A 144,179-nucleotide genomic window follows, 5' to 3' on the forward strand; every position below is an offset into this window, starting at 1 on the left:
CCAAGCAGGGCTTTGCTGTACAGTTGTTTGTATACAACTGTACAGAAAATCAGTGAGCAGCTCCAGCAGAAAAATAACTTAGGTGCTATTACAACAGCAGAATACTGCCTATTTCATCACTTTTGCAGAATACTGCCTATTTCATCACAAATTTGCATCACTTGTGGCTTTCGCTGAGGACAACAGCAGATAAAGGTACACCGAGCCTCGCAAGGTCAACCCTTTAAAGAAATTAAAGACTAAGGAAAATCTTTATATATCTGGGACCATAAGTCAAATACCAACATTAAAAATTAAGCCTCTGACCTCAGGGTCTGAAAATCTATTTCTCTCTCACTCTCCCAGATGTCTGAGGTTTTCTGCCATGCTGTTTTATTTACAGTAAATAAGGTAGAAGGGAGGCCTCAATATATGTTAATGATCTCTATTATTCATGCTAATAATACATATTGTCATGGTATTCTCTATATGTTGTTATTACTATTACCATTACCATTACTATTACTATTATTATTGCTATTGCTATTACTATTACTCACTATCAATATTAATATTAATATATTATTTCAACATTATCATAGTTTAATTAATAGAAGTATAGTCATCATCACTACTATCATCATTGTTATCTTCCTATGTGTTTGTCTGAAATTCTTACATGACACCAAAGCAAGGTTCTCCTGCAATGATTTTATCTAGTCCCAGCCATCCAACTATTCCCAGCATTCCCACAGGTAATGCCACAAATGTGTAATTGTTGATGATTTAAGAAAAACCTTTTTATGGTTATGGAGTACCTTTTTATGGTTAGGAGTACCTTTATTAGAAACAACTTCCTGAAAGCTCTGAGTATCATTTTGTTTGGAAAGCCAAGGAAAAATGTAATACAAGCCAACAGCTAACACCTAAGTGCACATTATTTAAGACATCAATAGATTCTTAGTTATTCTCCAAATGTTGTTACTGGTTTTACCTCACCTAAAATACTCTGCTCTTACTCCAGTACACACAGGGTCATAAAATTAAAATTATTTATTATTAATCTTTTTTTTAGTATAAGAACCCAACATGTTTTGTTTCAGAGCACTTTTAGATTGAAGTGGCTATACATTAAAAAGGTAACGGTATGAAAAGAAAGTATTACTCAATTTGCAGGTTTATGAAAGAATGAGAATTGATGTCTGAGCCTTAACTGAGCTCACAAGGCCTGAAGTGAAGTCACTTGTCCTGAAGGCCCATCCAGCTGAAAGACTATTTAAGGCATTATTTATTTTTTGTTATATGTTTTATGCTTACAGCATTGGCAGTAAATAAACACACTGAAGAAGAAAACACTACTTAACGAGGAGTAGATGAGATTGAATGTGACTGTTCCAGACCTGTACAAGAGGCACTGGCCCATTAAATGAATGTGTAGAGCTACTTCTTAATGTGTTAGCCAAGTAATCAATTTCTGAAAATACCAAATAATTTAAAAATAGCCCTGTCTGACCTGAACCAGTGCTGGCATCAGACCAAGCATTTCTCAGGTACCTACTTCTTCCCTTAATCAATCAGTTCTGACATTTTTCCTTTTTCCTTTTATTCTGTCTTCTCTCCCTGTTTTATAAACCTTTGTTTGTAAAATTATGTGGCCAGCCAACCTCAAGAGACAAAATTCTTAAGCTTGTTTTAATATTCCATTAGCTTTGTAGCCCATTAACACGTTGGAGTGGTTGTAAAGGGAGAATCAATACAGCAGACACAGCACGACTGGAAACCAGGACCCTGGGGGTCTGCCCATGGTGTTGGAATAGCTTTGCTCCACAACCTTCAGCCAGCCACTTAACCTCTTGATGCCTCAGTTTATACAGCTGTAAGCAAATGCAACAACATTTGCATATTGCACAAAGGTCTTGAGAAACATAATTTGTAAACCTTGGGCAATGCACATCCATTCATGCCTACTCTGACTTGTAATTCTCTTACAGGATTCAGGTAAAAATCTGAGGCAATTTCTGAAAATATTGCTTTTAATATATACTATCTGCTTTGAGATCTTTGAATTAAAAAAGTTTTTCAGGTCCAAGTGTTGAATCCAGTGAAAATACACTGGATTATTTTTCTTCTCTTATAAAGGAACCAAAACTGAATTAGGAAAAAAAAGAAAAAGATAATTAGAAAGAGTGGTGGACCAGATACAAAGATCTTTGTTTTGTGGCAGAGTTTATAGCCATTGGAAGTTACTTAGACTAGATTTTAAGCAATTACAGAGTACAATAAATATGTATACACATCATAAATATTCCTTCATATCCAAACTGACACTTCAATTGAGATTTGAAAGGGATCTAAAGATTCATTCATATATTCACGAAGTAAGCTAGTCTCCAAAATTAGTGATCATAATGTAGGAAAGTAACCATGTGGAAAAAAGTTCCATCAAACTAAAACAATTAGTTTTGAGTGATTCATGGCTCTTAGCCAGTATAATATTACTATGAAACCATGTTGTAATCAAAACAATTGAGGCCCCACTGTTTTGTCCCTGAACCATTTGTGTGTGTTGGAAGGGATTTCCCTGCACAGCTTTTTTAGACACCTATGTATCTCTACTAAAATATTTTCATAATTTTGTCTGGGACAGACCACATGGAATTAAGTTGTCTGTGTATACTTTCATAATCTGTGTTTTCTCATTGCTTGTTCAAATATATCACAGAATCTTAGCAAAGCTTGGGTTGGAAATGATCTTAAAGATTTTCTGTTTCCAGCTCACTGAGCTGAACAGGGGTGCCACTGACTAAGTTAAGATTGCTCCAAGCCTCATCCAACCAGGCTTTGAGGACTTCCAGGGATGGGACAACCACAGTTCCTCTGGGAAACCTGACCCAGGGTTTCACCACCCTCACACTCATGACCTGCAGGTTCAGAAAGAATCTCTTCCTAGTGTCTAATCTAAATCTCTCTTCTTTAGTTTAAAGCCATTCTCACTTGTTCTATCTCCATATGCCTGTGGAAAAATCATTCTCGCACATTTATAATTCTCTTTAACACTAATTCCTATATAATCCTGGTTCAGCTGACTTCTAAGGAAATAAGCAAGGAAAAAAAACCAGTTTTTTTGTTTTTCAATTCACCTTTCTGATTGAAAGAATAATCCAATTCCAATCAAAAGTGCTAAAAAGGTTAGAGTTGAAGGATGGTAAATTTTTACTCTAAGAAATATTTGAAAGAGTTTATTTCGTGGAAGATGACATTTAAGAAACTGAGACTTAGGAGAAATTTTCTAGAAGGATAGTAAATCTATAAACTTGTGTTATTTCAAGTAATTAAATGCAAACTCTTAGGCTGAAAAATTTTGTGTCTCTTGCTTTCTGCCACATCAGGACAACTGGCCTAAACATGGCTTCCATCAGGCAGAGAAATGTTAGGATATGAGAATAAACTGTTAGGAAATGGATTTTCTCTGGCTTTAGTCTGAATGGTCTGAAACCACACAAAGATGGAATACTGACCCCAAAAGTGGACACAGCAGACAAAAAAGGCCAGCGCTTGCGCAAGTGAGGAGGGTGAACATAAGCACTAGGGGATCACTTGACCAAGGAACTGTGACTCTTAGGCCCTTGTTCAGTGGTTGATAGTTGTCAACTGTTTCTCTTTTAGACCATATTAGTTTTCTTTGATATAAGTGAAATTTATTGAGAAAATAAAAACTTTTCCTTTTTTTTCCCCTACTTTTTCTAGATATCTATTTCAGTTTCTGTCTATGGCTGCCCAATACTTCCATTTTGAAGGGGGCTGAGAGTTTGTGCACTGCCATATCCATTATTTTTCACTTTGTTGGTTGCTAAGCAGTCCCTTGTTGCTAAGTAGGGTATGAGCACTTAATTTACTACATTCTTTTTTCTCGTACCAGATTTTAGAAATTGCAGATCCTGTTTAATCAATGTGTAAATGCATGCTTTTGATGTATTTTTCCTAAGAGCAATATTTTGATCATTCTTAATGATACTTAATGAAGTCACCGCATGATTTCTGATTGTACCTAATTGAAGCTTGTGACTTGCATTTCAATGCTATCATCTTACAGTTTTATGTCTATCAGATGAAACTTTACAAGGACCCAAATAAATTAAAAAATATACTGACTTGATGCATTTCTTGGAATTAAGTTGCTTGGAAAAATATGTATAAATTTTCAAATTAGTTGTAGGGCAAAAAATGTCTCTTATATTACAAGTCTGAGGTGAAAGAGGTGTAAGAAATTGAGATATTTTATTATTTTGTATTGTTAGCTTACATAAAATGAGCTAAAACTGTAGGACTGGTTCTTAAGAATAGTGTCTTAAAAAGCTATCAGAACACTTAATTACATAGAATTTTAATGAAAATGTACGTTTTTGATAATGCTGAAAACACAAAGTACAAACATGGTATTGTACAAACATATGACAAACACTCTCCTAAATTGCTTGTAAAGTAAAATACAGATCCCGCAAGTATTTGTTATCAAGTAGTCCCACAAATTTGTTAAAATCACCAGATCTATTTGTTTGATAAAATTTTGGGGGTCTTCAATATCTGGTGAGTTGAGTGCCCAGTTTAACAGAGATAAGGAGAGCAAATGAGTATTTTCAGACTAATAGAGAAAATAAGCATCATACAGACATCTCCCCCCCAAACTTAGATAAAGGCAAGAGCAAGGTCCTGGAAATATCTTCGCACAAGAGAAATGTTCCAGTGTTCTTTGACACCTTTCACTTACCTAACTGATTGTCACTTTTAAGAAAATTAAAATTATACATGGTATTGCTTTTAATTATCCTGATTTGTGTCTGTAGTTTTGAGACCCCTTGTGAGATATTTTTCTGTAATTTGCCATCTACAGATAAACCACAACAGCTGGTTTCAAGTGGGAAGAAGCAGTTTGATGTCTATTCCTCTTTATTACATCAGCAAAGTCAGTGGAAGAGATCTTTCTCCTTACATCCATACTATTACTATACCTACTTGTATTTGCTCATGTTCCTTGTTGATTATTTATTTGGTTTGTTTTTTCTGCTCTTCCACAATCAAGAGTTACCAGGTCAAAAATGCTTCCTTTAACAATATGTATATAAATTTAAAAAAAGAGCAAGTGTTTGAACAGGAAGATTGGAATAGATGAGCCTCTGTGGTCCCTTCCAATCTGACTGAATCTGTGATTCTGTAAATGTTCAACAGAAAAAAAAAAAATTTGCAAATGTAAGACAGGATCATTGCATATCTTTAAGAGATTTAGTTTTTGACAATAGAATTTAGAGTCTGAGACAGCCAGAAGAATAAATAAAGTGTCCTAAGTAAAGAAGTATTTTCAGGCTTTTTAATAAAGGTGCTGTCTAAGAGAAAGTGGTAAAAAGAGAGCAGTTAAATATATGGGTGCTCTTAAATCCTGTAAGTGACTTCTGACTCACAGTACAAGTCAATGGACTTTGCAAGTTACTTATGTTCGAGCCATGTGGCAAATCTCAGCATTGAATAACACCACATTTTAAGTGCTCAGTTGGCAGAATGAGTCACAGCTCTTACCTGGGCTGTGACAGGGTTGCTGCAGAGCACAGAGAGAGTTGACTTCAGAATGCAGCATTCAAAAGCCACCAGGAGTCAAGAGGTTCTGCTGCCTGCTAACTCATAGTCACAGCATGCTTGTGGGTCAGCTTAGTGGAGCAGAAACTGGAACCATGTTACAAGAAATGTCTAGTTCTTTCTGCTTCTTCAATTTCTTTTTTTTTTTTTTTTTTTTTTTAATTAGGACATGAAAGATCATTAAGGGAAGAGACAGAAGATATCTATGTCAGGCTTTATGCTAACTTAAAGATGCAAAGTGGAATAGGTGACCTTGTCCATCCAGACTCACCTCTGCTGCCACTGGCATAATGGCATGTGGTCATTGCATTGCAATCATTCTTAAAATCAGTTATTGTTTTTCCCCCATTGTTTTTGTAGGAGTGGTTCTCCAGAGTGGTTTCTAGGTCCCAGTGGATAAAAGACGATTGATGGACTAAATATAATTTATTCATGGTCATTTATACTGATTTATTCTGTGTTAAAGTTACCTTTAGCTCAAGTAGCTGCTTTTCCTCTTTTCCTCTGTATTCCATATCAGCTTTAATTTTGATGGTTCAACAAAAGAAATTCCTTCAATGTTTTCTCAGAAGATGAATGTTCCTTTTTTTCTGACCATGCTAGTAATTCTGTGACTTAAGGTATCAGATCAAATTACCTTTAAATTAACAGGCTCTCTGAATGGTAAAATTTGGGTATAAAAGAAGATCACTTTAAGCATCGAGCAGAACATAAACAACTCTTTGGTCTATTTCTGTATATACAAAGTAATAATACAGGACTCATCTGAGTTTCTTTGAATTCACAGTGCACTTGATAATTTTTTTGGCATTGCCCCAGTCGTGGCCAAAGAGCATTGTTCAATTCTAACACCACTGATTCTACATCAATGTCTCCACCTACCTTGTTCCATATTGCATCCAAAAAGGAAGGAAAGAAAAAAAAAAAATCAAAGATTGGGTTCCTGCTGGTACTATCATTTCAAACATTTTCGAATTGCTGCCTAATCAGCTCCCTTCTTGTTTCAGATTGTCAAAATCCTAAGCAAGCTATTACTCTTCCTTACAATACTAATGTTTCTTTCCAGATATACAGCATCAGCAAATCCTTGGATGATGTGAATCATTTGTTCTAAGACATGCGTGTGGAGAATGTGAATAGAAGACTAAATTGTTTTTATTCTGTCCATCACAAAATAATATTATTTTCTTAAAAAAGAAAACCTCAAAAACAAATAAACAAACAAAACCAGAATGAGAAATAGAAGGAAATTCAATCTATGTTACAGATCAATGTACTTACTACTCTGCATACATCCAGCAAAGTTTGGAAATCTTTCTGATGGTAATGAAAGGCAGAGCAGGAAGACCTTCTACTGCCTGACCTTAAAATGCTTACACACTTTTTTTTTAGCAGTTATCACAGCTAATAGATGGAACACTGAGTTATGGAAGAACAATGAAAATCTAAGATTTTAAGTCTTTCTGGGAAGTTTGTGGGGAGTTCTTGAGTAACACAAGGCAAGTACAGGAACAGAGGGGAAAGGACAGGATGGGAGGAAAGAGAGGAAAATTATTGGTTAGGGTTTTTGTTTGTTTGCTTGCTTGTTTGTTTATCTTGTTTTCCTAACATCTGAAAGATCCTCAAGGAGCAAGTCCATTTTGTGTGTGAGGAAGGGAGAGAAAAGGATGTTGAAGTTGTTTGCTCTCTCCCCTGTCCTAGTCCTGCATATGTGGTAGTAGGCACCAGGCAAATGTTTCAATCTTCCTGTTCATTAACTTATGAAGATCTTTTAAAGACATGAGTTCAGACTGTGCCAAATATGTGCTGGGCTTGTAATGAAGACAAATGCCCACTTGAAGCTGAGTTCAGACTGTGGAATTCATTTCATTCTGGAACTTTTATCGCTGTTTAATTGGAGTGACATTTGGTCAGTCTCGTTAGATCTGGATTCAGACCAGGGACTTAGAGGTGGAGCTCCAACAAATTCACTGTTCTAAAGCTGATAGCTAAGGTTTTAATTGTTGTGCTACTTTTACTGTCAGTTAGCCTTGAATTATTGTTAATGCTTCTTTGGCTTATCATCTCCTATTATGAATTCCCCATCTTGATTGTACTTTCTGTGTTCTCCCAGAATGGCTGAACTGTCCGAAACTTATCAGGATTTGTGCTTTGTTTAAATAACAGCATTACTGGAGTAGAAAATTCCAGAAGGAAATCCTGAGGGCTTTTAGGAAGTTATTATGATACTTGAATAGGATACACAGTTCTCTTATGTCTGTAATACAACAAGGAACTGACTAGTTCACACACTACTGATTTGAAGCAAGATTGCTTAACACTGATAGCTCTTACTCTAATATCTCTGAATCTTGAATTAAATTATCGTACTTTTCTGGTCTCAGGCCATTGTGATACATGACATGGAAAAGATAAAAGGAGCTACTTCAAACAAGGATTTACCTAATCAGATATAAGTTATAAACAACTTTATCTGAACTACTCAATTACAAAGATCCTTGTGTAATCAATGGAAAGAAATAGCCACAGCTCAGATACAATTTCACTATTCTGAAGTAGATCTACAAAGCAGATGATATGTGAGAATTCAGAGTATTTTATTCCTCAGGTTTTTACACAAAGGAGATGAGATGCAGATATCTAGACTGTAGACTTTTAATGTAAAGAAAACTGAATATCTTTCTGAATAAGATTCCTAGGTAATTTCCAAATTAACTTTGTTCTCTTTCATGGTAGTACTCCAGCACAAAGGAGAGTAGACATGAACTAAGATTTTTTTTTAAAATTTTATTTACAGAAATAAACACATCTTGAAGCTCATTACACAGGTAATACATGGATGGAATCAAGAATCATTGAAAAACTTGGAGATGGAGATAAGTGAATAAACTGGGTAGAATAAGTTAATCTTTGGTTATATTATGGCAAATATAAATAATTACTTTGGTTACTCAGTCAAGTATTCCAATATCTGAATGAAATAAAAATCTTTACACCATGTTGTGTGGGGTTGTGTGTCAATTTTTAGTCACAGATTTGATCTGGACCTCAGGCTAAGATACATAAGCAAATAAAAGTTCTGTTATTGCATTAAAATCTACATTAAATTTTAAGTTTAAAAATTCTCATAAAAAGCACAAAGAAACAAAAACAAAACAAACGACCAAAAACAAACAAACAATAAACAAAAAAAACCCCATGGACAAACAAACTAACTAGACACCAAAGAGTATGTTTACACAATGACACTACATTGCTGAGCAAAATCTCAGGCAAAATCTATTTTTTATAGAACCTTTAAAGCTGTATTAGCTATAAAGTTCTTTGCTTTGTCAATGCTTGTTCAAGATTCTGTAAATAGGTAGTTCTGTAAATACAAGTATACTCATAGTAATTTTAATGCTCTTATTATAGCTTATCATTATAATTAGTAAAGCAGGACTTGATAAGGCCTGACTCAAGGAAAATGGGTAGAAGTTTGGAGAAAATTCCTCTTAACAATCTCCCCACTTTACAGAGCATATCTGAGAAATTTCTCTAAATAATGAAAAGTATTAAGCATTTTAGTGCTTTTTTATTGTGCTCCACCTCAGGCATTTCCTAGAACAGAAGATGATTTGAACTATTATCTAAATTTACCTACCTCTCTTCAGTAAGTATAAGGAAAATCTAGACAGCTCTCTATGGAATAAACAATATATGTAACTGGTCAGATGAATTTCGCTCCTTAACAAAAAAACCCCAAAACAAACAACAACCAAATTTAGTGAAACCCCTAAATGTGTTAAAATTTCACCATTCAAACAGTTGTAAATATGGATACAGACATGTTTTATATACACAGATATCATTCATATCAAGTGGAATTACTTCAGACAGTTTCCAGTATAACCAAATGTGTAGCAGGTGTAAACACACATTTTTATACCTCTTTTATTTCTTGTCTTTTGAAAAAATCAATTTATTTTTAATAAAATAATAAAGAAAATGGTTTCTATTACAAGAGCAGAGAAATGAGTTCAATAACTTAACCTTTCCCTTCTCCCCACACAAACTCATAAAAATGGCTAGGCAATACAGTTAAAGACCTTGCAGACTACTCAGAATATAAATAATCACATCTAGTACAAATAAACAATCAGTTACATTGTTTAACAATTAATGCCCAGCTCATGAATAAGAACACAGAACTGAGACAGAAATATTTAATTTTGTATTATGGAACATCATTAGGAACTATTTGATAAAACACAAATGTGGTAAACTCTCTTAAAATGCATAACTTTCACATATGATCAGTTATCTCATCAACACACTTCATTCTTATGCAAGGAGTTTGATAATGATGGAACTGATGACATGCAGCATTTAAAAATGGGGTTTATAATAGGTATAACTCAATGGTGAAATTTCTTTTGTCTTCTCTTTTACTATTTTCTTGTGGAAGAATTTTATTGTGGGCTCTGTCAATTTGTTGTATAAGCTATTTATTCTGCACACAGCCTCTGCTGAAGGAGAAAGTGGCTGATAAGAAAAGGAGGTGCATGATACACTTTGGACTAAATTACTCTACCTTTCCAAACAGGATAGGCTGGTATCTCTTTACACCCTCCTTTCCTTCTTCTGCTGTTTACAGTAAGAGAGAGATTCTCTGCTCCTAAAGAACATCTTTTACTTCTGTTAGTTAAAGATCCAGAGAATTCTCAATCCAGTTATTTGATGCATTGAAATCAGACCCTGGCAGGGAGTAAATGCCTAGGTACCACAAACCAATTACAGAAGTTAACTTTCTAGCAATGCACAAACCTGATGTTAGTATAATCCAGAGGCTTCTCTGTCTTTGACCACAGGAATTGTCTGGGGAATGTGCACAACCTAATTCATCTGATGGCTCAAGGCATTCCTCAAATGTTTTCCTCAACCCTCATCTCAATGGTTTTGCAAAAGATCTTCATAAATAAAGTAACTTGCTATGTATATTCACCAGAGGCACAGCATGGGAAGGATCTGCAAATGCAAATGGCAGCTGGAATGCTGTAAAGAATTGTGTGCTCTTGAAAACCTGATCAATTGAAACTGGGGAAAAATGTAACTATATCACAACAATGTGTAATATCAATGAAAAGATCTGGTATAAGGAGGAGTTAAAATTTGCCAGAATACAAAAACTTGGACTACCATGCCTATTACAGGCCCTATTTTAGAGGCCCTATTTTACAAGAGCAAATAAGAAAATAAAGTCTTACTTTCCATAAAATACTCATCGAGGAAGTGACCCTTGACTACATATTGATTATCTCACAATGGTGGCATAAAATAGCTTTGCATAGGAAATCATAAGGTTTTTTGTGAAACATTTAGAGAAACAGAATTTTAGGTAGAATGGTCCAAAGGCGATAGAATTAAGATGAAATTGAATTAATTGCAACAGAGTAAAATATATCCTTGCTGGAATAACATGCAACCAGCAGGCCATCACAAGGAAGATTTAACTACTGCAAGTGATCTCTCTGTGTTTCCATTCTCCTTCATCAAAATGGTGAGAATAAATTTTGATCCTGCACAAAGTTGTAGTTGCGTTCATTAGGTGTATTTGTAAAATTTGGATTTGGCATTAACTGAAATGCTAGAACTATTTTTTTGGCTCACTATGACCCAGCAAAGTGTGCCTGCAGCCCTGAACACCAGCTGTGCCTGGATCTGTTGGAGTGAGTCCAGAAGAAAGGCATTGATTTGGACATAGCACTGGAGCATCTCTCTTGTGAAGACTGGCATAGAGTTGAGCCTGGGGAAGACTCATGGGAGACTTTTGGGCCCCTTATAGTACCTAAACTACAAAAGAGATGGTGAGGAACTTTTTGTGTGAGTACGTAGTGATAGGATAAGGTGAATGGCTTCAAGTTGGAGGAGGGTTAGCTTAGAACACTTATTAAGAAGAAATCTTTTACTGTGAGGGTGGTGAATCACTGGAGCATATTGTCCAGTGGATTCCCCATCCCTGGAGCTGTTCAAAAGAAGGCTGGATGGGACACTGAGCTACCTTGGTCAATGGAAGGTGTCTCTGCCCATAGCAGGGGCTGGAACAAGATGACCTTAAGGTTCATTCCAAGCCAAATCATTCTATGAGTCTATGATTTGTCACAAAATGTTTAGCAACAAAACCTAAAAATCTTATTATTATACACCCTATGTGCCATTTCAATTAATAATTACACATCCTCTATTTAGGCACTCTCTGAAAAAAGTTTTTGAAAGTCTCAACTTGGAAAGGAAAAACTTGATCTCTTCTAGACCAATGCACAAGAATCCAGATTTGGAAAGAAATCATCCTCATCTATACCACAGATATATTTCTAGAAGCTGATTTTATCAGTTAAAATAAAACCAATATGCCAGCAAAAATTAAAACAAAAAACAAACCACTGGAAAGAAAAAAAAAAAAACCAAACAAAAACCCAGAAATATTTCCCCAAACTCTCAAACTCTTTGTTACTCTTCAGTATGCAGTTTCAGTCTCTTTTGTTTCCATTTTATTTACTTTGATTTATAAGAATTTTTATTACACAGATATTTAAAGAAATTAATGTTTAATGTTGTTTATACAATAACTCATGAGTCTGATGTAAATTCTATTGAAATAAAAAGTGAATCTTTTCATTATTTCAGATTGTATTGGATTAACCTTGAAATCCCCATGTGTGAAGAAAATGTATTATTTGTTATCCTTTTTTTTTTTTTTTCTGTGCGTGTGTTCAATATTTGTGGTTTGTGTATTATTGAATTCAAATCAGAAACTATAGCCATACTATGTGACTTCTCTAATCTCTGGCAGGCATCATGACTAATCAACAAAGAATGATTGCAATTTTCAGTCTTTAGATCCTTCCTAAATATAACTTTATTCTTAACTAAGAAGATAACTTTTTTCTAAGAAAGGTGATTTTCTTCCCTAATGTGTTCTAATGGCATTTTAGATTGTTTTAGAGTTTAATAATAGTAGTAGTAATTTTGTCAAAATTTACACTGAAACAGTTGCTGGAATTACCACTAGTGAATTTTGATGAACAAAGAATTCAAACCTGACTTCAGTTATTCATTCTTGCACATAAAAGCAATTTATGGAAAAATATTTTTTTTCTTTTATTCAATTATATTGATAAAAGTATGTGCAGCTGAATAACACAGAAGTAGAAATACCTTCTTACTTAGTAAAATATTGTCATTTTAAACAACTAGAAAATACAACACAGATATAGAGCTTCTCTAAACCCTTAGTAAAATCTTACCTGGTGTAAAGGTATCTATCTTGTGCTAGGAGCACAAAGGGATAGACAATATCTATTCCTAAAAACAAACATTCCTCTTTGAGAGAGGAGTGACAAGAGATAGAAGAAGGCACCAGCAGTCATAGGTAATGTCACAAGATAGTGATGTGAAAAAAAAAATTACATGACTGTTAATTCTATAGAAAACAACTCCAGTAATTATGAGGCTGATTAATATTTATGACTTAGCCATACAGCCATACTTTTATCACAATTACCATATGAAAAATAACCAACAGTTATATTCTGTGTGTCTGAGTTTGTTTAAAATAAAATGAAAATGAATACTTGAATGATTTCACAAATTTATTTTAAAGTACTTTTTATTTTGTTGTATTTGTATTTTTAAGCTTTATTTATGTAGAAATTCTACACACAATATTTTTAATATATTTTGTGGAAAAAAAAAAAAAAGAAAGCAATGTGTTTCAAGCCAAACTAATGTTTTCCATGCTTTCATTTTGTCCAGGAAAAATTACTGTTTTCTTGATAGGACAAAATGATTGTTTCCTACTGAGAGAGAAAATTAACTTTTCTTTATTTCATTGTTTTATGAAAGAAAAATGAGAGTGTTAAACATTGTCTGAGAACTTTAATTCCTAAATTAAAATTATTGTACTGCACTCCCTGTTGTAGTGGATACTTATTCCTCCTAAGCTGTCAGTAGTGGTGGTGGAATACATCTCTCCTTTAATGCCAATGCACACAAAATATCAGTTTTTACAGAGTCAGAAGGTGGATCTTTAACCTGTAGTTTTGTATCCTATGATTATTCCAGTGAAATATTACTATGGGAAGTTCACTGGCTGAAATACACACATTGCTGAATGCTTCATATCTTTTCAACATCTTTATAAATACTTTGATTGTGACCAACAATTCAATGAGATACCAAAGGTAGAATTATGTCTTCTGAACATCTGCTGACTTTGGAGCAGATTTGACAAAAAGAGGTCTGGAGTGAAAATGTCAAGATCCGGGACTATTCACATACATAACCAGTAGCAGTCATGCAGTGCTCCATAAAAAACTTGAGATTCTCCTTGATTTAGATGCAGCAGAATCAGGTTTATATTACTGCAGAAGACATAGTAAATACTTTGTATTCTTCAGAAAATATCAATGATTTTTCATCACCCTAAGTTTTTTGTTTGATTGAGCATCTACAGCGGGTAAATTTGCAATTTTTAGCCTACTTTATTTGTAATCTAAGAATTCACTTAGTGCTACAAACTAAAACAGTCAGAAACAAAGGAGAAAAAAAAAATAGCTATTGGGATCACTGCAAGGAATGTTTTATTCATGTTATAGAGGCATGGCTAATTATATCAAAAGAAAAATAATATTTCTACTTTATATTGGCAAGTAGACCTGCAGATGAATCTGCTCCCTTTGACAATGGATGGTCCATAATTTGGGGATACATGCTTGAGTGCTCTTCATCGAACTCCTGTGAGGAACGCAAATCAAAATTATCCTAAGAATTTATACCACAGCAGAAAAACTGAGTAAGATTAACAATGTGGTTTCTCCAGGAAGGTTGGGGAAAAAAACCAAACAAACAACAAAAACATAACAAACAAAAAAACCTGAGTGTTTTGGGTAGATATTACAGATATGTTTGGCATGTATCTTGTAAGTGTAAAAGCACAAAAGGGAGCAAATATATTGAATATGTCAAGCTCACGGAGAAAATTCTGGACTACTATGCAGAATAGCTAAATTTCCAAGGCAGATTTTCTGTTTTTTCTGAATGGATATGTCTGCTCTACAGCCTAGACTAACATCACAAAAAAACAGTATTTTTTTAAGCACCTGACTCCTTTTCTCTGTAGCTAAGGTTACCCAAGTGCCAGACCATGTTGCACAATATTCAGTGATTTTTTTTCTTTCTTTCTTTTTTCTGCAAATTGATCTTAATCCCAACTAATCTACATAAAGAGTGATTATAATTTGAGCCACAGGTTCAGGAGTGTTGTGAGCACACTATTAGATAGAGCTGTTCTTTCCAGAAATTCAAATCCTTAAGTGAATAACTTCAGTTATTTTTAACCATGTAATTACCATTTTGTCATTTACTGCCCACATGCACATGCATAAATATACATATCCATACATTCATGTATGGATATGCATGAATATGTTCAGACACAGAGTCTAAGGTTTTGGTGGTCATCAACAAATCTCAAGCTCTGGACGGAACTGGAGTTCACACTTGCTGTTCTAGCTGGAAGACAGAAATAACAAGATAATCATCTTGCAATTACACAGTGCTTACCTTGCACTGCTTATATAGCAGGAGGTTGACAGATAAAATGTAGATACTCAAAAAAGCTACTCAAAATTATATGTAGCAAACAATGTGTTTAAAACAAAACCAGACCCTTTGTTCTGGCCTTTGGGGGTTTTTTTTGTTTGTTTGGTTTTGTTTGTTTTGTTTTGTTTTGGGGTTTTTTTTATTATTATTTTATTTAGTAATTTAACATGCCATTCCCTTTATCAGCTCTTTGTTCTGCTGACTTATGAGCAAAGCAGAAATTGGTGCAACAAATTTGCGGTTTTAACAGGTTTATTATTACATTATTCCTTTATGGGGTCTTCTACGTAATTGCACAAAATGATGTTATAAATTCCCACCGGAAATACTGATTCTTCTGTAGCCTGATGTCCGATGTCTAGAGGACATGAGCATTGCGTCTCCCTCGCCTGCTATTAGCATGTCCACACGTTCCTTTTCAGTGTACTAGAGGGCAAAGCAAACAGGGGACAAGGACTAAGTGATCCAAATGGATAGAGGGAAAGGGAGAGAAAGGAGAGGGAGGATTTGAAAATAAGCCAACAAGCACTTACAGCAAAACTAACTACCAGCAAAACATTTCCTTCACAACAAAGGTTGAATCAAAACCCTATTCCCCCAGCATATGAATTAGAAGAACAATCGTGTGATTATGATTAAAAAAAAGAGCATTACATTTTATGTTCAGCTATAATTGGTATTTATGACAATTTATGTAAACAGTAATGAAGCCTATGTGATTTTTGCAGGGAAATTGCATTATGACACCAATGATCGTTACTGTTAATTTTCCTGAAGATGATGGCAATCAGCAGGCATAGTTTCATTGTAAATAGGTTAATTTAAAATTCAAACGCTGCTGGTATTTCAAAATGAGTTCACATTTGATTTCCGAAAGCTTTGGCCCTGGCTGTCAGGATGTCAGGGAAAGAATGTTCCACAACAGAAAGAAAGAAAGAAAGAGAAAATGAGAACGAGGAAGAGAGCTTAAATAAGCTTTCTTCCAGGAATGTGTTTTCCCCTGCTAATTCAACTATTTTCCTAGGTGTGATGTGATCTGCTGTTTTTTTACTGATTGTTTTTCACAAGTTCATAGTGAAAAGAGGGCTCACCAGGTCTAGAAATAATGGGATAATCTAATAGTTTATCTGGTTAAGTTATGATGGCTTTGCCAAAGGTCAGTATAACAGTATCCTCCACATTCAGTGGAGAACTCAGGTATCATGTTTCCTCACACAGAACAGCAAAACTCACCTAACAGCATGTCTTGCCTCTTGGCAACGTATTTCAACACCTAAAAATACCCCTCTTGCAAATACATTATCCTTCCCACCACTTGCAAGTAGTAGGGTTTCATATACATGAGTATAATCAAACTCCCAGCTCTGCCACGTGAGGAATTGCAATATCATCTCCTATTTCACAGAAGGGAGACTGAAGTACTAAAGCCTGAATTTTTAGTTGCCAGTACAATAAAGAAAAGGCAACAGCACACTTTATGAATCTGGGTCAGAGAGAAAATGGGGTTCCAGTTACACTTAGAACCCCTGAGGTAAATGATTCCACATCCTTCTCTCTTCACATGAAATATCACCAGATCCTTCTCTGTGGACATTTTTGTAAATTATTCCAAAAAGCATCTTCTGTGTTTTCAAGCCCTTCTACCAAAGCTGTTTGAAAGCATTGTATTATCCTGGATTGATTTGAATATGAATATCTAAATGACAGATTTCTCCATGAGAAGACATAGTGAGTAAGCATGGAGGCCAGCTCAGATAAAGACTGCAGTGCAACCTTCTACTTGTCTTCAGCAAAAGGTCACTTTCAAGGACAGCATGAACAACTTGTTCACAATCTACATGACACATTTAGATTAGAGTTTGCAATGTACATAGGCAGCTTTTTTTTTTTTTCCTCTCTTCACTGACAGATAAAATGCTTGATAGGAATCTCTACTGTAACCTTTCAGATTTCATTTATTTAGAAGAACTAAAATAATGAAATGCCAAATGAATTAAGATGGTGTTTCTTATAATATCAAGTGAAGACAATTTAAATAGTCCATATTCACAAGCTCACAAGGATGAATGATCTGTTCATTTGTAAGCGTAAATGGGATGCATTTGTTAGCTATTATTTGTTGTGCCTTGAGAATTTTTTAAGAGTAAAATTTAGTCAAATGCCCAAGATGGTTCAAAGAAATATAAAATTGTGCTTTGAGAATTACAATTTCTTATTTTGGCTGTCTTCACAAATGTGAAGCTCTTGGTTTGGTCGTCTTGGTCCACTTCAAGAGGAATTAGGCACTTTTTTTTTTTTTTTTTGTAAACTCTGCTAGTAATCCCATTTATATTTTTAGGATGAGAGTTTCATATATACATTTTTTTTTCTGGAAAAAGGCAGCATCTGGGATTAAACAGAATTATAGTATCAAAATATATATCCATCTGAAACAGATAAAAAATAAGTCTTAGTCACTTCTCTTCACAAATCTTGCATCATTCTCTAAAAATGATCCACTAATTTTTTTTAAATTAATTTTTGTTGGTTATATGATCAATAATCACAGTATTTATCTTGTAGAACTTTCAGAATATTAATTACAGATTCATTCCGGGATCTCAAAATCACAGTAAAAGTACCTGAAACACTAGGGTAAAATAGCAATGGATGATGTGAAGTTGTTTCAGCCAATATTTTTTGGTGACAAATTTTAAAAAGAGAGCAATTTCAGAAAGTATGATTATATAATAACAATTGTCTTGATTAGCATAATATTTAGGGCCCTAAACCAGAAACAGGGTCCAATAATATAATACCATGGAAACAAATAAATGATTTTTTCCTCAGAAGAACTTATTATTTATGCAAGTAAACAAAACAAAATATAAAAAAGCAAACTAGTAGAAAATGTAATGGAAACAAATCAACTTATTAAAAGCTTTCTGCTTCCATTAGATACTGACATTACTTCCATTATTTATTTGTCAGATATAGTACTTGTGACAAACACCATCAGAAGACATGTCTCAAGAAGGGAAGACTTATTCAGTACAGAATTAGTCTGTCAAATATAGAAACAAAAGGCGGCAATAAAGTAGGATGGCAATGTTTCTCAAAATTCTATCTCATCAACTTGCTTGCCTAAAATTTGGGTATGAGCTTCTTCATCTAATTGACATCCAGATGAGTTGCATCCAGTGCCTAATTATGCAAGATAGGAAATAATTTCCTGCTATGGTCAATGGAAACAAGCAGAAAACTCCACATTCTGATCCATCTCATCTTCTTACTAAGACATTACCTTAGAACTGGATGAACTTCATCCTGGAAATCCCTACCACTTTCCATTAGTGATGGAGTAGGTCTACACAACTGCTTGAAATTACAAGCCTGGCTTTCACGTGGCATTAAGCCCATTTTTGGTGCTCTAACAGCAGTAACCTTGTCATGTTGTACTGACATGGCTGACAGCAGGCCACACAGTTTGCCATGAGTTTGCAAGGACTTAAGCCTGGTGTTAGAGACACCTCTTGTGCTTGATCTTTTCTTGACCTGCCTGCAGATCTGTTTTACTTAGACCTATAAAGGTCTTTTTCTGTAATTGACCAGGTGTCTGTGGAAGATTTGCTTTGCTTTTGTTTACTCTCATGTGGCACAAGCACAGTTATATGCAGATAGCAGCAATAAGTAGTTTTCCTGCGTAGAATGAGGGATTTATAACCAACACAATGGCACAGTTTAGAGAAATAAAAACCTGGTATCACAGCAGAGAGCTTGAGAAGTGGGGACATGGGTTGTACAGCAGAGAAGTACAGACACAGATTGATAAAATATAGGGCACACACTGCCTCTTGAGTCCACATGGATATTAACAACTCATCCATGCCAGTTAATAACAAACTGACTTGAAGCTGTTTGTTAAAAAACCTAGCGTTAGGGGTAACAGAGAGAATAGAGAACAGAGAATAGAGAAAATGCACACAATTTTCATTGGAAAAGGAAAATATATAGTGCATTTTGTTGTAGCACGGCAGTACAAGAGCAAGGTGTAAAACTTGTTTAGAAATATGTAAAAATAACCCCACATAGATCCTAAAAGGGAGGAAGAAGAAAATGTAAAGATCAGAATGATACTTTTCCCAGCTAAGGACTCAGGATGCTGGAGACTCACCATATCCTCTTCCGCCATCACCACCACACCCAGCAGATAAAATATCTGACCTGGGGATGCCTGGAAAGAAGGTAAACGTAACATGAGGAAAAGGGCTGAAAACCCATAAGTGTTTCTTACAACCAAATATGTCATAAAATTGAAGACTTTTAGATCTGATAAAGGATAGAAGAGGGTATTTTGAGTTATAATTGGTAAAGGATTCTACCTAGCTCAATATTGAGTGTTGTAGCCTAAAATCCTATAAAGGATTGTCTATATTGCAGTGAAACCTATCCTAGGGTTGTGGCCAAAATTTTAACTCCGTTAATTTCATTGGCCCTTGATTTTCACATGCCCATTCTTGTTTTAAACAACTTAAGCACAAATCTTTATAAGTTGCTGGAAAAGAAAATGACATTTACTCCATAATGTAATTGGTATTGAATGTTGTGACTGAATAATGATCTCCAACAGATAGCAAATACAAGTATTCAAGCAAAGCAGACATGTTTATTTTCAAAGCTGGAGACCATTTTTCAATCACAACATTCAATTTCTTTTTCATTAATTTCATTACAACAGCATGGTTCATTGACAATGAAAGTGCAGATAAATAAAATAGATGAGAGTGACCCACAGACTCAGAAAATCAGAGGCTGGTGGTGCAAGTTGAAAGATCAAATAATCACTACACTAGCTTAGACGTGTGGAAAACTTTGGTGATTAAGTAAATTTTATATGGTCATGTGCGACACTTTTGTAAATCCAATGACCATTATCTGGACATCAGAATTTCATCAAGAGCAACATCACTCCTTATTTTGTTCAACAAGTTATTCTTTAGTTTAATACTGACAATTTAATCAAACTTGATTAGACTAAAACCCACCTGAGCTGCTCAAGGGATAATGGGCTTTTTGGGAATTGTTCTTCCATAGTGGTTATTATTACATATATATTAATATATAGACAATAAGCTTTTTCAAATCTCAACATCAGCTTCATGAAAGAGGCAATGAAATATCTGGAAAGGAGGGAAAGGGAGAATTGTTTATGTTTTACCAGTCTTAGTAACACCTCCCACTCTTTTATTTTTTTATCAAGTTTCAGTGGTGTCTGGATTTAGCACTGTAGAATCTGCAGTGAAATGATCTCATGCTCTGATCTGTCTTCGTCTTGTTTTTCTCTGTCACTGCAAAATGTGGCAAAGGGAGAAAGGAGACCAAGCCTCAGTATTTTGAAGATTTACCCTGAACTGACATAAAAATGAAGCTAACACTAATTCTCCTCATGTAAAGACATCCCCTATACCCTCATGCTGGCATTGTGGAGCTCACCCTCAGCACCTACGATCTACCCAGTGTGAGCACAGGCTAACTTAAAAAAAAAAAAAAAAAAAAAAAAAAGAACTGTTATTTATTATTCATCAATCTCCAGGGCTTCTTTGCCACTCACAGTTAGCTCACTTGCAACAGACACTATTTACCATTTGACAGTTCAATTCAGGTACATCTAACAGAAGCAGTGCTTGTTGCTAGCACTCATGTATACCAGAACAGTCAGTATCTCTCAAGCATGACATGCACATTATAGAGCAAATGCAAATGAACAGCCCCTGTTGCAAAGAGCTTACAATCTAATATGAAGGAGAGAGAGAAAGAACAGCAACGTTGGGCGTAAAGAGTGGTAAGAGAAGAGAAATATTGCTAAGCCAAAGCATTTTCAAATCACTTCTCACACACTACAAAACCCTGGACTGCCTCAAGATCATTACATGTATACATGGATATCATTGCACACTAATGGATACAACTATATCTTATAAAGATAATGTTAGGGCTGTAAAATTCTGTAAATTCAAAAGCACTAGTTTGGCCCAGACAGGGATATGTGCTATCATAAGTCAGATTACCCTCCTTCCCCATTCACATTGGAAAATATTTAGGGATATGACACAGATGAATTTAAGCAGTGTAGTAATTTGAACTTGATGCACAAAAGAAGATGAGACCAGATGTGCAGTTGAGATAATTGATACCTTTGAAAGAACCTCTGTATAATCTGGGAAGGATTGTAGTGTTCAAGTGAATTTCTCAGTGACTGAAGGGTAAATATTGAATCTATCTTTAAAAAAGGCCAAAAAATATGACCAAAAAATACAGGGTAAGTTGGCCTTACTTTGATCTCAAGAAAAAAGCATAGAGTCAGTCTATTTCAATTGGGTTTTTTTCACAGTTAAAAATATTATAATTTTCTTTGAGGACAGAAAATCGAAATCTCTAGAATTTAGAGATTTAGAAAGATCTTTCTAAATTCTCATGTGATATGAGGTCCTGTCACAGTAATGTTCAATAGACATTGTGTAATGTAAAATAAAAAAAATATACAATGCTTGTATGTTTAGCAAAAGAAGGGGAAAAGGGGAGTTTATAACTGTGGTTATATTCTGGCTCCTTCATAATTTTCCAAATATTTTAAGGAATATAAAGACAAGTGTCAACTGCAATTCTTCATAAATTAGTAGTTATCTCTCCCAAACATTTTTACTCAGACCATGTGTTTGTTCTTTGTCTTTGTACAGCTTTCCATCACAGCATCATGCACATTTAATGAAGAATTTCAATATTGGCTGTGGCTTCTGAATGCCAGACATCTCCATTCTGTGCCACTCACTATTACCCTGCTTTATGGGTGTTCAGTTCATGAAGCTGAGTTCATATCTGAGCCAATTTGAACTAATTTTTTGAGACACTGTATCAAATGATTTACTAAAATCCAAATATATTATGCCAAATGCATTCCCTTCAGCCACTAATTTTGTAATTCTGTCATAAACAAGCAATCAAGTTCATCTGACAAGATTCGTTCTCCTAAAGCCCTGTTGCTTATTTATAATAACCATCCACAAATAAATAAAAGATGCATGCACCAAATATGGAATGAGGCTGGATCCTACAAAATATGGGAAGTTGAAGCTCAACAAAAATAAAATGTATGGTAAAGCAATCGACTGGTTAGATGAAGAGTGCTCTGACACTACAGAGATTGGTAGTCTTCCTCGCTACTGAAAGAATTTAGATTTTAGTCAACATAATGTAGCTTGAGCTAACTATCTCTTCTTTGTTTTCTTATTTGCATTTACTTCTTTCTGCCTGTAAAGACTGCATGTATCTCTAAAAGCTGTGATAGAATATGATAGTCTTGTATAACTGAGGTTTTGTTGAGAGAGAGGGGAAACAAAATTAAAAAGAGAAGCATAAAAACAGAACCCAAAAAACCAAACCAAAAGAAGAGCAACATGAAAACATATGAAAACCTCATTTATTTTTCAGTGTGTTTCATTATCTAAAATGAAAAGGGTAACAATGAACAAGGTTATGTAAAATATTTTGCTTGGAATGGGAAACACTTTGTCTAGGACAACATCTGTAATGGTAATATAGAAATTGCACTTCAGCTCTTTTTCACAACTGGTACCATTTTCCATTACCACCCCTATATATTACAGCATTTGTGGTCTCTTGATATGATTCTGTATAAAAATATAGTGATCTGTATGTGCCACACATAAATATCATATTAGTTTTTGTGACTTTGGGAGAGGTGTCAAGTAACAATAGACTAAATCTGGATCATATTACTGTATTGGTTACAAAAGCATGAAGAGATGGGAAAAATTCCCCTTGTTAGTTGCTCATAGTCTAGAAAATTATATTAGAGTAGACACCTAACCCTTTTCCAAGGTGTAATGAATCCTGCTCCTGTGTGCAGAACAACTCCGTCTCTAATAAATAAATTTGCTATTATTCAGAGGTGAATAATTTTCTATTTTCTCATACAATAAGTACACTGCTTACCCTTCCCATGAAGTTACCAAATTATGAGTACGAACGGTGGAATAATTACACCCTGGTTTTGATGAGTAACTCTCTGTTACTGATAGTCTTAGTTTGTCATTTCAATATTTTCAACAAAAAAAAAAAGGGAGACTTTTGTTCACTTATTTCTTCAAATCATCAGAACTTCCAGAAAATTTACATATCTAGTTGTGATACACCATAGAAAGAGTTTACAGGTCAGGAAAGCAAGTCAAGTTCTGATTGACAGAAAATCAAAAGTATGGATTTGAAGCTAATAAAAATACAAAAGACCTAAATTAATCTGAGAGCCAATCACAATTTTTGAAAGGGAAATATTGACTTCCTTCAAGCTTTTGAAAAAGTGCTCTACAAGCTGTTCATAACATTTCAGCTATTTCTCCTCATCACATTTCTGACTGAAAATATTCACACCATTATAAATAGGGACCATTTGCCCAAATTTCCTCTCAGTAAAGCCATGACTGACAAGTCAATGTGGTAATGGGAAGCAATCTCTGTTTTCCCCTAAAATGTTCCTTATGACTCAATTTGTGCTTAGTTTACATATAAGTTTGATTAGTAACTTTGAGTTGTCATGTTTCTTTTGGGCATATTTTCTTTCCCTACAGTATAAACATCACTTTTACCTAACAGCTAGATTACTCATTTTATCCATATGTTAACCACTCCATCCATTAAAATTCATTAATTTGCCAGAAGGACCTATAGCAAATACCCTACACCTCTTTACAGATATGGTAATCACTGATTTTACAGTGTTTCGGGTAACTGAATCTTGGGTAATGTAATGAAAGCATGTACAGTTCTGGGATTAATTGCAACTGGCTTTTTTGTGGCCTTAAAACCACAAGCTACTTCTGAATTCACACAGTAAAATTGCTCCTTTCAATTGTCAGAACACTTTAAACACATTTCATGCTTCATGTCACCTGTTACCACATAGCAACCATCTCTGTACTGATAAATAGTAGTTTTAACAGTTCACAGAATCATTACACCACAAAAAAAAAAAAAAAAAAAGAAAAAAGAAAAAGAAAAAAAAAAAAAAAGGATGATATTCACCTCATCTAACTTTTGCCATCTAAAATTTAGGTGATTTATGTCAGGTAATCACACAAACCAGTTATGCTGCAAATATAAGATCATATTTAGAAAGACATTCGTCTCATCCTAAAATAGTGTTTAAAATGACAGAATGACTTTTCCAGGTAGAGGTTTTTACCTTGCCCTTAATTTAGAGGGTGGTATGATGACTACTAAAAAGAATTTTGCTTAAGTTGCCTAAATGCGGGCAAGGAAGTGTTACTCTACATGTCTCTAAACAGTAGGGAAACATTAAATATAAACAAACCACCTGAATTTGGTAACCATTCTTGTGTTTTCATTATTATTATTATTATTATTATTATTATTATTGTATTTCACAATTTCTCATTCATTTAATGTAGTGGATTTACACCAATTTTTTTTTTCTCTCTGTTTTGTTGAAGCTTTTATTTGCGACTGAAGAGTGAATATTTGCTGAGGAGAGTGCCACTCTAACAACATTCCCCTACAGGACTGCAAAGTGTGCATGAAAATATTTGCTGTCTTTCTGGAACAATGTCAAAAAATAAATGCAAGTTTAAAAAAAATAAATGAAAGACAGAACTAAAAAAAAGAGAACAGTATTGTGTTGAGAGAATGAGTGGCTCTTCTTTTAGGGGCTACAGTGGGCAAACAAGCTGATGCAAATCCTCCCAGCTGTGGCTATAATGTGACAAGAAATAATGCAATCCCTGGCTGTCTAGAGAGATCAGTAGGAATAGGGACTGGTTTAACATTTATATATGAGAAAGATAAAACAGATTTCTTCTACAAATTTCTTCTACTTTTTAATACTGTTAATGCTCATCTTTCAAAAGCAATGATGAAAAAAATCAGGGAAGATGCAGAAAAGAACCACAAAAATGATTTAGGAGCCATGGAAAATGCCTTATAGTGAGACACTGAAAGAGCTTTACCTATTTACCTTATCAAGAAAAAGATTGAGAGGTGATTTGATTAGAGTGTCTAAGTACCTTCACAGGCAGAAAACACTAACTACTAAAAAGCTCTTTAATCTAGCAGAGCAAGGCATAACAAGAGACGATGTCTGAAGCTGAAGCCAGACAAATTAGAAATAAAGCACAATATTTTTTAACAGCGTGGGTGATTAACCACTGGAACAAAGTGCTAAGGGAAAAGTGGATTCTTTTTTGTCTTGAACCAAGCCTTTGCCTTTAAATCAAGCTTGGATGCCTCTCTGGAAGATTAAGCATCTCTTGAAGAAGCTAAGTTTTGAGTGAGTCTTGAAAGAGAAGGGGAATGTTTGCGTAAGGGCTGTAAGATCTTTCAGTGAGCATGACATGGAGATGTTCCACTGGAGATGAGGACTTGTGGTATATAAAAAGACAGTTTTAATGATGTCATCATTCCCACTGCCTTTAAAATCTTGAATCATATGAATTGTAACCAAAACCATTGTTGGTCTCAGGCACCACTTCACTGAATATATAGATGTCCATCCTGGAAGATGTCCATTGAGGTAGAATTAACTGATCTATCAAATGGATTCATTTTTTAAGTAAAAACAAAAAAAATGGAAATATAATTTGCTATTCCTGAACATTTTCTAGATTTCAGATAATATCCTGTTCTGCACAGGGAGAACTGTATAACATCCTCAGTTCCCTTAGACTTGCCAGCATTTTGGGGAATGATGCGCTGATTTTTTTTCCTTGTGTGGTTCTCCTGCAGACTGACCTATAGCAAAATTACAATCACCACAATGCAGCAGTTCAATAACAGAAATCATTGCCTGAGAGTCATCAGGAATTTGGTTTTGAAATGACATTTTAAGTGTCCTGAAGTGTGTTTTTGCCTCATGTTGTGATATTATATATTTGCATTTACACTGAGTGCTTCAACATGAAGGACCAATATAATTTGTCTGTATGACATAAAAATGGGGTTTGGGAGGGAGAATAATAAATTCATGGCTGTTGCAGAGAGCTGGGAAAAGGAGTGACCCAAATGGAAGAAACAATGTCTCAGAAGGGCAAAGTTCTTGCAGAAAATATGTTATTTGCATTTGAATGTGCTCCAGTCCCGTGTCCAGCTGGGCAGAGCACATTCAGCTGCACATTGTGCTATTGTGCAGTGGAGTGGTGTTCATTTGGATTATGTCCCTGTACACTGCTGCAGCCGCTTCTGCCTGTCTGGGTATGTGATATGCTGTGGATGCATGAAGGCAGAGATTTCAAATACAAACACGTGTGCTTGTGACTGATTAGATGAATAATACTTTTATTGCTATCTGTTACAAAGAATTTTCTTTCTCGTCCCCTCAAGATATAACTATGAATTAAAGAAAGCTGGCAATTACAAGCTGCTGCTGCTGCACAAGAGAACAAGGACAGCAACTGTTTTCAGAGCATTCTTTCTTCCATCTTTCTTTTCTTCTTTCCTTTTCCCCTGCCTTTTTTTTGGCTGAAGAAAAGTTTAGAGGCCAGTTTTTTTCTCCTCTGCACTCTACTGGCTATTCCAGCCTGGAGCTAGCTTGTTATAACCTACTTAGTCAGTTGGGTGCTGTCAGTCACTACTTCAGAATCAATGGTTGCAGATGTGAGGTTGGATGCTATGCTATTTCCCCCTGCAGTAACAAGCAGTTATTAGATTTTATTTTAACTTTTCTAACTGCTTTGTCTTACAAACAATTGTAAGAAACTTAGGGGATTTTCAGTTGATTTGAAGATAAACACTCACCAAAATGAGGTGAAATCTTTTGAAGCAGCAATTCCATGTCCAAATGCAACAGTAATAATGATACAAGTCATATACTTATCCTATAGGGAATTTGTTTGCATGAACGTGAAATGTCAGTACATCAGGATCTTGCTAAAAGAAAGAAATATTCAGCAGGTCTGTCATCAGGGGAGTGTAGTTTTCTTATTAAAAAAATATATAGAAAAGGTCACAAACATGGTTACATGTGGAAAATCAGAACATTTTTAATTGTGTGTTGCTATTATTATTATTATTATTATTACTATTACTATTTCCTACAGAGAGAATAAAATCTTTTGATCCTTTCCTTTGCTTTGGAGGGATGGTCACAACTAAAATTTGTCCTCATATTTCCATGACTTTGCACACCTTTGTTATTCCATGGAATAGCTCCCATGCGGCATTCTCCCAGATGCTGCTGGCTTTCAGGGAGAAACAGGAGGCAGACTGTGGGTAGTTACTTGTTCCAAAGCCAGTGCTGACTTTTCCTGATGTTGTCAGATCAGGTTACCAATGCAGCTCTGAGGTCTTAATTGCATTCCAGACAGCCTCAACTCCAGTTTTAACCCTGCTCCTCAGGAAATAGCAACATTTCAGGGTGGCAGATTTTAAGTTCAACACAGCAAAGGATCCTTGTAAGCTATAATCTCAAAATTGCTTCCAATAATTAGGACAGTCCTGTGTGGAGAAAGACAAAAATTCATCTCAGCTGTCCCTGGCCCTCCATGGGCACACCCCAGGCACCAGTGTCTTGGACATCTGTGTTTGATTCCCAGAAGACCCAGCAAGGAAAATAGTGGCAGAAGACTTTAGTCCTTTCACTTCTCTTTGAGGAGATGGGATATAACCAGGCAGCACTGACAGTGATATCACAAGTTAGGGTCTTGTTCAGTGGCTTCACTCCTGGTGAATTTAACTCAGTTCCTGGGAAAAAATACATATATATATACATATCTTTGTTATCCACTAGGAAGCAATTATTTCCCCAGCTTTTCACAGAAGCTGATAAGCCAAATTGCAAATGCATATGCAAAGGAAAAAAAAGTCCTTTTTTTACTGTCAAATGAGGTTAATATATAATAATGAGATGGTATTGGAGTTCTTATTTCGTGTGGACAATGTTGCTGAATGGGGACCCAAATCTCATAATTTGTACTTGGGAGTGACAGTTCAGGTTAGGTCTTCTTATATTATTCTCAGAAGGAGCAGAAAATTTTCTGGAAAATTTTCATGGAACATTTTGGGTTTCAATGGAAATTAAAAATAAAGAACAAATATTTTAATGATTTTCAATCTGGATTCTCTTATTCCTTTCCTGAGACTGCTGTTTGACCACATCAGAAAGTACAAAGAGAAATCTTGACTGCGAGGAGAGAACAGTTTCCCATCACCCAGAAAAATTTCTACATTGTCCATCATGTGAATTGGGTCCTTTTCTCTGATCTCATATCTGAAATTATCCTCACTTTGCACAAATAAAGACCATAATCATGAGTTTAGAGGGCAGACTTCTCTTCCACCTAGACATCTGACCTTAAGACTATTATATTAACACAATAGGAAAAAAAAAACCTCCCCATCCTAGTTTTTTTAAACTGAAGACTAGAGATGATACCTTCAAACCCATAAAGAAACGGCTCCCAGTTTCCTTTTCCATCTCTGGAAATATTTTACAGAACAATTTTGAAAGTCCAAATATTGCTATGGACAACTCCCACAGGATTCATGAATCCAATTTTAGCGACTTCTATCGTATTTGGTTTTACTATGAATATGGATATCTTGAATATATTCCTTGGTGTGAATATGAAGCTTCAAAAAACTTCCACCATTGGGAATTCAGAACAAGTACTTCTTAAGGGAAGTGACCAATGTAAAAATAATATGGACAGGCTATAAAGATAAAAAAAAAATAAAAGCTACATGAAAGCTTTATGAAGTAATATCTATCTATAAATTTAACATAGAGCTTAGAAATATGTTTTATATACTGGAAGAAAAATTTTTATTACTCCTAGAATATTCCCTCATCCAACCCTTGGAACCTTCATACAGCTGAAATTTACTCAGAAAACTTGCCTAAAGCTGCTAAATACTGCGATGTTTGACTGCTCACCCAAAACAGTTACCCCTGTTTCAGTGTAGAAGTGATGCTCTGCAAAACAGTTTACTTATCATTCATTTATTTAAATTACTTTCTGCAAGGCCAAGTGAGTTCTGGGAAATGTACCAGACTGTGATCCTTAGAGAATCAAGTTCTACTTAACTTTAAAAAACCAAAAAAAAACCCCAAAAAACAAAATCAACCCTTCAAAAAAAAAAAAAAACCAAAAAAACTAACGAAAAGAAGACAAAGCAAGAAACAAGAAAGAAAACTATCCAATCCAAAATATCATAATACCACTTCCCCACCTCTGCCCACACAAAAACCCCTACAGGGAACTGTAGATACCATTTCCTGGAACATTACAGTTTCTAGACTGAAAACAAGAGTCACAGTGATTATGTTCTGCCTAAATTGGAACTTGGCTGAAATCTGGGAGTCTTTTCTAAGAAGGCAATTAGGAACACTTGCTTTCTGTTCCACCTGTTCCTGGCAGCACTTAGTCCCTTTTAGGATAAAATACCAATCGACCTCAGACTGAGCAATCCTCAGTTTTACACTCATATATAGAACTGGAAACATGTGTTTAATCACATCCTGCTTATATTAAGCACTCACTTTCTTTTTTTTTCCCCTTCAATTTTCTCGTAAAGTAAATGCCCTTTCAGAGAAATGAAAGACCTATCTGAACTCCCTGTTCATGTTCCTTATTTTCTAGAAAATGGTTCTAAATATTAAGATTCACAAAGAACCAGAGGCTCCTTTGTTCAGTTTATCAGTTTTGTATTCCACTGTCAGTTTATTGAAATAAAATTTCTTCTATACAGTGCAGTTTACTAATCACTGGACTAAAAGCAATCTAAATATAATCCTGGGTGCTTTGCCCTTACTTTAAAAAATGAAAAATATTATGTCATAATGGTTTTTGTTCTTGTCCAGCTATCCTTCACTTTTCAAATGTTTCATTTACTTAGGAACACCACTATTCATAATGATAAGTTCTTGAATTTAAATGTAGTTTGGTTGGGGTTTTTTTGCATTTACTGTACTCACCCAGGATGTCAATCTCCCCAAGCTACCTGGAAACCAAGTAAACAATTCTGACTAAAAAACAACTCCCAGTGTGATTTTTTTTTAAATTTTCCTGTTAATCAAAATCTTCTCCTTTATCTGTAACAAGAATCACAAAACTAAGCAGTTACATGCATTTTATCCACATACTTTAACATCATTGTAGTGGACAATAAGGATTAAAAACATAGATTTATTCTTCTGTGACTGTTTATCTGCCCATTAGGGTTTGAATAAACATAAAAAATTCCTGAAGGTTACAAAATCACCGTAATTTTTTGGAACCAAGTATATTTATGCTGTCTGTATTGAAGTTTCTCTCTTCAATGAGCAGTCCATACCTAGGAGAATGAGAGCTTCCAGACCACTATTGCTTAATGTAACCAAAATCAGAAAAGAAGAATGCACTTAAAAAGATCATTTTAAAGTTTTAACAGGTAGTTCATCAGCTATTCTCACTTTCCCTCCACTAAATATAAAAAAGAAAGTGTATCTTTGTAGAATAGGATCTCTTTCATGTGCTTATTAGATATCTAAACTAAGTATCTCAACTAAATTAAACATGTGGTCTCAGCCCTTTTTAGTTGGAGGGGTGATGTGCAGGGGACATTTGTCTCTACTTAAGTCCTGCCTTTGACAATTTACCTGAGCCTTTCACGGCTATTGCAGGAGCCTAGAGAAATAATGTAAGCCAGCTACATCACGCAAAAAGTTAGATAAAACTAGTTTACATCAATTCTTGGCCTAATTGTATTTCCTGAGTCTCACAGGCCATATGCTCACTTTGCCTCTTGAATTAAAGAGTAAAACTTGGGTATGACCTATGCTTCACATACCTCCTTGCTATAGGTCTCTTAGCAGCGATTTATTTGAATGGAGATCTTTGCTGCTAATTAAGTAATCTCTCAAAGTTAAAACACCTCACTGTAATTTTCTGCATTTTCTGAATATTTTTACCTGGATTCTCTCAGATTTTTTTTTCACATAACATTTAGGAAATCATATCCAGTTAAACATCCACCATCACCACCATGTCTTTTTTTGGACTTGGTCTTCATAAATATGAATCCTCAATGAATGGGTACAGACTGTGCTACTTCTTTCTAGATTTCTTATTTTCCAGTGGGTTTTGTTGAATGGAAGCTTTTTACTCACTGAAATTCTACACCAAGTTTAACGAGACACCAACCATACCCTAATCGATTGTGCTTTTATTTCTTCTCCTGTATGTTATGACTAGCAATATTATATTGATGTTTTAGACTGACTTCATAATAATAATTGGAGATAATAAGGCCTTAGTAATATTTTTTGAGGAATGACATGGCTGTTCTTTTTTGCCAATGCTCCATTGAGTGCCACACTTTCCTCTGTTCTGCTGAAAGGCAGAGGCAGAGTGGCAGACTGCTTGTTTGCATTGTCTAGCTGTTTTGGAAGTAAATAAAAAATAATAAAAATTAAAAAAAAATAATAAAAAAAAAGTAAAACTGCAGTTTCCCTGGGACATGCTAATTTAGAAGAGCTTTCTGGAGAGGGGGGTATACAAAGAATGGCTTACCTGCACCCAGTGCACCTCATGAATTTTATGTAAAAACTTGGTGCTTCTTCCTCCTTAGTCTTAGGCATTTAGTTTTACGTGTTATGAAACATGTTTTATCATTCCTCATCTTCCTACTTTCTCACAGCTTTGCTCACAAAGCTGTCGTTTTGTTTGTTAGCCTGTTGCCTTATGTGGTATGAATTCTTTAGGTGCTAAACTACACAATTGATGAGGTTATGCTAAAGCTAATAACTAGTTAGAAAAGCCATAGTGGCAAATTACTGCTACAATTAATGAGCAAGCTAAAATAAGCTCAAGGCCAGCCAAGACAAGTCCAGGCAGATCCTGACAGGTCCTGAGGATTTATGCTGTTCTGTTAATACAAGCCTTAACCTGTTATCAGCATGTAGTTACTATAAACCCCATGGTTTCTTATTAACATTGGCATTACTGTATTTACTGGGCTGCTGAATCAGAGCAGAGGCAGAGGAAGAAATTCAGCAGCCAGAAACACAATCACACTTCAGACAGGGTAGTAAAATGAGGGTTTTCTTTAGGACTTGCTGCTTTGGAGTTGGTCCCTGCACAGGCATGCCTGGAGGCACCAGGGACGCACACCACCCACGGGTTTGTGGACACTTGTGACAAACCTGTGTGGATGCACTGCCACTCCTTTGAGATATCTCACACAAAAGTACGAACATATAAATGAGTCATTTAACTGAGCTCCAGATTTCTATAGATTATGAAGGGGTTTTTTGGTTAATTTGGCTTTTTGAGCTGGGTTTTTTTTTGGCCATTTTCTTGGTTGGGGCTGTTTTGATATGTTATTAGGCCATCTTCAAACATTTATTGTTTATGCTGCTTTTATTTAAAGTTTACTTTGTAAATTTAATGACATGCTTACTTCCAGCTGAGGTAAGCACCAAGATGTGTGAATGCTCTTTTACAGTTCACTGAAATGAAGGAGGTTCAAACAGTCATTTAAAAACTGAAAACAGAGAACCTGAGAGTCCTTTATTAGTCAAACTGAAAAAATAAGCTCTTTTAGCATTTTGTTTTCCATTCCTTTGTAGAAATAAGATGAAAGCCAAAAAAGAATAAATGTTGGGTTAATTTAGATTCCTAAAAATGCTCAAAATAAAGGCTTTAATTTAGTGATGACTAAATATAATTTTAAAATGATGCATAAAACAGCATATTACTGAAATATTAGGATTGAAAAGAAAGATAAACAAAACCCAAAAGATTATTTTTTTGACAGTGAAAACACAAAACAGTTTCTATCTGTGGTTCTCCTTGCATCAAGAGGTAGCACTCTGAAAAGCAAGTTGCTGGAATTGTGTGTTACTGTGGTGAGTATACACAGCTAAAACACCTCATGTAGGGCACAATGATTTGACCTGTGCAATGCTGGGGTTGAGATACCAGCTGCTTTCCTTTGTCTTTAAATTCCAACAACCTTTTCATTTATCCAGCAGATCACAGGGAGATGTGATGGAATGAGCTCTTGCTGTGAGACCTTCAATGTGATATAAAAATATTAGCCATGCTCAGAAAAGAAAAACTCCCTCAGTGTCGGATTCTCTCCTTGAGCTCCCCATGGAAATCAGAATTGGGGGTTGCCAGCCTGTGTCAAACCCCTGGCAGTGAGATGAGAACAGGAACATGACACTGGGGTTTTTTTCCCAAAAAGTGTCAAACACCAGGATTTAGCTACTTTTGCCTCCTTGTTGTTTAAATTCCATACATGCTGATGATCTGGTGCTCAGAGACTGCCTAAGTTGTAACCAGTTCTGTGAATTAGCTTTTCCCTCTTTGCTGAAAGACTGTTTTGAATAAATTTAAAGGAAGACTATATTTTATAGAACAAAATTGGACAGGAAACCCTAGACCTGCAAAATTTAAAATAAGATCCAGAATCTCAGGCCACCTTACCCCATCAGGCATATTTTAGGAAAGGGAGAGGGAAAAAGAAAGATAAATAATATTTTCTAATACAAAAGATAATTTCTAAACAAAATGTTGAAGTCAATAACACATGGAGCCTTATAGCAACTGCAGGTACAGAGTAAATTGTTTGCTTAGGCATGATTTCTCCTGAGATTGAGATTTTGTATCCATGCTTATATTTTAAAAACTCACCGGAAAGGAAAAAAAAAAAAGTAATTAAAGGATACTAGGTGCTTGTATTTATTCTTTCTTATTCCTGTAAAAAACAGTCAAAGTCTTCTGCTTGACTTCTTTCCATCTACTGTCACTGCCTGAAGTTGGTGAACAGCTTCTCCATTTGTCTGCAAGTTTGGAAATAATTTGAGGTTCCTGTAGTATTCTATTCTGATTATTCATAAAATAATTGCAACCCAGGAGTCCATCTTTAAGTTTCTAAGAAAACTGAGTGATATCATTAGAAATATTTTTGGAAGCAAGAGAAAAATGACACAAAAATAATTAGGACACTATGAAATACGCTAAGATTCTGAATGATTAAAGTTTTTCCTCTCCCTCTTTTTTCCAAAGAAATGTATTTATTTTAATTTACATTCTGATTAGGTTCCCAGCAGCAGATGGAAGGAATTTAAGTCAATTTGCAATAGGAGACAGACATTCTAGCCAATGAAAAATCAAAGAAAAATACAACCTTCCCTTGCTCTCCTTTTGGACAATTGTCTTCAGAATAATCAGCATTATGAGAAAAAAAGAAAAACTTTCCAAGGCCAGATGATCTCCATGCTGACAGAAGTAGCAAGAAGTACAGATAAAGAAGCTTGTTCACAGATCTATTTAAAATCTTTTTGGAACAATAAGAAAACTGACAGGCATAGCTAAAGTCTGTGTGTATTACAACAGTCTAGAAGTTCTGTTAAACAAAACACTCATTTTTATTGAATCGGGACTGTGATGGGGATCAGTGCAAGTAACAACTGGCTTTTTATATGAGCTGGAGTACCGCACATCTATCCTTCCTAAATTCAGATAACTGCTCAAGAGCTTGAACAAGAAGAACCATCTCCATCTCAGGTTCTCTCTCTATTTAGTAAAAAGAGATGAGCCATTTGTCCAATGACTCAACGATCCAAAAATGTCAGTCAACTTCTGACGGTGACTATGATTTTCCCGTGACTATAGTATGAAATCCTTCTCCAAGAACCCACATGAATAAATAATGAATATGGGCTATAATACGCTTGCCTGTCTCCTCTTTCTGCGTGCAACCGCATAGAATGAAATACACCACTACAAAATATGGATTAGAAATAATAAAAGTATTCATCCTGGCTGCTTAAGAGCAGAATCTCCAACCCCTGCTGGGCCATAAAAAATAATGCTAAGCAAATGACTTGTCACAGGCAACACAGCATTCCCATTTAGCTATTCAAAGGGGCAATAGGACCGATGACTTCCTGTCATTGCCCATATCACGGAATCTCCTTGGAAGTTAAGACATTTTCCCATGGCAGAAGGAGGCCCCTCAGGCCTCCCAAGGATGGAATTCCACCTTCTGTTCCCATGCCTGGCTGGCTGTCACTGTTGCTGCCTTACAGATGTTTCTGTAATCTCATCTCCTGGGCTGTCAAGGGCAGACACGGCACAGCTTCCGCAGACAACCTTTCCTCGTGCTTCCCCAGCCTCACTGTCAGCAGCTTCTCCTAACATGGGAAGTAAATTTTCCCTGTTGGATTTTAGAACCTTTTTGTCATTTCCAGAGTATCAGGGTGATGAAAAATAAAGGTTATTCCTTTCTCTGAAGAAAGATTGTGTCCTCTCACACAGTGCTCCTAGGCCGAGCAGCTCACATTCCATGCTCTGTCCTAGGTGATGTTTCTGGGATTCTGATTTCTGCATCCATTTTTGTTAATACCATCCTAATTAACCAGAAAGGCAACAACTAAATTGGACAATGTTCTTGCTGAGACTAAAAAGTGAGTAGGTTTTGTAGGGAAGAATTTCAGATATGCATTTTTGGCATGCTGTTTAGCTCTATTAAGGAAATGCCATATGACTGGTTATATTAATCTAATGACTCATTAAAAAGTCATTACTTCTTCTTTTTTTTTTTTTTTTTTTTTTCCCATTGATCTGTTGGCGAAGCAATAGATTTCTATCCTGTATTTTCACAATCACAGGCTTTAAAAATATTACACTTTCTTCTATTTCAGAAAGTTCCTTTTTTGAGTTTTCTCAAATTCATTTTGAATTATAACCATGTGCCATAAAACATGTGTTGTCCCTCATGTTATGATTCCACCTAAAACTTTAAGACACAGTCATCCTGACCAAGAAAAAAATCACTAAATAGGACTAAACCCAATAAGTAGGAAGATATACACATTTTTCTACAATCTAAACATGAGAAAATTAGTACAATCTAACTCGGGACATTACTTTTTCTTTTGTACCTTTATCGGATTACTTTATAAACTCTGACCATATTAATATTAATATGTACTATACCATTTGATGGTATTCAGTGTTATGTGGCATAGTTTCCAGGTTCTGCTGGACTAAAAAACCCTGATATGCACTGTGAGTGACTTCCTCCACACAATTCTTTCAACAGTTCTTAACATTCAGTATGTAAATTACACTTGTTTATATTGCCAATTTACCTCCTATTTAATCCACATTGGAATTTGGCCTATTGAGTTTCTGTTAATCTGCCTGGCAGGATTTGGCCTACATTGGACAGAAGGAGGGAGGACGGATGAGAAGAGAAAGAAAAATAAAGTAATCCTCAAACATTTTTACACATTAAAAAAAATTAACTAAGCTAAGCTATGTAAAAACATTCCTTTAAATTTCTAGCTTACTCTTCAGTTTAAACAGGTTTTTCCACAGGGTTAATTACTGTTCAATTTTTCCAGCAAGAAGAAAATAATTTCCCACTGAGCTTGAATTTGGCAAAAACAACCTCCATCACATTGTCATTACAACTGAACACACTTTATTTTATTTAAGTATCAAGTATTTAAAGCGTGGGAGGGGGGAGGGTAGAAATGAGGTATTGAAGGCTTATGTTGATTTTTTATCCATTGTTTATGAATAAAGTACAAATATATTAAAAATGTCAGCTCATACAAATGCTTAAGGTGTTCCATCTTTCTAAAAAATATGTCCTAAGTTTCTAATTCAGGTAAGTTTCACTGAGTGATATTTACTATATGTATGGTGGACAAAACTGCTAGCAATGCATACAATCAAGGTTTTCATTTTTCTTCAGTTTTTCAACCTTCTTTTTCACTTCTGTTCATCTGCTTCAGGCTTTTAGGGTTTGGGTTTTTTTTCTTCTTTTCTTCTTTTTTTGTTTCTTTCGGGTTTTTTTTTTTGTTTTGTTTTGTTGTTTTGTTTTTTGGTGGGTTTGTTGTTTTGGTTTTTTTTTCCCTAGAACTTATACAGTTCTCATGCTAAAAGCATGCCTCATGCTAAAAGCAAGCCAACAGACAAATAAAACGAAGAGGAACTTGTCAGATTATTGCCTACATTGTCTGATAAATCTCTGTGAACTGGGCATTCTTCTTTCTCTGCATGGGATCTCAATGTAAACAGAGGTGCATGGATTAGCTTTACAAAATGTGTACAATCTTTGAGCTGTCTCCTGCTCCTGACCTTCCTTCTGATTGCCTGAAAATGTTTTCTGTGGGGTCAGATCAGCTGGAAAAGGACTAGAATCAGTACTTGTTTTGGGCTCAGACTAACTCAAAAGCAAAGAGATACAGTGGAACAGAGAGATGAGAAACTAGAGAGATCACAGAAAATTATTAAGGTGTTTGCGAGCAGAGAGAATACAAATAAGCTCACATCATCTGTTCCTAGAGGTATAAACAGAAATCTCACACATAGAGACCTCGTAGTGATTCTATTTGTCACCTTCCTACCTACTTTTGGACAGAAGAATAAGAGTAAGAATTCTGTCTCTGAAGGTGGTGATGAGATTAAAGACAAGAAAATGAGAACATAAGGCAGAGAGGAAAAATTATCAGAAGATAGGAGAATAATAGTGAAATTCTAAAGACAATGATGATGATTTTCTCAACAAAACAGCCACAAACAGCACAGGGGAAGATGAAAACAAGACTCGTGGACAAACATAAATGCAGGCAGATTGTAACCTTAGGGATGGTAACAGCAGGAAGGTGGTTTTAAGCAGTTGTCATTTCCTTCCAGAACTGAGCAATAGCTGTCCATTCATCTTTTGTAAGGAGGAAACATAAAAAACCCAGGAGTATGATTTTTAACAAGGATAAAAATAATCCTCTACTTCATGACTGGTTACTTTTTTTAGCCAAAATGGAAGCTGTCTGAAATTTTAATGAGTAAACTTGACAAAATAACACAAGGTGTCATTGTGCAATGTAATTTGGTTCTGCGAGAAAGTCTGGCTTTCTTTAGTTGTTTTGTAGCTTTGTTTTATTTTGTTTTGGGATTTTGTTTTGTTTTTGGGCTTTTTGTTTGTTCATTTCTTTATTTTCTTTGGGTTTTTTGTTTGTTTTTAGTAAATTTCATACAATAGCAAATTAGACAATCATCAATCTTGCATAGTTAAACACTGCAAAGTTATGAAATGCTGGCATTTACTGTCTTCTCTGTGACCTTAATTTAGCTGCTTTGTGTTGGAGATTCCCTCAATTGCTTACTTAGAAAGATTATAGGGATAAGCATCAAGAAAATTTGGTATATTATCTTCTCATACACATACAGTCATACGCACAAAACCCAGCTTGTCTTTCCCAAGAAAATCCAGTCACCAATCTACACCTTTACCATCTGTGTGTAAAGGTTTGCAAGTTCTGTATAACCCTGAGCTTAAATATTGATAGCCAACTTCTATAGGTACATATGACAACACTAACAGCGAAGTAAAAATTACCCAATAAAACCTTGTGTACTGGTTTAAGGGCTTGATATTGGAGTATCTACAATGCAACTCTGATGTATTCTCAGTTCGTGTCAGCATGCCAGGAGCTGCAGGAGTTCAACAAAGAGTAACCTTCAGTTCAGAAAAGGCTATCTACATCTTTTCCACATGATGAATTCCCCCACAGACTGGCTGGTGGGGCACACACAACACATAAATCAAGCTTAACTCCATTTCCACTTTAGTTTTTTCAGCTCACCTTTGAAAAGAAAACAGCATATTATCTTACTTAGTCTAAGGCCACCCTAGCAATACAAGTGAAAGAAGAAGGGGAAAAAAAGGCAATATATATTTTTTAATGAAAACTTAGTAACCTGCAAAAATAAGCTTTTTTTACTCTTTAGAAAGATGCTAAAACTGCAGTGTCCACAATTTTGGGGTAACTGAGGTTTTCAAGTGTCCCTTGTGATAACAGGATCAGTACAAGGACCAATTGTGTTCAGTTTATGTACCAGCAACTCAAAGGTAGGCATAAAATACACACAAAGGACATGAAATTTGCTGATGAAACATAACTGAGGAAAGAAAAACAGTTGATCAAAAAAAGAAGTCCAGCAGTATAATTCTAAACACTCAAAATTAACAAAACCACAGATGTGGGCATGAGGTTTGTGTGGTTTACTGTGGAGAGGGGATGGGGAGAAGATATTAAAAAATAGACAGGACAAAGGAAATATGAAAAGGGAGAATAACTCCAGTGCCCACTAGAGCACAAATATAATAGGTAAAGGAAAGCTCCAGTGGAGAGAGGGACTAACACTTGAAAGCATTCAGAGCAGTTGGTAAACCACAGTAGAAATTACAAGAAATAAAACCAGAAAAATATTAAAGAAATTTATATAAAAGCTCTTCTGAGTTCATTGTGTAAAAAGCACCAAGGTTCCCCAGAGTTTCCAAACCTAGTCTGGCTGAATGCTTCAACATACAAGGAATATGCTAGATAACAGTTTTGATCTATCTCTTATTCACACTCACTCAAAACCAAATTTAGAAAATAAAGAGCTTTAACCACAAGAAAATAGATTTCAATGTTTCTGCAAGCAAATTCTTCTGGGTTTTCTTATGTATACATAAATGTATATGTACTTTTATATATTTTTATATATATATATATATATACTTATATGTATACTTATATATATACACACTTACATATATATATTTATATATATGTATAATTTATATATATATATATATATATGTATATATGGGGGTTTTTTAATAAATCACACACATTTTAATAAATAATTTGTTGAGCCATATCTCTATTGTTTGTTTTGAGGGAAGGGTTTTCCATGTTTGCACATCTGAACATGAGTACAACAATAAAATGCAGAGACTGTAAAGGATTTTGAAATTGATTTGAAAAGAGTAGTATCCATTCTTCCATGTAAATACAACTGCATCAGCCTTCTCCACTGGAAAGGCTGGAGGAGGCTGTGTGTCCGCTTTGCGTACAGAAATGAAATGGATAAACGTACCCAGACTCACCCAGCCACTGATCAAGCAAAGCAAACTGCAACAGGGGGATGTCTTGACTTCAACAGTCACTCCTTAACTCTTTTTGCCAAAGCTGTGCTCTGATGTAGGAGGTGTAACCAAGACCTGTCTCGGTGTTCATTTAAGGTGAATTTTACCTGGAGTAAATTTCTGTCCATTTATTACAGACATCTGAGGTCCCAAAGGATGTCTGATCCAGTGTTTGTAACAGACTGAGAAGTGATATTGGGCAGAGACCTCATGTAGATCACTGAGGGTCCTGCAGTCTATCAGGTCATTCAGGGGAGAAGTCTAATAGCACACACAGTCTGGAGAATAAACCTAGTTTATATTAAAATAGGTAAATTAAATAAATATGTTTTGAAAAAGAGCAATTCTTTCTGGCAGTCAAAATTTCTAAAATATTTTTTAACATAAATATGCATTAATATGAAAGCAAGGTTTTATTTTACTGAACATCTAGGTCATCATACATATATATTTGTTACATATTTTCTACTTTTCTTGGTGTTCCAAACTACAATTATTTCAAATAATTTTACAGAAGATGAAACTGTGGTTATTGCATTTTGTAGGGTACAGAAGGGGTAAATATTAAATACAATTCTTATAAAAGTACTCAAGTCTTCTTAGTTCCACCTCTGTGCTTTTTTTTTTTAATGATAAGCAGTGCCAGGTTCAATTTTGTTGATATATTAGTTTAATTAATTAACTCCATAAAAATTTTTGTATTAAATAGAAGGTTTACACAATGGAACTGTTTTATTTTATTTCCATCTGAAGAAATCAGGAACAGCATCAAAAGGAAAAAAACAGAAAGGTAAATACAGTAATTCCTTTTCCTGGAAGCAGCGAATATTTCCCTTCCCTTTCTGGAACTTTCCAGAACTTCCCTTCCCAGAACGTCCCTTCCCAGAACTTCCCTTCCCTTCCTGGAACTTCCCTTGTTTCTCTGAGTTTTCTTTTCCTTGAATGACATTCAGGTCACCTCTTTATTTTTTCCTCCACCTCTTGCTCATCTGTAATGCAGAAAAAAAAAGTAAATATTTTGTTCAAAATCTGTTTGTTTAGCTCTGCAAGTAGCATAGAACATTTACCTTGACAGAGTTTGATCACCAGTAAATTCTACCAAAAAAAAACCAAACCAAAAACAACCAACCAACCAAACAAAAAAACCCAAAAAAAACAAACTGAACCAAATCAAAACAACAACAAGAAGAAAACAAAAAAACCAACAACAATTAAAAAAAAAACCAAACAAACACAAAAAAACCCCCAAACCACAACCCTAAAACCCCTCTGGCAATAATCAGTGTCCATACAGATTTTGACAAGCACAGCAGAATTGTAGCCATTGCTGAGAGTAAATTCTCAGTCTAGTCAATTCCTTTACTGTCTCGGAGAGGAAGGAAAACAAAGTAAAAATAGATCTAGAGGGAGGAATATTAAAGGAAAAGAAAAAGAGAACACAATGTAAAAACAGCTGGAGCATCTGGAATGCTGCCATTCTTTTCTTGAAAGATGTTTCCCTGTTCCCTTCAATATGAAACTCCACCCTGCTTTGGATGTAGAAGAAAAACCAACATAGCTTATGAAGCCAAGACCAACAGATTTCTATTCAGAGATGAACAAAACAAAGACCATTTGACATTGAATATATAGGATTGTTATGTGAGTAATTGTTAACTTCAAAATTGGAAGTTATTTGAGAACAAGCAGCGACTTCTGAATTTTAAGTGTATGAATAAAGGCTGTTATCCACTTTATTCTCTTGTAAATACCTTTTGGGATGCTACATTCTCTCCTCAGCCTTCCCAAGAGACAAATTACCCCCTTTTACTCTGTATCATAATGTAAATATAATTGGTATCATATTGTATCGTATTGATAAAAAATCCATTAGAAGCTTTGTGAAATTTTTAGATGAACTTCTTTTAAGAGAAATTGCATACTTAACCTGCTCAGACACTTCTAGACAGTTAGTCATGTATTTATAGCCTTAGGCATTTAAACTTCATCACAAATCTGCAGGAATGTGCACACCAATCCATACCTGACAGTGGATGCCTTACCTTAGGTAGTGAAAAAACACAGGTTTCATCTGCTTGTCTTGCATCAGAAACATCTTTAAAAAACTTCAGATCCAGAGTGGTGGAAGGAAACATTTTAATTTCTGTTATATAAGTGCCTATGCAGCCCAAAGAGAGTTTTACATTCCTGGAATTGCAGAAACAGGGCCTCATACTCAACGATTTTCTCTGCAGTGTCCATCTCTGCTGGCTAGGGTTTGAGAAGAGAGCTGTCATGGTCAGCAGTGTATCCAAAGGGATAAACTGTGTCTTTGAACTTAAAATTATTTATTTCCTTCCCTGTATAATTCTGGGAATCTGGGAGGGGTTTTTTTAATATTTTTGGAGGGGTTTGCATTTTTGTTTTTTTCTGATTTTTTAAAAATATATTAATAGGAAAACATATTTTTATTTAAATACTGTTATACAGGGAGGAAAAAAAAAACAAACAAAAAACAAGTGTGATTTTAAATATAACACTCTAGATATTAAAAAAACACATAAAATTTTTTCTCTTGCCCTGAAATCGAAACCAAAAGGTTGTTTTTAGTCAAAATATTTCCAAATGATATTTCTTATCAATTTTTAATGTTTCAGGATCTCAACAGAAGCAGTAAAAAAACTAATTGAAAATTTTAAGAAAGAAAAAAAATATAAATTTATTTCTTTATGTGTTATTTTAAACCACATTATTTGAATAAAAAAATAAACTAAAGCTATTTATTTACTTATCAAACAACAGAAAAAAACCTGACAGTAAATCTGCCTTTGTAGGATACAAGTATGAAAATCTTCAATTAAGTACAATATCTCCCTTTTTAAAAGCTTTTTGGCCCCAATGCAATTTACTTGAGACTGTGAGTCAGAGGACCTTTCTATTCCCTGAATACTGACTCTGACTATCACTTAATACTGATTTAACAACCACAAGAAGAACTTTGCTGTTTAAATATTTAACATTCCATTCAAATGTGAAACAGCACTGTGGAAATTGGTTCACAGTCTCTGACACGGGGTCCCTTACAGGAGAAGAGTAAGGACATGTAAGAGCAGAAGTCAGAAAGTCAAAGGCACAAAATGAGGTGTTATTAGCAAAGGAAGTAAAATGGATCAAGAAAAAGTTCTCCAAGAGTCTAAGAAGTGAAGCGTGGACAAAAGAAAATGTTAAGTCTGCTACTTAGCAGAAGGGGAAGAAGCAGATAATAGATGGTAACGAGAATTCTGAAATGCTTGATGGGTTTGATGCTTGAGCTGTCAGTGAAAAGGCAGTGATAGTTAACAAAGGGAGGAAGAGGCCATGAGGTAGAATTAGGATAGCCTGGGTTAAAGAATATGGGATAACCTGAACATTGTCAAATCAGCAAAGGCTGATGAAATTTAATCTACACTCTTAAAGAGTCTGCCAGGAGAAGTGTGAGGGAATATTTTGAATTAGTTTTTGAGAATTCATGAGAAAGTCCAAATGAACTCAGAAAGGACAGTTATATTGTGGGATTAGGAGGAAGCATATCAGTAGGACTCCAGGCCAGCAAAGTTGTCTTCTTTAGTACTGTGTTAATTAGCATACCACTTAAAATGCATTGGAATGCTCTTCTCTGCCCCATAAGCAAATACAAAACTATTTTTTTCTGTCTTTCAGGACAAGGAGCAGAATCAATCCCTGGCAGTCTGGGCAATTTATGTCCTGATCCAGTGATCACTGGTGTCAAAGGAAATCTTTTCTGTGGATTTCAATGGGCTTCACATCAGCATGTCTATGAGTGCTCTGAATGAGAATGAGAAGGGGATTACAAGTGTAAACAGAAGCTGAAATGTTTTAGTCTATTTTCCTAGGTCCAGCAGAGAGGATTACAGAAAGTAAAGAAAAAAGTATGAATACATTGATTTGGCGGGCTTAATAACTTAAAGCTCAGTGCATAGCATAAATATATATTTTAATTTTCTTCTGGCTTAAGCCAGACAATGCAGAAAGAAACAAATAGCTTAACAGGTGACGGTTTCAGTCACATTTTAAACAGGATTCTACTTGCTATTTCCATAGTGGATCTAAAATTCAGAGATTGAAACTAAAAACCGAGCACCTGATTTTACTCAAAAGACTTTTAGACAGCTTGTGAGAATTGTCATTGCATGAAAATGTGCAATCTAGACTCTCACAAGCAAGAGTAGAATCATAGTAATAGCATAATTATTACAGTTTGTATGCCTGACTTTTTAGCTAGATGAGTGTGAAAACACATTCAAGTAACTTGTAGACGAAGTTGCATGCCTAATTTGCAAGCATTAAGAGGGTTACATGTGCAGATTGGATAATTATGTACACACACAGTTATCGTTTGACATTTGCCCAGACAATTATCTAATCTGTGCCTGGAATTGTGGACCCAACTTGACTGTGTCTGACACTTGCTGTCAAACAGTGTGAAGTTCACAGGCAACTTCCCTGAGGTCCTGGGCTTTGGCTAGCAACTTGGGGAACAGAATGCATTAACTTCCTCTAGAGGTAATTAATATCTTCCAAGAATCTCATCTGGAAAGAAAATGCATTACAGTCTTGGATATGTGAAGGAACAGCATTAAATCAGCAAAAATAAAATTTTGAAGATAAATAACAGGTAAAAGCATTAGTTACACTTTTTAAAGAGAACTTCAGTGAGTGAAGTGAGTGTTACATATGGAGCACTATGGAAAAAAACATCAAGAGCATGCTAGGAAAATAATATTACTACTACAGGATTGGCTTGCATGTTATATTGGTCCAGGAACATTCGTAGACTTTCTCACATGGTGGATGAAAGGCCAGGAAGATCAGCATGGTTAGTTGGTCATTTATATTAGGCTTTGCAAGATCAAAACCTCACATGGATTATGGGAAGCATTATAGAGACTAGGTAGCGAAAAAAAGAAAAAGTTACATAGATGAAACAATCTGCATATTTTTAATAATTTGATTATCACCACACTGATTTCAATCACACCTATATTATTTTCATAAAAGTTAAGTCCTGAAACTTTTCAGGCATGTTGAGCCCATGCAGTTAAATTGCAATGAACTTCACTTTTGAACTTGCAAATGTTGACATGTTCCTCTTTCTGTCTTTCTTTCTCCCTCTTTATTTTCTAGGAAACCAATGCCACAATGGACCATTACACACTATATTTCAAAAAGAAAAGACTGATTGGAATGGATTATGAGAAGAGAAAGAGAATAATAAAAAGGACTAGAAAATAAGGCCTCCAGTTTGAGGAAAGGTTAACAGAGCTGACCACGTTCAGTCTGGCAAAAAGGAGATTGAGGAGAGACATAAAATATCTGCCCACAAATATGTAAAGGGACATTGTAAAAGGAGAAAGAATGAGTTATCCTCCCTAGTCGTTGAGGAGCAAGGGGTAACACATTTATGCTACAGAGAGAAATATATATTAAAAATCAGGCTTGTTGAATAATAGAAAAATGTGTTTGCCAGTATGTTTTCTAAATCTGAGAAAACATTATCTATTTACTTTTGTTTGGTTTAGTACAAAAACTCTGACAAGCATTTTCTCTTTATATATACGTTAGTAAAAGGGCAATTATTCTCAAGAACAGCAAATGTACTCAAAAAACATGATAAAGGATGTGCTACTGAGTACACAGTCAGACCAATAGAAAGCATGAATTTGTGCTCAAATTAAGAAATATTTATGCTGAAACTTTGCTGCAAGTTTGTGTTTAAAAGCACATAACTTCTTTTTTTGAGATGTTCAATACTATTAGAATGAGTTTGGCTCTCACACAGAAATTGAAATTAACTTCTCTGTTCCAGCAAGTTTCCCTTTTTACAAAAAAAAAAAAACAAGACTATATGCCTGAAATTAAATACAATAGTCTTCTTCCTGAAGGCAGTGAAGTAAAATATTTTGCTTTTGTTTATATTTGCCATGTGTTAAGCTGGTCTGCCTTGAAAGATTTGATCTCATTTTATGTTTCATGAGGGTCAGGATCAAGCCTGTGTTTTTTAATCTACTCAATTTAATCTTCCAAAGGGTGTAAATTAACAGAACTTTATTGACTCAGGGTGGAAGCATCTTGCTTTTCTCTCTATGTACATCTCACACTGACCATGATGCCATAACTTAATAGCTGTCAGCTGTCTGTGAAGTTGTCAGCTTCTCTCCTATTGTCTCCTGTAAGTGTGTAAATGCAGGGCTATTCTTATTTTAACAACCAACAAAATGTGATTAACTCCATGGTGGAACATGTCATCATCAGAGGGGAGGAAAGGAAGAAGAATGTTGCCTGCAAGTGAATGTGATGGGAGCATTTTAAGTAGATAGAATGTAATTATTCCATTTGGAATTTAGCCAGATCATCTGGCTATACATGCTGTATTTGCATGAGGTGTGTGGGGGAAACCACAGATTCCTAATGGTTGAAATTTGTCAAGCCCTTAGTTTTACACCCCATCCATCTGAAAGGAGTGTAGTTGCACTTTGCTATTTTCATTCAAAACCACTTAAAAAGGTGAGCTCCTATATAATTGGAATTTTAAAGGAGTTCATGTTGTGTTTATGGAGCAATCACTACTAAATGATTTCATTTAAATTTTTCATAAGCTACACTTTATGAAAAATTAAAAGAAATAGACTCTTCAGAAGCCTTGCTAAGAAATAAAGTCTCTTAAAGGCATACCATCTAATCACACATATTTTCAAATGTCGAGTTTTCTGCATACAGATAAACAGAAGACAGCATTAATGGGGAGAAAGACAAGCACTTTTTCCTCACTCTGCCAGTAGTTTTCATTCAACTAGAATATCAGAAATGGGCTGCAGCAACCCAGGGAGATTCAATCCAGCAATACGAACTCAAAAGAATGGAATTAAAATGGTACATCAGTAAAGAAGAGAAAGGCTGCTCGTCATGGCTTCAGCTGGCACAGTCTTGTTTTTAACCAAAACTGTATCATGCACAGGACTAAAGACAGCTTGAGCAAGCAAACCTAGTCCAACTGATAACTAATTAAAACTCTGACTGGGAATGCCTGGTGCTAAGTGTGTGTCTAGTTTTAACACTTCACAAGTCATTGTTTCAACCAGATCCCTGCTGAAAAATAAGTGATAGACTTTTCCAGGGAATTTAAGAGCAGACATAGTGTCAGTCTGAACCTCTGATCTGTTGTCAGAGCCCCAGAGTGAGTTATAGGTTGAGTGCCTGGTTAATACCTTCTCTGGGAACCTGTGGTATGAGAGCTTTCAGTTCAACTAGTTTGAGGTGCCCAAGCCATAGGATTGTTATTTATCAATGCAGAGTAAACACCCTTAAATTGAAGCAGAAGCGCTTACAATGTTTTCATTGCCTAATCCATATGGCTTTATGTGTGTAACTCAACGTGTGTTTCCCAAAATTTTAGGAGATTTACAGAACTCAAGTATATGGTTTCAAACATATTTCCATTTTAACACCAACCTGTCTATTTAGATTTCCAATAGTTGAGCCAAAAAAAAAAAAAAAAGGAAAATGAAAACTTTCAAAGTTTCTGGAAATGTGATGTGAAAGTTCATGGATGGAATTTGTGGGGAAAAGCCTGAAAAATGATCATGCACAATCAATGAAAAGTTTGTTCCTTGAAAACTCTTTAAAATAAAAATTAAAAAAAAAAAAACTGTCTCATTAAAATGAATCTAGGTTGATTTACAGTAGCTGTAATCAAGGGTTACCCGACCTTATAAGCTGTGCTATTCCATTTATAATAAATCTCAGTAGTTAAAAATAGATGAGCTTAGGACAGATAATAAAAGGAACAGTTTTAGAAAGTTACATGATTATTACAGAGAGGTTTCACCATGCCATCTGTCGACAGCAACCATGGTAGCGCGGTGATGAAGTGCAGAGAGGTTTCTGAAAGGTGTTTGAAACAATCCGACTTCTACCTGTTTTTCTGTCAAAATTCTCACCAGCCTAATGTCTTGATACATGAACTGAGGAGAAGCTGCAATTTCTTCTTTGAATAATGTATTGAGAGCACCTCTGAGTAGAAGGGACTTGGAGGTTGACAAGAAGCTTGACATGAAGACATGAACTGACATTGCTCACTTGCAGCCCAGAAAGCCAATAATCTTTTAAGCCTGTGACTTTATAAAATGATGCTTAATCATTGCCTGTACCACGTCTATGTCAGCTGTGAGGTTTTTGACCTCTCCTCTCCTCTCCTCTCCTCTCCTCTCCTCTCCTCTCCTCTCCTCTCCTCTCCTCTCCTCTCCTCTCCTCTCCTCTCCTCTCCTCTCCTCTCCTCTCCTCTCCTCTCCTCTCCTCTCCTCTCCTCTCCTCTCCTCTCCTCTCCTCTCCTCTCCTCTCCTCTCCTCTCCTCTCCTCTCCTCTCCTCTCCTCTCCTCTCCTCTCCTCTCCTCTCCTCTCCTCTCCTCTCCTCTCCTCTCCTCTCCTCTCCTCTCCTCTCATGCCAAGAAACAATTAGAAATTAACAATTTACCAGACATGATCCATAGAATTTAAAAATATATAGGTGATCTATAATTTAAAAAAATAGATAAGATTTTTGGCCCTACACCTCCAAAGAGCTCTGTTTATTAAAGAAGTGCTGGTTTCTGAAAACTTGAAAAAAGTTATGTTATGTAATGAATGTGAGGGGAAAAAGTAAAACTACTTAAACTTGCTTAGCAGTCCTTGTAAATAAATTCAAAAAAATAAGGAAACAGTCTGGTGCTTTAACAAAAGTGTCACAATGCCAAAATCCTTCAGAGGTTCTTTGACTAGAAAGACTTCTCAAGATGTTTGTCATGTTTACATGCACATGCACACATACATGCACACAAATATTTGCAGATTCATTAATTTGCATACACAGGTTTTCATAATTTTCCCACTATTTCCCTTTTAATTGGCTGGTAGTTATCTGAGCTTCCAGTAGGGAAAAATTAGCTAAAAACTCAACCATTTGTATTTTAGGATACTTTTTTGTTATTTTCAATATTGCAACTTTTATTTGATGAAAGTTACTATTAACATATTTTCATAATCTTCTCAGCCTAGCAACAGCAGGAGTAAAAGGTGTGAGGGGCATGCAATATTCATGAAATTAAGGAGAGTTGAGATGAAAGGGAGTTCCATTAGGGAGACCAAGTGTGACAATATGACACATATTTGCATATTTTACACTTTAAATCTTTTCAGCACATCCAAGTTGATATATGGATGTAAACATGCATTGCCAGTTTTTAGCATATTATAAGCCCTCAAGACTTTGCATGCATTTTAATATGTTTCATTATTGCTGCAGATTTTAATTTCGAAACTGCACAGCTTTGATGGAAGAAAGCTGGAAGTCAAAGCATCTGGCCTCTGCTTCAGGCAAGCACAACCTTTTCCTTGAACACTTTTTATATAAGCAATTCTATTTATTTATGTGTGTGTGTAAGTTGCGTGTATGTGTGTATGCAGGGGGTGAGAAATGTGAGATACACTTTCTTTGAGACACATAAAGGAAAGAGAAAGGGAGAGAAGGGAAGAGAAAAGAAGAGTAGGGAAGTTCCGGGAAAGGAAGGGCGGGAAGGGAAGGGAAGGGAAGGGAAGGGAAGGGAAGGGAAGGGAAGGGAAGGGAAGGGAAGGGAAGGGAAGGGAAGGGAAGGGAAGGGAAGGGAAGGGAAGGGAAGGGAAGGGAAGGGAAGGGAAGGGAAGGGAAGGGAAGGGAAGGGAAGGGAAGGGAAGGGAAGGGAAGGGAAGGGAAGGGAAGGGAAGGGAAGGGAAGGGAAGGGAAGGGAAGGGAAGGGAAGGGAAGGGAAGGGAAGGGAAGGGAAGGGAAGGGAAGGGAAGGGAAGGGAAGGGAAGGGAAGGGAAGGGAAGGGAAAGGAAGGGAAGGGAAGGGAAGCAGAATGGAAATGGAAGGGAAACAAAAGGGAAGGGAAACGGAAATTAAAAGGAAGGTGAACCGTCTAGATTCTGTAGGTATATAGATGTTCTAACCAATCTAATTTATTATAACTGCTGTAACTTTGTAATTGTCCACCAAAACAGAAAATATTGCAAGATCCATGATTATGTTTGTTTGGCAATAATGTTTTGGTTTTTAATTTGTTTTCCATTTTTTTAAATTTGTTGAATTGTTTTTCTGTTTCTGTCTTTTGGTTTTTGTTTGTTTGGTTGGTTTTTATATTTCCTTTTAGCACTTCATCATCTGCATCATTTTGTCATTTATTTGTACAGGAAAGAGAGTATGACTCAATGTTGTGAGGAATACCATGAGTCATAATAATAATCTGCTATTTATTTCTTAGCTTTTAATCTCCATATCATAACAATTTACAAATACACTTTTCCTTTACATTTTCTTTGTTAGGTGTACTAATGCCATCTGTGCTCAAAGAATAAATGTATTGTTAAATTAACACAGAATAGTCACTCAGAAGAAACTACCACTTGCTACAAATAACTGTGCAAGAGGATCTGACCTAACTTTATTTCCCTTATTTTTGAGAGAGAGAAAGAAGTATTTCAAGGGATGGTGTTTTGTGGGAAAACTGTAAATTAAGGCTTTTGGGTTTTTCTTTTTTCATTTATTTCTGTTGTTGCAGAATTTCACTTAATGTAATTTACTAAGAGAGAGCTACCTTACATGAACATAAGACACAACTTTGCCTGCTCAATCTCCAGAACCATCAGAATTATGCACAATGTAAATAGGTAGCTCATGCTACCTATTTGCATTGTGCATAATGTACAAAACTGCAACAAAACAAGGTCCTTTGAAATTGGAATTCCTTTCTGTTGCCACATCTACTTAAAAGACTGTTCTAATGGGGCATCCACAACTTATCTGGCCAAACTGTTCTAGAATTTCACCACCCTCATGGTAAAGCATTTCTGCTTAATATCTAATGAAAACCTTTCCTCTTTGAAGCCGTCTGAATTCAGTTTGAAGCCATTACCCCTTGACCTATCACTCTATGCTCTTGTCCGAAGTCTCTCACCAGCTCCCTTGAAAGTTCTCTTTAGGTACTAGAAGGTTTTCCCAGGGTCTTCTCCAGGCTGAACAATCCCAGCTGTCACAGCCTGTCTCCACAGAAGAGGAGCTCCAATTCTCAACCTTTTTATGGCCTCCTCTGGATTTGCTACATGTTCAGGTCCATGATTCAGTTGTTGGATTTGTTGCACGAGCAGGTCCATGTTCATATGTTGGTTGGCTCTAGAGCTAGATGCAGAGCTTCTGATGGGCCTCTCTCCTGAATTTGCCATAATTGAATTTTTGGTAAGGAAAAAAGGTCAACTACGGAAATTACCATCTCTGTAGAAATATTACAACTTCCTTCGTGCTTGACAGAACTGATTAGAGAAGCTGGACTCACCTCTATAAACCATATTTAAGAGAAGAGAAAACTGGGAAAAGTTCTCTTTTTATTTCCCGTTTTTGCAATGAGAGAGTCCCTCAGTCCTACTGACAGGAAGTTAGGCTGGGCCCAGCAGACATCACATGACCATCTGCAGGTCCAGGAGAGAAATTAACTTTTTCAGTGCATGGATGACACTTACTGACATCAATCTTCTCTCAGGTAAGAGAAAAGGGTGAAGGCATGTAGAGAAGATAACATAGAGTCATTGCGGTAAGTGAAGAAAAAGAAAAATCCCAGATGGAAAGAAAATGAAGAGATGCAGTTTCAGTTTTGAACTGAAATTCTTTTGTAAGACCATGGTGATAGACTATGATGCACTAAAATATTCCTGTAATTCATGAAAGCATGGGGAAATGGAGCATTCAAACTGTACACATGAGCAAAAGCAATATGCTGAAACAAACAGATGTTGAAATAGTTGTGATCCAATGAGAAGCTTGAACAGAGGCAGATAAGAGTGATGAAGACCCTTTGTCCCCAAAGAAGAAAAACAAAACCTCTGTTCCTATAAATGGATGAAGAAAATTTTTGTTTTTACGCTTAAACAGCTTATCCTTAAAATTGCATCCCAATAAGCTGAGATGACCCATGTTTGGTAGTTGTGGGAAGACTACCAAACCATGGGAGGCACTTCATGACTGCAGATTTCAGGGCTGCGGCTATTAATGAAAATTAAAGCCATGAGAGAACTGTTTGCTGTGAAAAAGTCTCCATGGCATGGAAAGAGAGACTCCCCTCCCTAAGTGATCTGAAAGAAAATTATTTTAGGGGTGGAAAACTAACAGAAAATACCAAATTTTGTCTCTTTACATTGTTAGTGGGGAAAAAAAGAAAGTTGTCGGGAAGATGAGTGTTCTGAAGGTTTATTTTTATTTCTTATTATTTTTTCTTTTAGTTCTGTTAATAAAGCTTTCTTTATACCCTTTAAAGTTTTGAGCCTATTTTTACCTTTCTCCTAATCCTGATCTCACATGAATAAATGAATAAATAATTCTAGTGGGGGCACTGGCATTTGACCAGCACTAGACCCATTACAGTCTCAGCAGAGGAGAGCAGAGGGGCAGAATCCCCTCCCTGCCCTGCTGCCCACGGGGCTCTGGATGCAGCCCAGGACACGTTTGGCTCTCTGGGCTGGCAGTGCCATGGCTGGGGCATGTGCAGCCTCTCAGCCACAGCACTCCCAAGCCCTTCTGGGCAGGGCTGCTCTCAATCCGTTCTCCATAAGTAAGTTCTCTTTATAAGTAATTGAATGGAATTTTATTTTAGCAGTACAGATTACAAATGGGATTTTGCAGAATCTTACTTTGTCTTTTCATTTTCTTACATGTTTTCTGAGTGAGACTCTCCAGCAAGTACTAGCCTAGAATGTAACCTAAATGACACACCAATTGTACAATAATAAATAATAGAATGATCTTTTTCAGACTTAAAAATCTATAAAACTGGGCTGCTATGAGTGCATCCTTGTCCTGAATTAGGGAAGATGGAGAGGAGGGAGCTAGGAAGTCAGTGCATGTAATGTGCTGTGGGGGACAATCTTGTGCTAATGAGTGGGATACAAGCCCCAGTAACTGCACTGCAATAAATCAGTCCCTACTTTATTTGTTGCATAACAACAGAGTAGGTTTGGAAATATCACACTCATCTTATAGAAACGGTTCTGTTGTTTTGCTTAATAGTTTACTGTGGATTGCACTGAAAAGTGTTTTTAAGAACTGACAATGATATAAATTCCACAGCATTATTTTAATTTTGCATATTTTGGCCAGTGTTCCCACATTTCTATGTGTGTTCTATATTTAAACACTATTCCTAGGTAGACCTAGAAACAGTGGGAAAGTAAACAAGGCCTCAGCCTAAGTAACACAGCATTAGAAGGGAGATGTTGTAGCTGTGAATGGCTGTTTGGGCTCAGGAGCACAGAGACTGTGTGACAGTGAAGTTTTTCTGTTAGGGAATCCAGTTTAGCCCTTCAAAATAGAAGTTCAATGGCTGCCCTGCACAGATATTATTGATGTTCCCCTAAAATTAATAACTGTATCACAAAATACTGCTTAGTCAGAATAAGTGGTAGAGAACCATGCTTTGAACTAAGCACAAGAGATAGAGACAGAGGAAGAGCCAGAACAATAAAGGTGACAAGGCTTGATCCAGACTTGTTATTACCTAGCCATCCTCACAGAGCTGTTGTACAGGTTAGCAAATTAAAGCCCTTGAACAGAAAGGCTGTAGAGGTGGACATTACTGTTATTGCTGTAATCAGTGCATGGTGACAACACAGGACAACATAGATGCCATCCCTTCCAAGTTCACATTCACCCAAGGTTGCTGCTTCTGGCACTTATGACTTCTGTGTGTGCATAGAGAAGCAGTCAGACATATCCAGCGCTGGTGCTGGATGGCAGGTTTTGACTTTGCATTCCTGAAGTTACATGATAAGAATCTTATTTATTTCTAAGGGTCTGCAAAATATCTGATCTATTGGTGGCATTGTCCAATAATGTTTTTGAAGACATTTCAATTTTGATTAATTGATTTCATTTTTAATAAAATGTTGCCACTGAAGCAGTCAATGATAAGGCAGTGAATGACAACCTAGTATGCAGGCTGAGTATAACCTTTATAAATTATGAACCACATGCACAAATATTTCTCAGGGTAGTGGCAACTTCCATACAGTTAAATTTAAAAATACCTTATTGCTTGTACTTCTTTTGCACCTTACTAGGCATCTTTCATGGTCACAATTAAGAGAGACAATAGAGGCAAGGTGAATCCTCCATCTGAACCAGTTCTGCAACTTTCATGTTTTGTATTCTTGATATGAATATTTAAATAGTCAACACCCATGTGTGGTTCATTTCAGGTAAATGGCCAAACTCTTATGATTCCACTTGTAACATCCACCAAGTGTTCTTGCGACCTTGTTGTGATGGTTGAATAGTCTGAGCTGCAAAAAAACAAACATAAAATAACAAAAAGCAAGTTGGCTTTCAGCTTTAATACACGTGAAGCCCAACAGAGCAGAGATAAGAGCTGTCACAAACACGTTGATATTGACATTTCTCACCATAAATCCATAGAAGACGCATACTTCTGCCAGCACTAAGTACACCATTGGGTGTTAAGAAACATTTTTTGTTGCTACTTATTCTCAAATGGGACAGGGATGGGAAGAGGCGAAACACTTATATTTGTGCAAAAGCAATTTCCAAGCCTTGCTTATCTTTTAAAATGTGAAAATGCCCTTGTTTATATTTTCAGCCCTCAAAACACTCTAAATATTTCTGTTAGACCTTCTAAAGGAGAGATCTTTGCAAAAGCTTAGAAAGAATTGCTTAACAGTAGTTTGAAAGTCAAGGTCAGAACACACTTTGCTAAAAAGAGTGAGTGGCAAACCCAAATATTCCACAAGCAAAATGGTGCAATTTGGAATAATAATTATTACTGCTACTACATAATTTAAATTTTACAGATTGCTTTCAGATATAAATCTCCAACTGAGTTTGGGGATTTGGATTGTTTTTGTTTTTTCCATTTTTTAAAGAACAACCTCTATGCAGTGTTGCATGCACATTAAAATCATAATATTGTAACCTCAATACAAGAAACAGATAAATGGCTAGGGTCCAGAGGAATGGATAAAAGAGGAAAGTATCCTCAGTGTATCACATGAGAAATGTGGTGCCTTTGCCTTTGGATAAACAGGACACGATTATTGTGGTATGTTTTGTCACAGCATTGGCTAAAATTTGCCTATGAAAGCCTAAGCAAAATGCAGTCAGTATAGGCAGAACAGGAAGGGCAACTTCAAAACCAATGAAAAAATGGGAGTATATTATAACAAAAAAAAACCCAAAAAAACCAACCAAAAAAAAAAACCACCACAAAAAACCCCAACAAAACAAAGAAAAAAACCCCCTAAAAAACAACAAAAAACCACCAAAACCAACCAACCAACCAAACAAACAAAAAAGAAAAAACAAAAACAAAACAAAACAAAAAAAAACCCCCAAAAAAAAAACAACCACAAAACCCCAAGCTTTTGTCTGCATGCAAATCAAATACTATTTTTCCTCTTTAGGTTTCTCAAAATAATCTTATTGATGTTTAACAACTTCAGGGGCCATGGGTGGTTCTTGGATTAGTTACTGCTCATTATACTCTGGGACCCATCCAATTCAACTGTAAGCAAGCTTGAACAGAAAGCTGTAAACAAATTCTTTTTTATACACACATGTGCATATGCCATTGTGCATGGATACTCACATGGAGTTAGAAAAAATAAAATTATTATTAAGTTTATTACATTTATGATGGGTGATTCTTTCTGAGCAATACTGAAACTGTACTACTTGTTGTTGACCCAGATCTGCTCCATCCATCTGTATCCAAATACATATATATGTAACTAAATATTTCTTACATAAATATTTCTGTATATTCATACATACATATATATGTATGCATGAATATACAGAAAGAATTTTTACTTATATATATATAAGTAAAGTACTTATATATAAGTATATATATATAGGTATGTATGAATATACAGAAAGAATGTTTACTTATATATCTATATATACTTATATACATAAGGCTATATATATGCATATACTTATATAGATATACATATATGTATATACTTATACACATACATGTATATACTTGTATACATAAGGAGGGAAAGTAATAGCAAAAGATATAGAGACCACAGAAAAACCTTATCTCACAGATTTCTTAGCTAATTTTCATATCCTTGGAAGACAAATGTATTTCTCTCTGTGAACGAATATTAAAATGCATTGATCGTTCAAGAAGATACCTGATGACAACTTGAAATACAGATAAATTATAATTTCTTCTCTCATTAGCAAACTATAAACTGTCAGCATCTATGGACACTAAATTTGTTATTAAACTTTGCCAAGATAGATGCTGCTAATAAGAAGATGTTTTTCTTACTGCTATTATCTACAGACAAACTGATTTAGGGTTTTCTTTTCAGTGCTTCTGCTTTTCTCTAAGAATTGAATTTACACTTGAAAAAAAAAACGTATTTCCATGGCTTTAAAATATGAATTTGATTAATGAGTGGTAACTTTATGATTAATACAAATCTGTAATTTATAAAACTAGTATTACAATTTTGAAGACTTGAGACAGCATTAAAACACCTAGCTTTTTTTTTTTTACTTTTCTTTTTTATTAATAACAAAGACTAGATATTAAAACAAAGGAGCAGGAGCTCAGTCTGGTTAATACAATATAATCATACTAAGAAGAATTAATATAACTTTTAGAGAAAAGAAAGCTTCAAGACATTTACCCTACTCTTTCACTTTGGAAAATTGCTCACATATTTATTTGTATGAGTGATTACTTTAAACAACAGTGATGTCTAGCCTTACTCTTAGACTTGAACAATCTTTTTCTGAAATTAAAGCAAGAACAATGCTGATAAAGTAGTAATGTGCTCAGGGCTAATGCTTCACTTTGTCTTCTTAGAGATTCAGTAGTCAATGGGTTATTTCACAAATCAGTGGAAAAGCAAACTTCTTATCTTGGCAGTCAAAAATATGTTAGATCAAAGAATACTTCTGTGTCCCTTCTCCATGATAATGGGCAAAAGTCCAACTTCGGTCCCAAAGTCATTTTCAAAAAGAGTATGTAGTTTAGTATCAACAAACAGCGGGACAATGAGGAAATATGTTTATATATGTGTGTGTTGTATATATGTTCACTCCAGGTGAATTGAACTAAATGATTTTCAAAAGTCCCTTCCAAATTATTCTATGATTCTATGATTCCATGTTATACAATAACTGTGTTGGGGCAATGCTGAACTTTGTGTTCTGTAAGACTAGAGGTAGAAATTTGGCACATTTCTTTTAACTCAAGTTAGGATCCTGCTTTGGATCCTGCTTAAGATCCTAAGACACCGAAGTGAAAGGACACATTACAGATACAGAGTTCTGAAAAAACACATTATTTTGATTACAGGAAAATTTTTCTTTATCTTTTTGTCCCTCTCTCATCCTTCATTGTCAATGAGCATTGAAAACTAATGGTATTTTGTCTTATTTTTTGACCCTATAAAGATGTTTAATGAATATTTTGCTTCCTGCAAAATTCAAAGCTTCATGTATTAAATTCATTGGATCAGGACAACACAGTCCAATAAATCAGATTTTTGTGTTTCAGCACAACCTGGCTTATGCTTAAGCATTAAATGGGCCGATTTTTTTTGGAAACCTGGCAAAAATCATTATCCAGAAGATTTCAGAATTTCTATGTTCTTCTTTTTAGTGTTATAATGTCATTTTAAATCACGTTGTTAGTTCCATACGGTATCAGAAGGCTCAATTCTTTTTGGTATAAGAGGGACTGCAAGAGAAAAAGAACAAGATACAATTGTGCCTGTGAGTATGAGCATCTATGACCTCATGTATGTTGAAGTCTGAGGGAAAGAGAGAGAGCAAAAGAAGGAAAGAGGAGTGAGAGACATTTAATGAAAAATTTGGATTATAACAATGTTTCTCAATAATAAGTCCACTCCTCAAAGCAAATTACATTTCTTTTGCAACTGTGAAAGGCTTAGTATTAGTTCTGACACTTTAAAATATGCCCGTATGGCTGTGCCCCGTTCAAGCTGCCAGCTTTGTAACAGCTTCAAAGCCAAAGCAGGAGTATAAGACTTAAAGACAGAAGTCTAATTTTTGAGCACAGGATCAGTAAAGCATGTAGACAAAATCCTGGAAATTAAAATGGGCTAGAGTTGAATAAATATATTCTATCCCTTGTCATGCCTTCCTTCTTATACGTGTTCTTTGCTGCAAATATTATCTGGAATTTCCTGCCCCTGAGGTCCTGGCAAAATCCACTTGGCTGGGAAGAAAAACATATAAAAATATTATTTGCACTTGGGACAGTACCAGACAATGCATGAGATAAAAAAAAAAAAAAGGAAAAAAAAGGAACACTCTATATAAAATCATTAAATAAAATAAATAAATGTTTTCTTAATTGTGAGAGAGTGCAATATCTATCTCCCTCACCACCTGTCAAGATAGCTTGAAGTAGGTAAATTTGATTGTTTCTATTCCACAGGGGAAAAAAAAAAAAACAAAAAACCAAACAAACAAAAAAAAAAACAACCCAACCCCCCCAAAAAAAAACCCCTAAAAACAAAACAGAAACAAAACAAACAAACGAAAAAAAAACAAAAAAACAAAAAAAAACAAAAAAAAACAAACAAAAAAACCCCCCAAAAAAACAAAAAAAACCCCCCAAAAAACAGAGAACAAGAAAGAGTAAGAAAGAGTAAGGTTATGTCTTTCAAAGGAGCTTGATAAAGTTCACTTGACATCAAAAATGTCATTTATGGTCTTGAGCTTGGTTTTGTTGCTTTGTAGAGGGAACTGAAAATTTGTCTGCAGTTAGACTAGTATTCATAGCAACCAAGATGCCCAGTATCTGTCTGGAAAGATTATATATATATATATATATATATATATATATATATATATATATATATATATAATTTTCTTTTAATTTATTTTTTTCCCCCCAATACAGAAACTTTTACCTTGTAATGTTCATCTGCAAAATCAGTAACTTCTGTTTGAAGACAGTGTTTGAGGATATAAACAAAAGTAATCTTTTACTGCTCCTCATCCAGAAATAAGTCAACAGTCTTTGAAACTCAGGGTTCTTCACAAAAGCATTGGGTTTTCACTACAGCTCAACAGGTCCATACAATCAAAAGTAAATCTCTGTGGCTCTGGCATTTCATTTCCAGATTCCTCCTGTGAAGTATCTTCCACAAGACTCTATTACAAGTATTAAAGGTGAAGAAGTTGTAATCTGAATCTCTAGGAAGATCATGAAATGTAACCTGGGACAAAATTACCAGTCACGGGTTTTGTGTAAGCAATATGCTAGACAATGCTGATTTATAAGGAAAATGGCCTGAATTTCTCCCTAAGATAATAACCTTATCTTTTAATTGCTAATATATGGCTAGGAACTGATAGCTGGATGATTTGTTCATATGATTCTTCTTTTTTTACTGCAAACATCTTGTGATGTGCACTGATTTATCACAACAAGAAAAATAAAGGATGTCTCAATTATATGGTAGAATTTAGAAATGTCTATTTCCTGCAGTCTTTTTATATGCAATCCATACAATATAACTGAAAAATCGGAAGGTCCTTTTTTAATCCTCTTTATTTTTTTATTTTTCCTTCCGTCCCCAGAGACTAGTAGTATGAAGAGACTAAATAGAACAGATCAGATTTTGTCTTTAATTTTCTCTAATTTGAGGAGCTCTTAGTTCATTTCTGCACAAAGACTATTAAAAATTGCTAGGTTTAATTCTAGGTTTCATCTCTTCTAACCCTAGATATGTTATAATTTAACATCTATATCTGAGCCAGTTGTTTGAAACTCTGTCTATAGTCAGACAAGAGAAAGAGGCATGACTAGTAGCAGAACATCTATTGTCTCTCCCTTACAATGGAATAAATGGTATCCAGATGTCACCCATTTTCCTATATTAATCTCAAGAAACTGATGATGACCATCTCAGATCCAGACTCAGATTAGATTGAGGCAGATGAATCACGTCCTTAGTTATCTTTGAAAGGAACAGAGAACTTTTAATTCTAAATGTGTGTTTTTTTGGAAAATATTTAACCAGATCATTTTAATCCACATTCATCTAGAATCTTGTATTATTTTTCCCCCAGCATTCAGCCTTCTTAGGCAATGGATCTAAAGTTGTCAAATAGGAGAAATGAGTTTGTTTATTTCCAAAATGTTCCATTTAACACCCAAAATTCTTTCTTATCTCATAATCCTACACAGAATGAAATGTTGAATTTGGCTCCACAGCTGAGTATGCCCTTCCTAACAGCCCTCATTTGTTATACAGCTACATCTCCGTGAGAACCAGTGTCTTCATTAGGCTCACTTCCATTCTACTTATATCAGCTTGCTTACAGCCAGTTTCACATAGATAGTGACTTTTCTGGCTATGAAGGGTTTGTGTTTAGCAGGTTGATGTTCTGTAGTGGGTGAAATTCCTGATCTCACCTTGCACTAAACAAGCACAAACAGCTTCAATATGTTCCATTGTGTGTGACAGCTGAAGTCTCATCTTCATTTTCAGTCCATTCTTGCAGCACTCAGATGCCTCTTAATAGGTAATACTACATGATTGCAGGCAGGTACTCCAATTCTAGGAGGAGTGGTAAGGGCTGCAAATAAGAACAAAAATAGAAAATACTCTTGATGCTTTATGATCTTTTCACACACAGGAAATCAAGAAACGTCAGTTGAAAATTGTCTCTACAAACGTGAGAAACTGGAGAGGAAAACTCTCTCTCTGCAATGATAGCACTGCATTACATCTCTTCCTAAAAGTTCACTAAATACTTCACAGGTATGAATTACAATGTCTTTGAGTCACGTCTGTCTGGTTAGTGAGTTTGGCAGAAGGCAAGTGAGCTGATGCAGAGGAGGTTGGGCGACTGGCTGGAAGGGAGAGTATGGGAGTGCTGAGAAGGCCAAAATGTAAATCTCTAATGCCTTACTTAGGCTGGTGACATGCATTGCTTTTCATGACTTATTCTTGTATACTTCTGCCTCTTTCTCCATTGAGAGAAGAATCCCAAAATCAATAAGGTTTTTTTTTTTTGACACAACAATACCAATGAGGTGAGTTAAGGCACAGGATCAGTAACATGCAGACGTAGTGGAAGGTGTCCCTGACACGGCAGGGGGCTCAGAACTAGACTATCTTTAAAGTCCCCTCCAACCCAAAGTGTTCTTTGATGATTCTATGACTTAGAATGGGCCTAGCCCCTCTGAATACCCTTTTTCTTTTGCATAAAGGCAACACTGTCTTGCCAAGCTGGATTTCAAAGCAGCCACAAGTCAAAACTTGGAAAATTTCCCCACTCGTTTGTGTTATCAACTGTTTGCTTATCTGTGTAATGCAAACACATTGTGCCTACTTAGATCCAGTGCTGGAGAAGTCAGAAAGAAGCAATAATTTCCACAGGAAGAGTGACTAGCCAGTGGAGCAACTTACTTAGTATTTTTATAGATTTGTTAATGCTAGAAATGTTTAAATCAAAATTTTCTAAGAGATATTCAAAGAGAATGAATTCAGGGAAGTTCTGTGACTTCCGTTAAGAGGGAGGTCAGATAAGATGTTCACAATGGTCCCTTCTGGCTTCATAATCTATGAAGCCATGAAGCTATATGAACCTCTTTCAAGAAATAAAGATGATGGTAACTGTCTATAAATACTTGATAACATGAAATTGCTGGAGGAACTATTTAAGGTGGTTAATGATGGTATTATAGGGAATAATGTCTTCAAACTGAAAAGACCAAGGTAGCATATTTAAGAAAGACAGTATTTTCTAGAAGTGAGGTCAATTGCACAGTGGAGTAATTTACAAAATTGAGTTCTATAAAAAGAGATGTGCAAGAAGAGAGTGAATAAAGCATGTGATTAGTGTATGAAACAAGTTTGTTTTAAAGACAGATAATTCAAAACTAAGTTGGTCAGAAATCCCGTCACTGTTTTATTTAATGATTTTAGAAAAGAGGTGCACTTACTCGCTCGCCCTTTTTTTTTGTTGTTGTTTTTGTTTTGGTTTTGGTTTGGTTTTTTTTAGAATTTACTAAGAAATGGTTTACTGGCTAATGTTTTCTCATCTGAACACAAAACCTTTTCCACCTGACATACGATAGATCTTAAGAGCGAAATAGCTGTATTCCATGAAACAAAACTGGCTTTCCTGTTCTGATTTTCTTGGTTTGTTCCTCAAAAATGAAAATATTTCCCTTGAAGACAAATACTTAACAGTGAAGCATACATCCTTCCACCTCAGTGCAAACTGACTCCAAGAGACAGAGTTATGCATACAGAAAGGACTGACATTTTTTGCTACTGCGGTCATGTTTCCTGCGGTTCTCCTCAGCTTTTTTTGCATACTGAGGTGGTTTGTCAGAGCTTTGCGCACATTCTGTGTCTAAAGGAGCCTCATTACTGGTCTGTGCAGAGACAAGCGAGGTGGAGAAGGATGACAAGGTTTGCATTAATTGCACAGCTATCTGTTGTTCCAGGGGCCATTCAAGCATATAATAACTTAAGTAGACTTTCAGTGAGTTGGAAGTTCTTGCTTTTGGAATATTTTGGCAAGCTGATTTCTTATTATAGCACAGTTGGTATTTCTTTTTAAAGTCTTGACAGAAAGCTGTAGGTGGCCACATAGCTTTTGTCCTGATAGCAATACATTTGCACAATTCCATTAGTCAGGAAAAAAATTCAGTGGTAAAACTGGATTTTATCCTATTTAATTTCTTTATGAAGTAATCTCAGACAGCATGGTTCAGATGTGAATTTACCTGTAAAGGCTCATGAAACATGGGGATGGCTACTACGTCTTTTGGGCTATTAAATAGGCATGCTGGTAACTGGAAAGTTAATCTCACTAATAATATTCAGATTCTTCTAAGTCTGGAGTATTTCATCTTCTTAATCAACAAAACTTACCATGACCTCAAGCTGACTTTCAGTGAATTTGGTCAGATCTCACACATTAGAGAGATCTAATGAGATCTGCACCATGTTTATTCTTTTTGATTGTCTGTAAAGGAAAATTTTCCAAAGTTGCCCAAAGATTAGAATTTGTGTGTGTGTCTGTGTTTCTATTTCAAAATAGAAAATTTTGGATTTTAAACCAAGTCTGTTACTTCTGCAGCTTTAGAAGTGAAATTAATTGATGGAATACACCAGAAAAATTTAGCAAGGAAATTCAATGTGAGGTAAGACATGTTAAGTTTAGATTAAATTAAGTTGGAGGAACACCTAGGAAGATAATGTTTCCTAAAAAATTTGGAATGGTGGAGGCTAGATTCTTATGCAACATCACTAGAAAGGTAATTCTGTTTCTCATTGCTTTGGCATTTTCAGATCTAGCCACAAGACAAAATAGCTCTCCTGTCTATTTCAATCTTCAAATGTATCTGTACTTTAACTTTAATTGAACTTGCAACCAGTAAGAATTTTAGCAATTGTGGGATTTTTTTCTGTAGGAGAACCCAGAGAAAGAAAAATATACAAAAACTATCAACAGGGGAAAATAAGGAAGGCAAGATGTTTGTGTTTAAATATTTTTTAAAAAATCTGTCCATTTCAAAATGTTTGTTAAAAAATGCACGTTTTTAGATTTTGAGAAAATGTAAACTACAGTTTGGACACTTAGCCTTAGTCTTTTTTAGCATCAAGCTGGTAAAGGTAGCAGATTTTTTGGGTGTGCTGGTTTCCTTGTACCAGTCATTCTCCTCCTCTTGAGGACCATACCTCTGTAACTCTGGTTAGAGCAACCCTAAGATCACTCTGGTTTTTGTAGGTGATATATCTCAGCCCAAACAGAGCTATAATACAATCACTATTACCCTCTTGGAAAGCTAAAATTAGAGATTAGGGAACAACCTTTTTAAGCTGTATTTGCAGGTTTTTGTCTGATTTAGTCTTGTCATCTACCACACACAATCACACATATGAAGGAGTATATCACTGCCATGTTTCAATCAAGCATAGTATGAGATGCACTTCCCATCACATGGTTTCCATGTAAGTTAAAATGCACAAAATTATATTTTTAAGATTTAAAAACAGTTGATTATAATTTACATCTCATTAGTATAACAAAAAAGGTATCTCTTACCAAAAGTAAAATCAAATGATCATTGAGATAATTATCCAGTTTTTTGTTCTCATTAAGTTTATTGTTTCAATTGTGTCTGTGTAAATTAGCAAAGACCTTAATTTGTACAGAAAACAATGAATTGTTTTGTTTGTTATTTCCATTGGTGTTACGATAATACATTCACATATTTAAATTTTTTCAGTATAAAAGACTATAGTAAGAGTTTACTCCAGGCATTGCCAGAAAAGCTTAGTACCTGATCTCAAATGTATCAAAGATCCAAATTGCTGGTTAAAAAATATTCATGGCCAAAATTTGATAGAAAATTTCATATACTTGGGGTCTGACAACCCTCATCCTGAGTCTTTTTGAAAACAGAATATATATGTCTCATGCTTGAATCAATAGAATACTGGCAAAGTGAATTTTTGGATATAAGATTAAATGTTATGCTGTCTAATTTACATTAGTTTGTTACAGATGGACCCTTCCTACCCTTCCTGTGTTTCTTCAAGAATATGAGGAGCATTTTGGTTTAGAATACTGTCTTGTCAAGGCCAATACCTAAAAAAAAAAAGAGGCTTTGATTTGGCAGGAGTGAGTCAAAATGCATAACTTTTAGCTGTCTTTATGGTAACTCATAATTTTTTGTGTAGGTTGATCAGGTCAAGATTTATCTCACTTGTATTTAGCTAAAGATTCTATACATTTATATCTGAAGTTTCTTTATTTTAAAAGAAAAAAAAAGTGAAAGAAAAGGACCTCGTATATGAACACTCATATATTTTTAATGACTGCATTATGATGAGCAGTATAACCCTTAAAATTGACTATTTTCCTCCAAGGATTACAAGGGATTATTAGAATGATGAGATTTGATGAAGATATCTGCATAGTAGGCATTTACATCTGAGCAAAGAAAGTACATCCTCACAGTCTATACATAAAGCATAGAAATATGTCAATTCCTGTACCTCTCCCCTGGTAGGATAAAGACTATGGAGAAAAACAGAGAAAAAAGTCAGAGGACCTTCAATTTGCTTTTAGAAAAGGCAGTAAATTAAGTTTATCTATCTGATTGCGAGAGAAAAAGATAAGTTTACTAATTGCTGAGACATGGTAGTTAAAGAATCTTTCCCTCTTCCTTATTTGTAATTGTAATCATTAATAGCTATTTGAATTTTTTCCTTTGTTCTGATAAATTCCTGTTTTAGACAGAGTGGCTTCTTCCTCTGAACAGCTATTGTATAAAAATATTTAAGGGCTATATCCTAATGATTTCACTAAGCCCCTCAACCCTCTCTGGGGTAGCCAGGATTATTTTCTGTACACAATGATTGCCATTACACCCACTGCTCATTCTAAAGGGCTGAACAAGGTAAAGAGAAGAATCCAAACAAGCAAACAAATAAATAAATAATACTATGACACACACACCCCAAAGCTGGATCATACAAGCTACAATAATTTATAAACAGGGGAGGAAAGGGATAAAAAGCAACAGCAACAAAACACAATTCCCCAAACAGCTGGCACATAAAACAGCCCAGAGGCAATCTCTCTTGTAGCACACCAGACAAACCCATAGGTATTTATGAGCAAAACAATTCAGTTTACTTTCCCTAATCCTCCTGACTCCTCCCTCCCCTGACAAAAAAACCTGTGGTGCTTATCAGAGGAAAGCTGGTACTTTGCCTTGTCACTCACACAGCCTTGGGTATGTATGGCCTTAAAAGAACCCCAGGTATGCTTCCTTTTGATATTATGTAGGGATAGGACAATAAGGTGCTGAGAGACAAGCAATAACAGAATGACCTGTCAGAACAAAGTGAGATTTGGGTTCATGGGACTAGGTGCAGTTCAATTGTCTCACACTAATATAAATCAAATAAGCTTAAGAGTCACATGCTAAAAAAAAATTGCTTATCTCCACCCATTACAAAGAAAACCTAACTTAGATAGATTATTTTGCTATAGTTATTAGTTAAGGAATATACCACTTTTGGTACTATATGTGACATGGATAAATGCTACTCAATGCTGTTTAGTTTGCTCTGAGGAGCTTTCTAACAGTTCTACAGCATGTCCTGAAAAGTTCCTAATCCAGTATTATTGGGTTTGCGCAGCAAGGTTTTGGTAGTGAGGGATTGCAGAGGTGGCTTCTCTGAGAAGCTGCCAGAAGTTTGTGAATGTCTGGTCAAGCCAAGATGGACCCACCACTGGCCAAGGCTGAGCCTATCAACAGTGTTAGCAGCACCCCTGGCATGAGAACAGGAGAGAACAACATGGGAGAGCAAAATGGGAGAGAAGCATGAAACTGTGCAAGAGCCCTGCAGCCAGGCAGGGCAGTGCAGGAGGGGCAGGAGCTGCTCCAGGCTCTGGAGCTCAGGTTCCCCTGCAGCCCCTGCAGCAGCCCAGGCTGAGGCAGCTGTGCCCCTGCAGCCCAGGGAGGGCAGGGGGAGCAGAGATCCACCTGCAGCCCCTTGGGGAGCCCAGGCTGGAGCAGGGGGATGCCCACAGGAGGCTGTGACCCCATGGGAAACCTGTGCTGGAGCAGGAGGATCCTGGCATGACCTGTGGCCCCATAAGAGCCCACACTGGAGCAGGGGAAGAGTGGGAGTAATTATTTTACTTCAGAGGAAGGAGTGGCAGAGACAAGGTTTGATGAACTGGCCACAAACCATATCTCCTTTCTTCCTCCACAGTTGCTGCAGGAAAGGTGGGAGAGGAAATTGGAAATGAAAGATGGAAATGGGAAGGTCAGAAAGAAATGCAAAATGTATATTCTAGCCATACAATAACTGCAAAAGTGCCTAGCAAGTGATTTTTGAAAGGAAGAAGAAAACTAGTCTGAAAATTAGTCCCAGAAAGGTTACATAGCTCTCAAGGATATTACACCTTACAGAAGACTGAATCTTACCAACTTAGTGACTGAAACAATTTTCTCTGAAGGGTAGTTCAATAGGAAAGAATGAAGTCAAGGAAAATTTACACTGGTATCATGTTTTGAAAATAGGTGAACATCCCATATTATAAATATTATTTATCAGGTCTTAATAGGTATGTATAAAAGCCTCTGAATATAAATTACAAGATCATTTATCTCAGAAGGGATCTCTTGAGATTATAGAGTCCAGCTTGTCTACTCAAATAGGATCATCTAGAACAGGTTGCTTTAGCAGACATTACGATTACTGTGTAGACAAATCTTGGTATCAGGAAACTTTGCATGAGAACATTTACCAACTCCATCCTTCTGACTTCATGATTACAGAGTTTTCCTCAGGAATTTTTTAAATTCACAGAGAATGATGCTGCCTGGAAGAACTGACAGAGATAATTTCAAACACATAATGTCAAAAGACAGTACAGAATTATCCCAGACTTAGATGAGGAACTTGGAGACGAGGAAGTAAGCATACAAGAAAGCACTGAAAGTAAAAAGTTTTAAATTTGGCTCTTCATCTCTGTTTCTCTACCATGAATTTCCATCAGCTACTAATTTCCACTGTGGCAAATGTGGTACAGGAAATAGCGATTATTAGGACAATGTTGTAAAATTACTGAGACTGTGTTATTCATTATGTAATTAGAATTGTTCGTCCAGCTTCACAATTAATTACTCCACATGCTTAGATGAAATTATTTAATATTACTGCAGTGCATCAAGAACTAACAGCACTTTAGCTGTTAGGCACCATACACCAATCTGCAAGATGAAAATCCTTGCATCAGAGAGTTTATAGCCCAAATAGTGGGGAAAGGTAAAGGACTGGAGGGTGGCCAAGGGCATGGGAATATGAAATGACGCGCCCAAGGCCATATAGCAGCTCAGAAGTGAAATTGGCAGTAGAAATCACAATGCCATCTTTAGAAAACACCAAGGCCATCTTTATGTTACACAGGCTTTTGTATGGAAATCCCTTTAAGCTCAAATTCTCACAAACTCTTGCAAGTCTATCTAATGCACACTTTGCTAATTACAAGTAAAAATTACTCTGTTGAACAAGAAGACAATGAATTTCCAGATTATTGTAAAAAATAACGCTGGCATCAAAACTTTGAAATTAATTAAAGGTGCAAATGACCAAACTATTAGGAAAGAAACATTGCTTAGTGATCTGTGTTTACAGATGACCGATATTACTGAGCTCACAATATTTTTCCTGTAGAGGAAATAAGAAATAAAGCTTTTTAAATTATTTTTTTCAAAGAATATTCCTTATGATTCATGTTGGTCTTGGACTCTCACAGGATCACCGTTTTTGTGATATATAACCTAATTACAAAGGTAATTGATCTTTGACCTAAGTCTCAACAAAATAAGTAGCTAGTTGAGTACTGAGGTTGCAGTTAAGATATTAGGAAACCTTTTCATCCAGCTAATATATGTCACACAATTTTACTCAACTGTATTTTTACTCATTCTGCCTTGAATGCTCTAATGCTGTGCAGATTAAAAAAAATATGTGGGCAAAAATCAAACCCAAAAACTATCACAATATCTATGAAATACCCATTAATATGAAAAATGCACAAAATTAAAAAGAGTTTATGGTATGTTCCTACACATGACTAACACACCAGCTTTGACTAATCTGTGAGATTTCTTGGCAAAGACATGCAATAGTTAAAGCAAAACATTAGAAGTTACCTGTAATACCTCTGCTTGGAGCAGTAGTTCCATTAGAATATGCTTCACCCAAGGCCACTGAAGATTATGCCTTGCTGATGGGTGAATTTCTTGATCCATTAGAAAAGATGATTCTCCCTTTTAAGACTGATGAGTAAATCAATAGAAGACTTTTGGTTTTGTATTCATGCCTATGAGGAAGAACTGGAAAAAGAATAGCACAGAATGTTTGTTGAACCAATTATTCTTGAATAATCCAATTTCTTATTTACTATTGAGAAATCTAATTTTAACAAGTATCTCAAGAAATGTGGTAATTTTAATATCTCTTCTAAATATGTAGTCTGATAGTGATGGTCCATTTTTTCAAAGTGCTGTGTTTTACATAATATACCGGGTAATGTGTACTGAAACATAATTATGAGACTATAATATTGCAAAATAAAATCTCTATTAAAAACGTCAGTGGAGGAAATACAATCTGGAGATTAAAATTAAGTTGATGAAGAGGTAAATTCAATAGAATTGTAGCAAATAAGATGCATGTGACTGTAAGCAAGTTACTGAATATTTTAATGCCTGAGTTCATAGTCTTCAAGAAACCAGTTAATATTTCATTGTTTTATTTTACCTACATTTTTTTCTCACCTGGGCAGGAAAGGAAGTTCGTATTACAGCCTGCGCACATACTGCCAGCAAAAGCAAAACATCTACATATAAAGAAAATATTCCTGAATTCCTGAAGTTCAGTAGATACACAAATACCTGGATAATAAACACACTCCTTGAGACAGCTAAACTTCCAACTACAGTGTCTCTGTGGGCAATTTAATTATCTCTCACTGATTTGAAATGAAATAAACTTACAGGGTAAGTCCTTCTTCTAAATGTTAAACCAAAACAATTTTTGGAAAGAAATGTTATAGGTATCCAGCATGAGAACTCTTGTACCTTCTACTCAATAACCATACCATGATTTTTTTATACCCAAAGTAGTTTTCCTTTCTTCTTTATAGTATAAGAGAACTGTTACCCCCAGAGAAAGATTTCCTGAGTACTGTGCTTTGACAGATGTACAAATATACTAAATTAATCATGCCTGGTGATATCATACTGTTGACTAAAGAGAAATCTATGTGAGATATTTTAAAGAGCTAGTGTAGAAACAGAAGAAGCACACTCCCAAAGTGCTTGGTCTTTCACCCTAATTGAAATGGGAAATTTGATGCCTTCACTGTAGAAAAGTTGCATCCAATTTACATCCACTCAGGAAACCCTAGTCCTTCTGGATTTTAGTACCATCTTTCTGAAAGCATGAATACCTTGGTGTCAGAAAGGAAAAGTCTGCTCTTTAGACCCCCATGAGGATGGATTTTGGTGTTCTGCAGTCCAGAATGGGGAAAGGAAGTGTCAGGTTTCACACCTGTTAATGCTTCTAAATTATGTTCTGCTTTTGTTCTAACCATGATTATTGTCATGGAGAGCCACTGTTAGTCCTTTTCTGTGAAGTTTCCCTTTTTCTATTTGTTGTATATGAAAAGATAAGCAGTGTATGAGAGTTCCTGATTTGTTAATTAGTTCAGTGCTACTCAGTATGTAAGAAATAACATTTAACAAGTTAATTGATAAGTACACAGACACGTTGAGGTAATGAAAATATAACACTGTTGACAGTAATGAAGACCTGAGCCCTTCAGCCGCTGGCTGATGTCTACTAACGAAACTACTCAGGCATAGCTCAGAGAGGGTCAGCCTGAAAAGAGACTCCTGACATGACTTCTGTGAGACATCATAAGGAGATTATGGAAGTGTGGAAAAATTGCCATGTGATCATTTGGTGAAGAGCCAAACATGGAGGAAGAGGAGGGGTGGGAGGAGAAACAGGAAAACAGAAAACATTCAACTACATTCCAGAAAGCTGTCAAACTCTGTTCTTGCCTGATGGAACCCTGTGCCTGATCATAGCAGTCTGCCCTACCTTCTTAACAAATACTTTTCTTGCTTTTTTTGCTCTTGTGTTATTTCTTTTTCTCTGTGTGAATACAACAAGACCTAAGTGACAGAGACTGAGGGTCTAGGTGTCCATAGGTCTAAGAGCCAATATCCAGAGAGACAACTGTACAAGAAAGATTTTGTTAACTTGGAAATGAACCAGTGGCCACAGGGCTCATGGCTTTATGTGTCACCACCTCTGTATCTGTATTATGTTAGGTATGTCAGAATGTGTACGAAAGACCACACTGGTATTCAGGGAAAAGTGAATATAAATATTTGTGGAACAAGAGATTGGGGGGAGGGTGTGTAAACTTCAAATCTATGCCTGTGGGAAGGATATTCCTTCAGCCTTGCTGCTGATCAAACCCCGAAAGGGAAACATCAGTAATGGCATCTATAGGGTGGGTAGTGAGAGACTTTCAAGTTCTAAATATGCACTGGATAAGTATGCAACATCCAGGAGTCACTTGATGTGTTGGCTTTCTCACGTCCTTAAACTTGGAGGCAATACAAGCTCTGTCCTGAAGCTTCATTGCATTTCAGAGGCCAAAAATATGAGGCTAATATTATTTTTTTCTAATGTTTAATTTTTTTAATAATTTATTTCTATATTAATCCGTATGTGTTCTTTTTTAATTGTGTGTCTTCATATGTTCTATAAACCGCAGCTCCTTCCCTCCTCCTGAGTTTATTGGCAAAAGGAAAAAAAAAAAAGACTCCTAGAAAATATATATCTACGTACACATTATATATACACACATACACACACACACACACATATATATATATATATATATATATATATATATATAAAGAAGATATTTCTTCTCTTTCAGTGGCCTAAGAATCAGAAATTTACCGAAAAGTAACACAACTTCAAGAGGAGGACAAAAAATACCCATCTCCTCAGCACTCATCTTTCCTGTTTCTTTCACACATTTTGGCAAATCTACCAGTTTTAGGCTTGAAAATAAATCTGAGTTCCCCACAGTTTCAGACAATTGCATTTTAAATAAAGTAGAAAAAAATCTATCTTTGGACAAAAATGATCATAATTTTGTCCGATTTCCAGGCATGCTCTCTTATCTGATAGCAGTTTCATCCAAACAACTGGTTGTGAGCTGTGCTAAAATGTCTCTATTAAGACAGAGGTACAGCTAAATAGTTTCAAAAGCTTCTCAGATGCAATCAGGAGGTTTTTGATACAAAATGAGGAACTAAAGGCTGAATGAATCTGGACTAGAGGTTTTCCAGTCCTCAGGATTGGACTTGTGGTATCTAAATCCAGTCTAAGTGTCAATTTAGGAGCCTAAGTCACTCTGAGACTAACCTTTGCATCCAAGACTTCATCTAAATGTTACTTATATCCCTTATCAAGGTTTTTTAGTGCTAGCTATCACCCTTGATAGAAGAGTTAGAAAGGAAAGAGAGTTAGCACCCACTCCTGAGATTTATACAATCCTTTTTGGTTTGTGTGAAGTAGCATTGGCTAGATACATTATCTAAGCCTGAAAAACATAAAACAGTATGGAAAACACCATGGATTAACCATATCTGCCTATCAGGGTTTAACACCAGCCAGCAATTCAGTCCCACAGAGCCATTTGCTCATTTTCCCCCTATTGGGATCAGGGAGAGAACAGGAAGACTAAAAGTGAGAAAATTTGGGATGAAGGCTTGTCTATCAGGTTTAAGAGGTAAAGAAAAAAAAAAAAAAGAAATTAAAATACCCAAAACATGTAAAGCAAAAGCCAGGCATAGAACAAAAGAAAACAAGGAATTCCTTCCCACTTCCAATGGGAAGACAGGAGCTCAGGGCCATTCCTGAAAAAGCAGGGCTCCATCACAGGTAAAAGCGGCTTGGGAGTACAAACACCACCACTCCAAATGCCCCCATTGTTCCTCCTGCTTCCCCCAGCTTTGCATGCTGAGCATGGTTCTCTGTGTTATGGGATATCCCTGTGGTCAGTGTGGTCAGCTATCCCAGCTGTGCCCTCTCCCAACACCTTGTGCACCCCCTGGCTGGTTTGGGGAAGTAAAAGGCAGAAAAGGTCTTGACCCTGTGCAAGCCCTGCTCCGATAAGAAAAATGTCTCTTTATTATCATCAGTGTCTTCATCAGAAATCCAAAACACAGACCCATGACAGATATCATGAAGAAAATTAACTCTACCCCAGCCAAAAACACTACACTGCCACATATTTGGAAAGCAAAATGGCCTAAACAGCAAACATTTCCAAGAGTTTGCTGTCTTTTCTTTATGGCAACTGGCTGATTAATAAAAAGCACAATATAATTTTTCATGGTTGTGTGAGAAGTACTTTCACAAAGCACTGAGTTCTGACCATGCAGCCCTTTCACTTTAATGGTAAAATCAGTGGGATTTTTTTGAGATTTTATAACAGATCTACTATAGCACGTTTGCAACCAAGCCTTGCCACTTTGCAGCATATCTCTGCTTTCCACCTTTTTATCCTGTACTGAAGAGTAGCTTAAAAAGAAGCAGGGGTCAGCCCAGATTTCATAAATCAATATTTCACTTAGCAATACAGTCATGGATCAGAAACGTAGTTGTATCCCAGTAAAGGAAATCAGGACTTTATCCTTCCCCCACTGGAATTATATTTAGTGAAAAAAACATAAGTAAAACTTCTGAGCCAGGATTTGGAGATACAAGCTACCTTGTATCGGGTAAGCCAACTCCCTTTGATTATACAGTGAACTTGTGCTTAAAGCATCTTCTGATATGAGATTGTCATAACCTAGTTCCCAGCTACCACACCTGCCTTGGGCAAACCACCTGAGCAGAAGGTTTAATTGGGTCTTTGCAAGTCTGAAAAACAAGGGAGAACTAAGGAAATGAATGATATTATGTGCATTGCCAAAAGGTGTCCCTTTTCAATTTATCTCCCTCCAATTTCACTTGTTCATAGCTCTGGAACAGTTAGAACTTCACTAGCATTTCTGTAGCTAAGTTTTAAATTAAGCACATTATTATTACTAGTGTTGCTTTTCCAATGCAGACAAGTAACATTCCTGTTCTCAATACAATGAAACCTTCAAGAACATTTTTTGTAATTTTGAAAGTACTTTGCAGCTGCTCCCTCTTTATGGTGGATTGTACCAATGCCCTGAAACAAATTAAATTTCAAATTACTACAGAAACTAGAAAATCATAGTGTATTTTGCTGGTTTGTTCTGCTCTTTCATGTTTTTCATGTCTGGATTTTAGTTAAGCTTTAAGTTTTGGTATCTGCTGATGAAAAAATGGCCATGGACAGTCATATGGACTCATTTGGAGACAATAGCTCTGCTTTTCTGAGTCATGCTCCATCAAAGAGCCATTCTACCTTGGCTGTAAAACCAAATAGAAACACATTGACGACCTGTCCCTTCTCTTTCAAAGCTATAGAATGAGAGACTACATATATATTTCATGAGATATATATCATGAAAAAGCAAAAGAAAATTTCTATTTTCCATCTGCATTGAGGTGTTCACTAGCTCAGTCTAAGGAGGAGAAAAAGTAATGCTCAAGTTGAAGTCATAAGCCAGTTCACTATAAGAACTTGTTATATATAAGACTTGTTAACAAGTTTCCATCTCACAGAATTCCAGGGATGTGAGAGATGATATGTGTTTGTAACGAACTCTTGATTATTTTCAAGGCTACTCTTCAGCTATTGAGTTATTTGTTTCACACAACATGTCCCAGTGTATCAGGGTACTGTGCTGCTACAAATTCCCAATATGTACTCCAGTTTCAGATAGTAAACTGCATCACACAAAATATTCCCAAACTCAGACACAAAAATAAAGTAATATTTTACTGTTAAATTAGAATAAAATATAGCCATAATTTGCATCCCTTCATCCCAATCCTTCATTTTGTTTGTTTCTTTTTCATTTCAGTTCAGGTCTTGATATGCCCTCTGCTTCTGTTGTACCTGGTTCTTTACGTAGGATTAGTTTTCTGTAAGGAAGAGCCCAACAGTCAGGGAAGAAATGAAACCTGCCCCTAGTCAGCTGATATGTGGTTCTTTCTCAGGAATTGCAAGGTAAAGCCATGTCAGCAAATGCTCAGAATTACTCAGGTATTTTGAATCATCATAACACTTCTATCATTTAAATCTATGTTTAATTCCAAGGAAGGTCTAAATGATGAAATAAACCTTCATTTTTCTGAAAAAAAATTGTCAATTGTCTTTTTTCCTAGTAAGTCACTTGAATTTTGTTAGTACCTATCAACTGTGGATATTGTAAAAAGAATAAGACATAATTTCCTAATTTTCGGTACGGGTTATTCAGGAAAAAAAAGGCATAAAATTGAACAGAAAATAAGCTTGTATCAAAGCATTTATTCTCACTTTTCTCCATATATCTGCAGAAAGTACTCTGTATGTGATAAAACATCACTATCCAAGTTAAGCTTAGAAAGCTTTTTAGTACGATACAGAAAAATTTGATAAAAATTAAACATTTTCTTGTTAATGTTTAAAAGGTTTGTGAAAACAGGACTTCAGAATATGTTTGTTAAGGGGTCAAATACTTAAAAACATTTCACAAACTATTTGAGGAAAGTAAAAATAATACAGAAAAGCATAAGGAATCCATAGGGTCTAAACCCCAAACACACAGAAGTCAGTGAAAGTATTTCTGTGCAACTCATAATTTTATTAGAGTTATTAAAATAACTATGTTTAACATTAATTTTAGTTCATATTATATGTGTGGAACTAGACAGTTTTAAGACACTTGCTTTAGCTCTGTCTCTGGTGAATGGAGAAAGCTAAATGCTACATTAGATGTCTAAGATTTATGGAGTGAGACATCTTTTGGGAGAGCTCATCTTTCTGTTTTGACTTTAAATGGGGCACAAATAATAAGTTTTAACTAGACAGCTGGCATGTGGATGGCTAAAGCTGAGGCAAGGACAACAGTGACTGATAAATAAAAGATAGAGGCAACATAAGCAAGAGTTTACTTTAATTCTACTACAGACCAACTAAAAATGCATAGAAACTAGGGACTCCCACCTCAGCTGTCCTACACTCATTTAGCAGTATCTTCACAGCTGCACACTGAGGTTAATTTGAACCATTGCAGAGATTGGGATCTACCTGGCCAGTATTGGATCTGGTTTTATCTGATGTGCATACATGAATTATCAAAATTATAACCAAAAAAATAAACCAAAAAACCACCAACAAAAACAAACACGAGCAAACAATCAAACAAGAACAGCAAACAAAATCCACAAAAAACCAAACCAAACCAAAACCAAAACAAAAACTCCCTCAAAAAACCAACCAACAAAAAACAAACAAACAAAAAAACAACCACCAGAAATATGTGAAATTGGAGACGAATATAAGACAATCAGCACAACAGCCATGTCAAACCCTTAAGCAGCAATATATTTCTTGTTCTCTCTCCAAGACAAGTCTTGCAGAAACAGAAGAGATGGCATAAAAATTAAAGCATTTCTGAATGAATAAACATGCCTTAAGTCTCTTCAGAGCACAGCCAGCAAAGCTTTGAAATATCCATCTCTTCAGTTTCTCTTTTGTCTCATATCTTTCTGCTCCTATGTCCACATTTCATAATTGTGGATAAATATAGAGAGTTTAAAGAAAACTTTAATTGATGGTTAATCCCCAACAGTTAAATTTAAGAGTTCCCTTTGATACAAAAAGCAAAAGTCCCTTAGAGGTAATACACACAAAATTTTGATTAGTTCTCAGAGTCTGTTTGATGACAAAAAGGTAAACGCATTTCTCTTTAAACTTCTTTTTATTTGTTGTTTTTTTCTTCTGAATGCCTTCAGCTTAGAAATAGTCCATGAAGAATAAGCAGAACAGTGAAACCCCACACTTGTTTGATGTGTGGGTGGGGTGTATATTTTGTGACAGCTGCAGTGAGTTCTGACCACACCACAATTAAACAAGGAGTGATTTCAATCAAATTTCACAGAAGGGAAATTCATTCAAAGGATACAAACCTCTGAAAAAACCACACAGCCAGGGCCACCTAAATCTTACCAAACCTAATTATACTACACTGTTAAAACAACACAGGAAAAAAACAGTGATTTTAATCACCACAATACTATTTTCTGGTGATTTCTGAACCATGTTTCTGATAACTTTTTTTGATCCATCATATTTATAAACATGAGTGGTGTCCTCAGTAAACCAACAACAGTGTGTTTTTTAATAGATTAGACACATTCTGTACCTGTAATAAAGATAAGTTGGAAAAAGCACAATAGTGAGTTACACAGATGCTTCTACAGAAAATGTTGGGAACATATAAAATTATGTTAGAAAATAATATGGAACTTGGAAAGTCAAATGAGGGAAAAAGGAGGACAGGAAAATATTTAATATCTTTAACTAAAATTATACTCAGAGATAAGGACTGTGAATGAGCAATATACTTGAAAATAACCTTTAGAAAATTTCAAGTTATTATTTGTATGTACTTAAGTTATTTAACCTATTCCTTGTGTTCAGTGCTTGAATTTTTTTAAGAAATCATAAGTATTCATTAACATCCATAATAAAAATGTTAGTGATACACAATGCTAAATATGCTAGAGAAGGAGAATTCTTTTTCTGCTTATGACAGAGAGGACCATAAAATATCCCAGAGCAAAGGCAATGTTTTGACCTATGTAAAATGTTCCATTAGTGGTCAGAAAGCCCAGGGCAGGGCCAAGGGCAGAGACTGATATGCCAGTGGTCATACCATGAATATTTACTTCAGCAGATAGTCAGGGATTTTAGTAGCACATCTTGCTTTCCCTCTGAAGATGACTTCAGCAACTTTACTAATATTATTCTTATTTTTCAAATACTTCTCTACTTCTCTGGCTCATTGGTCTGGAAAAGAGAGACCAAGCACCCTAAAGGTACAGACTGGATGGAAGCTTTGGATCCCCTTCATGCACCAGGATTGTGATAGCAATGACTTTCTTCCAAAGGAATGTGGCTTCAGTTTGCAGGCAAGGACATGCAGATGTGATTGGGTGAGACAAAAGATTTTACCACTGGGGAGCTTCACTTATTGCTAGAAGCAGTCATTTCAGCTTCGCTTACACTCCTGTTATTACAGCATGATGGGAATAGTAAAGAATGACTACAAGAAAGATGGAGGAGACTAAGGATATGTACTGACAGGACAAGGAGGAGTGGATTTAAACTAAAAGTAGCTTTAGATTAGATATTAGGGAGAAATTCTTTCCTGTGAGGGTGGTGAGGCCCTGGCAGAAGTTGCCCAGAGAAGCTGATGCTGTCGTGTCCCCAGAAGTGTTCAGGATCAGGTTGGATTTGGGTTTGGAGTAACCTCTTTAACAGAAGGTGTCCCTGCCCATGGCAGGGAGTTGGAACAAGGTGATCTTTAAGGTCGCTGTCAAACCAAATCATTCCATGATTCTGTGATTTAGTGAAAGTACTCTGAGGATTTCCCCATAGACTCTGACATTAATCACTGGTCCTCATTATTCAGATGTTTCTCTAAAGTGATGTGGAATATCTTGAGCACATTAACCATAGCTCTTTTCAGGCTGAAGGTGACACTTTTGGTCATTTTTCCGGCTCTGGAAAAAGAGTAAAGTATTCATGACTCGTGCTCACAATTCCTGACTCCTTAGGAAAGTTACAGAAATCCTAAGATAAGTAATCTCTGAACACAATATCTGAATTTAAACAATATATAGAAATTATCTCAAGCAAAAATATTTCTAATTCTTTAAAGATGATCAACATCTTCAGCATCTTGGCATACATGACATATTAAACCTCATTGTTCCAATCTCTAATATAAACACTAAATTAATATTATTTCAATACAAGATTAAGCATGTTATTATTTGAGAAAAACAAGAAATAAAAGAAAGCATGTTATTATTAATGAGTGAGCTATGAGGGAGGAAGTATTTTTAGGCCTTTCTAGGCAAACAACAAGGGTCCTGAGACTTGGAACTCACAACATATAAATGATATGAAAATAATTAAAGACACAGATTTCTCTCAGACACAAGAAATGCTCAGGAACTCACAAGACACAAATAATATTGGAAATTGTGTGTGGGGCAATTTCTTATTGGTTTCCATTAAAATCAAAGCAGGCTCCTGCTCTATGCTGCTACTACTAGTACTAGATAAGTAAAAATGTTAAAAAATTTTATCTCCTTTAAATCATATTCAAGTCTTAACTTTTTCAATTTTCTTAATTATTTCCACCTTAAATAATCTTTCAGTCTTAACATCTACTGGGAAATTGTTCTTTGTTCATCTGCTCCACTCTAGCTCTCTGAGTACACTTCTAGCACCTGTTCCTGCTTAAGTCCCTTGATGAAACCTGGAAATACAAGGAATTGCTCAAAGTATTCCGTGTAAGATCTTATCAACACCTTGTACTCTAATATTAAAAATTCAGTTTTTGTATGAAACTAAAAGAAAAAAGGCTTATCCATTTGTAGAACTGCAGCTTTTCCTGCCCTGATCCACCAGGCAGGTATCTCATGGTTGTGTTGAGATCGATACATGTTCAAAGATGTTACCTGTCCTTTCTACCTCCACAAACAACAAAAAGTCTCATTTCCTCTTCTTGTCACTAAAGGCTTTTATTTTATAAAGTTGTTTCAATTCTCAATATCCACTAAAAGGTTTCAGATTAATGAGTGACAACATTAAAAAAAAAAGCAAACAAACTGTCCTTACCTTTAGCCAAAGTTGTATAACGTAAGAGGCAAAATAATGTGAAAAATGTCATCAATCTAGTGTACATTAGCTTTTCAAAATGTATTCTTTCAGGGCTCAATGACATATCACAAGTGAAAAATATATGGACAACCAGAACACTTTTCTTATGCTGAGTTGAGTTGTGCTATTTAGTCCTCCCTCTATCATTTAATGGCAATGTATGAGTCCTACAGCTACTGCCTGAACCTTCTGTATGCAAGTTTTTAAGTGAAAAAATTTATCTGATTTGTTTTTAAGAATCAGAAACATTGCATATTTCATGCTAGATGAAGACTTTCATGGTGCTGTGATGTAGAAAGCTGCATGAAAGCAGAAATAACAACTGGGAACTGTGTCACAACTGAATGCAGAAATTAAGCTGAAATGAAAGGACTCTTTTTTCCATTTGCAGAAAATAAATGAATTGTTTTTGGACCAAGATAATAAATGAAAAATCATTATTTCAAATATTTCTAATGAGCCAAATTGAATGGAGATTTTGCTTGAAAAGTGTGACCTGAAAGTGAAGTGAAAGCAAAAAAAAAATATCTCATTTTAAAGTTTGATTCATGACATCATCTCTGGAGGTGGATAAGGTGCTGGCCTTTTGACTCCAGTCATTACACAAAGGGGAGAGAGAAAAGCCAACTACTGACTGAAAGCAGGAAATATGATGGACCTCCTACAGAGTAAGAAAGACTAAGAGGATTGTGCGATCAGACAGCCCCTAGGAAGCTGCTTTTAGAATTGTCTACAAAAATTAAAAGGTTTTAAAAAAATACAGGAAAAAAAAATCAAAAAACAAACAACCCTGTTGCTGCTATGACAAGCCTTAAAAAGGATGTATATGCTTCATGCAGTCAGCAGTCTGGGGAGAAAATGCTTCTCCTTTAGTAATGGGTCACAGCTGGCTTCAGCAAAGGGCTGAAAGCTTCAAGTTTGGCATGACCGAGCATTCATGCAGCTTAAGCAGAGGCGTTTGACACTAGTGATGGCAAACTTGGATGGATTAAATGCTTCCTTTGAATACAGCAATAGCAACAAAAACATCTACGGGAGTGAGCAAGTAAAACTTGCTTGATGGGTAAGGCATGACTGTATGAAAACATTAATCTAAGCATTGAGGGGAATGCAAATGGAAAGGGAGATATACAGAAATTAAAACCTCTTGTGACAATTTTGGTCTGAATCTATTTACCTTTGCATAGAATTTCCTGCTTTCATTCCACATTGAATATATGAGAAAGATTTGATAAAGAGTTAGGATAACAAAATATTTGCTAGAGACCAGTCCTAATCTTCAGTAGCAAGAGTTCAATTGGCATTAATAAGATTTAGATTAGGACACAGATGCTTGTCTTTAAAAGTCTTGTACTATAGGAAGAGATTCACAATATGCAGGATAGGATTCTTTTCACTCAGCTTCTTGAAAGACCCTATCCAGATTTTGCTGAAAGAAAGTGGTGTAAAGAATTTAGACAGTTTGAGTTGCAGAAGAAGTTACATTATGAAATAATATTTACAGTTATTATTTTTTTTTTCTCATTGTGTTAAACACTGTGAAATCACCAGCAAACAAGAAAACCTTTCATGCATCTTTTAAGGTAAGGGTAGAGTGATGCAAAATATGGGAATTCAGGAAATGACAGAAACTTGACTTCACAAGGACATGGTGAAAGTTTTTTTTTTCTTCTAATGTTGCCACGAACTGTTAATTTTTACTCCATATGAAGAGCAAGACGCTGTTTGGATTCACCCATAGTTTCCAGAGTAATAGTGAACCTCAGTATCAGAGAGACATTCACAGCTTCCAAGAAGGTACAGAATTGGCTTGGAATTTTTTACTGAATATATAAATGAGTATGCCCGCTTCACAAAGACAGCTTTCACTACTATATGCTTTGCAGTTGCTTTAATTTTTTCTATGCCAACAGCATACAAAACCTCTAAAAGAGACCAAGGCGAACACGGTCACTTAAAATATGTCTACAGTTCTCAGACGTGAACAATGTATCACCAAAAAAGAAAATATCAACAAGGTTTCAGGAATTTTCCATATCAGGAAAATAGAATGGTCATTCCCCTTAATTTCTCGAGTCCTTTATGGAATATGTGGAGATCTAGATTATCGATTGCATCTGCTTGCTAATCATAGCAGGAAAAGACCATGGACAGGAAGTGATGAATGCTAAATATTAACTTTTTTTTTTTTTTTTGGCCACCTTAATGGTTCACCATGACAGATTGTTGCTTACCTTACTTTAAAAACTCTTCCCAAATTAGAAAATATTTGGGGAAACAAAACAAAACAAAACAAAGGAAAACAAATCTAAAAAAAAAAAAAAAATTAAGTACCAGGACACTTTCTGAAAGAAACCTTTACTTGAAGTTAATTTTACCTGAAAGATAAAAAAATTCCTTCCTTCCTTCCTTCCTTCCTTCCTTCCTTCCTTCCTTCCTTCCTTCCTTCCTTCCTTCCTTCCTTCCTTCCTTCCTTCCTTCCTTCCTTCCTTCCTTCCTTCCTTCCTTCCTTCCTTCCTTCCTTCCTTCCTTCCTTCCTTCCTTCCTTCCGACACTTCCTTCCGACACTTCCTTCCGCCACTTCCTTCCGCCACTTCCTTCCTTCCTTCCTTCCTTCCTTCCTTCCTTCCTTCCTTCCTTCCTTCCTTCCTTCCTTCCTTCCTTCCTTCCTTCCTTCCTTCCTTCCTTCCTTCCTTCCTTCCTTCCTTCCTTCCTTCCTTCCTTCCTTCCTTCCTTCCTTCCTTCCTTCCTTCCTTCCTTCCTTCCTTCCTTCCTTCCTTCCGACACTTCCTTCCGACACTTCCTTCCGACACTTCCTTCCGACACTTCCTTCCGACACTTCCTTCCTTCCTTCCTTCCTTCCTTCCTTCCGACACTTCCTTCCGACACTTCCTTCCGCCACTTCCTTCCGACACTTCCTTCCGACACTTCCTTCCGACACTTCCTTCCGACACTTCCTTCCTTCCTTCCGACACTTCCTTCCGACACTTCCTTCCGACACTTCCTTCCCTTATTCTTTCTGTTCTTTCTTTTCTCCTTTCTCCCTTTCTTTCTCTCTTCCTTCCTTCCCTCATTAACTCCCATCCAAATGCATACCTCTTCTGCTCTCCTGCAGTGACGGGAAACTGAAGAAAATTGATGCACTAACAGTTCTAATATGACATTCTAAAAGTGACTTTTTGATTTTCAATTAACCTTGCACAAAGAGGAAATATTGAAATTCCCCTCTTTGTTCCTGGCTGTGTACATTAGCCAGGCTAGTGTTGGTAGGAGTGAACAGGAGGGGTTGGGCTGGGGAGGGGGAAACTGGCACCTCATTCAAGCACTCCACTGCTATTTGCACAAAACGAGACAAGACTACCCTGCAATAATTACTCTCTGAAGGGGGAAACAGGTAGGAGAGAGAGTGCTCTTGTCATTTGTTTGACTTAATTGTATGCTTTTATGAGCCGTCTGGCTGGAAGGATTAAAGTTACTTTTAATAACACTTCTTTTCAAAAGAATTTGATTTAAGATTTCCCAGCAGGGCTGCCTACCAAACAGCAGGACCTTTTTCTTCCCTCCAGACCCCCATTCCTTCAGCATTCTCCTATCCTCCCCCCCTTCTTCTCCCAGTGAACATCAACATTGTCCTATTTGTCTAAGAGAAGTCAGGATGGATACCATAACATGCAGTCTAATTTTTAAATTCACTTAAATTAAAAAGAAAAGTAAATAAATAAGTCTACAAAAAATATGCATAAAACAGCCTTTCCCAGGATGCTGGGCATAGGGAAGATGGGACATCATCACATAGTCTGGTTTTCCTTCAGTTAGTTTAGAGATGTTCATTGCACACCTACAGAATGGACTAAAAAATTGGCTAAGAGTATTTCTACAAAGTATTTTTAATGATAGAAAATAGAAAAGTATAATTAGTCACAGTGAAACAAATTTATTGGGAAAATATCAAAGAGTCTGGAGAATGTTTTCTTACTGTCATGGGGAACTCTTTCTTACAGATAAGTTTTCAAAGCCATTTGGTGTGTCTACAGATTAATACAATTCAATTTAATTTCATCTTCAAAGTATGCATAAAGTATACATAAATAAAAACAAAACAAGAAGCACAGCCTCTGCGGGAATTAAATTATCTCTTTTCCTTGCATATGATCCAAGATCCTCTGTCTGTGAATAATACGGGTTAATGTGATATTAACAGTCACTATCTAACAAATTGTGAACTTATAGATGGGGGTCAACCAGTTAAACATTCTTTCCCTCATTAAATATGCCCTTTTAAAATATTATTTAGTTTTTTGTAGGAGATGTTTCTCTCTTTCGCCATAAACCCCAGAAACTTTAAGTCAGTCATCTTCTATTAGTATTATTTAATTTGCATTTCTAAAATCTACAGCCTAAGTTTTCATTTTGTTGATTTTTCTTCTGGGTTAGGAGCAACATAAAAAACAAAGCAGTTACACAGAGAGTATAGTTACTCTTTTACCTGAAGGATGTCCCCCAAGATAGTTAAACTTAAGGGGGTTTTGTTTGTTTTCAATTTCACTGTGTATTTACATAGGCATTTACAAACTCTGTCCATCATTTATATGCCTTCTCCTCATTATGTTAAATATATGAGCATCCCTTTTATAACACCAACAGAATCTACCTTTCTTGATTTTTTCAGCTGTCTGGGGAAGTGTGATTTTTTGCTAATGTTCTAATGTACCTTATGTCAAACTCCAAACCTGCAAACATTTCAAACCTGGCACATTAACACATTATAGGTCAATTGCTCTTCTGATTCCATTAAAAGGAAGAAGATACCCTTTCATACGTGCATGCAAATCATAATATACTTAATTCACTCTCACATCCCAATTCCAAAGTCCAAACCATTTTTATGTTCACAGCAACAAATTTAAAAAAAAATGTATCTGGCATTCCTGAAGCCAAAGTTGATTTCTACTTCTGAATCTCCATGGTCATTAGCAAAAACAGCCTTTGGATATACTTGAATATAATCAACACTATCCAATATCTAAGTGGTTGTGACACCAACATCATATGTCAAAAATATCTGTACTTCCTTTTGAGCACTAGTTGGAAGTTGTTTCTCTTGCATCTCAACTGAGCTCTGTTCCTCACCTCACTGAAAAAAAGTTTGACAATAACTCAATCCCCTTTTTAACTTAAGATGTATAAATTAAGTAGAGAGAAAATAAAAATTTAACTAATGTTATTCAGTTGCAAATTAAATTATTTGGTATTGCTTTATTTTTAAGGGACCTATTTGCTAATTTACTTCATTAATAGTTTTAAAAAAATTAGGGGTAAATAGAGAAGTATCAAATTGTCATATACTTTTGTGTTTTCTCTCTTGAAAATCTTGAAAGGTAGGAAGAGTTTTTCCTTTCCTTTAGTTCTAATAAAGTCATATTTTATTTAGAAAAAATTTATTTCCTCACATTTTCAAATTCCTTGTATGCAAAAATTTGAATTCATGTTCTGTATCAAACAAATATAACAATTTCCTGGATTTAATTTTTCATTTTAGCACAAAAACTCACTTTTTGAGCAGTGGAGGAGGTTTATTATCCCTGAATGCTTACAGAAAGAGTTCCTGCCCAAATAGCTTCAGACAACTATGTAGCGTGGATAGAAGCAGCCTTGGTAGGAGACACAGTTACTTGAGGAGGTCATATCACTCAACACCACAAGTTTTGATCTGAGACAGCAAGTTGAATCCTCTACCTAGCATTTTTTTCCTCCAAATAGGGAAGGTGAGGTTAGAAATTTTAAAAACCTGCACACCCATGTATTTGTACACATTTATATATTTCCCATGGAACCTTCATTAAGCAAACACAATTATTTGCATCTCTAAGTGCCCTGAATGCATTAACAGCATAGTTCAAACCCTGACTGAACAATGCTTTTGCATGAACTACCTCTAGGTAGGAAATTAAGCAATAAACAGAATGATAATCAACAGTAGTGGGTAGTTTCTTTTCTCATCTAGGGAATGCCTACTTTTGTTCTTTTTCTTTTAACTGAGAAATAGTTGCTTATACAATTCTAGCTTTGAAAATATTGCCTGAGTTATCTCCCCAGTCTTGGCTGTATGAGGAATTGTGAGGAATTATATAGAAGGACTGAGTAGATTTAAACCACCAGACTTAGAAAATATTTCTGTGTTTTTCAAGTGGAAGTATCCAAGAAATATCATTCACTGCTAGGCTAACAGAAAACAGAATATCTTGTGTGACTCACCTTTTTCAGCTACAAATTATAAAACAGTTGTAAAATGACTAAAAATTAATTATTCTATCAACCCAGTAGAAAACAACAAACTGCAAAGTCTATCTAGCAAAATTAAGAAATGAAAGAAGATTGAAATATGATTGGGTCATGTACAAACATTGACCTTCTAACTTCCATATTTTGCAGGCACTCTAAAGATCATAATACACTTTCCTTTTAGGTGTGTGATAACTCTTAAAAATACTAACATTTCATATTGCTTTTACCAAAAACTGTACACTAAACTCTTGCTAATTTTTCTTATTTGTGCCTTATAAGTGATCAAGGACAGAACCCTTCTTCATAGTCCTTGTTAATTTTCTACCCTTCAAAAAACCAAACGAAAAAAATAACCAAAAATGAACCCAAAATACCTTTCAGTATATTTGGCAAGCCTCATTATTTTTTAAAACCAGACAGATGCTCTAAAAAGGCAGCCAATATATAAACTATTCTTTCTTCTATAACTGCAGTTAAATAGGATGAAATTTCTTTGTCTTGCTCTCTCTCTCTAACCTCATGCAGCAGGTCACTGCAGTAATGATCTCTCACAGCTGGTTCCCTCATTAAGCTCCTTAGTGATTATATCTTAATAGTTCCTTCATGTAAAACCCAGAAGTTACACACATGATGAAATAACCCCTTGATTCATATTCACATAAACACAGAACTCGAGTATGAAACGAAGTTACACGTGTAACTTTACAGGAGATTTTGAAAGAGCATCACAGGTAAATGTGACTGACAATTTCACCACAAACAGATTTTGGAATCAGGCAGAAATTCACCTTCCCTATTCATAGTGGAATAGTGAAAGAGATAAACTGCTGCACTGAGGTTAGTAAATTGGACAGAAGATATTGCCACTTTTGATCTTCTCCACAATAATAACTAGGATGTGCAAAAAATCATGTTGAACCTCCAAGCAGAATCATAGCTCTGATTAGAGCTGGAAGTGTTTTTCCCTTTTTTAGCAAATCTATCAAAATATTATTGGTCATTTCCACATGAAAAAAGTCAATCTCCATGTATTGCTGTATTAGCATTTGGGAGTTTTTGAACTTCTGAGGTCTGGTGGTATATTTACATAGCTGAAGTAGTTGTCCTCAGCTCAAGAACTGACAGCACTGATAAAACTAATTACTTTACTGCTCTCTAATCATGACCAGTCCTGAAATCTGAGTGTTTGTTCAGTATGCTTTATCTCCTTGAATGAAATATTTGCTTCCTTTCTTTTTCCTGTTTTTTTCAAAATAATTTTTGCTTCCCTGAATTGTTTAATTCTATAGGAATCAGTCTTTTCTTTCAATTAAGGAAGGAAGAATAAATATGTTATGAAAAAAATTGTTTATATAATATTTCTGTAGAACTACCTGTATTAATGAAACCTGTTTTGAATCTTTTTTATTTCCTGAACTCCGGCTCTTGGTGAAATTATATTCAAATGTCCAACTTTTGCTTTCAAGTGAATTCTTTCCTTCTTCAATATATCATTAGTCATGCCTGAGCCTTTATCCCTTCAAATATCCCAATAATTTTATTGATTTAGTTTGATAATGATTAATCCTAGGCACAGCTTTATGCATAGAATGTAGAATCAATAAATTTGTCATTCAGAAGAGCAATTAAAGTAGCCAAGCCTCACATATTTATTCTGTAACACAACAAGTGCACTTTTCCAGCTTTTCCAGCATGTGCTCTACACTCCTGCATCTCCTAGCCTTGGTCCCAAGCCAATGGTGTTTCTTTGTCTGAAATGTTTGAGTTACATCAGTTCAGCCAATTCCAAGCTACGTATGTAAGAAAAAGTACGGTGGTGTTTCCATATGTTCCATTTGGGATTTATGTGCTTGACTAACTCCAAATGGCTGAAACTGGAAACATGAAATCTAACGAGATTATAAAATTCACCAAGAAAAAATAGACAGCAAAGCCTCAAAAGAAACAAAATTTATAGTGATGAATATTTAGATATGGCATATTTACAAATGCATGCAGACCACTTTTCATTCTATTTTGCATGGTACCCTCAATCTAACACCATTTAGTATACTGGGTGCACATCAAGTCCCTTTAGATTTTAATTATGTTAACTACTAAAAGTTAACATAATTAAGTTAACTACTAACTACTAAAAGCTTTACAGTGACAAGCAGCCCAAATTTCAAGACCTGTTGGGAAAAATAGTTTCTTTTACTTTTCTTGGGTGCAAATTTGGCCCTCCCAGAAATAAGAGGGGAAGTCATGCTCACTAAAATTGCAATTTAAACTTTTAAGAGATGCACAAATTAATAGTTTTGTGAATTTTCCATAGAAGGAAGTGAACAATAGTTACAGCTTGGGTAGCTGGCAACCCTAGCAATTATCTTTCCTAAAATGTATTGGTGTTAGATATTCAAATTTAAAATAAAATTTTAATCTTCTATTACAGTAGTGTATTTACAGTAATGTATAGAAACACATTTTTATCTGTAATTGAAATTTTGAATGGCTGATGTTCTCCGTAAACACATGGAGACACCATTATCTTTCCCCTTTCCTTTAGTGTTTAGAAAATCAAGAAATTTTCAAGGACATTAAGAAGGGCAATCAAAAAACTATCTGTGTGTTTAAATGTATAAATTGATGGGTTTTATATATTTAAAATTAAGTGTTTTAACCAAAGCTGTCCTCTCTGATTTGGTGTTATGGTCAGCAGCAGGAAATAGCCAGTTTCCAATAATGCTCTATCACATACCATGATGGTCTCTAAAATAAGGTGGACATATCCTTTAGAAGATGCCTGTTTTCTCTCTGGGCAATAATTTTTATATTTTTATACATGCACATTCATATATAAATATATGATTTTTTTACAAGATGGGTTGATTTTCAATGGAAATTTAGGAACTGGATGGCAATTAAAAAGTTACCCATTTGATATGTAAAGTTAGGTGAATGGAGCAGCGTTTTAACACTTGGTGGCTTCACCACATTATGAAGATGAGGTAAATTTTGGGCTGTGTTCTGTATCAGGCAGCAGCGTTTGGTATGACAAATGAGTACAAGTATTTTTAGGTCTTTTGAAGTCTTTTCTGCGGAGCTGACTATGACTTTCTGAATTGCAGTCAGACAGTATTCATCTTCATTCTTTTATACTCATCTTTAAGCCCCATATGATTTCTCTTTATTTACAAGTGGAGTTAGGATAGGCAGTATGAACCTCAATTTCTCCTTAATCTGTCTGAATTTCAGTCCTTAAGTTGCGTATGACTATGAGCAGAATCATCATAAAATTGTTTTTTTCATTAATAGTCTTTTAATTTTCACCTGAGATATGTATGGCGTTTGTCTTGCTTTGTTTTGCTTTGAGTTTTTTCCCCCCCAGCTTGGGAGGTTGATTTTTTTTTTGGTGGGGGGGAGGGTTCTTGCTTGGAGTTTTGTGGTGTTTTGAGGGGGGGTTGGTTTTTTGTTTGTTTTTCTCACTGCTATAGGAATAAAGTTATAAACATCAGAATGTACACAGAAGAAATCACAAAAATAATCTGGAATAGCCATGGAGCAGTGCAGTGCTCCTCAAATAAATCTTTTGCAGAATTCCAAGTAATTCCCTTAAATGACTCTTCCACAAGACCACCATTGGCTTTAGCCACAGGCAAAGCTGGAAGTTTCCTAAGGCGGCAGATTGCCAATGGGGATAATGTAGTTATGGTATTATTCTCTTTTACTGGCATAATGAAAAGGCATATCTGCAGTTACTGCCCCTGAGGGAGGGGCTGGGGGAGGAGTTCCTCTGTTTCAGAAGAGAAATTATTTTCAGTCAATAGCAGCAGTTTTCTGCATTTCATCAGGGAATCATCACTTTCCAGGGATGAGTTTCCATTCTTCTGATGACAAGAGAACCAGCGGTACGACTTCTCTGGGCCTTTTTCTTTCTTTTCTTCTATACCCCTTTTCTTTGTTTATTTTTACCTCCCTTTTCCATAACAAAAATATCCCAACTCTACTTACTGACTAGAAAGATAAAATAATCGCTTCCCCCTAACACTTCCAAGAGCTGTGGTACTTGCTCCAGCTCCCATTCAGGGTCTTGTCCTGTAATTCTAGGTAATAATTAAGACTATCCCGTCCATGCTGGACTTCAGACTTTTCTTTTCCCCCTATCAAAGTTCAACTGCTTAAAATAGAAAGGAAAGGAAAGACAGCGAATTTTGGTGCTACCAACTTTTAAGCAATTTAACTTGTAGCTGTACTAACCTTAGCACAAATGAACCTTAGTCTAGGAGCTGTATGATCAAATGCAGTTAAAGAAGAATTTAGGCCAAAGGAATATTTCAGTCATGAAATAGAAATTCATTCTGAGAACATTTGAAACTCTCACTCATCACTAGCTCCTGAGAGCCAGGTTCCATAGAGATGTGTAAGCTCCTGAACAAGCTTAGAATAAATTGTTCAACTTCATATCACTGGCTGGAATTGTCAGCTCATGATTCCCAACCCTATAATATCTTACAAGTGTGACAGAATGTGATAGTTTCTGGAAACTTGTACAGATAACTAGCATATAAATATCCAGACAAAAGATAGTCTTTGCTGAGGGTAGATTATTACCTTCTGGGTCAATGGCTCTTCTCTACCTATAGTGTTCTTATTACAAAAGTACTTTTAAATGACTAATAACATAGCAAGAGATCAGAGGTCACAATAATGACCACTGTAGTATCTTCAATTTTATGGCCCAAATGATTGAACAGGGGATTGAATATCAGAAACCATATATTTTATTTGAAGACTAACCTATGGCCAAGTAGAAGCCCTAGATGAGTTATTTTATTGCTTCATGTCTCAGCTATCAATAGACTGGGAATAATGACACTTAACATCTTTAAATACTACAGCATAAAAAAAAAACTTAAAAGGAGTTTATAAATGTGACAGTATTACTGGTAAAAAGTCTTAGAATATTAATCATATTATTGCTTTCCACTGTATTTTAAAATTCTAATGCTTCCCTATTCATTCTATCTCTGCGTAGCAATATTTCAAATCTTTAAGCAGCTTTGACAATGGTCATTTCATTTCCCATTGGAGTCCAGATACTTAAACAGTTCACTGCTCTTGGGATACATGTATGTTTCCCTACAATTAGTAATGTCTTGATAGGCATTGCCGCTGGGATTGACATGATTAGGGTCAGGAGTTGTTTGACACAGGAAGACAAAAATCAAGTAGATGGCATATCCTTTCCCTTCTTTCCTTCTCCTTTTTGGTGCTGTACTCTCCATATTCTAAAGAAAGTGGAAAGAGATATCTAATCTTTATTCAACATCCCTTAACATTTAAGAGGGAGACTCGGTCTCGTTCTGCATGACATCTTTTCTGCTTATTCTACATGTGGTTCTTAATTGATGATTATACTGCCTGAACATGTATACTCCTTTTTTAAGTATTCCACATGTGGTTTTTTTGCCCTTTGGTGGTTACATATTTAAATATTTATACCTGCTTTTGTTAAATATCTGCTGTTTCCTGTGTTATAGTGATGTTATATATCAGCATCACAGTGTTTTAAATGCTTATATGTAACCTGCAGGCACCATTTTGGTATGTTTGCACTTTCCTTTAAGGCAAATATTAATTCATTCTTGCTTAGTATCTTTCTGCTTTGTGGATTCAGCAGGACCCTCCTAGGATAAATCTCTAAAACAAAATAACAAAGAAACACCAAAACTTCAGTCACAGCACAACCAATGTGGTTTGACAGATTTACTCATTCTACAATAAAAGTTAAGAGCTAGTTTGGGGTAACAGATATGCAAATGGTGGACATGTGAACCACTCAATGTAAGTTGTTCATGTGTGAACCCACTCAATACTGTCCATTTTGATGTTAAATCCTTTACTTTATAAGTCTTTTTAATTCTTAGAAATACTGCACAAAACAAGATCCCCTAAATGAATAGATACATAAATAAATAGAAAGTATTTATTTATCCTCTCCTTTCTTTTATGAAAAAAAAAAATTGTGTGTATTTTCCAAGTACCCTTTATGTCCTGTGATAGAAAGCACAATAAAGCCTGTGATGCTGTGGATGATGTGTCACAGCTTTAAAGGCAGGAAACTTCCTGAAAGAAGTGATTCAAGTCAACAGAGAGGTTAGCTCGACATTAAAATAAAACAGTTCAGTGATTTCAAATTAAATTACTGCAAAAATTTTTGTTCTTCAAAGGATTGGGTTATTTTGACCTTTCATTTCATTTCAAGATTAAAAGAGCTGACAAAACATAAAGATTTTTGATGAGCAGAAATTCTGTATTCTGATCAACTCTAATAAGGCATTTTCCACAGAAGCACATCACTGAAGCTATCCAAACCATCTCAATTACTATTGATTAGAACATATCTCTAACAGGATGATGTTACCAACTAGTTTCTGAATCTATTAAAAGAGAATGAGTTAGAAAATTATAAAGATCCTTATCATTATGAGTTTCTCCTAACTGTATCAGTTACTTTAAATTCTAAAACAATGAAGTTAATATTTTTTTCCTTCTTTCTCTTTCCTTTTTTTTTAAGGCATATTTTCTCTGCTGGCTTTTGCAGAAGTGCATTTCTTTAGAAAAGCTTGCCTCATGTTTAATGCATTTTCAGCTTAATGATATTTTGTGCCACTGAGCTCCACCAGCCTATTAGTAAGTTTAATTTTAAATAGCTTTCCTTTTGATCATTTTTGATCTATTGTCTTTAAAAAAACTTGTATTTTTAGAGGCATGTGGAAGAATATTAATGAATACTTAATATATTTCTATAAAATTAATTGCTGCATGTACAACCCTGATGTTATTTTTATTTCTTTCCAAACCAAGCAGTCACCATTGCTTTTATGTTTCCTAGCTATCTGGTATTTTAAGTCTAGACAACCAAAACATGCAGGTTCCAAAGCAACATTAAATAGATTGTTTATTTAAACATCCTCTGAAATCTGTTTGTCTACTTGACCTAACTACTGGCTTAAATGCAGTAAGAAGGCATTTTAACACCATTAGTATCTGGATTCCAGCCAAAGAAAATCTTCTTACTTTATACTGCATTGGACTTTAGACTGTATTGATGAAACAGCCTAAAAGTAGGTTTGGTGTTCATTAATTCATTTTAAATGGAAGGGAACTCACTGACTGTATAACAGGGAGAGGAAAAATTGTGGTTCTGAAGGTTAAAGGACCTGTCCTTTGTTGAACATTTCCTAATGTATGTAACAATATGATTGTTTAGTTCTGCACAGTTATAAGAAAATTTAATCCTATATGGTATGGTGAGTTCAGACAGAATATGCTTTTGAGATTGTATAGGAGAGATATTTTTCTCCTCTCTCGGTCCAAGATGAGGGTTGTTTGTGATTTTTTTCCCCTCTCTCTTGTGTTTAATGCCTTTAGCATGAAATTAAGCAGTCCAGATTTCTAATGCAAACTGCTCAGGGACAAGATGCTAAGTGATTCTAAGTGTTTTGTTGAGAGCCACTGTTTAAGTAAACATTACAAATTATAGTTATGTAGTATATAATGTAGATTGAAGCCCTTGAGCAATGTATTATTCAAAAAATACATCACTTTATCAGTTTGATCATGTTTATTTTCTTTAAAGAATATGACAAGGATTTTAGTCGTGTTCCTGAGGCAGCATGTTCAATGGCAGGAAGGACACATCCTTGAAAGGTCCATTTTGTTTTTCAGACCATGTTTTGATTATCTGCAGAAAACACGTGGTTTTCTTGAGATTTCCTTTCATATAATATAACAGATCAAGCCTCCTGGGTATTAGAAAATAAACTACACTATTTTCAACAGCATGATTTCCAGTATCAGCATTTTAATTGCCTGTACTTTCTTTATATTTTATACTTTGCTTGTTCACATTTATTTTATTCTTTTAAATAAAAGTTATTCTGCAATTAAAAAAAAATCCATGGCAGCATGATTATAAGAAACAATACTGCACTACATCAAACAAAGTTCAGAAACGGGCTTACAGGTTTAGATGTATTTATGTAGTGTTAGGTTCTTCCATCACTCATAGCTTCTAACAGTGGTTTAAGTTCTCCTGTAATTCATACTGTCAGCATGCAGAATAAAAACAGGGATCTGCGTGGGGAGAACTGGAGGCACAAAAAGATGAGGATTGCTGGTTGACATAAGAACAATTTATAAGACATGAATTTATAACAAATTATTGCAAAAAATTATTAGCAACAAAATAAGAAAATGAACAGCAGGAACAACAATGCTCAGAGCAGAGTGTATAGGAGAGGCGAAGGACTGGAACCCAGCACTACACAACAGAGCCCAGCAAAACTGAAAAAAAACCAACTCCCTTTTGTGCCCAATGCAAATGGTCCAGTGTCTTGGCCATGACCCTCAAGGCTGCCACAAAAATTGACCAGAACCCTGACAGTCTTGGAATGCTCATGAAACACAGGAATTTCACAATACACAAGGAATGAACCTCTGTCCTAGTGCTTACGTGTCCATATGTTGTATTCCTTTATGACAGGTCGATGTTGGACTGGATACGTTTAATATCTGTTAGAATTATCAATATCTGTTAGGCATACTAATAGGCTTATTAATATCTGTTAGGCATATCAAAGGAGAAACTCTTGAACAGTAATAAAATGGTAAAATTAAAAAGCAGGCCTTTATTGGAAACTCCCAGGTTTCTCCTAGTTATGAGCTATTGGCAGACCTGGTATAGTTTTTCTACAATTTTTATAAGTTTAACTAATTAACCTACTAATAAATATTGTCCAATTAGAAGAGGAGTTGGTTAGGTAATTTTCCTCTGGTACTTCTCCATTGGAGTTGGTCCAGAGCTTCTGTGCCCCATTTCTTGTTGCGTGTTCTCAGATTCTACTTGGAAAACAAAATGTCTTCCTTGTAGGTTGTCTTCTTGAAAATAAGACTAAACAATATTTCAGGAATGTGTTAGAAGGTTAGCCAATTACTCTAAAATCTAGTAGAAGGGGTAGGAAAAATACCAGGAGCTATACAAACAGGTATTAATAATCCACAAAATAACAAATATATGAAAAAGCCCTGAAATCTTTAGGCATCAGTATTTGGACAATGGGCATGAGTGAACATTTTGACAAACTTCTAGAAGCTCTGTGTGAGATGTGTTGTATCATAACTGAAGAGGGTTTTTTGATTACAGTCTACAATGCTTCATACACATTCAGGCTGAAGAAAGTGTTTTGGGTGAAGGAGGAAAGATTATCATCAAAATATCCTGAGGATGACTACACTTTTTTTTAATATTAGCACAGGTTATACAACACTGTATAATGTATTTTTTAAATTCTAGTGCTGCCACAATTTTTGAACAAGTTTTTGAAACAGACTTAATTATAGTTCCTCCATCTGGGTTTTACAAACTCTTATCTTTTTTTATTGCCCTCTTTGAATATTGTTTACTTTAATATTTGCATAATCTTCTCATATTATATCCAAAACTCTTGTTTTGTTGTCCAATTCTATCCTCCTCCACACTCTGAGTAGAGGTGCAGGAAGGGTAAAGTTATATTTTTTGCCTGATTTTTTTTCTCAATTTTTAACAAAATACCACAATCTACGGCCGACTGCCTCTTGTTTCAGTGCTGCTATAAGAAGACCATGGGGCCTCCATCTCTTCACAATGTTAACTGAGAGTCTCCAGATCCATCAATGCTGGCTCAAACCAGCAGCCTATCAAGTAATATGCTCAGTGTACACCATCCTAAGGAGGGGTAGTCAAGAGTTTCCATCAGGCATTGAATATTTTACGAAATTTTGTTATTCTAATGCAAGTTCCTCTGTTTGGCACATGATTTAAATGTTTAATTTTATGAAATACAGTACTTTACCACAATAATTCTTGGCAACTAAGTGCGAGTAACAAATTGTAACAAACATTACAAGTCCTCACAAATAAATTTATTTTCTTGGTTGCTGTGAGAGACTATCAGGAATATGCTTCCTACCAACCATGCACAGTGTGACTTCAAAGATCATGCAATATGTTCTGAATTTGATTTTCATCATAAAAGAGAATTAATCTAGCAGCAATGGGTTAGTATTAAGATATACGATTAGATCTTGAAGAATGTGAGAAGGGATTGTTTCCAGGCTTTGGGAGTATTCTCTGTATTTTTAAATTTTTACAGAGAGTTCTACAAATTAATTTGCTAATACCTGCACTTTCCTTCTTATTCCTCTTCTCTCCTTATGCACATGTTATTTTTTGTTAAAAGATATCTGTGTGATTTTTATTTTCTTTGGGGTTTTTTTGTGGTTTTTTTTGTTTGTTTGTGGGGTTTTTTGGTTTTGTTTTTTTGTTTGGTTTCTTGGTTGGTTGGTTTTTTTTTAAACTCCTGTGACATGCACATTGTACCTACAAATCTGGTCCAAAAGAAGACAATACTGTGATAACCTGCAGTATGGTCAACACCACTGTGATAACTAAGGAGGCTTCATACTCATTACACCTTAATTACCCTAACAGTTCTTTGTTGGGAATGAGAGAGTCATTTTGTGGGTGAGATTAACATTTTGGATTGAAGAAACTGTCAATTAGGAATACCTAGGAAGTCCTCAAATTGATAAAACTGATATGTTTCACCTCATTGATGAACTTTTTTTTGGACTTTCATATTTTTAGAGCTAGGAAGGCAGTTTTCACTTTTCTCTGACACTATGATATGATACAAGTTATATACTATCATATTTTTTTTTTTGTTGTTGCTGTCTGTGTCCACATATATGCTGTTACTGAAGACACGGAGTGTTTTCATCACTGCTGAGTTTCCACAGTGAAAGATGGTTAAGATATGGTAGATCTAGTAACTCTCACATTGCCATCCTCTTCTTTTGTTGAACGTGAAATCTTCAGTTCATTCTGCCATTAGTACTAAATGCTAGATGGATCACAGACACCTTGATTTCTGATGCAGCGATCTCGATGGATATTGGATGGCAAGGATATGCAATGCCTTAGTGGCTGTTTTTGAAACTGAGTTTCCTCTTTGGAGGTTTCCTTTTCAAGTATGAAATGCTGGTAGAAAGACCTTATTCACATATGTTATCAGAAACAGTTCTTCATCTTCTCCACAAAGTTACCAACAAAGTCTGGTAAAATTTATTTATGTGATAAATTGCATAATTGTTGTTTGCTGTGAAATTTTTCTTATCCTAAATAATGGTGTGGGTGGGGAAACTGACCATGAATCATGCAAGTTTCCTCCTACCAGGCCAGTAAAATTTTCTTCTCCACACTAATCACCAATACCATTGACCTTTGTCATAAAACTTGGGTCGTTCATATCTATATCCCATTAGAAGTATCATCCCACGACCACCTCTTCGGGTCTATTAAAGTCATGTCAGAAAGAATCATTGACTTCTTGTCAAACACATCCAACCTTCCACATTAATATATCCACGGATGCCTCACTAATCACTCAGCAAACAATGCATGATACACACCAGGCAGTGAGAAGTGTGGGAGAGATCTTTGGAGACCCTGTCCTCCTCCTTCGATGGACCTGATGGTGACAGTGATAAATGATGATACACAATATGCTTTCTCCCCCTTCATGAGTTTCAGGAATGGGTAGACATTGCTGCTCATTCATTTTCTCTTTCTTCCTCCTCTGCTCAGGAGTAGAGGAAGAAACTCAATTAGAAAAGTGATGTTATATTTGTGGGTGTTTTCTTGTTTTTTACCCTGAATTCTACTCTTTGGCATTGCAACTTGCCTCCTAGATTCTTAAACCATACACCAGCTCATAGTGGGTAAAGATGTGGTCACAATAATGTTTTTACAACTAAAGTTACGCTAAATTTGAGAAAAAGCATTTGATTGAAGCCCAAGCCCTGACCATATTTTCCAATGTCACACAAGCTATTCAAACAATCATGAACTGGAAGATTAGATCCTTTAATATTCAGGTTAGCTGTTACGTCACTGGAGAATAACTCCAGAGACATTGGCTCTATTCTTAGCCTGCTGATTTAGTGAAGGTTACCAGATTAAATACCTCAGACCCCTGTTCCAAGTTCAGTCTTTTATTGTCTTTTCATTTATCTGTTTAAAGTGTAAACGCCTCAGAGCAGAAACTACTCTTCTCTCAGCAGGAAAAGGAAGAGACATTGCAAAACCCCATAGTGGTGTGAAAAAACACAATGGAAATCAGGAATAGACAGAGGATTTTCATGGGTTCCCAGGCTCCATTTTACACTAAAGTTTCAAAGACCTTCAGTATCTTCATGGGGAAGTAAACTAAGTTGAAAATGGGCTCTTTGGGTCCTCAAATATTAAATATCCTACTCTGAAAAAACTGACATTGTCTCCATTTTGGGCTAATTCTTTTATGGATGAAATGTTGATATTTACCCAACCCAAAATAGATGTGCTGAAGCTAAATTTAATAGTCTTTGGAAAAACTGCTTTAATATCCCTAAATGGGTGCAATTCTCTAGCTGCAAATTATAACCATTATTTCTGTATTACATCCATTAGCGAACTCTCCAGGGGGAAAGAAAAAAAAAGGAAAGGAAAAGAACTGGACATTTCCAAGACTATATGGTGATAAACACATGTTAAAATGATAAAAATAACTATAGAAAATACGAGTAATCATGATAATCATTATTAATAATGATAATATTTATAGAAATAATAATAGATAATTTTGGAAGGGATATAAGTTCATTTGCTTCAAGGCATAAACTAGTTTCTACCTACAAGGGCTTAAGAAGAAATTTTCCCTTTGGGCAAATTGTACTATTCATCTCTTTCTCTGAAGCATCTGGCGCCAGCCGGTTTTAAAAGTTCATGCCCGATCTATCTGTTTCTTGTGTGCTATGGCAATTCTTATGTTTCTGTGAGCTGGAATAAAATTGTCTTTACCTAAAACTAATTTCAAGGTAGAGATACTATCTGTGCCAACATTATGCTGGCAGGGCACCCTGTAAACTACTTCTGAACATGGAGCCAAATGCAGCCCTTTTGAAGATCTGCAGGCTTAGTCTGACAATTTTGGCAGATGCCTGGTATACTTCAAGGGCGTTGAAGTTTGTGCCAGATTTTCTTCTTTGATTTCCACAGATCTGAATGCACACATCTGGTTGTGGGAGGGGTTATCACACATCTACATCTGCCAAATATGGCCATGCTCTAACACATACATATTTCTTTAATTCCTATGTACCTTCTTGTGACAGGCTGATTCCAGCAGTGAGTTATTTCAAAATCATTTAACGGAAAATATTCACAAAAAGACAAACAAGCAATAAAACACAAAAAAAACCCCCCAGATAAACAGAAGAACCCACAAACCAACCAAACAAAAAACACTCATGAAAATAAACTTCAAAAACAGTGATGTGAAGAGTGAAAACAAACAAACAAACCTGAGCATAACTGGCTAAATTCCTATTGGATTTTACAGGTCCATGTGCTGTTCAAAGTTTACTGGGAAAATATTCCTAACAGTTAACCTGGAATCCACTGCTGTAGAAAAAAAATCAAAGTATGTGAATTCATAATAAATCTTAAACCAAAGTCATTAAACATAGATTGACATGAAGAGAAATTTCTGCAGGAAAGTAAAGAAGAGAAAAATAAAATGTAAACAATAGACTATTCAAAGAACTTGTGAGGAACTATACACAAAATAATAAAATAATAATTGTTAAATCTGAGCCAGTAATTCCCATGGAATAACTTTCTCAGTACATTTTTTCCCTTTTTTAATCACACAAAACCCAAGGATATGTTTGTGGGTTGGGGTTTTTTTTAATTCAGTAGTCGGAGACACAGACCTGTATTTCAACATTTTGTTTTATTGTAAGTGTTTGAGATTCCAGGAGTATCTGGTATGCAAATTTTGGCTTGTTCTTGCTATAATTAGGTCCAAGGGTCACGTGGTACATTTGTTCTTTTCTGACTGAAGCTCAAAACACAACTGAGGGAATCCTTGGAAGAAAGTATCACTGTTCTGAGACTCTTAAGGGATAACAAGTGTAAATAGCAAGAAATTTCAGAGCCATCAAAGCTTTGCACAGTGAAATATTACTGTAAACATGACCAAACTTGCCTCTACATACACATACAAAACCACACATACTAAGGATGCTGAAATTTCCAGTAAATTACATCCAATGAAACTAAAAATTAATCTTAGATGAAAAGCTGCATTTTTAACATCATCATCATTGCCCACCTTTGACTGATGCTGGATTTTAATTGCTTTTCTTAAGGTCCACTGTGTCTTAGAATAGAACAAATGGAGGACAAGGATTAAACCAATGCATTGTAAAGAAAAAAGGATGGCTAAGTTATTTCAATATTAATCAGAAAATATTTTTCTTTTAGACAGAGCTGAATATAAACAAAATGATTCCTTATATAATCTGAGGACTTTCTCACTCATAATGAAGAGAGAGTTGGAAAAGAAAACTTGTTAAGCATCTGGATTATGGTCAAAACCCCACTGGGATCATCTGGTAGAATCTTGATAGAGATTGACCAGTATTTTTTCATAGATAAGAGTATTTCTCATTACATTTTGTGCAGCAGTTGTTAACTTACATGCTCCTCTTCTGTGCATGTTAAATGCACACAAATCTGATTATCTTAAAGGAAACAGAACAACTTTAAAATATCAGTGGGAGAATGCTAACAGCTCATTGGAAGTTAGGGTGGTAGAAGATATCTAAGTTATTTTTCCTCCCTTCCCAATTTGAAATAAATTTGACAAATGATAATCCAGACGATACAGACACTTGGAATCTGCTCTTCCACCCTGGAGACTTTTCTACCTCCTTACTATCAAAAAATGGTTAATCTTAACTGAAAGTTCTTCAGGGGTGCATTCCCAGCTCTAAAATCCTAACCTAAGAGAGGCATTTTTTTGTCATTCCACTGTGAGAACCTTGCCTTCATTTCAGTGAACACTTTTGGCTTTTCAATTCCTTTACTGGTTTCCTGATAGACTTCCCTGAATTCCTTTGCCATGCAACTCAATCTCTGCATATGATATTTCTAGACACCTTGGATATGTAGGCAGAACCCCTAAAATATGATCTTTCAGTCACAGATTATAATGATTGTTGGAATTCCCACATGCAGCCAGAGAGTACAGCTCAAGTATTCAGATAGAAGTGATGAGTGTTGCATCCATGTCTAGGTGATTGACAGATAAGGTTGTCTGAAGTAGAGATCAGCAAAGCACGGATCTCAAAACATAAATGTAAAAATATGTGGATAACAATGTGAATAAAACCTAAGGAATGCCAGAGGTCAGATCTGCACCTGGTATAAATTGGCACACATCTGCAACTGTTTTACACTTAATGAAGATCTCATCATGGAAAGTTTCTCTAAGCTTAATGATTCTCAAATTTATTTCCCAGAATACTTTCTAAACTTTGTGAGTGAGAAAAACAAAAAAGAATCCTAAAAATAGAGATAATTCATATTGAGATTTTGTTTTGGTGTAGATTCTCAAACTGCCAGCAACAAAAAAAAAAAAAAATCAGAAATACCTGTATAATTATCAGACCTTGGGATACCATCTAGATCTTCCTAAACTCTGAGCAAGAAATTCTGCTATGAGCAGAAAATCTGCTACTTGAAATAATGTTATCAGTTGCTATTAAAAGTAACAAATACTAGTAGTATCTTGTGTTACTTTTAATTTATTTTCTCATTCAGCCTTGGCAATTCTTTCTTGGAATCAGCATTGGCTTCTATATCTTATCATTCGCTTCCCCATATAGACTCCTTTTATTCTCCTTTTTTTTTTTTTTTCAAAGTGAGAAGGAAATTCAAAGCAAAGAAGTGAAAACAATCAAGAGAAATTTAGACATATTATATTATATATGTCATATATATATTTCTGGATATCAGCTATACTTACACTGTGTCACATTGAGCTTAATTCTGCTAAATTTTCATTTTCCGGGGTGACCTGTGCTTTGACCAACCAGTGCAGAGCTGCAGGTGATGACAAATGCAGAGCACTAGCTCAGGTACTTGAACTTCACTGTTCCCTGGTACTCTAAGCTAAAAAGTTGAATAACTTTTCTCTTGGGTGGTTAACCCAATATGTAAAAGAAAGAGTGTGTTATAATTTCTTGCTGATAGATTTACAGAAACTGATTCAAAACTCAAGTGTGTGCAAACTGAACAGGTCCATCTAATTTTAGTCATTGTAATTTTCAGATTATTAGGTACAAGATGAGTTTAGATGTCTACTTAATATTATAGAGCATCATGACTAAATAAATCTACTCTTTGCCATAGATTCAGTCTAGACACTCACCAGCTGTTCCCACCTGAAAAAGGCATGGAAGGTACTCTTATTTCTGTCATAATTGTGCAATAGCTATCTTTGTCAAAAATGGTGATTAGTCTGGTGGCTACTGGTTGTTTATATGAGCTATATATCATATGTTGCTACAAGTTTTAATCAAATGATACAAAAAAAAAAATGGCAGCAATGATTGCAAAGAATACAAGGAAAGGGAAGGCAAAGATAAGCACATTGACAACTTAGTCCATGAACTAAGATTTTTAAATTTTATTTTATTTATCCATCTATAAGTGCTTAAGTGTTACATGTAGATGAAACCTCTGTTCTGGAATAAAAAAATAATAATTCAAAAGATGATTTTATTTCTCACTCGATCAAATTTTGAAATCATGTTTTCTACAAAAAACTTGTTTGAAAGTTAGAAAAAGACATGGCTTCAGACTTATACTTTTTTTGAGATTCAAGGAAAACTTTATGAGAAAGCAGACAAAAATCCTCTACTTTTCCTTTTTGCAAACTTAATTATCAAAGAGCTGATGATTTAACTAGTGTTATTAATCCACTAATTAATTCTCATATGTAACCAGAAGAATAATTTATTTCATATTCTTTTAGAAATACACTGCAAAACTTTTAGAAATACATTGTTTAGAGCTTGAGGTACAGACTTAAAAACTGATACTTTTGTTCATATAGCAGCTCCAAACAGAATTTTTTTAATTTATTAATAAAATTTAATACTATTTACATTGAATCCATATCAGATAGGTTTTTATGTCAATATTTATATACAACACCAAATATTTTATTTGATCAATGATGCAAGCAAAGGGAGGGTGAAGATAGAGAGATGGCACTGTAAAAACAGTACTGTGAAGGTAAACTGAGCATATGACACTATTTGGGGATGAATGACACACATAGAGGACAAAGATTATAAGACGAGTTTTGCTGTGGAACACAGTCAATAAAGGAAAAAAGGCTTAAAAGAATTCTCATCATAGAAAAACAGTAGAGTTCTTTCAATAGCAAACTCAAACTTTTCTGCACAAGTTTTATGGTACTTCTCTTTATAGAAGTGAAGCTATGAGCAAATTAAAATGACCAATTATAATTGTAATTAATAAGTAGTTTAAAGACTGCAGAAAGAATATAATTGCATATTAAAAACCCAAACTGATGGACATTTTAAGCATGTGTTAACTCTAAGTAGAAGCTGAAGTTCCCCTGATGCCTCTGCACTGACATTAAATGCTCATGTGTTGGCATTTCAATGCAGTGAGATTTAATTGAAGCTAAAAACTACTGTTTTTATTTTTGAAAAAATCTGATATTTTTATTCCTATTGAAATTCACAAGGTATTTCTGTAGGCATAAATATTATTTTGCAATATCCTTTTTTTCTGTTTTTAGTTTAGTTTTCCTCCCAAACCAGTCTTCCTTTACAGATGAGTTTCTGCATACCAGCAGACATCAGGAACAAACACTATCATATACATATCACAAATAGCCCATATGCCCAACAATGGATTAAAAAGTGTCTTCAAGTAACACCCCATGTTTGATTTTTTTTCCTTTTCTGTGTAATTCTCTTCTAGACCAGAGTAATATTTGAGGTCAATTGTCCTGATTTTATGGACCAGGAACAACTTCATAAAACAAATTATTTGGAAGGATGAATGAAGTAGAAAACAGAAAGAACAGAAACCCACATGGTATAGAACAAAAAATGGTCTGTAGGATTCATGGCATAAAATAGCTATAAGCTATGGCCCAAGCAAAGTCCTGTGTGATACACATGCTGTGAAGAGCCTCAGATTTCCACTTAATCACAATATTGTGAGTGTGTTTATTAATTTCCATAGGGGTTTTTGTAAATGTTTAGTTGATAAGGAATGAATAGAAAAGAAGGGACAGAACTGTAGAGGTTGCATCCCTGGGGATGAGAACTACAGCTGGTGATAGAAATTATTTCCTTCAAGAACAGCTGTGAATGCCTTATGTGCCAGTAGTTGCATGTGAACCCTTTATTTCTGTAGTATAAAATCTGACAGGAAAGTATAACTGTGGAGAGAGTATTTATATGTAACCAAACACATCCACTTTGCATTAAATATCCTTGTTAAGCAGGTTTATGTGCTCCTGTCTGCTGTCAGTCAGATTTCTGCGCACTATCAATCAGTTGCAATCACCTGGTTTTCCTTTCTTGGGTTTAGGTACACAGTGCATAAATTGCCAGTTGTAAGGTAGCTACAACATTTCCTAAAAATGTTGGAATTAATCAGTTTGTTAGATTGTCCAATATTCTGCTTAATTGCAAATTACTAGCACTGAAATATGAATTTATTTTTTTTTCTTCATTCCATTTGGAGGTCCCTTGAAAACCCAACAACAGGTTTCAGGTCATGTGCAACATCTTCCACTGAATATGTCCTCTAACTCTCCAAAAACCTGTATCCCAGGCCAGTTCATATCTGCCTGTCTTTGAATGTCTGCAGAAACCAAGAATGTGAGTTCAGTTCATATCTTCAGTAATTCCAGCTATGACCTTCAGAAACTGCCTTAAATTCAGCCACTGATTATCTTCTCTCTTTTGTGAAATGAGATGAATGTTCTCTAAGTCCGTATAAAATACAGTTAAAATTAAAGATAGTCTCCAAATGCTAATAAATGCAATTCCAAGCCTACAGAATCGGTGTCAGTGGGAGTTTTGCCATGGAATTCAACGGGAGCAGGGTCAGGACCTGATATAATTGAGAGAAGTTGTTAATATACATCACTTACTGCCTGCCTGCAGTTCTTGTCTAGCTAATAAAGTCACTCACTGACATAACAATATAGAGTGCAGGAGCAGGTGACACACTCTACTGTGTGCTTATGAGGTCTTTTATAGCACACCTTTCCCTTCAGTACATAGTGGAGGGTATATAAATATACTCCATATGCTTTATATTACTATATTGAGTAACTTTTTGAATGTATGCTTTGGCAGCTCAGCATATCCCTTAGTATGTGACATCCATAGAAGATTAGCAGCTTCAGTGCATTCATGAAAACACCAGAATAGTCTAACACCAGTAGCTGTTCAATATACCTAATTGGCTTTTGGAGAGCACTAGTAGGCTCAGAATTAAGAATTGATGCGTTGTTTGTTTGTTTGTTTAAATATTTTTCTTTGTCATCAAAGGTTTATGTTTGTGGTATTCCAAATGTATAACATTAAAAACAAAATTACATGCAATCAGCATTTGAAGCCACCTGTTTTTTCAGGGGGGCTGTGCTGTTAGATGAAATCAGTGACAGCAGCAGAAGCAGCTACTAATCACACATTCTTCCCCTGTCTCTCAGTCTGAGTTACTATGTTATTTATGTTGATAACCATAGAAGATTCTTAGTTATGCTGTAGACCACATTTTCCGTATGGTCAGGAAAGATTATAAACTGAGGAGCAAGATTGTGCCAGGTAATAAATATTTATGAACAACGAAATATTGCATATCATGGTATAGAATATTGTGTTCTGAGGAACTTTAACTTTAAAAAATATTTAGTTATACAAAAACTCTGATGAAGTAATAAAGATAAGGACTGTTTATTGTCCCTGCTTAGAAAACAAAACAAAACAAAACCAACAAAAATTAGTTCTAAGGAAAAGTTAAGAAGTTTTGTACCTTCATCTAAGGTGGTGGAGAGATAAAGATGGAAGGAATGAATTTGTATTTGATGCTGATCATTGTAAAGAAGTGTGAAGAAGAGGAAAATGTCAGTCAATATCTTTTGAAATGATTCGATGTTGGGAGAAAAATGTCAAATTTTAAGAGATCAGCTTGTTTATTTTATCACAAAGATAAGAGAATGCTTCTACTTAAACATCAAAGTAGCTTAAGATAAGAAAAACTCCTGATGTGAAGGCACTATTATCTTGCAGAGAAACACGGACCCAAAATTCATAACAAATATGTTGTATTAATATTAACAAAAAATTGTAAAAATTGATTTGTCTTTGTTTTTGTTTTGGTTGGTTGGTTAGTTGGTTATGTGTTTTCTTTGTTTGTAGCTTCTTTTTTTCTTTTCTTTTCTTTTCTTTTCTTTTCTTTTCTTTTCTTTTCTTTTCTTTTCTTTTCTTTTCTTTTCTTTTCTTTTCTTTTCTTTTCTTTTCTTTTCTTTTCTTTTCTTTTCTTTTCTTTTCTTTTCTTTTCTTTTCTTTTCTTTTTTCTTTTCTTTTTCTTTTCTTTTTTTTTATTTTTTCTTTTCTTTTCTTTTTTCTTTTTTCTTTTTTCTTTTTTCTTTTTTCTTTTTTCTTTTTTTTCTTTTCCTTTTCTCTCTTCTCTTCTCTTCTCTTCTCTTCTCTTCTCTTCTCTTCTCTTCTCTTCTCTTCTCTTCTCTTCTCTTCTCTTCTCTTCTCTTCTCTTCTCTTCTCTTTTCTCTTCTCTTTTTTCTATTATCTCTTCTTTTCTATTTTTGTTGACATTGTTGTTGTTTTATAAGAAGCAATTTACCAGGAAAACTTATAAGTTTTCCTGATAAATAGGAATGTTAGTGGATAATGGGATTTATGATATTTTTTTCTCAGTGCCAGAATAATTTCTAACAAAATGTTAGTGAAGAAGTGAAAATAATTGTAATCAATGTACCAAAATTACTAGATCTACAAAATTTGAGACACGATTGATAGAAATAACTTGATCTGGTAATAGTGCCTTCTGATCTGGAATACTATAAAATTTTGAAATTCTTGTCAAAAAAGAGACCATTACTTTCAGAGTAAATTGACATTACTTTTTATAAGATGCAAAATTTCAATTATTTTTTTTTAAGCTATATCAATTTAATAATTTCAGACTGAAGAAAGTCTCTTTCAATACCAGAATTTTAGTGTGCACAGAATGGAAATAGTTATTTGAGTTACCTCTGGTCGTCTAATTGAAATTCCAGATACATTACTCATCCTGAACTAGTAAGCGTCAGATATAAAAGGAAGGATCTTTCAAAGAGTCTCAGGCTATGCCAATTTTAGATGTATATATCTTTAATTAATATTTAAAAATAAATTTTAAAAAAGGAAGAAAACAACAAATCTCCAAGTCTTTAAATTGTTTTGAAATGTATACATAATTCATGTTTTATTGTTTATTTTAAGGGGAAAGTACTATAACTCTATTTTGTGAACCTTCCTCCCCCCGCCCCCCTCAGTTTTAAAGCTCTGTTGATGGACACATCCTTTTAGAACTCACACCATGTCTGGCTGCAGTTGTCACTTTACATTGAATTGTAAGTTGACAAGAAAGTCCTAGCCAAATGCTGCACTTTAACAAGACGACACATGAGACAATGAAACCTGAAATGACATGGTTTTCTTTTTTTCACTATTTTTTTTCTTTCTTGACATGCAGTATTTTCCTGAGGAAATAAGAAAAAGAAGAAATTAAAAGCATGGGTGTACGAGAATTCTCCACTGACAATGACAGCAACCAGTTACCTGTCTTAAGCTATGACCCAGTTTCTAAATATCAGTATTGAGGTGGGATAAAGTTAGGCCAAAATAACCTAGAGAAGTAATACAGTGGTGAGAAGTTTTTTATTGAAAGTCCTTTTGTGGGTTTGTTTTTATTCTTTAGGGAAAGGGGAAATAAACGAGTGGATAAAATTTTTTTTGCTGAAGAGTGTAGGGTTTTGTGTTCTCTTTTGATTTTCTTCTAAGCTATAACTTCTCCTAGCTATAATTTAGTCTCAACCTTATGTACTGAGTCTCTGAAATCAGCCATGGAAAGCTGCCCACACATTTTACAATATGTCTGCACATTTGCAGCTCTTTTGATGCAAAGTGTAACTCCCTCCATGAAGCAAAGCACAAAGAAATAGCAACAGAGCAAACACAGAACTTGGGGCAATGGAGATCCTCCACCTAATTAATTTTTATTAAAAATACATAGCATTTGTGCTGTTTTGGAACAACTCTGCTATCTGCATAAGTTGAACCTTGAGGAATTACTTTAAAATGAAAGTTAGCAAGGGAGGTTTTCACACAGGTCAGATGGAATTACAGTGTGTTTTGGCATCTGGTGACCCATGTTAGTGGGCAACATACAACAACTGGGTTAACCAGCAAAAATGTAGGGCATTAACTCCATACACCATCAAAGAAACCAAAATATCTTCAACTCTGTGTTTTCTTTGAGTCCTGGAGATTTTTGGTATGGCTTACCACAAAATTTAGCAATTAATTGAACGAAAGAAGATATCAAGATAGAACCTCATAAATACAGATCACATGTGGTGACCTACTCTTCCCTGCTAATCCATCCTCAATATTCCAAACCCCCAGTAACTTAACTAGCAGTATCTAGAGAGCCATTAGATAACAAATTTTTATTAACTATTTTTCAAGAGCAAATGAGAGGAGACAAAAAAAATAAGAAAAGTCCAAGAAGGTGTCTTCAAACACAGCCTGCCCAAAATGCAATAGGTACACCTGATGCCTAATGAGGACCAGCTAGTTTCAGGACAGACACAAAGCTCTGTTTCCAGTCCCCACTGAGAAGGAGAGGAGATATGCAAATGAATGTCTGGGAAGATTCACGGCTCCCCAGCTTGCGCGTGCTCCCTTTTTGTCTGCAACACTTCATTTGTGAAGCACATCTTCCCCAGGGGGGACTACGACAAGATTCAATTCAGATTTCTCCTAAATTAAATTAAATGCAATGGCCATAGAGCCCCAAGGGGGTGGGGTGGGGGTGAGCACACTTCAGATCCCGATAGGATGATGACTTATTTTGAAAGCAACTAACTTTTGAGCAAATTTGAACTGTGTGTGACAGGGGCAGAGGGTGGTAGAGTGAATTAATATGGGCATTTAATGAGCTATATTATTACTGGCCTGCTCTGAAAAACTGAGGCTTTCTAAAGCACTTAGGAGCAGTTTGAAGTGAAGACATGCTAACTAGAAATTTGAATTTATATTTCTTTGATATTTTCTAGAATTTATTCATTTAAACTTTTGCTCATACCCTTGAGACGGTTGGGATGACTATAAGCACTTGGCTGTTGGAGTCACAACTTTTAAGAAAGGTTGTCATCCTATAGGTTATTAAAGTTAGGGCATACTTACAGAAAAAACTTACTGAACACCATTAAATCAGAATACATATTTACACCATATTCCTCATTTGTGAACACCTCTAATGTTGAAGCTAATGGAAAATACCTAAAGTTATTTGAAATAAGGATTAAAACTATAACTTAATTACTTTCTGTGATATGGTATACAGAGATACAAAAGACTTTCCCAAATACTCCATGTGAGGAATAAAGCTGTCAAGAAAAAATATGGGAAACCAGAAATGGGAAAGTTGTAGTGATCCAAGATAAAAGAACACCATATAGCCTAAAGTGATCCAGGCAATTATATTCAGGTAGATCACTCTAGATTAAGATAGAATAGATTGTAATTTCATAAAATATGCTACTTATAATTTTGTAATACATCCAGTGCTGCACCAAAAGCCTTGTTTCCACTTTAAAATTAATGAACAGTGCTAGCTGATCCGAGATACAGGTTCATTGAGGAAATATATAAATTACCCCATTGAAAATTTTAATGAAAAATGTGGAACACACTTGTACATTTTTTCTTTATCCTAGAGATTTTGCCACCTGGAATGTGTGGTTCATATGCTGTTTCTCTGTGTGATCCAAGAAAGTTTTGTTCTGATAAAACTCTTTGCAATTCTCATGCTCTGTTGTGATTATAGCAATCAAGTTCCAATTAAAATAAATGTCATAAAAAATTGTGGGTAAACAATGTAATAACTCATATGAAGTCTCTAAGAAATATTTGTAGAAGGAAAAACATTTGTAGAAATCTCCTCTGTATGTCTCACAGTGTGATCACACTTGCAACAAACTCTTCTGCTTTATAAATATTTAGAAGCAGAGGACACAACACAGCTCTCAAAATTATGTAAAAAAAAATCTGTAAATATTAGTACAGAAAGAACTTAAAAAAAAAAAAAAAAACAAACAAAAACCACAAGGATGTCAAACGTCACAAACATCTTTTTTTCAAATGCCAGAATTTTTTCCAAAACTAGTGCTGCTTTAGGGATTACAATGGTTTTGAAAAACATACCTTAAGTTCTCTTTTGATGGTTTGAATGGTTTACATTTGAAGAAGGTTTCAGAATTAGAGTTGTACACATAAATATTCACTGACATAATATAGCATCTCCCCAGTGAGAACACAAATGTAAAAACTATTGGAAATAGTTTGATGATACCATTTGAAATTCAGTGTTCCAGAAATGCATGCTTTTAGGATTCTTGTTAGATTTTAAATGATAAAAAGAAGATATAGATATAGTAAAATCCTCATTACTTAATATTCCAAAATGGTACAATAAGTTATCTTGTCAGCATATATTTAAAATACACAAACTAAACAAAGAATATGATAAAATAGAAAGATATATGTGCCCTGTTTTCAAGAAACATGTGATTAACAGAGAAAAGACTGTGTGATATACTGTTCAGAACATTAAACCAATTTGAACAAATTTTATGAATATATGGATCATATATTCTCTTCTATAAATGCTTTTTAGATAATAATATCCTTCAGCAATGACAAAATGATTGCAGCTGATCTACAGTATATTTTTCATTATGTGCTTTATATCCATAAAAAATAAAATAAAATAAAAAAGCAAGAGAAAAGAGAGAGAGAGAGAGAAAGATACTGGAAGCATAACAGCACTTTCTTTTTCTGTTTTTAAGCTGGAAGAAATTTTACTCATTGTGCAATACCAGAGAAACTCTTCCCTGTGGCTCTCTTATAGGGTCTTGTTTTAGAAGCTGTGTCAGTACTTGAATCAAAGATGAGTGAACCCCCAACTGGCAACTGGTATACAGTGATGTCAAGAGCTGATACAGCCTTAAAACATCCTGTGAGAGAGAAATTCAGCTTGTTTTTCTACACATGGCTGAGACTTTTTATCTGATATTAAATAGTCCCCTACAGTATCATCCTCTTAGTAGTCAATGGGTTTGCTATTAATATATGGATGTATTATGAGTCACGTTTCACAGTAACAGGAAAATTGAAGCATTAATGAACATGGCTTTAGCAGGTATTGCATTAAAAGTGCTCCATCCTCCCTACAGCACATTTTTCGTCCAGCAGGTGCAGAGAGACCTGTTTTGGGAGCAATATATCAAAGGAAATAGAAGTGGTTTCTGACATCAGCACCCATTCTAGCTAGATCATTTGAAGTTGATTTGACATGAAATGGGGCAGGAAAAAGCATAGGGTAGAAAGGAAACAAATTTCTTAAGCTGTTCCACTTAAAATCTTCAAATGTATGGTGCAGCATACTGGCATTCTTACTGGTATTCTCATGGAAAATAAAATCAGAAACTAGGAGATAATGGAAAAGAAATAGTGAATTTTCCAACACCACCTCACTCCAGCACTAGACTGGTAGCATTTTTCTGATCTTGAGCCAGAAAAAAGGGAAAAAAATAAAAGGGAAGAATTTAACTGTAGTCTACATGTTATCCAAATGCACAAAGTAAGTCACTGCTCAGGCTTTGACTGTAACTCTTTTGAAAACATCAAAATTGTGAGTTGTTGAGGTGGCTGCATATTGTCCAATAAAATGGAAAAACAGGAGTGAAATCACTTCAAGTCTGGGTGGAGAAAAAGAAAGACAAGAGAGATGGAGAATGGTGTTTGCAACATACTTTTTTCACCATTCTTCTGTCAAATACAGCTACACGGGGGTAGACCCACTTTGGCCCTCTCTGTTCAAAAAGTGCTTTGAAGTTGAAACATATTTTGTACATGCTAAGTATTATTATTAAAATTAATTGATAGAGGGACTGTACTGTACAGCTGCCTGCTAGCTTAGATTGAGTTATGCTGCAGGATATTGTTTGTGTTGTGATGAAGAAGGCTGTGGTAATACTCTCTGACTGCCACTCCCCTGGGAACTCTCCCAAAAGCAAAATGTGCATCTGATGAGAGTATCCTAGTGAGCAACGATTTAAATACATAAATAAAATTAATAGGAATGAGGAACATGTGCAGGAGCTAATTTGAGGTCTTCATAAGCATCAGTCTTAAGTTAGGATAAAAATTGTCAGTGGTCTTAATTTTGGAGGTAATGAGTGGTCCAAATTTGACTCCAATATGGAAAAGAAGTCTTAACAGAAGTTTTAAGCCTGTTCTGATATTGATTTCAAACTCAGGTCATCTCCCATCCATGGGTCTCTTCTTGTGTACTTTGATGTTTTAATAAAAATGAAGCCAGTTTGCTTTTACAAGGCATCTACAGAGATATCTAATTTAGGAACTTCAGACCTTCTTTGCACCCAGTGAAGAGGAAGGGTAGGGAGGGAGAGAGGAAAGTTGATAATTCAGGATGATGCTTAAATGGGCTGTCCCTTCTTTTATTGAAACTTCATGCTGAAACAGAATGTAAGTGTCTCAGCTAAAGGATATCCATTAATTGATATAGTTCCTGCTTCCACAGAAGCAAACCTGATCTAAAACACCCCTGACTGAGGCAAACTGTATCTACTCATAACCCCAGTGTTCACCTTCTCCTTTTTTTATTTTTTCTCTCTCTTTGAGTGTAAATTCCTTGAATCCTTTATTTGTTTTTCTTACTTTTTAGTGCAAACATCTTTGCTAGAGTGCAGCTGTCTCATTTTGCATAGCAGATTCAAAACACAGCTCTCACCAGTCCACGTTATGCTAACTTATGATTGAAGCATTCAGACCTGAACCCCTGGAATTTTCCATCTGCTTTTCATCTGCTGAGCTGACGCTAGAAGGGCAACTGCTGTGAGAAACCCCACAGGGCAGGTTTTACCTGTGGGTGTAATTGAGAAACAGTAGCTAACACTCTCAGATACAGGGCAAGGGGATGGTTAATAAAAGAAAATATAGATCAAAAAGACATAAACACACATCACAGCATGATCCAAATCAGTGCGTTGTTAAGTTGTGGTTTTGTGTTGTTTAGGTTTTTTGGGGGTTTTGTTTTTTTGGTTTTTTTTTTACTACATACACACTCACACATCCTTAAGACCATGTGCACTTGTCATGGTTTGACCCTGGCACAATGCCAGGGCCCCCATGAAAGGTCCAAAATGGTTACCGTGAGATGTGACCCAGACACAGAGCAAAGCAGGCTCCAACTTGGGGATGGAGGGAAAAACACAACACTTTATTAATTACAATATCTGAAAAGGAACACACACAAAGATAAGAATGAAAACCCTCCAAATACATTCCTCCTCCCCCCTCCATTTTCTACACCGAATGAAATAACACCATAGATTTCCACCACATCACCATCTCTCACATAATCAACTTTCAGTCCATCATCACCCCTCAATAATCCATCCTCAAATCCATTGGGGAGAGAGGAGTCCCCCCTTGCACCATAGGCTTGCCATGGAAACACAATTGAAACCTCTTGTGTTTCCATGTCACTCGTGGCACCTCCCAGAGAACATCTGCCCTCGTGACTTCTTCCCCCTCCATGTCCAGTCCTCTCACCACTGCACATGGGCCAGGACTGCTTTTAGGGTTCCTTGTTTAAGGATGCTCCACCCAGTTCCAAAAGCAGCAGTCTCTCAACTTCGGGACACCAGTCCCCCCCAAATTTACCCCCTGGGGCTGAGGGGCCTCGTGAACAGAGATCTTCCCCTCCACAGAGACAGAGGGCATCCCACACCCTCCTCAGCCATCTCTGTTCACTCCACTGCTTCACTCTTGACTCCAAGGTATTGCCTCCCCATAAATACAGCCTCTGGGTCACAGGAAAAACACGGGCCTGTCCATGGCTATACAAGAAAGAGTCCAGCTCAAGGCCACTCCATCATCTCTTCCCACCTAGGATTCTTCTCACCTCTTCCAACTTTCCTTATGCTTGCCCATTTCGTCATGCCTCATCTCTCTCTCCCCATTCCGATTCAGGAGGATCAGTATTTGTAAGGTTTCCATAATTCTACCAAGGTGTTAAAATCTTCACCTCTGTCTGCCCAGGACTCCCACAGCTGCCGGACACCTTCTCTCGCCGCATCCCCCGCTTCTGGCCGGCCGTGCGGCCAGCACAGTCTCTATCACTCTCTCTGGGGGGGCTGCCCAGACATCCCAAGTCTCTTCCACCCCTGACCCTTGCAGGGCTCCAGCATCCATTCCCACAGGCCGCATGGCCTCCCCTGCCCCACCTAGACGCAGCTGGGCAGGGGAGAGGTCAGATTCACTCACTGCCGGATCCAAAAGAGGAAGTTCTCTGGGAATCTTCTGCTTTTAACCCCTGTGTGTTCTCAGAGGCGTATCCAGATCCCCAGTGGCCACAACAGGTGCCAATTTCAAATCTGGCCACTGATTGGTTTGACCACAACTTTCCCAGAAACTCACTTCCTGGTCAAACCACGACAGCCCTAGTGTGTCTTGTTGGAGAAAATAAAAACCTGAGATTCATTGAACATGACCAGCACTTAAATGGAGCAAAAGGTCTTATTGAAATTCTGGACAGGGAGAAGGGAAAGCTGAGAGCCACTTCCCAACCAGCAGTGTCACCCACTTCTTGAGCAAATCAAGTGAGAAAAATAGCTGATGATTTTAAGCATTTGACACAACTTGTCTCTAAAGTCCTAAGCATGCAAATCCAAGCCTGAAGTCTGCTCAGCACTGCTAAGGACTCTGTGGCCCCGTTTAATCCTTGCACAATGAATCTGGCAATGGCAGGTATGTTATCTGCAGCAAAAAGTGAAGCCATATGTACACCAGCTGCCTTATTGAGGAACAAGCATGGACCTTGAGCTCCATGGCACCCTTACTCTCTGTAAAGTCCCTGGAAAAAGTGTCTGCAGTGAGCCCTGTCCAGGAGGCTGTACTTCGTTGTAAGAACTCTTTACAATGTCAGTCATCAAAATGTGTCTTAAATAATCTTTAATGTTCCTTCTTGTGGTAGTTTGTCCTTTCTTGGATTAGTTTTGTTTTTGATAGGAAAGAAAAATAAGTAAGAGAAAGAAATCAAAGGAAATGCACAGAAAAGCACATGCACACATACATATACACACTGAGAAATTGTTCTATAAAATGACCAAGGAAAATCAAGAAAAATAATTATTGCAGCTGATGAAGCAGAAACCCCATTATGGCTAGATGCTAGTTCACAATGTAGGGTCCTGGAGGTTGACAGCTAAATGCATTTTTCAGCATCTTTAGCACAATTTATTAAATTAAGTTTTAAAATGAACCACATTTCTACCCACTCTATATTTTCCCTCCTCCTTGCTCTCTGCTTAGGGCATTTAAGAGTCAGTGTTTATCACTCTTGGTTTGCTTCCTCTCATTTTCATGCTGGAGTAGGAAACTCTCCTTGCATTTATGCTGGAAATTTTATTCATATAGATATCAATCCTTATACTGGGGTGCAAGGTGGGGAGAGAAAAATATCTGGAATATCTTTTGGTGTCTTCTGATGAAAGCCTCAGGTGCCTCAACCCAGAACCAAATCAAAGTTTCAAGATGAAGCAATGTCTCCTGTTAAATCAATGGTATCATTGAAGCAGGAATGATATCCACAAATCAAATATCTTCCTAAAGTGGAAATCTAAGGGGTAAAATGGTAAAGGCACTTTAAATCTGTATGCATGTTGCTGGCATTCATCTTTTCCCAGAAGGAGTTTCCAGCACTGGAACTGATGAATATATAAGTTTCAGAGGCAGTCTGTAGTAAAGCTGTTCTGGCCTTTTCTCAGATGTAATCCTTTGACCATGCAGTGGGGTAATCCCAAACCCTTTAGATACAGCTAGTGAGTCTGTCCTGAAATTATGCTGCAGGTATCTTTCAAAAAGAGAAAAAATATTCAAAATCTTGCAGCATATGGCACACATTTTTAGGATAATTTTTTACTTGAGTTTCATCTCTCTTCTTTTGAACTTATTGTAAGCTAAAACCCAGTTTTAATTCCCATGAGATCTTAGTCTCATGTCTCCTGAATTTTAACTCAAGTAATTCTCTTTTTCATTCCTGCACATTGATACTGGCTCTATGTTTGCAAAGACAGGTTCACTTTCACTGTCAGTCTCTAATTTGCATGGAAATAATTAAAAACATCTTCATCTTTTAGGTGAAGAATGGAAAGAGAAGTAAAGTGAAAACATCAGAAGTGGCAGCTGCAAAATGGAACATAGAAGCCATAACACCCATCACAGAGTCACTTGCTGTGTATCCACAGCACCACAGGACTGGAAGACATGCCTAATTCCTTGTCTTTTCTGGAAATTGTGCAATATGCACAGCACTGAAAAATTACTCATGATATAAAAAAATAATCATTATGAAGGAAAACAATGTCAGCCTTTGGATTTCTGAGAAGGAATTGCAAGAAAGGAAATGAGGAAAAAAGGCAAAGCCAGAAGTACATATCAATTCCTTCCTCTGTTTATAAAGTATAGGAATGAATTCAGGATGTAGTTACTGATGTGGGTTTTAACACAGCGTCTGTTCACGTCTGCATAGTATGAGTAGCTCCAAGTATAACCTGGTTGAAGAGCAATTTAATTAATAACACTTAAACTATAAGCTTTCATTTATATTAAAGCCCTCTGGGGCTTATTTCTCTGCATCACTGTTGGAATAAAAAGGAGACTTAAAACTTGTGTAAATTATTTTATATGTAAGGTATACAAAATTACATGTACAGCAGTTTCACACAAATTCATTTGTGTGTGCATCTGTGGAGGGAAGGAGCTTTTGAGGGGAGTCCCTGTGAGGAACAGCTGTAAGATTAACAAATTTTTAAGGATATTTTTTCTTGATTTAATTTTTCCCCCCTTTGTATGAAAAGGAACATGGCAAGATTATCTTTCACAGTTATTAGTAAAGATCTGTTTATACAGATGCCTCTCTAAATTATGAATTAAATCATCATCCCACAGATAAATGGTGAGTCATAAAGGCACATGTTGATTTAATATCTGGGAATAAGATTTTTGAGTCAAAGGACTGTATCATATTAGAAATGGTTAGGCTTTGAAACTTGGTACTATAGCAAATAAATATGTCAATATGTTTTAAAATAGAGAAGAGGGGAAAAAATTGCAGCCATGAAAGTATCATCAGTGTATTTTTTGACCAAATTGCTGCATGTTTCAAAGGTGTATTATCAAGGTAGTTCTCCTTTTGAGGGTCAAATGAATAACTTGTTTATCAGTCTAATAAAGAATGTTTTGCTCCATGTGAACATATATGCTTTAGATAGAAATCAACAAACACCACCAATCTGAAAAGCTATGAATTTTGCACAAAGGTTAAAAGGTGCAAGAACCACTAAGAGGCAATTATAAAATTTAATTATAAAATATGTTTTAAAGTAAATATTCTAAAATAAGGATGAAATGTGTTTTTGGTTTTTTTTCCAAAATGAAATGTACACATTCCCTCTAGAGTAGTGGCTTCCCACATTTAGGGCCAAGATTCAGAACAAAATGACAATACATTTGCATTTGAAATTTCCTTCGTGCAAAGTTCTGAAAGAACACATATCCATAAGGATAAGATCCAAGCTGTGCAACTGGAAGTAGGACATGTACACCACTCTGAAACTGTTAACTGTGGCTGTCCCACACAAATAAATATGTAAGGAACTGTGCCATATGTAAAGATAGCACCATACCCTAAGGGCGATATCTCTTTTTCTTATTCCCCTCTTTAATTGAGGTACAAGCTAACTCCCAAACAACAACCCAGACTGTTTTCTTTATTTCTGTTTTCTGTTTCTTTATTTCTTTCTTTCTGTTTTCTCCAGATTTGTTAATCCATAGGTGCTTCACTAATCACCTTTTGAGTTCCTTGTATGCCCAGATGTTTATGCTAAATGGTGGGTGATATCCTTCTATGTGCAACTTCACTGCAATGCAGCCTGAATTTACAGCACAAACCGTTAAGGAATTCCTCAGTGAGAGTCAAAATTCAGCCCTGATCTAGAGGTGTTTTGCCCCCTCCTCTGAACCACGGTGCTCTTATTGGAGTGTCTGGAGGCTGATCTGCTCAGTGTGAAAGCAATGGAATTAGCATCCCCCTTTCAATGATGGAGAATGGCAACTGGAGATTGTGGCAGGGCTTCAAAGAAACAGCTCTGATAGGAAAGGCTATGCTTCATGTGCAGTGAGTGAGTCATGCTGTGAAGGAAAACCATCTCTTGCATAGTCAGTGTGGTCAGGGAGGAGCTACAATAGATGGACCAAAAGCCTGTGATGGCTTTCAAAGGCATTTTCCTTTCATCAACTCCATTTCATATTTATGGAGCTCTAGGTACTTTGGATTAATGAGATACTAAGGATATCCAGGAGTTGAGTTCTAAGCTAGCCACATAAATTAGCTGGGTTGGGTTCTGCTGTGATAGAACAGGAGCCAAACAGCATCTGTTTTCTGCCTGGTTTTTCTCCCTCTCAAAGAAAATCTTCGATCAGGAAGCTTCCAGTCTTGTAGATCTCGTAGGCTGGAAAGTCACTGGAAACTATGTATGTGAAATTTTTCTAATTCTACCAAGTAACACCTGGTCCACCTACGAACTAGGGAGCTATCCTTAGCTGCTAATAGATGTATTTCAGTGATAGAAACTTGGAAAATTTTTTGGGTTTTGAGGATTTTTTTCCAACAGATTTTCTGAAAATATTTTGAAGACCTTTTTCTGAAATGGCATCAATTTCCGATTCAAGGGCTGTAGAAATATTAGGCCAAATTACCAAGGAACTAAACCTCTAAATATTTTGATGAATCTCCTGTAATCTCCAGGATTCACTATGTTGTAACATTATATAATTTGTTGTGTGAAAAAAGAATATCTGTGTAGTCATTATCATATTTTTAGGAAGCTTCTCACTTAAAAATCACATTTGTCAATGGTCTTGCTCTGCGAATAGCCATTTTTGAGTGAAAAAAGACAGTAATATTTTAAGACACAGAAGATTTATTTTTTAAAATTTCAGTAAATTTTCCTTTGCTTTTATGTTTCTATTCATAGTGAAAGGCAACAACCATAACTCCCTTTAAGGTACAAAGAAAAGGTAATAATTGGTGAGGACTGAAAAATAAAGCAAAAAGTATCTGATCCCAACTAAACAGGATACCAGAAAACCAGCTATGAGAGATTTATTGTCTGTTCAGTATGGAGAAATATCACTTAGTCTTAGTTTTATTCAGAGCTTTGGCTTACCTTGGTTCAACACAATAAGTGAAACAACACATTTCCTTTTCAAGGAACATTAGAAATTGTTCTAGAAAGGTCTTATTAGTTCTGCTTTTTCAGCTCTCAACAGTGTGACATTATGAACAATGATAGGCTTCACAGACTTAGTAAAATGCATTGTTGTCCTTGCTGACAAGCCCTGGCAAGATGCTGTGTGTGTTTTTACACAGCACAATGTCAAAACTTTCTTACACAAAGCTCGAGGATCTGTACAGAATGAGCTACAGCAGGCAGAGATTAGCAAATTCCCACCGTAGCTGTTTACAGATTTGCAACTTGTGTATTCACTTGTGGGGCGTCACGGTTGTATATTGAGCATCCATAAATCACAGAGCTCCCCGGCCTTGCTGTGAAAATATGACAACTCTGCTCGGCACCTGCTCCACCCTCTATTTCTGTCACCTGCCAGAATGACAGCGGGCTATAAACGTTTCTGAGTGGTGAAGTCTCAGTCTGATTCCATGGAATTAAATGACCTTGGCCAAGATGATATTTTTGATGTGGAGAGCTTATCCCATTCTTCATGCAAAAGAAGCAGGGCTCTAAACTTGAGTGACAGAAGTCAAATCTTCTTGAGGAAAAAAAAATATTTTAAAAAATAGAAAAAAAGAGAAAGAATCCAAACAAAAAGCATTGACTTTATTTTAATATTTCTTCTTCAATACACTGAAGTTTTACCAGGTAATTGCCCGACACAAATATTTATGAATGTCAGACCACGGAGTTTTATAGCATTTGCTCAGAGAATAACATCATTTAATGAATTCTACCATGCACATGGGACTCGGGTCTTTAATGAATAGGTCACTGTGATTTCTAGAGATGGCTGTCACTTTGAGATATGAGAATCATTTCTCTTTAGTGAAGAGGAGCTTGGATATGTGCATATTTAGGGGTTCTTTTTTGCACAACTTTAGACCTCTCAAAAATGATGCAGAGCTGGGGCTAAGATTTAGGAGATTTCAGGTGTTGTATCACTGAGATCCCCAAAGATTAGGAAAGTACACACACACACAATTTAAAATAAAAGCAAAAATACCCCCAATTCCTCTGAAAAAGCAGTTATTTCTGTTACACTTTGAGTTCTGAAGCATCAGTTATGCAGTAGCAGGTTTTGTGTATTTTTTTTATCGTGGCTTACTGATGATTATTCATTTCACAGGCTTCACCCTTTGCTAAAATTTAATGTATAAAAACAACAGTACCACCATATAATAAAACTATTTAAATGTAGTTAAATCTTTTGCCTCAGAGCATTGTTTATAATCCTGTACAGAATGAGGGAAATTACTGTCATTACCCTATGTGGAAAGACTCGACCTTGATGTTCCAGCAATAGCTCCATACGCAGAGAGGTAACCACAAATTACCATCTAAGAAAAATTAACCTTAAAAAAAATCAACATAATATCAAAAGTAGTCTTACCTTCCTTGACACAGACAAAAACGGAGTTTTGATAGTTTTGATACCAGAGAATATTGATATAGTTCTCTTAACCAAGCTGTGGAACACAGTGTGGAGGCATAACCTTGCTATCCATGACTCTCCCCTTGCAAAAAAAGAGAAAAGATTTCAATTCCAACATGAACTGTCTTTTTAAAAAATTATTATTATTATTTTACAGAAAAAAACCACATTGAAATGGATAAAGTAATATATAAAAGCACTCCTCAAATCTAACTTAATAGGCTTCTTGAACTACTAAAAGTAGAGCTTTTATAGAACAGAGGAACAGATGTATTTTCTAAGAAAAGGAAGAGATTTTTGTGTACAATAGAAATGAAAATGGCATTATAATTTAGAGAATAGACTGTTTTTGTATAAGAAAAAAGATAAGCTTTATAACATATGGGGCATCACAGGACGTAGGAAAAAAAAACATTATCAAGGATTTTGAAGTTAGCATGAAAGCAAAGTTCTGCCTTTTTTTTACCCACTTATTTTTAATTAAGATCTCCCTATTCCTGCTGAATTAAAGGTACTGCAATATAACGCCAATACAGGCAGAGCATATATCTGTTGTCTAAAATTCAAATAGTTCAAGTTCAGCCTCTTGCAGGGTGAATTTGAAACAAGAGGTGATTTCACATTCAAGGTCTTTATTCCAGAAACATCACCTCTGTCCCTCAGCAGAAAGAGTGTTTGCAAAAATTCAGGTCTTCTCCAACCTAAATAATTCTCTGATTCTGTGATTCTGTGACTCTTACCATCTTTTATTCATTTTGAGGCTTTCATCTTTGCACTCTGCACACCTGCACCTATTTTAAGGTGATTGACCTGTGACAGAAAGTTCTATTGCCTGCCCCTCCTGTATGATATTAAAATTGCAAATGTTTCTCTATGATGATTTTCCCTTCTAAAAAAAAAAGCTTATCTAACATAACCATAACATGTGCAAAATCTATCTCAAGAACATCCACAGTTCTTTTACATTAATTTTCCCATTTCTAGCCTAGTTTGCCTTTTGATATTATTTGTAAAATTAATGGGTACTTTTAATCAAGGGGTTTGTAGTTCTGTAAAATATGTCTCAACTTTGGAGCCAGCTAATTAAATTTTTTTAATGCAACAAGTTTATAGAATTTGACTATTATATCTTATTGTGAATTTTATATCAGTTTAGGCATTTGCATTAAACATATTGTTTATTGTGAGGCTACTCCACTATTTCTTCAATTGTTATTTAATGGATCGTATATCAGTTTTAAGAACCTTTGACTTATGTACTTCAAATAGTTGTTTATTCAGATAAATTCTCAGTGTAACTTGTCCAGATGAAAGCAAATAATGGAGGAAAAAACCCAAACAGCCAAAGAAATCAAATATGTAAAGCTATTGGAAAAAAAAAATTAACATGGCGTCAGAAAAGAATATTTATACTTCTATAAAGAAGTCCTCTTAATTTACCAACTATCAGAAAATGTGTGATGGCAACAAACCTGAAAATACTAACTTAAGTGTGGATTTCTAGCAAGAAAATCACTGTGAAAAAGACCAGTTACTTCAATCCCAACATGGTTGCTTTACAGCTAACACAAACAGCAGGACAACAGCAACTTATTGCCAAACAGAACTGGAACAGCCAACTTTGTACTGAAACAATTTGTTCATTGCTGTCCATTAGACCCATGCAAATCTTGAATTGACCTATAGTAGACTTTTTAATATTATAAGTCCATTAGTGGTCAATATGATCACTAACACTGGTGAGGACTTGTTCTCCTGGGTGTCAACATGCTTTATGGGTTTGACTACAATGAGGCCACATCCTTTCATTTCTGCACAGGAATGAGTGGATTGTAGCAAATTCCTTGGGTGACTCAGTGCACTAAATCACTCCCTTTCCCATGAAGAATACTATTCAGCTTCTGCCTCCTCTCAGGAAACAACTCACATTTTGTAGAAGAGCTTTTTATTCAAATAAACACCAAACTATAAACTGGCTTTCCAAAAAGGATGCTCTCTTAAAGTGGCAGTGACATCCTGTGCCTTAATCCACTCCCCTGACTCAAGCAATAAAGTGACAAATGAAATCAGTGACTGTTGAGAAATAACCATGTTCAGTTCAACTGGATACACACACAATCTTCACTTGAACAAATCTATCCTTTAAAGAAGTAGCCTTTAAAGTTACAGTGCCAGGCTGTGAGTTGTAAGACAAAATAGCAAGAAAAACCCAGAAAAAAAAAAAAAAAAGGCAAAACCAAAACAAAACACAAAAAAAACCAAACCAAACCAAACAACAAAAACAAGACAAAAAAAAACCCAAACAAAAAACAAACAAACAAAAAAACCCCAACCAACCAACCAAAAAACAACAAAAAACAAAAAACCCCAAAACCTTTTAAAACATAAGACTAGAGAATAAATAATAGATAACATTGAGAGTTGATCAGCTGATATACCATATTAGTTCCACAGAAGCAGCTGAAGATGTGTTTCTGATCTTGTCAGATGCATTTCTGCTCACAAACCCCATGATAATATTCTATGGTAATGGCTCTAAATACTATTGGAATCCACATTATTATAGCCACTGCTGTGGAATACTGCAGTATTTGTTTATAACAAGAGTTGAGTCTAGACTTCCCTCCAGTGTGTTTATGTTTCCAAAAGCTAATCAATAGTTGCTTTACTTACTCTATTGAGTTTCAGCACATTAATTAATGTATCCCTCAGTAATCATAACAGACCCCATCACTGGATCAAAGAGAAGAGTTTCAAATTGTTTTTTTAACAATGAAGTAATTTTTCCTTTCTGTCTTATGACCTTACTCAAGGAGAACAGAAGTGTAAAATGCTTCCAGATCAGACCAGTAGTTTTATAAACGCATATGGACCAGGCAAAAGTCTATCTGTCTTGCTCTTTGCTTTATATTTCATATTAATAGATAAAATCACAATCTTTTAAAACGGTCTAATCCAGAGAGAATAGAGTGAAGTTTCTTGATTAAAATTCACTTCTCTAAATATTTTTAATAAAAATTGCATGGTGTGCAGCTACTGTTTTAGTACTGATAATACTAAAAACACACATCAGTCAGAAATTTAATGCTTATGTGGTTTAGCTCAACACATTGATGATTTCTAACATTTTCATTTTCTGAATTATTGTTTTATGAATTAAAAACACTTTTTCTTGACTACACACATATAATGTGACAGCAGAATCACTACTACAGGTTTATGAACTGGGATATAGTTGTAAATCAATATTGAAAATCATGGCATTTTGCCACATTAATTTGAGTGCCAAACAGGAGCTGCTGTTTCTTAAAACAGTTTATGCTTTGATTTCAAGAAGAAAAAAAGAAACAAAACAAAGAAAGTCTGCCCTCTCTCATGAGCCAAATTGGCATTTGATTCTCTGGCAGTAGCTGATGTTGGGGAGATATTTAATTCAGACACATGCTGCCAGAGTCCCTATGGGCAGCTGTAGCCAGAGGAGAATTGGAGGAAGGCTATTTATTTTAAAGACCTCTCCTTTTACCAGTGTTTTAGCATGTCCTTCTCCATCTCTTCACATGGGAACTGCCAGGCCAGGCCACAGGGAGTCAGAATTTCTGGAAAGAATCATCAGCTGCAATGAAATCAGAGATCCTGGCCATAGGCAGGTGCTACCAGATTTTCATCTTGAATACAATTGATCTGCTGACTGATGTCACAGGCAAATCAAATTATTGAAATGTAAATTATAGCAGAGCCTCCTCTCTGTAAACCTATTATGTTGAATGACTCTGTACACAGACTTGAAAATCTAGGGTGCTTTGCAAGTTTCAGTTAACTGGATTTCCCTTTACCCATTTTTAGTGTATTTAGAGCATAAAAATGTTAATTTTCACACTCCTGTGCATCATGTAGAGAAAATGAGAAGATGCAGTTCTCAGATGAAGCACCCAAACAGGATATTACCTTTTAATAAATCTTTGAAAAACTATTTCTAATTGTCTTGCTAGGCAAAATAAACCAATGCTAAACTTACAAATAAAGTAAGTTTATTTTTTAATAGTTTTCTGTGCAACTGAAAACTTCTGTTTCAAAAGATTCCTTTCAGATATCACAACAGTACTCCAATCCACTACTTCCCTTTTTGTTGTGGCATGCAACCTCTATATTGGGATGCCTCATCAACTTACAGAATCACTGAGTTTACCACCTGATTCATTACTCAAATATGACAGAAGTTTGCTGAATTACCACTTTTGCTCCTACTTTTCTTGTTGTGGATCTTCTGAAAAATCCCTATTATTTGAATTAGTAGAAAAGCTTTTAAGAAAGCATTCAACTCCATTATAATTCCTGAAGGTTCAAGTACCAGAACTTCTACACTTTCCACTTTAGAAATGAGTTTTAAACATCTATTTCTATCAGACCACTGTCCAAAACAGACAAGAAACATTGCAAACAATGTTTGCTAAAACAGACTGCTGAAACAGTCTTATAAAAAAGGCTCACATCTCCTTTTCAATGGCAAAATTGTCTGTAGGAGACAAAATAAGTACCAAGGTTAAATTTGCCGTATTGTCCTTTGTTCAGCCCTGATGTGGGCACATTGTCTGTACCTAATGAAAAACTAGGAAAACAGCTGCCTTTGTGGTGTCCCTGTAAGTGAGGTTGCCATTTTTATCTAATCTGGATCGATCCAGGATCAAACCCTTCCCTCACTGGAATCTGGAATTTGCCCCTCACTGGAACCTGGAATTTGTTTTGAGAGAAATGGACTTTATTTTTGCCAAAATAATACAATTATTGTATTATATTAAAAAAAAAAATATAATGTAGCTCTACTGCATTTCAAAACCTGCACATATCAACATTCTAAAAAACCCCAAACAATAGAAGACAAAGCTCTGAATGTCTAATGTGTCATTATAATGAATGTCATTAGCTACAAATTAAACAGCATGCAGTACATCCTGATTTTTCTCCTCTGAATCACAGGAACTGAAAAATTAACGATTGCTGTTTTGTTCCTCTTTTCCTTTGTGTTTCTTAGAATTTTCTAACTGTTTTTCTCTTTGGTAAGTCACGGTTATTTCCATAATACAAAAGATATTTAACTAAGGAGAGTCCACAGCTCTGAACAGAGCATACAGCTGAATGTCACTCAATAATAAAACAAGATTAACCTAAGGAGCTACATTTATCTGTTTAGCCATGTGACTGAGAATTAGTTTATTCCCAAATGGAATGGGTACATGACAGTATTGCCATACTGACTTGAAAGCTTGGACAATGAAGGTTTAATTGCTTTCACTGTTGTAAAATGCAACTTAAGAACAGAAATGAGGGCATTTTGAACATATAAAGAAAACATGCATTTACTTTAAAGGCCATTGCAATTTTTCTGCATATATGGAGTCTTCTTAGCGTACAGAAAATACAAGGAATCTGTATAAAGCTCTCTTATTTTTCTCATTTTTGGGGCTAAGGTAAATTAATATATTTCTACAACAGGAAAACAGTGATTTGCGACACAACTTGTCCAAATCCTGAATCCAATATTTGTTAGAAATCCATGTTGCTGCTTCTACATGCAACTCTGCTGCCTTTGTGCTGTTGTGGCTATATATATATATATATATATATATATATATATATATATATACTTTTGGCGAATTAGCACCAAATAGTTGTCACAAACAAGGCTAAGCACAGTGGTTGTCTGTTACTCTGCTCTTTTGCCATAACAATGTAAGAATAGCTGTAATGAGTCAAATGAAAGATCCATTTAGTGCATCATCTCTCTCTGAAAATCACATTACAGGATACCCTGGGAAGAATATATGCTGGTCCTAGAAACATCCCATATATATTTGAGAAAGAGATGATGATGTGACCTAGTCTCTCTCATCAACCTTTTGGTTTTTTTCATAGCAAAAATAACTGTGATGCCACGGCACAGACAGAAAGCTTTGCTCCATCCAGCCAATTCCCAGGCAGAATAAAAACAGGACTAAGTATGCAATGCAATGGCATGTGCTGCACCCATCCCCAGTGAAAACAGCTATAATGCAGTTTTGAATTGTTAGTCTGAGAAACAAGCTTGCATCCCTTCACTCTTTCCCTGTATCTTTTCTAGAATAAGTTGGAGGGGGAAAAAAATAGAAAAATTGAAAGAAAGGCTGAAAAAGGAAGGACTGCACAGCTGCATGATATGGTGGCCTCACCAGCATACCATGGATATTGTGATCACTTGGGTTTTGGGCTGAAGCAGCCATGATGGGCTGCACAGATTTAGTAGCAATCATTACTGGTCATGCACCATCGTGTTCTGAAGGCTTAAAATGAGTTCATAATCTTTATGCTTCCATATTTAAAACATCAAGGAATAATTAAATAAATAATTGGGAAAAAAAAATCAAATCCTCTCTCCTTTTAAAACATATGTTTCTAGAATCTATGTTTGCCATCCAAGTCATGCCTCATGAGTAAGTCATAAGAATACCACAAGATGTTTGCCACCCAGGTTGTGTATTACACAGCTAGATCTTAAATTTCCTTGTCACCTCTGCAATTTTTGCTGTATAAACTTTCTTATATCTAGAGCTCAATTCTTTGTGCAAAGGTTTTTACAACCAGGTTAATTTATGTGTAGTTTAGTGGGATATGTGGTACTACCAGTGAATTATATGGAAAACAGGCTGCTTTAAAAGAAACCCTTCCAAAAAATTCTGTCACATCTCCTCTTATTTATGAGACTATTCTCATAACTTTTAAATGGCTCATGTTGGACAGAATAAATTGCTCACTACTCCAGCAAAAGTTTCCTGAAAATTCAGAGATTTTTTTCTTTTTCATGGTATTCTAACATGCCTCTAGTATGTGTTTAGGGAAATTATATCCTAGCAATGGAAAGCTCAGCTCTCTGTCCACAGATATCAAAACCAGTGATCACATTTCTAAAGATGCCTTTTTAAACACCAGGGCAAAGATAATGGCTCTAGAGGGTGGTCCTGTTTGGGTGTATTGCCACAAAATCTTGAATACGAATGCAATATGTGACAGCAAGAAAACAGATGTTCCAGGTCCGTCTGTCCTGGAAACACTGTCAAAAATTCCCACACAGCTGGACAAGCTCCAGGGAGCCCATGTGGAGGACAGCCAAACAGACATCAGTGGGAAATGCAGAAACATCATCCTTTTCCTTCTACTTGGGATTATTCTGCCCCTTTGTGTAGCTACTAACATTGTACTACTTAGTCCCTGCTTTTTCTGCTTAAGTAATTTGGTCTAAAGTTTGGCAAACTGCTAGGGGGTTCAATGGCATAGGAATAAACTCGGCTGGCAGGAGAAGCCTTGGGGCCATGATTGGCAAGAGCTCCATGGCCATTTTGTGTGGGTGCAGAATCACAACTACAAGCACTTCCTCAGTCCCCTTAGTAACATTTTGTGACATTTATACCCCAAGTTGGCATCTCGGTTGTTAATTCTACTTTCTCATATAATAGCATGCAAACAACAGATTTTTTTTTTTTTTCTGAAATCCTCCCACTCAGAGGATACTTAGACTTTACACTCCTTTTAAAGTATTGTTCATCCAACTCACTTTGAACTTTAAAGCTTTTTACAGAGATAACAGGATCTACAGTGTGAGATCAAGCTTAGAAATCACAGCTTGAAATGCCCATCCAGGGGAAGTCATGCAGAAAATGAAACATATCTGGCAGAACAAGACTATGGTCGGAGTGACAACGCAAAGTCAAAGAAAAGGGCAATGAGGAGAACCCCAGACAGGAAAAGGCTCCCTGGTGTTACTGAGAAAAAAGAAGGTAAAGATGTAGAGAAAATGAAGAGTTAAAACTCACCTAGAAAGGCCGAGATTGAAGTGCGTGAAAAATCCCATCTCCCCCCTCTTCCCACAAAAGGTCATCCTGTGTGAAAACATTTTCTTGTCTCTGTGTCTCTGCTTTTACTTTAGGCTTTATCTGGGGAAATTTTGTCTAGGTGCAAGTGTGTCTTTTTCAAAATTTTCAGACTCTTAGCTAAGGAAAGAAGAAAAGGAGGGAGGGAGGGAGGGAGGGAGGCAGGAAGGAAGGAAGTGGCAGAAGGAAGAAAGTGGCAGAAGGAGGAGAAGGAGAAGGAGAAGGAGAAGGAGAAGGAGAAGGAGAAGGAGAAGGAGAAGGAGAAGGAGAAGGAGAAGGAGAAGGAGAAGGAGAAGGAGAAGAAAAAAGGGAAGGGAAGGGAAGGGAAGGGAAGGGAAGGGAAGGGAAGGGAAGGGAAGGGAAGGGAAGGGAAGGGAAGGGAAGGGAAGGGAAGGGAAGGGAAGGGAAGGGAAGGGAAGGGAAGGGAAGGGAAGGGAAGGGAAGGGAAGGGAAGGGAAGGGAAGGGAAGGGAAGGGAAGGGAAGGGAAGGGAAGGGAAGGGAAGGGAAGGGAAGGGAAGGGAAGGGAAGGGAAGGGAAGGGAAGGGAAGGGAAGGGAAGGGAAGGGAAGGGAAGGGAAGGGAAGGGAAGGGAAGGCAAGGCAGGGCAGGGCAGGGCAGGGCAGGGCAGGGCAGGGCAGGGCAGGGCAGGGCAGGGCAGGGCAGGGCAGGGCAGGGCAGGGCAGGGCAGGGCAAGGCAAGGCAAGGCAAGGCAAGGCAAGGCAAGGCAAGGCAAGGCAAGGCAAGGCAAGGCAAGGCAAGGCAAGGCAAGGCAAGGCAAGGCAAGGCAAGGCAAGGCAAGGCAAGGCAAGGCAAGGCAAGGCAAGGCAAGGCAAGGCAAGGCAAGGCAAGGCAAGGAAAGGAAAGGAAAGGAAAGGAAAGGAAAGGAAAAAGAAAAGAAATGTTCATGGTTGGAGTTGTACATGAAACTGTGACTAGTTGCAAGTGGAATATAAGAACATAGTAGCTCCTCCTGTATGACTGAGAAGGTTCAGCGAGCACTAATAGGCAAGAAGCACAACTTTTCCCTCATTTAATCAATCTTTTGAAAACACAAACCCCAACTAATGTTAGAATCAATTCTTGCTGTGCTTTTATGTAATGAACTTCTCTGACGATAATTTATGTCACGTTTCAAAACAGTTTGGATGCCTTGCTGTTTTAATACCATTTATGCTTAATGAAAAAAAAAAAAAGAAAAGGTTATAATTTTTTTTTCATGTTGTTGTTTTTAACTCACAGTTTTGCACCCCATATTCACATCTAATACATAGAATGAGCATAGATAATGTGAAATATAGGGAATTGAACTCCAGATAATTTTTAGATTTTTTGAAATTAAATAAGTTAAAGTAACACAATTATTAAAAGCATGTAGTAGAAAGCCTTTTTAATTTTTTAAATTTTTTTTTTACAAATCATATTTTAGCACTTTGATACCATTGTTAATAAATCCAATACATCTATTAACCTATATACAATTATTCTAAAATCAATAAATCCAAACAGGATTAATTGAGAGGGGGATACTAATGGTGGTTCTTTACTGGGCTCAAATGAATACCTTTCAGGAAAGCTTTAAGTTACTGGAAGTGCAGAGAAGAAAAGATTAGATTTAAAAAAAAATAACCTTTTTTTTTTTTTTTTTCCATGAGGGATATTTTCTGCCCTTAAGTGAGGAAATTGCACTGAATTGTGAGTCATTATAAAAGAGACCTTTCTGCACATCCAGCAGGAGGAATAGAAACATATGGCTTTAGAGCACTGTGAAAGCAACTAAATATCTAAATTGTTCTTGTAAGTTTCCAAGAGAAAAAAGAGAGAAACCTGAGAACTATGTCTCAAAATAGAATTCTTTTTTTTCATGCTATATGACATATTATTTTACAGCTTTCTCTCTTTCTAATATTGGCTGAGTTATTTTCCACATACATATACAATAATTTTAAAAATATAATATTCAATAATACATTTAACTTTATTGATACTGGTTTATAAATGTGAAGCTATGTATGGATATAAAGATAAAAATATGTCCTTTGTGGGTGTGGGAACGTACATGTCTATACATATGGACAGATATGTGGTTTTAGGGGCTTTTTTTATAAGTTTCATACAAATATGGCAAAAGCATAGACTTGCATGAAACTTTAAATAATAATTTTTTAAAAACCCCCACTTCCATTATTACTTTGTCTATTTCAGTCTTCCTGGCATATGTTCCTGTCGTCTGCCTGCATTGCCACTTATAAACACTAAGACAGAGAGACAGATTCTTAAAAAAACTCCAAAAACCTAGGACATCTCGTTTATTTCAGTTTAATTCTTTCATTTAAAAAAATCATTAAAAATGACATTGTCCTCTAATTTTTGCTCTATGCAGCAGCTGCTATTGTCAAGCTGTTGTCTTTGTTATAGCATCTTTGTGAGAGAGAGCCTGCAAATTCCCTATGTTTGGGGATTTTGTTTGTTTATTTATTTTTAAATATGACAGCTTTCTTTTAGTTTGAGACAGACTTTAATGGAAGCAACTTTTCCTTTTAACCCTTAATTCTCTTTTAAAAGTTCCACTCCTCCAAAATAAAAGAGCCAGATTCTCAGCTGGAGAAACTACAATAGCTCCATGTAATTTACACCAATTAAAGCTGTGGGGTGTGGAAATCATGTCAATAGTCTCTGTATGGATTATATAGAATGGTGCTCTAAAAGAGTAAGTGATAGGATGGTAATAAACATATAAACAATATCTACCTTTTCTTCTGTTTAGGCCTCTTTGGCATATAGTTTTGCAACGATGGATGTTTCCAACACATAGGGAAAAGGATTAATTTTAATTTTTTTTTAAATCTCCATTTCAAGATAGGGGGCAGAAAGTGAGAAAGGAAGATAATCTAGATAAACTGGACAACACAGGACTCTGTGCTGAAAAATCCCATTTTGTGCATTCATACATCTGACTTTTGTGGACAATACAGCAACAGCAGACAGCTAATATCAAATTTTCATGATATGAATATTTATTGGTGATTATTCTATCTAATTTTTCTGATAATGAGCATAACTGAATATCTGATTTTCAGATGTTAAATTTTTAATGGGGATTTTTGTGTTTGTCTGAACACTGGTGCACAGGGTAGCATGTTTTAAGACTTCTACATTTGTGGGACCCAAATCCCATTGTCACATCTTTTACTTACAAAAAATGGGCTGTACCTCTATGTGAAAACCAGGATGTTTTGTCCCTCTTTATGTGCTGGTCCAGATAAATACAACACAAACATAAAAAAAAATATAATTTTTATTGGGGATGTATACTTTGCCACCGGAGATTTGAAAGGTCCCAAGAAAAAAATTACTCTTTCGATTTTAGTATACAAGTCCAAGGATAGCAACACTCAATCGCATTAGCTAGAACTATAAATAAATGGGATCAATCATGTATTTCAATCTAGATTCTTCCAACACCCTTTCCTCAGCCAGCATTCTGTAATTGATCTATGTTCCATTTCATGGTAAAATGTGGATAGGTCTGAGAAACCTATATAAATACCTTGCAAAGAACAAAGCAGGAAAAAAATAATTCTGAAAACACATCAGTTGCTGAAAATGGTTCTCTGCATGATCCCAAAACCAGTTTATTCTGACATAATTGGGTGGGAATAAAAAAATAGTGAGAAAGATGGAAGCAGAAATTTAACTTTCTTGGCATTTAATTTCTTAATTTACAAATTTTTGGTCTTAGGACATTTACTTCCATTGGTTGAAACTTTACAGACTTCCTTTTTTATACCAATTAGATTTTCTTCAACTGGAAAACAGGAGAACTAATATTCAAATATTTGATTGTTGTATAAAATAAGGCCAAAGTGATTTTTTTTTAGGGGTGAAATTAAAAATAAGCTTTTCTGTACTGAATACAAGTAAATTTTAAATGTGTCCTTCATGAGATTCATCTGAAGTTTCTTCTAGAAGCTATGAAATCTGCTTACAGTGTTTTCTGAAGATCAATGTCCTTCTCTTTGTAGGAAAGAGGACTTTTTATCTGACTTACATAACTTAATTTTCACTCCCAAATATGAGGTTAATTTTACCCTGGACATGAATTTATAAGTTCAAATCTCTTTGTACCCACAGTGATAGAAGCTAAGAACACTGTAATAAGCCAAACACATCTCTGCATTTGTTATCTGTGTATGGATATACATGCTTATATCATATTTAACAAGATAGCTGAATGAGAAATCTATGTATCCCTTTATTTTTGATGTCTTGGGTCTCAACAAAAAGCTAATCGTATCCATTATGTATACAGCAAATCAACTCCTATTTACAAGAACACATATATATTAATCATGTTGCATGATAGAGTGATTCCCAAGAATATAATCTTTTTATATATATAATCTGTAATGGGTAGCTCAGTTTACAGCTGATGTTTAATTAGGAGCTTGCAGTTGCAATAAACTTTTTTTTTTATTGCACTCAGCCAAGGTACAGTATAATGAAATGTAAGTGACCCAAACTAAATGGAAGCACTGAAGTAGATAATGTGGCAATATATCAAGTAAAATACACTGATTCTGCAGTCAGTTCATGCCCTAATGGCAGAAAAAGGGTTTGAAAGCCACTTTAACCATAAGTAGTGTGTTTATGTATTATTCACAGTAGAAAATAATTGCAAAATGTCAACATTTCATTTTCCTCTTAAGAATTTCTTTTGATTAGTGACCTAATTAACCATTAAAAAGGGAAAAAGAAGTATGTATTTTTTATTTTTAAACCGTGAATATGAGAAGCAGGAGTGTTGCTTACTAGAAAGTAATTTATGATCTCCAAATGTCAGAGTCAACATTAGTAGTCTTTAAGTGATCAGAAATAAAATAAATAAAACAGTCCACTGTCTTTATAGAGTGTTATTCTGCATTATGTATGTATGTATGTATGTATTTATTATTGTTGGTGACATTTCTTATTAATGTGAGATAAGAAATGCAAATATTTCAACCATTGCCTTATTAATTTTCTTTCTTTCTTTCTTTCTTTCTTTCTTTCTTTCTTTCTTTCTTTCTTTCTTTCTTTCTTTCTTTCTTTCTTTCTTTCTTTCTTTCTTTCTTTCTTTCTTTCTTTCTTTCTTTCTTTCTTTCTTTTTTTAAATTTATTTCCTTTTTCTTTGACATATCCCAGAAATTCTTCAAACTGCATGGAAGGAGTAGTGGAGAAAAAGCAGCCATCATCTATCTGCCTGTGCAAGTGTCACACATTCCCAGGTATCACAGACCCCATGCCCAGCTCTCTATTTCACACTGCTATTGCAATATACACAATGAACCAAGGCTGGATTTAGGACCTAGTTCTTTCACCAAATGATAAATGGGGACAAAGAATTACAGATGTTCACTAGTTTCTTTAATATGATTATCAGCTACCTGCAGGTGGCTCTCCTTAATTTAACATGTTACTAGACATTTTTATTATTGTCATTATTCTTTACATGTTTGTGTAACAGTCCCTAAGAGGGTATGCTTTGGACTATGACTGCCCTTTTCTAGACTCCATGCAAATATAGAACACCCAAAGATATTCCCTGCTGTGGAGCATCCACAAAATGAGACCAAACTCACTGAACAAAGAAAATGACAGAGAGATTAGAGACTTTAGCTGGGAAAAAAAACTGTATCTAGCTGCTGAACATGATGCCACATACATAAACCCTCACAACCATTTCTTAAAGATGTTTAAATTTCTTAACAATTAATGAAATTGATTAATGACCCCGACTCCATCTCTGGGTATGAGCAGAATTATACAAAGTGTGAACAGCTCTGCATTCAAACTTGTGAAGATTTTCACTTACCATTTGTGCCTGTTCTGAAAAAAATCTTATATCAAAACTATTAACATAAACCTTCCTCAGTGCACTGCTGACAGATTACATGTTCTTATTAGATAATTTCCTGGCATATATGGTCCTGAGAGGCAGATCTCTGTTCTGTTAAACTACAGAGAATTATTTCATCCTGATGCTCCATTTTTCCTGAATGCTTGTTTTGTTATACAGCTTTTAGGTTGCTGTGTAAGTGACATTTTAAAAAATGTACTCTAAGCAGAATATCCAAAACAAACTGTGAAGAACAAAATCTTTAAAGAGTTAATGCTTAGAGTTTGACATACTGGTGAACTCAGATGAGTCTCTGATCAATTTTCTGACTTCCGACACTCCCATTTTTTTGGTGACCATTTTTTGCTCATCCATAATGAAATTATCTGGCTATCAAAATCAAGCTGGAATTTTCCCTGAATTCAATAGGTTTCACATCAAGAATCAGTCTTGTTCAACATCACTTAAGAAGTCCATGGATCAACCAAAACCTAAAATATTTTCTCCCACTGATATTTCTTTCAGGGCTAGAAACGAAAATCCAGATACATGTTTATTCATTATTTAGTTCACATGAATTCACAGTTTATGGGTTGTGGTCTTTTGAGAAACTTACACCTGAGATTTCTGGTAGGCTTCACCATATGCCACATATGTAGTAAAAATAGCATCCCTTCTGCCATTATGAAAACATTGCTGCCTGGAGAAGTCAGTACACTCTTAGCTTGACCATGCACATGAGATAAAATATAAATTACTTTGTGTCTAGAAACAAAATAAACACAATTTCATCTTACCATATTTAGGTTTTGATTAAAATTAAAAAAACCCAAAAAAACAACAGAGTAAAAGTAATGAACCAAACCACTAAAAGTAAACTTACTGGTTTGTCATGTCCCCATAATTAAGGAGGCACAGATGCCCAGAAAAATAAAATGAGTTTTTAAAAAAAAAAAACTGAAAAACATTTTCACTTCATACTTTTTGACTCCTGGAGAGTTCAAAATAACCCTTCACAGGCCCTGCTCTGAACCATGGTTAAAACAAATATGCATATCTGCCCTGGGTCTGGCTGAGGTAGAGTTCATTTTCTGCCTATTCGTTTCATGGCTGAGCACCTGCCCAGCCATGGGAAGTAGTGGATGAATTCTTTGGTTTGCTTTGTTTGTGTGTGCCCCTTTTTGTCCTACCTGTTAAATTGTCTTCATTTCAACCCACAAGATTCCTCACTTTCACTCTTCCCATCCTCTGCCCCAAGCCCTTCACAGGGGGAATGAGAGCAGCTGCCTGGCACTGAGTTGTCAGCTGGGGTTAAATTGTGACCACATCCATCCAAATTTTGCGACTGAGGTTTCATTTATTACAGCATACTGCTGCACTAACTGACCATTAGTAAAACAAACACATTGCTGAAGAGGTAAAGAACATCAGTTTAAACCTTAATCCTCAGGTCTATGTTAATGTATAAACCTTGTTTTTGGTGTAGGATGTGATGGAGTAAATGGTGATTTACTATGACTCATTTAATAATACAAGCCAATCTAACTTGAACATGTGTTTACATACAGAGCTAATAAAGAATCAATCATCTAAACATGGTTTTTAGATGTTTGTACAGCAAGAATCTTGGATTGTAAGAAAACTTTAAATATTTCAACTGTTTGTTCTTCCTCTAGGCAAATGGGGAGGAATCCAGGAGTGTAAAAGAATCTTATCTAAATTATGCAAATCTCATCAGTAGCTTCTATATAAAAAAAACCCCAAAAAACTATTGAATCATATAACCTTGCAATATAGGAAAGACCTTGAATCACTTAGTTCCTTGGTTAGGCCAATGAATTATTATTCAAATAGTGTACATGTTATTATTAAATGTCCAGTTCACATATAAGAGTTTCTTAATGTTTTTAGATAAGTTTTCCTTCCTGGAGTACCTCAGGGGAAAAGGAGAAATTCCTACAGAATCATAGAATCATTTATGTTGGAAAAGAACTTTAAGGTCACCAAGACCCAACCTAAAACTAACACTTCCAAGCCCATCACCAAATTTTTTCTGTAAGAAGCACATCTGCACATTTCAGATACTTCCAGGATTGTGATTACACCACTTTCCTGGGCAGCCTGTTCCAATGTTAAACAAACCTTTTGAGGAAAAAAAATTAGAATTATTCCTAAAATCCAAATTAAACCTTTTCTGGTACAATCTGAGGCTATTTCCAGTCATTGTATTGCTTGCTATTTGGAAAAAGAGTGTGAATCCCATTTTGCTTGGGAGTTGTAAAAAGCAAGAAGGTGCCCATGAGCATCTTTTTGTCCAGGCTGAGACCCCCCATCTCCTTCAGTTGCTCCTCACCAGAGTTATTCTCTAGACCCTGAAACAGTTTCATTACTCTCTTTTGTAAACACTCCATCCCCTCAAAGTATTGAGTCGCAGAGATTGATACAGGCAATATTAAGAATAAAGAGACAACATTTTTTTGGTTTAAAGATCAGCAGAGAAAAGTTCAATGCCATGCAAAATTTCATCTAAAACACGTACACACACCCATACCTATCTTAATATTTGATACCCTAGAAACACTTTCCCTTTTCTGTGTCATAATGCAGTGTCTCCTGAGTTTTAGGAATGTGTTTATATGCCTAAAAGGTCTTGGAAACAGAATCACTGAAATGGTTTGCCTGGACATACTTGGGGAGGGAGAACAAAAAAGGAAAATACATGTCTCTAATGCATAAGTGTTATCTGCAGAAAAATATCAGCTGTTTATTTCTTTTAATGAAACATTTTGTCCTGCTCCAGCACAGGCCTCCCACAGGGTAGCAGCCTCCATTTTGCATCCTCCTGCTCCAGCATGGTGTCTTCCATAAGCTGCAAGTGAACCTCTCTTCTCCTGTGGATCTCCAGGGGCTGCAGGGGCACAGATGCCTTACAGATTTATTTTTTTCCCCAATTTTTTTTTCCACACAGGCCTTCCAGCATGATGATGGGCTTGGCATTGGCCAATATCTGGTCCATCTTGGAGCTGACTTGTATTGTCTCCATTAGACATGGGGGAAGTTTCTTGTAGCTCCTCACAAAATTCACCTCACTAGTCCAACATCACTCCCTAATCCCTGACACACAAACCTCATATAGGCATGAATAAATTGAAAAAATCTTAGGATATAAGCCAGATATAGGATAATACAAGAATATAACCCAGATGAGGGGCATGGCCAGCTCACAGGATGTGGATCTAGCGCAGCAGAGGTGCTCCAAATAAGTGTGTGAACTGCTCCTTATATGAAAAGCAAATTTCAGGTTTTTGTCCCCCTCTAACCAAAAAACCTTCAAAACCTATTCTATATATGTCAGGCATGAACAAACTTGGCAGTCTGGGGAGAGTCCCAGGAAATCATAAGGGCAGAAAGACATGTGGCAACCTAAGTTTGGGGAGTAAAGACTGGGAGATGGGTGATAGGAAAAAATGGCATAAAATGAAGAATTATTAAGATTTTACTGTGATATTCAGAGCAGTAGAAGAGATGAAAACAGAAGCTTTAAGTATACTTTCACTGAAGTACAGTGTTTGACAGAAACCGGAATATTTCATTGCAGGCTTCTTGATTTTTAGGAATCTTTTACTGGGGAAAGTCTGTGAGGTTCAGGCTAGCTAGTTATATCTGACAAGAGGAAGAGAGAGAATGAGAAAGAGAAAATAAGGGTGATGAATACCTAGAAATATTTGCAAGATTTTTATTTTTTTTTGTTTAGAAGAAACAGAAACCTCAGAAATTTGCTGAAAATGTGCACTGGTGTCCCTTCTAGCTTTTAACTCACTTTGAAAAACAAAGATATATCTCTCTCTTTAAAAAAAAAAAAAAAAGTTTTGCCCCCCCTTTTGTGTATTTATTTCAGATAGTTCATTGATGCAATGTTCAAGAGGGTCTCTGAATGTAAATCAGGCTTCTCTTCAGGTCTGTCATAGATTCATACATTTAATGACCAGAGAAGACCATTCCAATCTTTGAGACTGACCTCATGCAGAACACTACCATAGGTTTTTCTCAAATCAATTACTGATGCAAATCCAGTAGCTTTGCTTGAATGACAGGGTGATCCTCAGAAAAAACAAAATGAATTTTAAACACAACTCTAAAAATGTGCAGTTTTTGTTCTTCAAAACAGCTTTTTCCCAACACATTTTTGTCCTAATAAAACAAAATATGTCTTTTTAATGTAGAAATATTTAATATGTTTCAATTGTGCAATACTGAGATGGCTAATTCATCTCACCCTAGACTTTTGAAACGTATGGAACAACACAAAAGAGATCATTAGTGAAAGAACCATAAGTGGTTACTTCTCTAAAGCTCAGATTCTTTACAGTTCTGTTACACTGGGAGATGCCTGTAGAGAACAAAGCTTTCCAAAATTTCTCTGTAACACTTTTAAGACAATAGGCCTCTACAGTAAACCTGAGCTGTCAGCCAGGAACCAGTGGACCGTTTCAAGTGCTTTGCTTCCATTCTGCCTCAGCTGCTCAAAAATGCACACTGTCAAGCAGTCCTGTGTTCTTCCAGCAGACAAAGACCAAAAAAAAAAAAAAAAAGAAAAGGTTATATGCTTAGTCACAACATGGGAGAAAAGGACTATACCCTGCTGATCATTCCATTGTAACTGCTCAGAGCCCGTAATTTCAGTACTTGAGTGTTACAAAAGGCTTATATGCAAACTTTGGCCAGCCAGCAATGTTTCTAGATTAATTATTTTTCCTCAGTTTCTGAGGACTTACCTGGAAGGGGGAAATTCCAAAAGAAGACACCAGTTACTGAACCAAGTGTTACAGGCGAAAGTGCTGTGACTTCCCAACATGTTCTTTACATGAGACAGATCCTCAATTAACTGTTTAACCACTCAGGTCTGATAAAAGCAACAGGGAAACTTTCATCCCAAAAAATTGGCCAGGATATTCGGAAGGCTGAAGACCTGGACAAGAATTTTCAGCAGTAGTCTTTAAGTGGAGTAGAAATATAAGGAGAAATAAATGCCTATTTAATGACTAACCTGCTCAGCTAGGTTAGTCAAGGAATAGTCTAAGCCCAGGCCTTTTGTAGTGCTATTTGCTAATGTTAGGAATAAATAGTGACAGGGTTTCAGAAATGCATTTTCTTTGACCTTATGTAAAGCCAATTTGCTAAGCTGAGTAGTTCTTTTGGTATTTATTAGAGCTTCTTTCATTTCAATTTTATGCTGTGTAGAAAGCAAATGACAGTACAAGTGAGTCAGAGCTGTTGAGGTGGAAAAGCAATGAAGGAAGGAAAAGAAGAAAAAGCCACCTAGGTAGAGGTATCATAAAAGACAGGATTTGGTTTTTCCTTCTCACTCATTGTTTTTTCTGAAGGTCATAATTCCTGTGTCAACCTACAAGTCCTTTGACATACGAAGAGAGAGAGCAAGACAAAACTTTTATGAAGTTTCAAATAACAGACATTTTCTCTGATGGAGGACACCTTTGACTCAAAACAAGGACAAACTTTCAAGTTAGAGACAACTTCAGAGTTGGATAAGGTTGTTCAGGGTCATATCCAGTCACATTTCGAATATCTCTGAAGATGGAGATTCTATGGCTTCTCTTGACAACCTCTCCCAGTGTTGAGGTAACTCCTTGATTTAAACATTTCTAGTGATGAAAAATCCAACATAACCCTTGACATGTCATTCCCACACATTGTTCATTACATTTCCTCTTAAACCTTAGTTTTATTTATTGTTCAAATTTCTCTAGCTTCAACTTGCACACACTCAATCTTATTTTTATTTTGTCTGCTAAACTCTTTTTATTCAAATTCTTTTTCTTACATTTATGAGAAACTTATTTATAACTTATGGTTGTCTCTTCCTTATTTATAAGCCAAATAGATCAGGTACCTTGAACGTCTCATGACGAGGCACATTTAATCCATTTGTCATCTGTAAAGCTTTTCTCTGAAACCTATCTTGGTTTTCCATATTGTTTAAAAGTTGGCCATGAAAAGTGGATATGCTATTCAAGCAAGAATTGTAACTATTTCAAATAAGGTAATAATACAGGTACACAGCTTTTTTTAGCTTTTAAGTCAAGTGCTTCTTAATTCCTGTTTTAGAGGCCAAACACAATTCTTTTCAGGGGCTGAACCTGCTAGATGACAAATACCAACAAAAGGGGCTGATCAATTCCCTAGACTCATTCTATGTACATTGTACTTTTCAAGAACACATTTGACTTTTTATGCAGTAGGGGGTACTTGTCATTGCATTTTACAATCTGGCTTTCAATGTGATGGATCAAAAATTCATACAAGGTCACTATAACAACAACAACAATAATAAATTTCATCAATGTATAAATCAGGGGTCTCTGCAGTGAAGTAGTGACATTCAGTACACAGAGAAGTGATTTCAGGAACATTCTCTAAATTTCATAAGCTCGTGTTTAGAGCAAGGGACCTGGAGCATTCCTTTGAGATTCCAGGGAAAGGACTGGCACAGCAAACTGCAGTCAAGTTAGTGGTTACTCTTTTAACACATAGGCAGATAACTTTCTGAACAAAGTTCACTGATGTTCATAGTAATTTCTGGCGGCTGATCTCTAACTTCACAATGAATTAAGCACAACTGACAAGCCTGATAGTTAACCCAGGACTAGTAGTGACAACAAGATGCTGATGCCATTCTGCAGCCAGGTCCTTTGCATCTGTGGCCTGATGACACAAGGATGTGACAGTATTTGCCTGTGCCTGGCAAGAAAATAATCACAGTTTCCAGGGTCTGGCCTATTTTCTTTAGTTTTTACTCTACCATCTTCAAGATTGATTTAGTATTACCAAATAATCCTGTACCATATCAGGAGCAGAGACAACTTCTAACCTGAATCTCACCTGAAAACTATCCACAATTACCTCTGAATTAAAATATTATTTAGAGAAAAAAGAAGGAGGCCTAGTGGATTAAAATCCTTCTTGTGTCAGGAAATCAGGTCCTGAATGTATATCTGAAAAGTAGACATGTAGTCTGAATATTTTTCCCAAGCTCCCTCTGAGATATTTGAAGAGTCAAATTTTCTTTACTGCTGCCTGCATCCACTTCTTATAAACCCCACCAGAAGCCTGGAGAGCCCAGCAGTGCAGAAAATTGAGCCTCAACCAGACTCTGAAGAACTGACGTAATCAGGCCACCAGCTCCTTTTTAAACAAGGCTTAGCAATGACCCATAAAAGGAGATCCCTTTTCTTTGAAATACAGCCTCAGCAAATTCTCCATCAATTACAATGCATTAAAAGAAAAATTTTCTTTTAAAAAAAAGTGTGTGTTTATATCTGTTTTTTTCTCCAGAATGACTGTAGCATACAGAGAAAACTTTTCTAATTTGGAAAGCTTAACCCTGATTCCTTGCTTATACCCTTCCCTGAAACATAAACATACTTGAATTTAATTGGGTTCCAGACAGTTCAATACAGCAGATAAATTCCTTCTTGCAAAGTATTGCTTGCTGACATTTTTTTTAGTAGCAAAGCAGTGAGAAAGTTTATGTACAGAAAGTTAAAGGGAATGTGACTGTTGGACACAATAAAAGCTCAGTTTAGTTCATATACTCTTTTACACAGGTTGCTATTTATTTGAAAAGCTTCTGGCATTCTGTAGACAATAAGAAGGTCATAAAATCCCTTCCTTCTGAAAACCATCCAGTTTAAGAGTTTCTGTATGAGAGAAGCAAAAATCTTCCACAGCTCTACCTAATCTTCCCCAGAGGACAAATGTATTGTTATTTCAAACCTATTAGTGGGGACTTTGAGTGCAGATGGGGAGTGCTGGGAGACAGTCAGCCTGACTACACATAACCTCTTTCCTCAGCCAAAATAAACATTCTTGACCCTGAGAACATCTCACAGTGGACAGAGTGTGAAAGGGGTCTGATATAACCCAATCTCTATTACTGAACAGCTCGTAAAGATTTATGTATTTTTGATTCTTGAGAACTACCAACATTTATGGATTTGGAGTTTATCATATGGCTACAAAAATCTGCAACAGCAGCTGTGTTAATAAATTGTTTTAAATCTTGACATTTGTGTACAGATTTATTTTCTACTATACAGTTCAACAGATTTCCATGAGCTAATCCATAATTCACAATACTGGAGAGTAGTTCCATATAGTGTATTATATATTCTATACCTAATGTCCAGAAATTAATCCAAATCACAAGCTTCTAGAGAATCTATAGTTGAAGTCCATACTTTTTTTTTTTTTTTTTTTTGGAGTCTATTTTTGGTCAGACTGATTTGTAGACACACTAAAGCAAAAAGTCAGCACAATTTTGCATATCTCTTTATGTTGAACTAGAAACCTATCTATTATAAGTTCTCCCATTTTTGATGCTGCTAGTTCTTGGTAGCTCAGGCATAGCTTAATTCACTCCAGCAGAGTTACATTCTCTTATGCAAGCAACAAATTTGGTCCACCAGCTGCAAGATCAGCTGTAATGTATCAGCATCCTTTATCTAAAAGATTTGTTGGCTGGATGTTTATGCTGGGAAAAAAATAATTAGAAAAGATGTCTATATGATTAATCTTTAGTTCATTTTATGAAATGAGGCAAATTATCAATCATTTTAATTTAAAAATAAACAAATATTGAGTATCTTTTCTTGTAAATGTGTTATTTTTTCTGTGAGAATTGCTGAGCATGAAGTATTACATATTATATTGAAGTTCCATAGTCTATCACTTTCAAAATAGATGATCTTAGTAAAAACAACTCTTAAAATATGTGAATCTATGAACTCATTATGCAATTTTGCATCAAAAACATATACAGCTACCATAACTTTTTATTTAGCATCAGTTGTTGGGGCTTTGTTCTTTTTGTTTAAAAGCTCATGGAATCATGAGAATCTCTGAAAACCTCAGCCTTCACAAACAAAATTTGTTCTGGATTAAAGGTTGGGAAAGTGGGACAAATATATATTGTGCAAGCTCAGAAACCACACACACCAAAACTGTGACCCATAGCTGTCCATAGCACAGGCTGGTTTCCAACATGATGATTGTTGGAAAAGTGAATATTTTACAGAAGGGACAGAATTTTGACTCCAGCACTCTACCTACACATCTATTCACATGAAGTGAATGAGACTTTAGCACCATTTTGCAGCATAAAAACTTATTATCAGACTTGTTTGGCAGGTTATCAGGCAAGAGAGGAGGCAAGAGATCAGTAGAACAGAATTATTCATACTTT

The 144,179-nt window shown here is 35.7% G+C and overlaps 2 long non-coding RNA genes across 3 annotated transcripts; one reads left to right on the top strand and one right to left on the bottom strand.

Moving 5' to 3' along the window:
- Nucleotides 1-53,989: 53,989 nt before the first annotated feature.
- LOC135291011 (uncharacterized) lies at nucleotides 53,990-82,618 on the bottom strand. Of its 2 annotated transcripts, none has more exons than XR_010353879.1 (4): nucleotides 82,168-82,618; nucleotides 69,048-69,230; nucleotides 60,759-60,922; nucleotides 53,990-54,606 (listed from the first exon to the last, which is right to left on the bottom strand). It is a non-coding gene; the product is annotated as an uncharacterized LOC135291011 (long non-coding RNA). The 2 variants fall into 2 exon arrangements; XR_010353880.1 differs by lacking the exon at nucleotides 53,990-54,606 and adding an exon at nucleotides 57,021-58,547.
- Nucleotides 82,619-83,099: 481 nt separating this feature from the next.
- Nucleotides 83,100-108,018, top strand: LOC135291415 (uncharacterized). Its single transcript, XR_010354213.1, has 6 exons — nucleotides 83,100-83,183; nucleotides 92,631-92,746; nucleotides 102,393-102,442; nucleotides 104,001-104,241; nucleotides 104,775-104,911; nucleotides 107,796-108,018. It is a non-coding gene; the product is annotated as an uncharacterized LOC135291415 (long non-coding RNA).
- Nucleotides 108,019-144,179: the final 36,161 nt, after the last annotated feature.

The sequence above is a fragment of the Passer domesticus genome, chromosome Z (genome assembly GCF_036417665.1).
Source record: "Passer domesticus isolate bPasDom1 chromosome Z, bPasDom1.hap1, whole genome shotgun sequence".
NCBI classification, from domain to species: Eukaryota; Metazoa; Chordata; class Aves; order Passeriformes; family Passeridae; genus Passer; species Passer domesticus.